The sequence below is a fragment of the Pristis pectinata genome, chromosome 25 (assembly GCF_009764475.1).
Source record: "Pristis pectinata isolate sPriPec2 chromosome 25, sPriPec2.1.pri, whole genome shotgun sequence".
Taxonomy (NCBI): Eukaryota; Metazoa; Chordata; class Chondrichthyes; order Rhinopristiformes; family Pristidae; genus Pristis; species Pristis pectinata.
The window spans coordinates 13,204,342-13,348,520 of record NC_067429.1 but is presented as its reverse complement, the minus strand read 5'-3'; the positions used below and the strand labels follow the sequence as shown (position 1 = coordinate 13,348,520).

General features: G+C 40.2%; 6 protein-coding genes across 8 annotated transcripts in view; 3 read left to right on the top strand and 3 right to left on the bottom strand.

Moving 5' to 3' along the window:
* Nucleotides 1-9,281: 9,281 nt before the first annotated feature.
* Nucleotides 9,282-27,490, bottom strand: ifi35 (interferon-induced protein 35). 2 transcript variants are annotated; one of them, XM_052038648.1, is made up of 10 exons: nt 27,353-27,490; nt 23,660-23,715; nt 21,684-21,767; nt 20,565-20,723; nt 19,372-19,488; nt 18,671-18,818; nt 17,092-17,198; nt 15,955-16,141; nt 12,992-13,104; nt 9,282-11,598 (listed from the first exon to the last, which is right to left on the bottom strand). In XM_052038648.1, exons 2-10 carry the CDS (start codon nt 23,681-23,683, stop codon nt 11,398-11,400), a joined length of 1,140 nt encoding a protein of 379 aa, XP_051894608.1. In that variant the 5' UTR covers nt 23,684-23,715; nt 27,353-27,490; the 3' UTR covers nt 9,282-11,397. The 2 variants fall into 2 exon arrangements, with proteins under 2 accessions (XP_051894608.1, XP_051894609.1); XM_052038649.1 differs by lacking the exon at nt 27,353-27,490 and adding an exon at nt 27,176-27,317.
* Nucleotides 27,491-35,103: 7,613 nt separating this feature from the next.
* Nucleotides 35,104-41,938, bottom strand: rpl27 (ribosomal protein L27). Its single transcript, XM_052038612.1, has 5 exons — nt 41,862-41,938; nt 40,832-40,914; nt 39,455-39,624; nt 35,493-35,603; nt 35,104-35,190 (listed from the first exon to the last, which is right to left on the bottom strand). Exons 2-5 carry the CDS (start codon nt 40,910-40,912, stop codon nt 35,142-35,144), a joined length of 411 nt encoding a protein of 136 aa, XP_051894572.1. The 5' UTR covers nt 40,913-40,914; nt 41,862-41,938; the 3' UTR covers nt 35,104-35,141.
* A 6,748-nt stretch (nt 41,939-48,686) lies between these two features.
* rundc1 (RUN domain containing 1) lies at nt 48,687-63,826 on the bottom strand. 2 transcript variants are annotated; one of them, XM_052038496.1, is made up of 6 exons: nt 63,301-63,826; nt 61,026-61,081; nt 58,481-58,639; nt 56,653-56,851; nt 55,455-55,565; nt 48,687-54,805 (listed from the first exon to the last, which is right to left on the bottom strand). In XM_052038496.1, the coding sequence occupies exons 1-6, from the start codon at nt 63,821-63,823 to the stop codon at nt 53,949-53,951; spliced, it is 1,905 nt and encodes a 634-aa protein (XP_051894456.1). In that variant the 5' UTR covers nt 63,824-63,826; the 3' UTR covers nt 48,687-53,948. The 2 variants fall into 2 exon arrangements, with proteins under 2 accessions (XP_051894456.1, XP_051894458.1); XM_052038498.1 differs by lacking the exon at nt 61,026-61,081 and having other exon boundaries at nt 48,688-54,805; nt 63,301-63,775.
* An 8,118-nt stretch (nt 63,827-71,944) lies between these two features.
* On the top strand, nt 71,945-99,816 carry LOC127582876 (ceramide synthase 6-like). The gene is made up of 10 exons (XM_052038499.1): nt 71,945-72,286; nt 79,390-79,495; nt 80,422-80,552; nt 83,858-83,915; nt 84,898-84,948; nt 88,490-88,582; nt 90,900-91,028; nt 95,586-95,692; nt 97,252-97,408; nt 99,305-99,816. Exons 1-10 carry the CDS (start codon nt 72,096-72,098, stop codon nt 99,389-99,391), a joined length of 1,110 nt encoding a protein of 369 aa, XP_051894459.1. The 5' UTR covers nt 71,945-72,095; the 3' UTR covers nt 99,392-99,816.
* Nucleotides 99,817-107,195: 7,379 nt separating this feature from the next.
* ptges3l (prostaglandin E synthase 3 like) lies at nt 107,196-121,436 on the top strand. The gene is made up of 9 exons (XM_052038388.1): nt 107,196-107,265; nt 108,237-108,387; nt 110,263-110,376; nt 112,080-112,146; nt 113,767-113,865; nt 114,651-114,737; nt 117,018-117,071; nt 119,489-119,513; nt 121,170-121,436. The coding sequence occupies exons 1-8, from the start codon at nt 107,196-107,198 to the stop codon at nt 119,492-119,494; spliced, it is 648 nt and encodes a 215-aa protein (XP_051894348.1). The 3' UTR covers nt 119,495-119,513; nt 121,170-121,436.
* Nucleotides 121,437-127,761: 6,325 nt separating this feature from the next.
* aarsd1 (alanyl-tRNA synthetase domain containing 1) overlaps nt 127,762-144,179 on the top strand; it is a 22,753-nt gene continuing 6,335 nt past the window's right edge. The window contains exons 1-6 of the mRNA XM_052038567.1: nt 127,762-127,992; nt 132,959-133,087; nt 134,325-134,484; nt 135,571-135,628; nt 138,989-139,145; nt 141,968-142,084. Of these exons, the coding sequence (XP_051894527.1) occupies nt 127,954-127,992; nt 132,959-133,087; nt 134,325-134,484; nt 135,571-135,628; nt 138,989-139,145; nt 141,968-142,084 (660 nt within the window). The 5' untranslated portion in view covers nt 127,762-127,953. The remainder of the gene's footprint in view (nt 127,993-132,958; nt 133,088-134,324; nt 134,485-135,570; nt 135,629-138,988; nt 139,146-141,967; nt 142,085-144,179) is intronic.

Genomic DNA, 144,179 nt, shown 5'->3' with positions numbered 1-144,179 from the left:
TGAAGACTGGTTCTTGATTGTCTCAACACCTGCTATCCACATAACTCCTGATTAACATTGACATTCAGTGCCCAACACTGTGTCTCTGAGTACTCAAGCAAGTCAAATAATATTTGCAACAAGGTGACAATTGCATTTGTGTCTAACATTTACTCAGCAGAATAACACAGGAAACAGGAACCAGAACTATAAATAGTCCAGGCCTAATTTTAACTCAGGTTGTGAAGCAGATGGACAAATGTCTTATAGGATGACTGCCTTTTCAAAAGAATGAAATTGGATACAGGTTGTTGAAAGAACAAGGGGCCTGACGTGGTCAACGTTATGAGTGGGGTGTGTTTTGATCCTCTCGGCATAATCCGGTGGTACGCAAGGTCTTGTCACGTGGGATTATGTGGGGTCCCAATATTTATTTCACTATGGCCAGAGGTGTCCTGAGGTTAATGTTGCGTCCAGTAGGGTGTATAGCAGGAAAGTTCCTACTAGCACAGCTTAACCAATGCATGGCCTGGCACTGCAGCAGGTGATCAAAGAAGATGGGGAACCTTCAAAGAGAGAACTGGGCTCAACTATGCTGGGCTGAGTTGGGTGGATACTGCAGCCTCCATCCACGCTGCTAGCTCCAACCCCCTGCTGCCATTCCCACTGCCAGCCCATTACCTCATCCAATTCCCACTCCTCTCTACTCAAACTCTGTCCTGTAGTCTTTCAGCCTGGGACCAGAACTGAGTCCTTGTAGGTCAGGACTGTCCTAGGTCAAATAGGGACAGGTGGTCACCCTACTCCTTTCCCTTAATCCCACACCTCATCACAAAGGGTCTCAGAGCAGATTGTGAACAAGTCCTCCATGGCTGTTCATTACCCTCCATAATTGTTTCATCAATTCCCTTGATAAAGAATTGTCAGTTTAACTGCAGTCCTGCCCAGTAAATCCTTTCTCCCCTGACTCTTTCAACCCTTGACATCCCATCCAGTATAACCCGAGTTTCTGCACCCTGCTCGTAACTTATAATTTCCCATCCGGTCTCCTCTTGCTCCCCATACCATAAATCTCACCCAATTGACTCTGACTTTTCCTGCTCTGTCAAATCCCACTCTCCCCTCACACATACCCTCTGATATCCCCCACAGTTTACTCGCCTTCTCCCTCGCTCCCCACCATATCCCATCTCGTCTATGCTTGCTTTCCTCTCTTTTCCCCCACCCCCAATACTAAAATACCAGCTCTCCCCTGCTACCCGTGTCTTCCCGGGTGATGCCTATCGCTGATCTGGGAGGTGCTGTCAGAGTAGCCCCAGGTGACTAACTGCAGTGCAGTTTGTAGATGGTGCACACAACAACATGGGCTGCTGGAGGTAGAGAGAATGAATATTTAGGGTGGTGGATGGAACGGTGGATAGAGGTCCTTTTAGTGTGTCCTTCATTCTCCTGAGACAATTGAGATCTCTCTATAGATGTTATCCACCAATGAAAGCCTACCGAAAGTATTTTGGATTTGCAGATGTACTGATGACCAATCTATTATTTTTCCCAAAGGAGGTTTATTCAGTGATTACAGCACCACATCATTACAATACTACAGTATTCCATGATTCACACTATTTAAAGTCAGGTTTCAAATTATAACACAGTTGTCTCTGTCCAGAATGCACTCAATTCCCTGTGGCACCCACTGGTCCAGGAAATCCCTCATTGTACCCGTGGATACCGCATGCTCCTTCTCCAGGGAGACATGGGCATGGATGTAACCCCGGAAGAGGGGTTGCCCAGGCAAAACCAGCTCAGGCAGAACCCTCGACTACCCGCCGCCTGGACCTGTGAATGGCCACCTTGGCCAGGCCCAGGAGCAAACCGAACAGGAGATCCACCGACTGACCCACCCCCCTCCACACTAGGTGACCAAAGATCAGGAGCGTGGGGCTGAAGTGCAGCCAAAGCTTGAGGAGCAGCCCCTTCAGAAACTCAAATAGAGACTGCAACCTTTCACACTCCATATAGACATGACACATCGACTCCTCTAGGCTGCAGAAATGGCAAGCAGCTGGGGAGTCCAGATGACCAATCTGTTGTGATCATTACACTGAAACAGATAGCAACATCTGTGGTTAAACACTGAAATTCGGTAGTTGTTCTCTGTGATCACTAACTCTTCCATGGTGAAAACTTCAAACATTTGCAAAGTGCAGCCATTGTAAAGTACACGAAAAATGTTACAGTTTCTTTCATAAGGTCCACGTGACTTTTTAATGGTATACTTCATCATAATTACTGATTATCAAATGCTCTGGCCAGAAAAAAACTTTTTATATGTGGATTTTATAGAGTTATACAGCAGGAAAACAGGCCCTTCGGTCCAACTGGTCTATGCCCACCAAGGTGCCCCATCCAAGCTAGTCTCATTTTCCAGCATTTGGCCCATAACCTTCCAAACCTTTCCAATCCATGTACCTGTCCAACTGGTTTTTAAAAGCTGTTATTGTACCTGTCTCAACCACTTCCTCTGGCAGCTTATTCCACATACATACCACCCTATGTGTAAAAAAGTTGCCTCTCAAGTTCCTATTAAATCTTTCTCCTCTCACCTTAAACCTATGCCTTCTAGTTCTTGATTCCCCAACCCTGGGTAAAAGACTGAGTGCATTCACCAGATCTATGCCCCTCATGATTTTATACACCTCTGTAAGATCACCTCTCAGTCTCCTAATCTCAGGCTTCAAGGAATAAAGTCCTAGCCTGTCCAATCTCTCCCTATAACTCAGTCCATCAAGTCCCGACAACATCATTGTAAATCTTTTCTGCACTCTTTCCAGTTCAATAACATCTTTCCTATAGCACAGTGACAAAAACTGAACACAATACTCCAAGTGCAGCCTCACCAGCGTCCTGTACAACTGCACCACGACCTCCCAACTCTTATATCTAATGCCCCGACTAATGAAGGCCAGCGTGCCAATAGCCTTCTTCACCACCCTGTCTACATGTGACTCCACTTTCAGGGAACCATGTACTTGTATTCCAAGGTCCCTTTGTTCTGCAATACTCCCTCGGTCCTTGCTGTTCACTGTGAAAGTCCTACGTGGATTTGACCTTCCAAAATGCAACACCTTGCACTTATCTGAATTAAACTCCATTTGCCACTCCTCGGCCCACTTACTCAGCTGATCAAGACCCCCTGTAACTTTTGATAACCTTCTTCATTGTCCACTATACCACCTATTTTAGTGTCATCTGCAAATTTGCTGACCATGACTTGTACATTCTTATCCAAATCATTGATATAGCTGACAAACAGCAATGGCACCAACCTCTGAGGAACACCACTAGTCACGGGCCTCCAGTCTGAGAAACAACCATTACTCTCTGCTTTCTACCATCAAGCCAATTGTGAGTCCAATCAGCCAGCTCTCCCTGGATTCCATACCTTCCAGAGCAGCCTACCATATTGAACCTTATCAAAAACCTTATTGAAATTCATATAAACCACGTCTACCGCCCTGCCCTCATTGACTTTCTTGGTCACATCATCGAAAACTCAATCAAATTCTTAAGACATGGTCCCCCACACACAAAGCCACGCTGACTATCCCTAATCAACCCTTGTCTTTCCAGATGCATGTATATCTTATGCCTTGGAATCCTCTCTAGTAACATACACACCACAGATGTTAGACCTACTACTCTATAGTTCCCAGGTTTTTCTTTACTGCCCTTCTTAAATAAAGGCATAACATTCGCTACCCTCCAGTCTCTTGGCACTTCACCCATGGCTAACGATGATGCAGGCCTCCTGCAACTTCTTCTCTAGCCTGCCACAGTGTTCTTGGATATACCTGGTCAGGCCCTGGAGATTTGCCTATCTTCATACCTTTTAAGACATCCAGCACCTCCTCTATTGTAATGCAGACGATCCCCAAGACCTCCCAATTTACTTCTCCTAGATCCATTATAACGTAATGTAACATCCATTTTAGATCCATTGGGTAAAAAATTAAAAATATGATGGAGTTTAAAATATTAACTCTTTGTTAAAAGTTTGATAATTCAGCTTCTACTTTAAACTTCTGTATGTTCCTTCCTTGATTTTGCTTCAAATTAGATAAAGATTGTACTTTTAATTTCCTGGTTTGAATTGTATAGTTATCACAGAGTCTCACAGCACGGAAGCAGGCCCTTTGGCCCAACCGCTCCCTGCTGACCAAGGTTCCCATTCCAAGCTATTTGCCCGCGTTTGGCCCATGTCCCTCTAAATAGGGTGGGTAGGGGAGGGGAAGGAGAGAGGTCTCTCTGTCCTGGGGGAGAGGGTGGGGGGTGGGGGAGGGGAGGGGAGGGAGAGAGGGTGATACAGCATGGAAACAGGGCATTCAGTACCCCCCCCCCCCGAGTCTGCATCAACCATCAAGCATCCATTTATACCGATCCTACACTAATCCCATTTTATTCTCCCACATTCCCAACAATTCCCCATTAGAATCTGACATTTACCTACACACCAGGGACATTTTACATGGGCCAGATAACCAACCAATCTGCACAACTTTGAAACTGGAGCACCCTGGGGAAACCCATGCAATCACAGGGAGAACGTACAAACTCTACAAAGACAGCACCAGCGGTCGAGGTTGAACCGGGTTTGCTGAAGCTGTGAGGCAGCTGCTCTACTAGCTGCACCACTGTGCCACCCCAGAGTCTGAGGATTCTTTCATTTGATTGGCTCCTCAGTCAGCTTGATGACCTCGCTGTTGCTGGAAGCGAGGGATCCCCTCAGAATGATGTGTGGCTGCAAGTGAAGTTGGAAAAGGAGAACACGGAGGTCATCAGATTCTGGTGGGCAGCTTCCCTCAAGGTTAGCGGTGAGTGCCATCAGTCTGACACTGCAGACTCTTGACCATTATGTTAGAAATGCTGATCTAGCTCTAGTATTAGTAAAGTCATGAAAGGTCCTCCAATGATGGGTAAAGATATGCAAGCTATCACCACCCAGTGACGTAGCTTACAACTAAGCCATGATCTGACAGAATGCTCACTCTGTCACTTTGTTGTTATGAGGAGACAAACCCAGTCAGCCAAGTATAGTCAGTAAGGTGTTGCATGGTTTGCCTCTTATCATGACCACAGATCTTGGGTACAGCCCAATTTCATCATGTTAGCTTTTCAACAGTCAATTAGGGTCTGTAGGAGTTTTAGGGTATTCCAGGTGGTCCATTTCTCCTCTGCCCCACAGGGTGCTACTCCATCGACCTGAAGCCCACATTGACCCCACAATCAAAATGCAAGTTGTGGCTGCAGCCTGTCCTTGCAGGTGGTCACAGCAGCGTACTGACCTGAGGAAACTCCTGAGTGGCTTCAGGCACATTCCTGCATAGGTGAATATGTAAGTGATGTCAGGCATCCTGTGTTTGCCACTGCCTGTCTCCTTGATAGGATATGTTTCATTCAAGTGCCTCCTCTCACTCTCGTAAACCAGCAGATATAAGCCTAGTCTGTCCAACTGGTCCTCATAAGACAATGCATCCATTCCATGTATTAGTCCAGTACACCTCTCTGAACTGCTTCCAATGTTCTGGCATCCTTTCCTAAATAAAGAGACCAATATTGTACACAATACTCCTGACGTGCTCTAACCAATGACAGAGGCATAACCTCCCTACTTTGTGTTCAGTTCCTCTAGCAATAAAATATAACATTCTGTTAGCTTTCTTAACTATCTGCTGTACCTGCAAACTAGTCTTTTGCGAACTATGCCTTCAGACACCCGGAAATCTCTGCACCTCTGAACTCTGCAATCTTTCACCATTTATCATATGCCTCTTTATTTTTATTGTTTTATGCCAAAATGGCCAACTTCACATTTCCCCACATTATTCTCCATTTGCCACTTCTTTGTCCACTCACTTAACCTACTTATATCTCTTTTTGGCCTCATTATGTCCTCTCCACAGCTTTCTTTTCTACCTATCTTTGTCCCATCAGCAAATTTAGCAACCAAACTATCAGTGCCTTTGTCCAAGTCATTGACATAAATTCTAAAAAGTTGAGTCCCCAGCACTGATCCCTGTAGCATACCTCTCATTACATCTTGCCAACCAGAAAAAGACCCAGTTATGCCTCCTCTCTATTTCCTGTTGACCAGCCAGTTTTCCATTCACACCGATATGTTATCTCCTACACCACATACTTTTATTTTCCACAAAGGTCTTTGATGCAATGATACGTTTCTGGAAATCTGGTGTATGCATCCACTGGTTCCCCTTTATCCACAACACACTGCTTCTTCAAAGAATGTAAATGAATAGGATAAAACATGATTTCCCTTTCACGATACCATGTTGCCTTTGCCCGATTTCTTTGAATTTTCCTTAGTGTCCTGCTACAATATCATTGTATTGTAGCGGTAGTGTAGCGGTTAGCGTAACACTATTACAGTGCCAGCGACACGGGTTCAATTCCCGTCGCCGTCTGTAAGGAGTTTGTATGTTCTCCCAGTGTGTCTGCGTGGTTGTCCTCTGGGTGCTCCTGTTTCCTCCTACATTCTAAAAGACATACAGTTTGGGAGTTGTGGGCATGCTATGTTGGTGCCGGAAGCGTGGTGATACTTGCGGGCTGCCCCCAGCATATTCTCAGTAACGCAAAAAGATGCATTTCACTGTGTGCTTCGATGTACATGTGACTAATAAATAAATATCTTACCTTATAATAACCTTAGGGTAACAATAACACCTCTGTGAAGTCTTTACATTAAATCACGTTTTTATCTTGACTCCTGCATTTTTGAGATTTAGCATATCATTTTTTGCGGTGTTATTTTCCTACACAAAGCAGTAAACAGAATGGGAGGTACAGCAGCCTGAAGACCCACGCCTAAAGGTTCAACAGCAGCTTCTTCCCCACTGCCATCAGGTTCTTGAACCGACCTGAAAAACCTCAACACTACCTTGGACTATTTTTTGTCTTCTTTCTCTCTCAATCTTGCACTAGTGTCACTGTTTATTTTGTTGTTTATTTTGTGTATGTGTAAGTTATGTATAATTTAGGTTAATTTAAGTTCATGTTAGCATATGTCTGTCCTTGTAACGTACTGTGCTGCTGCTGCAAAAAGCTAATTTTCATGACATTTATACCCAAAATATGTATGCCTATGACAACAATAAACTTGAACTTGATATAAGAAAACTGAGATTCTGAAATTTCTTCAAAGATTAAAAACATGTATTTAGACTTGTTCTTCAAAGCAGAACCGTTTGTTGTGTTAGAGTAGGGCAGAATATTATTATGGAAGTAGTTGGTGTTGAAAATTGTATTGGATAAAGCATGAAATATTAATTGAAATGGATTAAAAAACAATTCCCATGTTCTTTAATGAATAAATTGATCTGTGATTAAGTGCCAGACATAATCTTGCTATTCTGAAGAGGGCAGTTCCCAACCAATGAGATACAAGAAATCTCTTCATGGTAGATTGACTGAGAAATATACAGTGAAAATGTAACTGAATTGCTTTGCACCTCATGAGAGAGGCATTCATAAAAGTCTGACTGCTAACCATTAAATATTCTAGTTGGTGGTTACAGCTTAATCAAATATTGATAAAATGGCTCACTAACTGAATAACAGAAGCAATTTATATTTTGTACATTTGCCATCACCATGCAAACAATAAGCTGGCCTGTATGTGCTCAGCTAAGTACGTGTCCTCAGATACATGAATAGGCAGGGAATAGAGGGATATGGACCATGTGCAGGCAGATGGGATTAGTTAAATTGGTATCATGGTTGGTGCAGAAGTGATGGGCTGAAGGGCCTGTCCTTATGCTGTACTGTTCTATGTTCTAGATAAAAGAACTGTCAAAAATGGAACCAAGTTAGCAAATGGCAGACTAAGTTTTAGTTCCTCAGGTTCCTGAGGACATGCCCAATGTCCGAAGTACGTTTGTTTAGGTTTACCAATCTATAGAGAAGATAAATAAGGCTCATTTTAAATATTTAATATAACAGAGACTCAAATCTTGGATACGCTGTCCTGGTGTAGGGTTTTGACCTGAAACGTTGACAATTCCTACCCTCACCCCCCCCCCCCCCCCCCCCCCCCCCCCCCCCCCCCCCAGCTGCTGATTGACCCACTGAGTTCCTCCAGCAAATTGGTTGTTGTTCCAATCTTGGACAACTATAAAGGCAGCTTCTGTGTTGACTTCGTGGGAAGACAGATGGGGTGTATTTAATAAGCATGTTGGCTGTTTAGTAGTGTAGTCAAAATTCAATGACTTTTACTGCACTATTATCCTTTTCCCAAAGACAATTAATTACTTTAGATGATGTATCAGCAGCTAACCAAGTCCTTTCTTTCAGTTCAGTTTGGTTTAGAGTGGGATTTGCACTGGGCTGGGTTGCACTGGGCTGGGTTGTATCTCCATGTTTGTGCATTGGGGTACACTCTGGGATTACAAGACCTTTGCACTGATTGCATTCTTTTGATCTTAGTATTTCCAGGAAAGATACTGAAAGTGATAGTCACTTTGTGAGTTTCTCTGTAGTCCATCTTTTCAGTTATTCCATGGTGATATTGGATAGGAAAGGGAGCACGACCTCAGTAGGAACCATTGTTACAGTAGCATGTCTCTAGGTGGGTATTAAACAAAGTAATTGCAGGGAATTAGTTGTGGTGAGGAAAAGAATCACCCACCTCTTGCTAGGGAGTCTGTTTAGACAGTAGATGTGGGGAGAGATGCTTTGGTGTCTATCCTGGTTCATCCCCAACAGCTCAATAACACAGGACTCTGCACTCTGTGGGGTGTTCCAAGGGCACGCATTGAAACTACTGGTGAACCCAGCTCCATCAGCTCAGTGTGGGCTGCCCAAAACCTGATTTCCAGCTGAAAGAAGCATCCACGATTAAGTGGTGCTGACTGGCACACTCCAAGGTCCAGCACACGCTGCAGGACTTACAGTACAGGCATGACCTGTATCACAGGGTCTACAGGTGATGGCCACTGTGTATTGACATCCCCACCAAACTTCCTCTGCCCACAATGCGTCGTGTTCCTGTGTAGCATTCTCAAATAAACATTGAAATTAAGTTGTTTAATATTTGGCTGTTTTAAATGAATAGATTGACTTTAAACTTCAAAATTGGCACCTGTTTTTGCATGTGTGTATTTTCTATAGAAAGTATTTCCCAATGTATTTTTTTTGTAACACATAAGCAGCCAACTTCTGTTCATTCAGCATAGAAGGATGCTATTAATAGAAAATCACAAACCAACCTCTGTTCAAAATAAACAACAGCTTTTATTTGTATGAGCCTTTAGCAGAAGGTCCCAAGGGACTTCACAAGAGGTTTACAAACAAAATCAGACATCGAGTAACAGGAGGAGATATTAGTATAGATGACCGAAAGCTTTTTCAGAGGGGAAATTTATAATGGTGCCTAGAAATTCAGTAATATTAAGCAAGGATTTTTGACATTATAAAATAGAAAACTGATTTTTCTTAGAGTGAAGTGTTACACCCATCATTTCTAGGTCATTTGGCAACACTCCAGAAATTCAATAGAGCATTTTTTGACCTTGGTCACTCCTGCACTCCTGACACAATCTTCACACCAGCAGCACCAGGTTGATATCATTCCCTATTAAAGGAGAATGTAGACTCCAAGAAGTAACCATTATTGATCACTCCCAAGATATCCATGTTTTAATAATTAAATGCTGGATTGGGATGCCTGCGGGTTAAGTCCTATACATTGATGCCAAGAGAACTACAAGAGAACTGAAAATAGACTGATCTCACTCCTGACCCACACCAAGGCCAAGAGCATAACACCTTGCCATAGCAACAAGGACCCTCCTTCAATCCAACCAACCTCCTGACACCCTTCTGATTCTCCCGACCATGATGAAGGCTCCAAATTCCACACATTTCCATGTCCCCAGCCACTTCCTTGACCATTGTCCCTTAACCCAGGCACCTAACCTTCCAGATGATCACCCCATCCCCACCCCACTGACCACGAGCCTTGATCCTTCCAGCTTACTCATACCTGGTCTAACCACAAACCCCTGTAATGCCTTCAACAACATAAAGTTATCAAAAGAGATAAATTTTATTTGAAAGGAAGCAAACTATCTACATGTTAAGATGTTAAGCTGGAACGTTAAATGTTCCAGACTGTGATAGTGTTGTACTATTGCCCATTTCTTGACTCTTTTATCCACTCAGGATAACAGCGAGGACACATATATGGTTACAGAGAGAACAAATCCAAGCCTAAAGATGCGCTGCAGCTCCGGTTGAGCCTACAGCTGCCAGACCTCCTTCCCCAAACCGGTCTCTGTCTCAGGGATGCATTTTCGAATACAAAAATGTGCAACTAGAACTTGCAATGGGGCATTCTCTAACCAACATGGGCATTAATAGCCCAATGGTAGTCAAGCACACCCACTTGAGTACCTAAGAATTTTTTCAGATGGAAGTGTCCTAATAGGAGGGAGGCAGAGGGATCAAGGGAGAAAATTACAGAGCTTAGGACCTTGACCATGAATGGTGATGAGATTAACTTCAAGAATGACGAAGAAGCCAGACTTGGAAGAGCACATACAATTACAGTGCTGAGGAAGATTTTGGAGTTTACATTCCTGTAATTGAACCGTAACCATTAGCCCTATCTTTTGTTGCAACATGGACTATATCTATAAAAGCAACTAACAATGAGTGTATCAAAGCAATCACTGAGAGATGCTTATTTTGGGCTTCACAACAGGCAGTTTGTTCCAGTTTAGACCCTCTGCCATCTCATTTTGTTCACTGCGAGTAAGAGGTGCCCAGCATTACAAAACAGTGTGGCCAGAATTATATCAACAATCCACACATCATACAGTTCTTGAGTTTAGCCACATTATACCAAAGGGGAAAGGCGGAACATAGGTTTCATGGTAGCTCACATCATGTTGCTAATGGCTTCACAGTGCCTGTACCAATAGTTCAGGAGAAAATGGTTTCCCCTCTCAACTTCAAGGAGCAGAAGAGACACCTCAAGCTTTATATCCATCAGATGGAGGAAGAACTGCACATCTATTCTGTTACCTTCCCCCCAGTTTAATACCAAACCACCTGCAGCCATGAATTTAACTTTGAAACATTTTGAAAGAGCACATTAAATAGGTGCACATATTAGACATATATGCACACATCCTTAACATGTTAATGAGTATTGGGTGGGGTGGGAGTGGGATAGGTCTCTACTATTGCTGGTTCCCGGCACACACCTTTGCAGACAGCATCATAGTTCCAGCTTGGTAATGTGGGTATGCACTAACATTATCTAAAAATCAAATATGAAGAGAAGTTCATTCCTAGGTAAAATTTACATTCCAGTATTCCTTTCTGGAGAAAACTATGAATCTTTCAGATCTCTTCCTCATTGTCCACCCCAAAGCAAGCTATTGCACTTTTCCCCTCAGGGACGTATGCGATCACATCCACCTCCCCGCCTCCATTCCTCGGCTTCTGGAAATGAATCTGCAAGAAGTCTTTAAGGTTCTCTTCATCCAGTATATCTGGAATTCCAGTAAGCAGCACAGTCTTTTTGGAAATAATCTCACCTACCTGTGGGTAAAACAGAAAACAATGGAATGTGTTAATAGTCCAAAGTACAGCAGGTATTGAACACAAGGCAAAAGTATTCAGCAAGTCAGGCAGTATTTATAGGGGAAAGAAAAGGCTAGATATTGTAGCAGGAGTGAAAGTAAGTTTAATTGCTTACTGGTGCTGTTATATTGCTAACATTACCAAGTTAAGCCATTTGCACTGATTGTGTTGGCCATTTTTTTGCTGGCGTGCTGTGCCAGCTCAACTGATTTCACTCTCACATCTGTATGTTAATATTCAATCAATGAACAGAATAAAAGGGTGAAGAAGGAAAACACACACACACACACACATGCACAGCATGCATACACGCACATACACAAGTGCACACACACACATGCATGGCCATATACACGCATGTGCACACATACACTCCCACACACACGTGCACACAAACATGCACATAAAGACACACGCACACTATACACATGCACTCGCGCATGTACACACACACACACACACACACACACACACACACACACACACACACACACACACACACACACACACACAGAGGAAAGGATCAGAATAGTCCATTAGATAGAAAATGAGAGATGATTATCTGGCAGGCATGATATTGAACAACAGGAAGAAGGAGTCACAGTGAGGAAAACAGAAGAAATTAGTGAGATATAAAACAAAAGTAGGCATAATGCACATTGCCATAGCACCTTTGTGTCCCCTTCCAGTTGTCCTAAAGTACTTTACAGACAATGAAATACTTTGAAAGTGTAGTCACTACAGTAAAATTGGTAATATGGAGATTTGCATGCAATAAGCTCCCATAAAGAGCAAGAGTAATAACCACATAATCATTTTTTACAGAAATTTGAGTGGTAAAAAGTAATTAGGATACCGGGGATAATTTCCCTATTCTTCTTCAAAATAGTGCCCTGTGATTTCCCCAGTTTAAAATCTCATGCAAAAGACGGTGAGATCACTGACAGGGCAATCCCTGTCAGGTTATTCAGGTTAGCCTAGATTTCTAAACTCAAATTCCTGGAGTGGGAATTGAAACCAGAACCTTCTGACAAAGAAGCAAGAGTGCCACAAAGTGAGCCAGAGCAATAGTGCAAACAGATTAAGGAGATAGAAAAGAAAGTATCAAATGCTATCAATGTAAAAAGTGTGTTGAATCATCCTGTCAGTTGTTCCAATTTGTAGAGTTGGGGTGTTGTTCAGCACGTCCACCAGTCGTCCTGTTAATTCTACGACATAAACTTACAGACAACCACAAAACTCAATGCACTCATCAGAAATATATTATGTACGTATGTGGTATAATTTAACTTGCTTTAAAATCACCCCTATAAAATAAGCAAAAAGTAAATGTCAGGGTAAGATTCCATACCTTTATGTGCTCAATTTCACCCTTAATAAATGGCGAGACCCTCAAAATGGCAGTTTTCTCAATTCCCCGAAACGTCACCTGATGAAACTCTTTTTTTGTCAAATTCTCAGAAACTAGAAAAAAATTAAATGAATTAAAGAGTTTGTTATCCAGGTAATGTCTTGCAAGTATTTCCACCTGCTCATGGAAGTGCAATCACTTTCATAACATCTCTAAAATCCTTCACATGTTCCTTCCAATTGGCTCCCCACTCCCAGCCGTCGGGGGTTATCTAGGCAGCGAATGGTGAACTGAGGCCAGGCTGCTCCAGGTTCTGCTGGGTAATCTGGCACCACAAGGCACATGACAATGAAAGACGGTGGGATGGGGGAAATCACCACCTGTGTATCTCTTCCTGTGGCCAGAACACCCAACGTTTGACCTCAGTGGAGCCTGGAAACAAGAATAAGCCATTCAGCCCCTCAAGACTTTTCCATCAATTCAACAGGTAACTGGGATCAAAAACTCCCATTGTGGGATCCTGAGAAGCAAGTATTATCACTTCTTTTGTTGACTGAGAAGTTCTATTTTGGTTTTGTGGCTTTTGGCCACAGGACCCTGTGCTTTGAACCGAGTCCTGTGGTTCTGTTGTTTTTTTTTAAATCTGTGCTTTGAACCCAAATGAGAATTGCAGTTGGGGGCAGGAGAGGGACCTAGAATCAGGAGACTGACACTTTGAAGCCTCAATTCTTTAGCTTGTTCAGGCATTTGTTGACCATCAGAGCTGAAAGGCTACAGGTTTGATCTTTGGTTGATGCTGAAATTACTAACTGATTTTATTTTAATTCATGCCCAGGCCACCTTGTAAAATTCATAAATCTTCACACTGTTAAAATCACACCTGTGAAAAATCTCACTCACAACATACTGTTAATGTGCAGCACCAGATTGTAAACCTTCACAGGAAATTGCTTCATAAGTGAATATTGCAGCTTTTATTGTGTTCAGTTCTGGTCACCTCATTATAGAAAGGATGTGGAAGCTTTAGAGAGGGTGCAGAGGAGATTTACCAGGATGTTGCCTGGATTGGAGAGCATTTCTTATGAGGATAGGTTGAGCGAGCTAGGGCTTTTCTCTTTGGAGAGAAGGAGGATGAGAGGTGACTTGACAGAGGTGTACAAGATGATAAGAGGCATAGATCGAGTGGACAGTCAGAGACTTTTTCCCAGGGCGACAATGGCTAACACGAGGGGACATAATTATAATGTGATTGGAGGAAGGTAGAAGGGGGATGTCAGGGGTAAGTTTTTACACAGAGAATGGTGGGTGCGTGTAATGCACTGCCGGCAGAGGTTGTGGGGGCAGGTACATTAGGGACATTTAAGAGACTCTTAGATAGACACATGAATGATTGAAAAATAGGGGGCCATGTGGGAGGGAAGGGTTAGATAGATCTTAGAGCAGGATAAAATGTTGGCACAACATTGTGGGCCGAAGGGCCTGTACTGTGCTGTAGTGTTCTATGTTCTAAACCCACTCCTGACCCCAACCCAATATACACTATATTGACATGTGCCCAAGCAATGGTCCATGAACATGCATACTCCAATAAATCTGGCCCATTAGCTCAAAGCAACTAAGTTTGTTGGGGATAATATTTTCATGTAAGTTATCCAGTGAATGACTTTGATTGCATCTTGTCCCATTTTACACCGCACTTCAGTAACTCTAGAGACATTCTGCCAAACACCTAACAGCTTGCACTGGCAAAAAGGCTTTGCTGTGTCTGCTCTGCACACAATCCAGCAAGAAGCAGGCGATCTCCCTGGTCAACTTTCTCAAGCCAAGAATGCCAAGCAGAGATTGGTGAGCTAAACAGAGACAAATCAATTCAGAGATCTTCCTGTGGAAAGAGAAGCAGAGTTAATATTTCAAGATAACGACCTATTGTCAGAACCAAAGGTCTTTCTCTGACCTAAAACATTAACTCTGTTTCCCTTTCCTCAGATGCTGCCTGACCTGCACTCTGTGTTTGCAAACTTGAGTCTGAATCTGCAGGAAGAGTTCATGCTTTTCAGTGTCAACCTCCTTACCTCATGAAGACAGATGGTCAGATTGTGTGCAGATCAGAATCATAGCTGGCCACCAAGAGCTTTCTGTTCTTATTTCAGAATTCCAGCATCAGCAGTTCTTTGATTTTCAGAGACCCTCTGCCTTGTCTATTTAAATCTTTTCCATCTTAACCAGCTAACCATCAGAGAAACTCTGATACTCAACAGCATCAACTTACATTTTTATAGCACTTTTAGTATAGTAAAACATCCTAACTGGCTTTACAAAAGAGGTACAGAGGAATACACTCATAAACTAATGTAACTGAGCTTAGATAAAACCTTCACAAATCCCCACTGGAGTCTCAGCTCCTCAAAAAGCCAGATGGCAACTGTGATTCTAAAAAAGTTGAAATCACTTTTGAAAGGGTGAAAAGCTGGAAACAATGGCGGTCAAAGATACTCATGGGTTTTTTTAGAGCAGAACAGCACAAGAACAGGCCTTTTGGCCCACATTGTCTATGCCGACCATGATGCCAATTTCAACTAATCCCATCTGCCTGCACATGGTCCATATCCCTCTATTCCTTGCCTGTTCATGTGCCTGTCTAAATGCCTCTTAAACATTACTATCATATCTGCTTCTACCACCCCCCAGCAGCGATTTCTAGGCAGCTACCACTCTCTGTGTAAAAAACTTGCCTTGTGAATCTCCTTTAAACTTTCCCCCTCTCACCTTAAAGCTACATCCTCTAGTATTCAACATTCCCACCCTGGGAAAAAGACCTACCTCATCCATGCCTCTCATAATTTTATATTTTCTATCAGGTCACCCCTCTGCACAAAGATCAGTAAACATTTGTGGACAGTCATAAGGAAAAGATTAATAATATATGCATAGATTTTCAGAAAACTTTACATTTGATATCTTACTTCCTTCATCAGCAAATGTGATCACCACATTTCCAGAATCTTCCAAGAGCTCAATATTTTCCACTTCTCCTCCATTGTTCCTATGCTTGCTGAAGTGGAGTTCCAACTTGTCCAACATCTGGTCAGCTGGAAGAAACTTTGGGATTTCTGAAATCAGCACTCTGTGTTTGCAAACTTGGGTCTGAATCTGTAGGAAGAGTTCATGCTTTTCAGTGTCAAGCTTCTTACTTCATGGAGACAGACGGCAGATTCAGCACAGGTCAGAATCATTAAAGCTCACAAGAGGTCTCAACTTAATATCCATTCTACAGCAGCTGACAGGCTGGGATCTGGAGCCACTACCAGACCATGAGGTATAACTGCATCAACATTGTAACTACTGAAACTTGGCTTGACAGAGCAGAGATTAAAAGAAAAGCTTTCATTTCCATAGCACCTCTTGTGGCCTCAGGATGTCCCAATGTGCTTCACAACCAATGAAGTATTTCTGAAGTGGACACCAGTATTCTGCGTTCTGTTTTTCTTTTTAACTACCTCGATATACATATATATGGCATGATCTGCCTGGATGGCACGCAAACAAAAGCTTTTCACTGTGTCTCAGTACATGTGACATTAATAAACCTATACCAATACCTCACCTACACTTTGACCACTTTGCACTACATTGCTGACTTCAACTGAAACAAATTTCAGAAGCAGAGTGCAACAAACAGCCACTACTGAAGGGTGTGTTTCGTGCCGCTGTATTTTTAATCCTTAATATTCATTGTTGAAGATGATCACAGCTCATGCATGGAACCAAATGAGGAGAGGCCCACCAGTTGGGACAATGCACTGGAAGAGAACGTTGTGCTCAACCAGATACAGACAAATTGAAGAGTACTATGGCAACATAGCAACAGACTCTGCCATAGACTGTCATTTGAGCCTTTACTTATGGCCATGACACACAAGCAAGATATATGTAATGAACCATTCCACTGGCTCTGACATATGATACCGATCCCAACTTATAACCAGAAAACAGAAGGCAAAGTTATTGGAACAAGGTCCATCTGAAGGGAAAGGCTCTACTGGTGGGAATCAGCTGCAGTATCACTGGGTGGATGATCTGCAGGCAACATTCAGACTTACTTCAATTTCTTCCACAGTCGGCAGCTTCACTGGATGAGCTTTTATATTAATTGAACACTCTCCAATTTCAATCTTGTGATGTCCCATCTCCAATATCTTAGCAGCAACTGTAATAATGATTCAAAAACAATTTTAAAAACTTATAAGGTGTAAGTTTGATGCTTCCAATTATAGTTATAGGTACTTCCAGATAATACAATAAAAACCACAATGGGTTCTTGTTCTTGGTCACTTGTGCTGAACATGCAATATAGTCATGTCTGTGCATTGTAATCTGCTTCAGAATTACAGTAACATTGACTTCAGTAGAGAGAAATTTCAGAAGCAGAGTACAACAAGCAGCCACTACTGAAAGGTGTGATTAGTGCAACTGAATTTCTAATCCTCAATCCATTAATCCGGCATTCTCTGGATTTTGCTGGTGCTGGGCTTGCAAATCATCTGGCCTATCAGATGTTACTTTATTAATACTCCAACACACTTCTAATTCACTTTTTGTCAGATGTTACACAGTGAACCTGGTAAGTTTAAAGGGAGTGCAGGAACGGGTGTCCTGGCGAGTGGTCGGGGAGTACGCAACCATCAACTGGTGGGCCAGATGCCGAACCATCAGGATGTCCAAATGGTTAGGTCGTGGAGTTTTACCAGACTTTGTATTTGTTCTGTCATATTGGTTAATAGAATTCAGGACTAACAAATATTGAGCCTGCAAGCAGAGGAGGAAGGCTGGGTACCCTGTGGTGAGTAATTCATCTCCTGACATCCCAGAGTCTTTCCATGAACCACACCCACATGTCAGGAGCTTGATGTAATACTTTCCCTCTTTTCTGATGGCTGCATCTCCTTCAACACTCAATAAGCTTGACCCTATCCAGGAGAAAGCAGCTCACTTGATTAGCATCCCACCCACTACAATAAACATTCATTCTCTCCACCACCGGCACACAGTGGCTGCAGTGTGTCTCACTGACAAAGTGCACTTTAATTACTTGTCTAATCACTCACCTGGCAGTTCCAACAGCAGCCTGCAAACACGTGACCTCTACCACCAAGAAAGACAAAGAGCCTGTTGCAAAGGAACACCATACCGTGAAGGTGCTCCTCCAAGTTGAACACAATCCTGACTTGGAAACATACTGCCGATCCTTCATCCTCACTGGGTCTAAACCCTGCAACTCCCTTCCTATCTTCAATAGAAGGACTGCAGCAGTTCACAAAGGTGGCTCAGCATCAACTTGTCAAGGACAATAAGGGATGGGCAACAAATTTTGGTCTTGCCAGAAATGTCCGCATCACAAAAATGAATAAAAAAGTTGTTGATAAATGTGTTAACATTGAGTAAATACTCTAAGACAGCATTAAGATCTTTTCTACTTGATTTAGCTATGCATTTATAATGTCTACAGGCAGAGTGTAAACAGTCTTCTCCGTACTGGGGACAAAATAAATGCAACAATGAGCTAACTTCACATTCACTGTTTAACCCTTTAACCTTGTTCACCAGAGTCCTAATTGAAATAGTCATTGATTATAATTGATCCCTCTTCCCCAATCTTACTGCTGAGGAAAAGTGTTCTACCTTTCTCATCGTCAAATGTGATCAGGGCACATCCCCCTTTGATTGGATACCGAATGTTTGGCTTGACATCAAATTTTACTTTCTGTTCATTCTCTTCTGTTTCTTGGAGAGCAAAAACCCACTTTTTCTCGGGCATACATGAAGAAACCTGTAGAAAGTCAGAACATGAATGTGATTGACATTAGAAACAAGAGTGTAGCAGTTATGTAAAAGTATATTCTTATTAAGACATGGATAGGAAATTATTAAAACATATATCCACATATGAGTGGCTGTGACTGGCCAGACTGCTTTTAATGAGGCATTTGTCCAAAGTATTATTCACAAAGAAAGTCCAATTATTTAAGACAATTATTCATTTTATGCTAGCAGAGTATTAGGAATCTTTTTGAAAGGCAATCGCCTGGAAAAAATTTCTTTCTCTCCAAACTATTTCAACGCAAGCCCCAAGTAATGGTTTTCTGTCTGGACAATTCCCACATGCCATTGGTTTCCTCTGCCCTTCCAATTACTGCTTCTTATTTTCTCTCATACCACGACCCACAGTGATCCCAAGAGACTATTCATGGGCGTCAGCCAGTGTAGATCATTGCCAAGAGATAACTCTTTGTCTTATGTGAGCAGCTGATCCTGAACACTGAATAAAGGTGATTTTTCTCTCTACCTGTTGGACAACTAACAGAACGCTATTTCCGTCTTACCTTGAGCTGCCTCTCCAACTTTGCTTTCTGCTCATCAAGTTTTGTTAACTTCTCCTTTATTGTATTCTGCTCCTTGATAACAGCCTCAATTTCTTTCTCGGCTTCATTCAATTTCTCCTACAGAAGAGCAAACCCAGATCAATAAAAGTACTAAATCCTTTGAGGGTGCTTGCAACAGAAAGGAGGTAGCTGTAATGAGCTCAGGATACAGGCTTCCCCCTTGGAGGAAGCATATTCTAACTGAGAGCTGCAGATGGCAGACAGCCCCATCCAGAAGGTTCCTGTGTTTTCTGACAACTGAGCATTTTCATTCTGCCAAAAGTAAAATCTCAGTCCTAATCTGAGAGACACCTCAGTGAAAGTGCTCCAATTTCAGATCAGCAACTGAAATGCATAAAAAGAACGTTTAATTTTTCTTTTAAGTACATGTTGACTTCTTGGTAATGTTAGTAGAGATTTATTTAACATACATACACACAAATAAATGAAAATGACAGGCTAAGGAAGTAAGCAGGTCATCCATCAAGCCTGCTTTAAAATCAGGAGGGATGTGCCTTTGTGACCAGGCAACTCTGATTCATTTCTCCAAACCATTGCACAATTTGGAGCACTACTCTTAAATCTACATTTCATTACACACCACTTCACCCAAATCAACCATCACTCCATATGTTCATCTGAAAAAAGGCCCCTCAATTGAAACCAGCCACAGCAATTCTATGTATCTATCACCTGTTAATCCACTTAATTTCTATATAACAGGATCAGCAGCTTGAACAGCTCTCTCATGAATAGGTGCAGAGTGTCAGCACATTCAAGCTATAGCATGTCTCTGTTGTCATCTGAATGAAGTACTACCCTAATTTAATATAAAATAAAAACAAGGTGGTTCCTCCAATAGTATGAAGATCATAGATGAAAATCAGGGTATGGTTCAATGAATAACAAAGGAATACAGGTCTCTGGGGAGATGTAAACAGGAGAACATAAACAGAATCTGAAGGATTAAAACAGAATCTTCTTGCTGTTTAATCCACATGTTCCACTTGTCCTGATCATTAAACCAACTTGCCGCAGTCACCAGCTTTACAAACACCATGTGCAGAGTGGCAGAACAATTGCTTCATATATTTCAGTTCATTAAGTGTTACCGGTCAGAAATATAAATAAATACAAACTATAGAAATGCCAACCTGAAAGTTTAGGTCCTGAATCGTATTTTCTAATTTGTCATCTTCAAAGTTTTGTTGATATCTTTGAATCTGGGCATTATATTTTGCTGTCACCTCTTCGATTTCAAGTTTTACTCTTACCAAGTCATCCTTGTCCTTTAACACGGAATTATAATGGCCCTGGTAGAATATAAAAGATAGTGCTTTATTGAAGAACCACTTTTATTGCCCAAGTGAATTGGAAGATTCCAAGTATTTAGGAAAGGTGGCAAGGGAACTGTCATACTTCTAGTCATTCTTTTTCATCTGTTGTAACATCGTATCTAATGCATATAGCTGTTGCCGGAGACTCTTTCTGACAACCTGACTCTCCTAGTTCACTTTCATTGAGCTTCAGCATATTAAAAATAGATTTTAAACTCTTTCATTTCCTTCATCCCTGCTTACAATCAACCCTGTCAGAACCCATAAGAGGCAACAAAATTGCTGCACACATTGTGTAACATAATATAATATCAGAGTGGAAGGAGAGCAGGAGCGGTCTATACCAGTACCTCAAACAGGTTTCTGCTCTACCATTCAATAAGATCATTTAATCTATTTCACTACCCTGCCTCCCTATCGCTTGACTTCATTGGGACTCAGAAGCCTACCCACCTCACACTCAACTATATTCAACAAATGAACAGTCGTCCGGGGCAGAGAATTTCAGAGATTCATAACAATTTCTCATCTCAGTTCTAACTCACCAACCCTCAGTCTGAGACTAGCTCTAGGTTCTCCAGTCAAGAGAAGCACCCTCTCAGCTTCCACTCTGTGGTCCTTCAAGAACTTTATCCATTTCATTACTATCACAACTCATTCTTCTAAACTCCAAGCTCCTTTGTCCTTCATCTTTCCTCTCCTTACTCATAGCTTCCGAGCTCCTCTCAGTAAAGGACAGTATGTCATATGACTTCCTAGTTGTTTGCTGTGCCTGCACAGTAACTTTTTGAGACTCACAATAATTATTATATGCATCTGAGAATGTCCATTTGTAGTTTCACTAGAAATACTGAACAAAAAGAGATTTTCTCAAACACATTTATAGTGTCCTGAATTCATATTCATGATAATCAAAAAACACCACTGCACTCTGACCTTGCACTTTTCTATTTCCCTTTGAAGTATTTGCAGCTGTGAGGCACTATTTGTGGCCTGGTTCTGTGGATTGACGAGCAAGCCCTGTAAAAGAGAAACAGCATATATAAAAGGGTCACACTTGAAGCGTAATCTCTTACTAAACTCACTTTGATATAGTTATAAGTGGCATTCTCGGCTCTGTTTCAGATGTTTGTAAGTTCAGGACTCATTGATGACTTCACAAGCAAGGCTCATGTCTCTACAGACTCCTGAGGCAATGGTTGTTACATTGTTATCAAACTGTCTTTTGCAGTGATGTATTGCACTGAAGCCCTTGTCTCCAGCCATAATGTAAAAGATCCCAACTTACAATATAAAACTAAACAACATGGAGATTCAGAAGGTGATTTCCCCCTGCACCATGAAAATAAAAAAACTGCTTCTGAAAGCCTTTTCTTTGCAAGTTATTTTATGCTGTTTAAATTAATTGCTTCCAAGTAAAGTTTAATTGGATGAAATCTCACAGCCATGCACAAAGCAATCCTCTGATTCAAGGTTGTATGCCAACTAATCTAAATACAAAAACAATATAAAATGTGGCAAAACATAGTTCAAATCACAGTGTATTAACAAGGAATGTACTTTCACCAAACAAGTTAGTATGAATTTTCCTGGTGTCTTGATCAAGATTCCTCTCTCAACTAATATCATCTTAATATCCAGTCTGTCAATTCTTTGTTGCTTGTGAAAGCTTGTCGTAACTTTTTGTTTAATTTTTTGGGGAGTATTTCTAATTACCGTTGAGAAGATAATGATGAGTCAATGTTCTTGAACTGCAACAGTTTCTCTGGTGAAGATATTCCACAAAACTGTTGAACAGATATTTCCGGGATTTAGACTGTGATGATGAAGGAATAGTAGTAACAATGGAAAGATACCAGGGTAAAATTACAAAGTTATGTGGCTCAAACATAATTTGTGGTCTTTGAGGTTTGAAAGTTGCCATTGAATTTCATAAAACATTTTTAAAATTGTACATTTGATCAAGGAGATAAAGTGAAAAATTTCCTCTGAGCAAAAGGCAGAACTTTCAAATCAGAGCGAGGCCACTCAGGTGAAATCAGGGAGCATTTTTGCCTACAAAGGATATTGGAAATCCGTAACTCATTCTCCAAAAAATTAGTAATGCTAGATCAAGTGAAATTTTCAAGACTGACTGATAGGTTTGGATTAGGTTAGGATAACAAGAATACTGAACAAAGGAGGTTTAATGAAGCTGAGGCATTGATCAGTTGTGATCTGATTAAATGGTGGTGCCAGCTTAAGAGGGGGAATGGTCTGCTCCTGCTCCTAGACACTTCTGTCATCCTGACTTGAAGAGTGGACAACTAAGTGTGTGTGTCCAGTAAGGCTTATGCATACACACACTCCACCAATAAAGAGAAAGGACATTGTGCATTTGTGCTCCGGGAAACATTGTCACCATCAATACAGTACAACATTGGAGACAGTAAGGTGTGAATTCACAAGGCTGATTCCTGGGAAGAAGGGTTTATCCTCAGAAGCGAGAGTGAGTAATAATGTTCTGTACTCCCTGGAGTTTAGAAGAATGTGAGATGATTCGTGCAGGGTTCCGAGAGAGATTGACAGAGTTGATGCTATTTCTTTGTGCTGGAGTTTAGAACCAGGGGCAAAGTCCACTGGTAAGTGTCTGGACACTTGGTACTGTGAGAAGGAATTTCTTTACACAGCAGATTATAAACCTTTGGAATTCTCCACCATTGATGCTCAGCAGTTGAGTAAATTCAGGGCTGAGATTGATAGGTTTTTGAAGAGTATGCAGATCAAAATATACAGTGATCAGATAGGGAAGAAGGCTTGAGGCACAGGATCAGCCATGACGTTATTGAATGATGGAGCAGGCTTGAAGGGGTGCATGGCCTCTCCTTGGTTATATTCTGTATGCTCTATTGGTTCAAAAACTATTGACTCACCCATTCATTTCCAGAGAATTCCATGGTGTAATTTCCACAGCTTCAAGACTATAAACCTGTCACAAAGATATGAAGTTTCACATTAAACTTCACCAGGAAATATTCAACACGCTGATGCACATGTGGATATGAATAAAGGGCAAGGAACAAATTTTGATCTAATTGATGCTGCAGGTCAAAAAGTGGCTGTAGGAGTAAAGCAGGCTACAAACTTTACAGGCATATTGCTGCTTTTGCCAACCTTAATATAGTATAATGCATCTTAAGTGTTCCCTTTCCAGACCTTTCTTGACTGCCCCCTTCATGGACAACAGCTGTAAGTCAGCTATCTCCCTACCCCACACCCCCTCCCACCCCAGTACCTCTGTTCACATGGTCAATCTTTGTCCACGTCTCTCTCTCTCCTGCTGATCTATGGGCATTGTGGTAAAATAGGGCTATCTGTGGTCAGGTAATTCTGCAAAGACAAGGGGGTCAACTTTGTTTCTTACACTCAGGTCCACACCATAGACTTGGCTACTGAGGGGATTCTGGCCAGGGTGAAGAATCCTCAGCAGCCATGCTGCTATGAGGCCATTGATTCTTACATTCACTTTATAACAGAAAGTCTTGCAGCTACATAGTTATTTGAAAGTGTCAGTGATTAACAGATTCCAATAAAATTGCAGTTTATGTTTCTTTCTAGAAATTGAAAATATTAAACCCGGCCTCCTTGATTCAAATGAAGCAAGAGAGAATTTATAAGATGAAATGCATCTTTTGCGTAGAGTGTTCTGGGGGCAGCCCACAAGTGTCGCCATGCTTCTGGCGCCAACATAGCATGCCCACAACTTCCTAACCCGTGAGTCTTTGGAATATGGGAGGAAACTGGAGCACCCGGAGGAAACCCACGCAGACACGGGGAGAATGTACAAACTCCTTACAGACAGCGGCGGGAATTGAACCCGGGTCACTGGCACAGTAATAGTGTTACGCTAACTGCTACACTATCATATTTTGCCTGCTATTGAGGCAAAACTCATAATCATGAGAAACGTTCTGGAGAGGAAAGTCATGGCTACTGAAAGTCAGAGTGTTGGAAACCTATCCTGCTGCTTCCAATGTTAATTGTGATTCTGAAATCTGATTTGTAGCTTGCATTAGTTTATATTAATCAGGTCTTGAATTTACACTTGTTGTCATTACAATATAGGTGGTTTGCAATATATTTAGCTGGGAGCAGCGAGAAAAGAACACCAAAGCTTACTGTATTTAAAGTAATTGAATTTTGTTCCCTGAATACAGACAGGGATGGTTACACTGTTCCAATAGAAATTACTCTCAAATATAAGAACAACTGCATGCTGTATCATACACAGAAATGATGGCAACATAACTCGTGCCAAATGGCTTCACAATCTGTGCACAGTGCCGTCTTCATGAAATACACGTAGTCTGATGCTAATGTAGTACTGCATGCCATGTGGGGGGCATATTTTCATTATACAGGAAAACTCTGCTAATCTGGCACCCTCCAGACTTTGGTGGTGTCTGACTAGCAGATTTTCTGGGCTATTGGATTTTATTTCTCTTTATACCCCAAAACGTTTTTAATTGACTTTGTTGGATGTTATACAGCATTATAACAAATTTTATAATGAACCAGGTAAATTGAAAGGGAGCACTGAAACTGGGGCCCCAGTGAGTGAAGAAGCACAGGAACTGGAGCCCTGGTGAGTGGAAAAGGAAGACAATTACTGGGGCCCCAGTGTGGTTAATGGGAGCACAGCAAATAGCACCCGGTGAGCCTGTTGCTGAACCATCGAGACCTCCGAATAGTCAGATGGTGTAATATTGGAGTTTTACGCAATATGTGATCGAATGAAAAAGGAGAACTTTTTGCACCCTAGTAATATCATTGGTAATTTTCAACTGGATCCAGGCAATTCATTTATTTTCTTCTGATGGAGATTTGGAATTCAAGCATCTGCAATTTTCTGACTTACAGTCTAGAGGTAGGGTCAGTGTCAGGATCTGGGTCAAACATTTGGTACTGAGCAGGTAGCACTTCCTTCACTTGAGGGGCATGATCCTTTTAAATTTTCTGTCCCAAAGTGCTGTGGTTGATCACTTGTTAATTCGATTCAAGACTGGCCAAAAATCTCCATCCCGTCCAAGGCTAGTCAGCACAGACTCCGTGGGCCAAAGGGCCTGGTTATGGGCTGTATCTCCCTCTGGCCGCATGACAAGGGTGTCAGATGGGAGAGCGTTGCTCCAAAGATCCGACCATCACCTAATGCAACAGTGGTAGACAGAATGCTAGACAGAACTACCCCTAATCCTTACTGGAATGCACTGCCTGAGAGAGTGGTCGAAGCTGGCTCACTGACAGCATTCAAGAAGTGTTTAGATGAGCATTTAGAATCACTTAGGCTTAGAAGGTTATGGACCAAGTGCTTGGCATTGGGTTAACATGGAAGGATTCCACTGGTCACTGAGGATTGGCAAATGGCTTTCAATCCAGATAAGCGTGAGGTATTGCATTTTGGGAAATCAAACCAGGGTGGGACATACAATGAATGGTGGGGCCCTGGAGAGTGTTATGGAACAGAGGGACCTAGGAGTGCAAGTCCATAGCTTGCTGAAAGCAGTGTCTCAGGTAGATAGGGTGGTGAAAAAGGCGTTTGACACACTGGCCTTCACCAGTTGAGGCAATGAGTTGGGAAGTTATGTTGCAGTTATGTAATAAGTTGGGGAGGCTGCACTTGGAGTATTGTGTACAGTTTTGGTCACCCTGTTATAGGAAACAAGTTATTAAACTAGAAAGGGTGCAGGGAAGATTTACCAGGATGTTGCCTGGGGGCCTGAGTTACAAGGAGAGGTTGCATAGACTAGGACTTTATTCCCTCGAACATAGGAGATTGAGGGGTGACCTGATAGAGGTATGTAAGATCATGAGGGGCATAGACAGGGTGAAAGTACATAGTCTTTTTTTCCCGGGGAGAAGGTACTAAAAACAACAGGGCACAGGTTTAAGATCAGAGGCAGCTTCTTCACACAAAGGGTGGTGCATATTTGGAATGAGCTGTCAGAAACAGTAGTTGAGGCGGGCACATTAGCAACGTTTAAAAACCATCTGTATAAGTACATGGATAAGCGAGGTTTAGAGGGCTATGGGCCAGACGCGGGCAGGTGGAACTAGCTCTCTGATCAACACAGTCGTTGGACGAGTTGGGCCGAACGGCCTGTTTCCCTTTTGTACGACTCTGAACTTTCTGAAGTTGCTAATGATCTTCTATGTTAACACTTTAAAGAAAGTGTAACATTTTAACAATACAACACAAAGGAAAACACAGGTAAAGCTTGCCTGCGCATTTATGAAAAGCAAGTTACAAAATATTATTTTCTAAAGAACATCAACACTTTCACTTTCGATTTTTCATACACGACCAGCATCTCTGCTCATTATGCATTCCCATAAAATAAAAGTTGCCAAGTTGCTGCAGAATACAAGACCCAAGATGTGAAATTGAAAACCTTTTCTTTTCCAAGGACTTGTTGTGGAACTGAAACTCTGTTGCTTTCGCCTCTGTATTTATCTTTCCGCGTGGATCTGGCGTTCCTAACAAATAAAGCACTAAGCACAGAAGAAAATCGGTACAACGCTGTTCAACACTTCGTGAACTGCAATGGATGGAAAACTCAAGGACTTACGCTGAAAACAACCTTCAGTAATTGACAGAGCAGCAACCAAGCTTCACACGTTCGGGAAAGTGAAACTAACCAACGATCCTTGGGTGTTGCAACACTGACTGACTTAGAGCGTATAACAGGAGACAGCCTCACTGCGCAGCCCAGCAGCAGAACGTTTGACACACATCCAGGGGTCCCTGGTTCCACTTCCAACGCATGTTCAGTGCCTTGCATCCGTGGAAATCCGCAACCCCTTCAAGGTCACCAATCCTATGTGAAATCGTGCAGTAGTCATTGATTAATGGAAAGTGGTGGTAGCTCTCAGAGGGTCAGGCATCATTTGTAGAAGGGGAAACAGGGTCAATGTTTTAGGGACAGGGGAAGAGAGAAAATGAGTTTATTGTAAAATTCGGAGAAGCTGATCAAGGGATGGCTAGGACAAAAACAATATCTCTGATAGGGTGAGATCAGGATTACCTGCTGAAACCACCTGATTGACAGGTTAATGAGAACAATTACAATTAGTACAATGACATTTCTATAATCTCCAGTGGTATCTTTATGCTACTGAATTTAGTAACGCAGAATTCCGGATAACATCTGAAAATCATTCTGTTGGAAGGTCATTGATCTGAAATGTTAAATCTGTTCTCCACAGATGACGCCTGCCCTGCTGAGTATTTCCTGCTTTTTTTCCAGATTTCAGCATTCACTGTAGTTTGGCTGATAAATACTGTAGCTGCTATTGAAACTTGGACCACTTTGTCAGCAAGAGAGGAGAATTCAAATGCTGACCAACCATAACTTCCCGAGGACTGTAATATTTAGAATGACTTAGGCATAGAAGGTTATGGACCAAGTGCTTGGCGTTGGGATTAATACGGAAGGATGCCACTGGTCACTGAGGATTGGCAAAAGGCCTTCAATCCAGATAAATGTGAGGTTTTGCATTTTGTGAGATCAAACCAGGAAGAACTACAGTGAATGATGGGGCCCTGGGGACTGTTATGGAACAGAGGAATCTAGAAGTGCAAGTGCATAGTTCACTGAAAGCAGTGCTTCAGGCAGAAAGGGTGGTAAAAAGGCATTCTAACTGCTGCCAGTTTATACTTTTCAAAACACAGAAGTAAATCTGATTTAAAAAATAATACTACAGGAAACTTTTTAAAAAATGAGCAGGCTACTGCAGAAAGTATCATGCAGTTTAGGTTTCCAGACCTTGGGATATTAAATGTGAGTGAATAAACCTGAGGATATTAGCTCTTCTTATAACTAGTTGGTAGCTTATGGCCATTTAATGCCCTCTTTCACTGCTTCCTGCCAAATCTGCAGTGGTTATTTATTTCTGCTTCAGTCATGTAGAAATGGTTGATTGGATTGGGTCAAAATTGTTCAAGACTTGCTCTGCCCTAAAAATATAATGCTGGCTGCGGTAGACTATGTCCTAAAACCTGCGGATGGGGATTAGTATTAAGGAGGTGCACCGCACCTTGTCTTTCCTGGCATCTGCCAAGCTTCTGGGCTGAGACATCATGGGCAAACTTTTCATTGTTTATTAATGTTGCTTTCTTTTGTAGTCAATCACTCAGGGAATCATTCGGTTAGAAAACCACTGAGAGGCCTACTACTTCTGGGTTATTCACATATATTCTATAGATTAGGCATGCTAGGAGTGGAAACTAGGTGCCATTTCCCCATCAGTTCTCCCTGCACCTTGTTATTCAGATGCGCTCAATCCCTCTTATCAGGACTTATTGAGGAACAGGAGCAGATAACCAGCAAAACCAGGTTTTGTCCTCCTGGCTAAGAATTTTGGTATCATCTTGTTTAATCTGTCGGCTGTTAATATCACTTCATATAATAAAGTCTGTACGTTCTCCCTGTCTCTACGTGGGTTTCCTCCGGGTGCTCCGCTTCCCTCCCACATTCCAAAGATGTACGGGTTAGGAAGCTGTGGGTATGCTATGTTGCTGCCGGAAACGTGGCGACACTTGCGGGCTGCCCCCAGAACATTCTATGCGAAAAGATGCATTTCACTGTGTGTTTTGATGTACACTTAACTAATAAAGATATCTTATCTCAATCTTAAATTCAGTCCAGTTTTAATTGATAGCTTTGCATTCCATCAGCATAAACTGACATTTTTTTAAATCTTGAAGGTATTAACTCCAAGCTTCTACACCTGTTGATGGGCACTCTTCCCCCATATTCACACACACAGAGCTGTAGATTTATTTGGGAGAATCTATTAATCAGGAACAGAACCTCTGGCTATTTATTTCATGCTGTAGTTCAAGAAGGCACAGTGGTACTGCAGATAGTGCAGCGATCTCTCAGCTTCAGAGACCTAGTTCAATTCTGACATCAGGTGCTGTGTGTGTAGAGTTTGCACATTCTCTCTATGGCCACATGGTTATCCCCTGGGTGCTCCATTTTTCTCTCAGACACATGCTGGTTCTTAGGTTAATTGGCTGCTGTAACTTGCTGTAGCATAGGTGGTAAATCACTGGGATGCTAATGGGGACGAGATAATAGATTACAGGGAAATGTGGGGGAATGGCATTGATGGGTTTACTCTGAGGGCCAGCATAAACTCAATGGAGAACCTTTTTCTGGTGTTTCCAATCATGCTTTGATAATCTGGGCATTGACATGGGATCGCATTTAAAAATTATCAGTTTGTACTTTTTGGCTGCACTTATTTAAATTTAGTCAGCAAGAAAGCCAGGAAATTACTTCAGCAGCACTTGTTTTAATCCTAGTAATACTCATCTATAAATTACCTCATAGATTCTAAAACTGATGCCATCCATTCAAATTAAAATTGGAAATAAGGCCCAAACACTCAGATCACTGAATTACAGTGGTACTATATGTCTGCTGGAATAGTGGCTAAGGCCACCTACATTAATGGGGCTGATTTGGTTGTGCTGGTGCTGTACAATAAGAGAATTTATGCCCACATTTTCAGAAGTTAACCAAAATCACCATAACCCAGGGTGCATTGAGAAAACCAAGGCTCTGTGAAATGTACAAAATGTGAAGCTGTGTGACGGAGTGCAGGAGAGACATGGGTCTGACTCATGCTCTCGAATATCCATGGAGCTGTAACATTTACAGTAGTCACATTGTAAAATGACAACAATGGAAGCTTCATGTCTGTATTTTGTCTTCAGCTTTTAGAAATATTAACATACATAAGTCCAGATGAAGGGTCTTGGACCAAAACTTTGACTGTCTATTTCCCTCTACAGATGCTGCCTGACCCGTTGAGTTCCTCAAGCAGTTTGTTTGTTGCTTCAGATTGCAGCATCTGCAACCTCTGGTGTCTCCAACAGACAGAAGTTGTTTGCTTCCTTACAGCATTTCATGGCAATATACAGCCTTGGCTCGGTTCAACAACACAAGCAGGTGAATGGAAATTCGGAGGTGTCATTTTCCTCTTAAAATATACCCCACTGTGAATGCGCAATTCTATCAAACTAAGTAAACTCCAAAATATTAATGAAGTAACCCTGTTGTCAGTACAGGACAGGTATCTTCCATTAAGAAGGAAGGACAAGGATGGCAAGGTCAGAGAACCTTAGATATCAAGAGAGGTGGTGAATTTAGTCAAGAAGAAAAAGGTAACATATGTAAGGCTTAGGAAGCTAAGATCAAACAGAGCCCTTGAGGATTATAAAGAAGCCAGAGAAGAATTCAAGAAGGGAATTAGGAAAGCCAGGAGGGGCCATTAAAAGTCCTTGGTAAGTAGGATTAAAGAGAATCGCAAGGCATTCTATACATAAATCAAGAGCAAGAGGATAATGAGGGAGCCAGTAGAACCACTCAAGGATAAAGGAGGGAACATGTGCTTGGAAGCGGAGGATGTGGGTGAGGTCCTAAATGAGTACTTTGCATCAGTATTTACCAAGGAGAAGGACGTGGAGGACAGGGAGATCAGTGTGGAGCATGCTAGCATGCTAGGTTAGTTTGAGATAAAGGACGAGGTAGTGTTTGGTCAGAGCATTAAGGTGGATATGTTCCCACGGCCTGATGGGATATACCCCAGGTTATTGAGAGAAGCAGGAGATGAGATTGCTGGGGTCTTGACCAATATCTCCGTGTCCCCTCTAGCCACAGGTGAGGTTCCAGAGGACTGGTGAGTAGCTAATGTTCCATTATTCAAGAAGGGAAACAGGGATAATCCTGGAAACTATAAACTGGTGAGTCTTGCGTCAGTGGTAGGGAAGTTACTGGAGAGGATTCTCAGGGATAGAATTTATGAGCATTTGGAAAACAATAGCCTAATCAGGGACAGTCAGCATGGCTTTGTGCGGGGCAAGTCACATCTTATTAACTTGTTTTGAGTTTTTTGAGGAGGGGACAAAGTTGATTGTTATGGATGTTGTCTGCATGGATTTTAGTAAGGCATTTGACAAGGTCCCTTATGGGAGGCTCATCCAGCAGATTAAGATACATAGGACCCACAGTGAATTGGCCATTTGGATTCAGAATTGGCTTGCCCATAGAAGACAGAGGGTAGTGGTCGATGGGACTTATTCTGGCTGGAGGTCTGTGACTAGTGGTGTTCCACAGGGATCCATCCTGGGACCTCTGCTGTTTGTGATGTATATAAATGACCTGGATGAAAAAATAGATGGGTGGGTTAGTAAGTTTGCAGATGATGCAAAGATTGGCGGTGTTCTGGATAGTGTAGAAGACTGACAAAGAAAACAGCGAGATATATATCAGTGGCAGATATGGGTGGAGAAATGGCAGTTGGAGTTTAACCCAGCCAAACGTGAGGTGTTGCACCTCGGGAGATCAAATGTAAAGAGACAGTACACAATCAATGGCAGTGTTGATGAGCAGAGGGATCTTGGGGTCCAAGTTCATAGCTCCCTGAAAGTGGCTACACAGGTTGATAGGGTGGTAGAGAAGGCATACGGCACACTTGCCTTTATTAGTCGAGGCACTGAGTTCAAGAGTCGGGAAGTTATGTTGCAGCTTTATAAAACTCTAGTTAGGCCGCATCTGGAGTATTGCATTCAGTTCTGGTCGCCCCATTGTAGGAAGGATGTGGAGGCTTTGGAGAGGGTGCAGAAGAGGTTTACCAGGTTGCTGCCTGGATTAGAGGGCATGTGCTATAAGGAGAGGTTGAACAAACTTGGGTCGTTTTCTCTGAAGTGGCAGAGGCTGAAGGGAAATCTGATACAGGTTTATAAGATTACGAGAGGCATAGATAGAGTAGATCATCCAGTATCATTACCCCAGGGTTGAGATGTTTAATACCAGAAGGCATGTATTAAGGTGAGAGGGGTTAAGTTCAAAGGAGATGTGCAGGGCAACTTCTTTTTAACACACGGAGTGGTGGGTGTCTGGAGTGCGCTGCCTGGGGTGGTAGTGGAGGCAGATACGATAGGGGCGTTCTAGAGGCTCTTAGACACATGAATTGTGAGAGAAATTAAGGGATATGGACATTGTGTAGGCATAAGGGATTGGTTTAGTTGAGCATTTGATTATTAATTTAATTAGTTCAGCACAACATTGTGGACCAAAGGGCCCGTTCCTGTGCTGTACCGTTCTATGTTCCACTGAAATTGTGTTTAATAACCTGGAACACAATTTAACATTACTATGTAGCACATAGGATTGTATTAAACAGCTAGAAAAGAGGAAGAGAACAAAAGTAATGCTTGTTGCAGGGAGGGGAAAATACAAATGTTAGATCAAAGCAAAAGCTTATGTTATTGGTTTTGGCAGTGGAGTTTTACTTTAAAAACAAGATTTCTCAGCCAGAGTTACTGCAGACAAGGTCAGTCACCAGAAGTTGTGAGTTACTCGGATTGTTGGCATCAGGATGTTCATGAGAATACACAGGGTTCAGCTCATGGCAGGAGGGTCAGAAAGGGAAGGGTCAGAATCAGAATTATCACTGGCTTAAATGACATGAAATTTGTTGTTTTGTAGTTCAACTTCAAATTATTTCACAACTGAAGAAATTCTTTTAAAAATAATTTTTCTGGGATCAGCCATCAGTTGTATAACCTGGGTGGGGGAGAGTATAGGATGGTCAGGATGGATACAGGAAGGGGGAAAACATGGGGAGACAGATCATGGGCCTGGACAATCGCCTCCTGGGGTAGTTGGATTATAACCCCCCATGCAGCAGAGATACCCCTCAACTGATGGGACACCTGGAGAAACTCAAGGCGTGTTAGATTGTGAGGTTATGCTCCCATAAAACATAATCAAGGCAGATAGCAGCAACTCCACCTAAGCTAGATGGGGATGGACTCTTACATATTTTTCTCCAGTGGGTCAGCAAGTACTAGCATTAAATGAACAGTGGAGGAGAAAATAGGTTGTCCCAGGGCACCAATGCTCAATACAAGAGGGCATGGCTTTAAGGTAATGGGTGGGAAGTTCAAGGGAGATGTCAGAGGGAGGTTTTTCACCCAGAGTTTTTGGCGCTTGGAATGCGCTGCCTGGAATGGTGGTGGAGGCTGATACGTTGGTCAAGTTCAAGAGACTGTTAGATAAGCATATGGAGAAATTTAAGATAGAGGGATATGTGGAAGGGGTTAGATAGTCTTAGGTGTGGTTTGAAGGTCGGCACAACAGGGTGGGCCGAAGGGCCTGTATTGTGCTGTATTGTTCTATGGTAACCAAGTCCTACCACATACACGTTAATGCCTGCTGACACGCAGGGTGAGGGAAGAAACATGACCCATTAGAATTTAAAGCACAGGGTTATATTAGCAATGGGAAGGGTGGGGGGAGATCCTTTCAGGAATTTAGCTAGAACTCAATGGGGACTCGGAGGCACCCATCAAACTGTATCCTAAATGAGAATCAACGACTGTACAACTAACACATATATCAGCAATTGTCTTATTTTTTGGAAGAAGACCCAAAGGCTGAATGGCCTTTTCATAAAGCAGGCAAGTTCCCCATGAGGTTTCAATATTTATCTTTCAACCAATATTTAAATAGTTTGAGCTATTATCACACAAAGTGACCACTGCATGCAAATTGAACTGTACTTATTCTGGTGACAATAATAGAAGATATTGCATTGCATAAAATGCTTTGGAACTCTTAAACACAAGTCTTTAGTTTTCTTTTAATGTACACCCAATATCCAGCCATGAGGAATTATTAGGTTTTTAATCACAAAACTCTACTTTAAGTCTACCAACTTGTATTTGGAGTTATAATTGCATCATCCCTAGAATAATTTTCTACTTCCCAAATATATTGATGACTTGTGGGATACAAATCCACAAATATCATCTGCCACCTTCCCCTGCTCGTGCACCCCCTGAAGCTGTTATGTAGATGATTCCACTGTAGAATGCTGACCTGTCATTAAGCAGTGTCTGCACATTCATTGTTTAGGTCAGTGGAGATTCCATCACACAAGCTGCACCCCAAGTAGAATCAATGACTACTACTACAAAAGTAGCATTTGATTCCTCTGATTTGCTATTTTCTTCCCCCATAACCCATCTCCTCTCCACTACCATACCCCCACCCTTAAATTTGCCACAGGATTTTGTATTATTTTAACCATTACTTTTCAACCCAAGCAGGTCAAGCAAAGTTCGGCTAAAAGTTGACCTTGACTATCGTTGGTTGGATTAAACTTGGGGTCAAATATCTATATGGATCAAATGCAGAAAAAGATGATATACCCTTATTACGTGGATGTCCAATACAGAAAATATTGAAAACTTCAGATCAACAAATTTCCAGTTCTGAGATACTAAATGACACTAATACTCAAAACATTTTAAATGAAAATTTATTTATACTGATGTACAACTTAGAATCGGAGCTTCTGGAAGAACCATTTGTTTTTTCCTGTCTTGTACCTGCACAAAATAAAAAATAAATTAGCATTTCCTCCTACAATTTTATTTTCACAAGTATAATACATAATCAATTAGTGCATACATGGAATAAGAGATAGTCTGTATTATTACCAGCTGCAAGGTAATTTTTATTATTACTATTGGAATTATTATTGTGAATTATTATTGGGAGGTCAACTTTGATTAAAAAAACTCATTGTCACCTTCAAAGTAGACAGTGGTAGTAATGGATGATACTCAAGTACAAAGTTATACATATCTTAGCACTTCAGTTTCAGCTTAATCCCACATTTGTTTCATACCTTTCTTCGAATTTTACTTTGGCTTCCCTCCTGGCTTTACGTTTCAAAGCAGGATCCCTAAAAACATCCTTGTTGACAATGGTCTTATCCAGGGGAATGTCAACAGAGTACCTGAAAATAAAACAAAAAAAACATAATTAACCAACTCCAGTTCCTATGGGGAACTTTAAATGGATTGATTCATCTTGTCAACACACTTGATCTTTAATTACAGAAGGCCTAAGCTTTCTTAATGTCCATAAAGTAAAATAAAGTAACCTTGTGGGAGGCTAGTCAGAAATTGCAGGGGCCCTGGCAGAGATACTTAATAGGTCCTTGGCCACAGGTGAGGTGATGGGGGACTGGAGGATAGCTAATGTTGTTCTGTTGTTCAAGAAAGGCTCTAAGAATAAGTGGGGAAATTATAGGCCAGTGAGCCTGACGTCAGTCGTGGGTAAATTATTGAAGGTATTCTAAGGGACAGGATATATAAGTATTTGGATAGACAGTGCCTGATTAGGGAGAGTCAACGTGACTTTGTGGGTGGTAGGTCATGTCGAATCAATTTTAGTTTTTCCAAGGAGGTTACCAAGAAGGTTGATGAAGAAAAGGCAGTGGACACCGTCTACATGGACTTTAGCAAGGCCTTTGACAAAGTCTCACATGGGAGGCTGGTCCAGGAGATGAAGTCGCTTGGCATTCAGGATGAAGTAGTCAATTGGATTCAACACTAGCTTAGCAGGAGAAGCCAGAGAGTGGTAGTAGATGGTTGTCTCACTGACTGGAGCCCTGTGACTAGTGATGTGCTGCTGGGATCGGTGCTGGATCAATTGTTGTTTATCATGTATATTAACGATTTAATGATAATGTGGTAAACTGCATCAGCAAATTTGCAGATGACACAAAAATTGGGGGTGTAATGGATAGCAAGGAAGGTTATCAAAGCTTGCAGCGTGATCTTGATCAGCTAGGAAAATGGGCTGAAAAATGGCAGATGGAATTTAATACAGAGAAGTGTGAGGTGTTGCACTTTGGGAGGACAAACCAGGGTAAGGCTTACAGAGTGAATGGTAGGGCTCTGAGGTGTGTGGTAGAACAAAGGGACCTGAGAATACAGATCCATAATTTCTTGAAAATGGTGCCACAGGTAGATAGGGTTGTAAAGGGAGCTTTTGGCACACTGCCCTTTATAAATCAGGGCATTGAGTACAGCAGTTGGGATGTTATGTTGAAGTTGTACAAGACATTGGTGAGGCTGAATTTAGAGTATCGTGTGCAGTTCTGGTCACCTACCTACAGGAAAGATATCAATAAGCTCAAAAGGGTGCAGAGAAAATTTACAAGGATATTGCCAGGACTTGAGGACTTTATTCCCTGGAGCACAGGAGAATGAGGGGAGAAATTAGAGAGATATACAAAATTATGAGGGGTATAGATAGGGTGAATGCATGCAGGCTTTTTTGGGTGAGACTAGAACTAGAGGACATAGGTTTAGGGTGAAAGGTGAAATATTTAAGGGGAATCTGAGGGGAACTTCTTCACTCAGAGGGTGGTGCGAGTGTGGAACGAGCTGCTGGCGGAAGTGGTGGATGTGGGTTCAATTGTAATGTTTAAGAGAAGTTGGGATAGGTACATGAATGAAAGAGGTCTGGGCGCAGGTAGATAGGACTAGGCAGAAGATCATGTCGGCATGGACTAGATGGGCCGAAGGGCCTGTTTCTGTGTTGTCATACTCTGAATCTAAAGCTCTTTGATCCAAGGTGGGTGGCAGTGGCAGGGATAGGAAGCATCTGCTGGAAATACATATATTTGGATGTCAAATCAAAAGTTCAGTGTTATTTTAGTTCCTCCTGAGAGATTAAAGATACACTGCCTAGGCTTGCAAATAAAGAATGGTCAAGATAGAAGGTGAAGCAGCATTTGTGAGATTATACTTCAAGGAGAAGTAAATGCCACCTGAAGGGAAAAAACTGCAGGAGGTAGGAAAACATTAGGTTTTGTATAACTATCACCTTAATGACTCCAATGAATCAAGACAACAAATCAACACCACTTTTTTTTAATGCACCTGGGCTGGTCAATAAACATGGCCATTTTAAACAAAGGTGTGCAAAAAGCTTCCTTGAGGATAAGATAATAAAAGCTTGAGTTTTATTAACTTGACCAAGAGGAGTTACAATTTTGCAGAGAAAAGTGAAAATTACAGAAACAGTCACATAGATGCAAGGTTCTAGGATAAAAAAAGCATTTCAAAAGGTTCAAAGGCTGAACCAGCAAAACAAGATGAAAACTCCCACTACTCCCTAATACCTAGCCCATCAATAGTCACTGACAGATTAGTCAAAGCCCATTTGTCTCAACCCCAATATCCAACAGGAGTTTCTGGTGTAAAAACACCAGCTGCTTTTCCCCACACAAACCCAAAGGTACAAATTTCAGCCTGTGCAAAGCAGAGGCAACTGCAACATGGATCAAATTTTGGACTTCCCCTGCACTATTAAGTTATATCATACTTTAGAAGCAGGCACTTAGAAGCTCAGTGACCAAAATATGGTGGGAAGCATTCCATTTCCTTACACTGTCTCTGATCAGAAATTCAACCAGAGAAGCAAAGCAAGGAAATTCAACTGGTTTTCAATATTTATCTTGCACAAGGTGTAACCTTGACGAAGTATGCAAATAATAAAATCCAAAGGATACTTGCATAATTCAATGTTCTGGCCAAAAAGTTTCATGAAATTATGTTTGCCAAGGAGGCTTATTTATATAAGGATCAGACAACTGATCAATATGCAAACTTCAGAGCATTTAGAAAAAGCTATCTGCTCCACAATAAGATTTGCAACAACAGTTTTTCAGAAGTTACAACTTTAGGCAATTTGCATTAAAAACTCATTCATAATAGTCAGATAAATGTGTACGTAATTGTATTTATACAGGACCTGGTGTAATCAAAGTCTATAGTGATGGTTGCCTTTCAAACAACTTTCCATTACAAGTTTACAAGCAATTGAACCAGGTAGCACTTTACAACCACAGTAGTCCCAAGGAAAGGAAGCCAAAGTAATGCTTCAGCAACATAGTACCTCAAAATATTCAATACAACCATAGTTCCTGCTCCAAGTCACACAATGAACAACCTGTACAGTGTTTTACACCATCAGGCAACGAGTAAAGTTGAGATTCAACTTACAAGTTAGAATTTTAATTTTCTATGGAAGTAGCAGTTCTTTATGCAAACATGCATTTCCCACTAAATTCTCCTCCTTTGTAAAAGGGAAAGTGGGTTGGATGTGGCATATGTAGCAATAGCATGCATCCATGCATGTTCTCAACACCACTTTATGTACAAAATACCAGGACAATGAGAGCAGTTTGAGCGCTCCTTTATTCTTATTATCAAAATACTCCAATTGGACAAGTACAAATTTTAATACTGCCAAATGCAATAACTTGCTCAGTTAGGGACATCTCCAGATTCCAGGTAATGAACAGCAAGCTAAGGAAAGAGTCACAGTGGGTTCACCATCAGATTATTGTGTTTCCCTTCATTTTGTCACATGTGCAAAGATCTTATGGTGAGGAACAACGTACCTTTTTAATCTTTTCTCTCCACCTCCAATGTCTCACTGCATATTGACAATAATGACCAACTACACTTGCAGGATAACATTGAAAAGGTGAATGCCATTTCAAAAGTGCCAGATTAAGATAAAACCCCACACCATACCTTCATCCTATGGCACTTATGACCTTTGCGGTAATTTTGAAGGACTCTGTCAAGCTATTTAACATAGCTGCCATTAATTACATGAATTCTGCTAAGTTTTCAGTAAGCCAGCCAGACAAAGACAGTCTGCAACCTTGGAACTGATCCTCTTCCATCTAAATTTAAGCCTTTCCACTGAGGAGTAATCTATCTGAAAGACATTTTGAACACATCAATGAGGCAGAAAAGAAAATCGTATGATGCCAATACTCACCTGGTTGGCATCAAATGGTTGTAGTTGTACACTTTCACAAAGGACTTGATCTTGGACCTCTTGGCCACCTTCTTCTTACCCATCTTGGCAGTCACTTTTCGAGGGTAACGATCAATACCAGCAACAAGGGCATGACTGTAAGGCCTATCAGAAGTTCCATCATCAATGTTCTACAAGATAAGCACATTTCAATTTAGGGTCCTTCATCACTGAAACAATTAGTTTTGAAAATCTAGTTACCACTGGCAGTTATGCAGTTTGCTGCTCAGTTATTAGGTTCCCAGAACTTAGGTACCCACTCCAATGCATTTCAAGAACAGAGTACAGTAACCAATATTTTTCCCAAAAACAGAAAATGCTGGAAACAATCAGCAAGTCAGAACTGTTCTGAAGAGTCTCTGACCTGGAACGATGACCCTGTTTCTCACCCCTCAGGTGCAGCCTAACCTGCTGAGTATTTCCAGCATTTTCTGTTTTTGCTTTAAATTTCTAGTATCTGCAGCCTTTTTTTTGATTTTCAACCAATATTTTTCCTTTGGTTACCTAGATTAAAGATCAACACGTCATTCATTTTAATGCTGTTTCTAGGATGTTTTACATGTAGTCACTGACAATAATTGGCAACTACATGAACAGACACTGCCTATCAACATAATTCACTCAGTATGAAGTCAGTTTGAGCTGGTTGCAAGAAAATGACATTAAATGAGGACAAGTCTCACCCATTCCTTCCAATTATTACAGATGATGTGATAGACTGATGACTGAAACCAGTCTAAAGTACATCTTGTAAATGTGACATACACAATCTCTCTCCCTGACAATACTCCACTGCCTTTACTTGTTGCCCACCTCTTCACCCTTCCTCAGTGCTGGTGCCACTCCCACTTATCCCAATGCTTCTCCTATACCCTCTGATAATATCCCACTTGCTCAAAATCCCATCCACTCACACAACTACTCCATTTCTGCCCGTCATCATGTCAATATTAGTCACTGGGAAACCACACCAACATGGAAGCTGGACAAAGTAACCAACATCAACCTAGCAGCATTCTTAATGCCAGAAGCAAAGATTTTCTCCAGTATGACAGGAGCAAGAATGAAGCCACCTTGCCAGGAATTCTTATTAACCAAATCCTCATGAAACATTTAGACACTTTACTACAAAAAGTTCAGCCTTATAATACATCTTTTTTATATGGATTGTCACTGCCTGAGAATCATTATAAAAATCCTGTACCTTACAAAGGTAGGTTTTATACAGTTGTGAAATTCTCCTAATAACAAAATTTAAACCCACTGTTCACACACCAGCTTTTATTAAATTATAGATTAACGAAATTGTACCAGGAGCTACAATTATAAGAATTGTACCTTTACTATGACACCTTTGCGTCCAGCATAGCGACCAGCCAGCACCAGAACCACTTTCCCAGGTTTCATAAACTTCCCCATTTCTGTAAAAACAAAGGTAGATCGTGTCACAAAAGTAGCATATCAAAACTTTGAGAGAAGCAGGGAGCTCTTCCAGTTTCAAGCCTAGTTTTAAGCCTGCAAACAGCTTGGGCACAAATCCTAGACCAAGCCCAATGCAGTATTGAGAAAATGCTGCAGCACAGAAGGTACCTTCCTTCAGATGAGGTTGAACAGAGGCCCCCATCTGCTACCTCAGGTAGCAAGGTCCCACTGGACTATTTCAAAGAGCAAAGGTGGTGCTGCTAGGCTGAGGGTGTTCATCTCTGGTGTTCTGCCCAATATTTATCCCTCGAAGCCAAGTCACTAAAATAATCATTCAGTCATTTCTCAAATTGCTTTCAAGGGAGCACAAACCCCACAGTTTCAAAGTGCCCTGGGACAGGCTGAAAGGAGTCAGATATGCGAAAGACTTTCACCAAAGCTTGCCCAATCACCCCAATTTTTATTCGTGGGATCTTGTTTTTTTTGGGTTGCCCATAGAGGACTGATTGCATTTCAAAACCCACCAGCTGGAATGTGAAAAGGGGCTGATCTGAATGTTGGGAGGGAATTCATTCAACGCCAGATACTGACGCTGGCCTGCAGTTCCTGCCCAGTCCGGTCGCCAGCCCGCCTGCAACCGGCAGTGTGAAGCTCAAAGCCCCGGCTTCAGCTCGCGTGTGGATTCAATGCAAAGCCGAGGCCTCTGCCCGATCTGGCCGCAGGGAGCCTCTGGGGCCGCTGCGGGACCCCGGCGGGACGCGGGCCACCAGACCGGGAGTGCCCGTCCGCAGTCCCACCCCAAATCCACCGATAAAACGGACATCGAGCCGCCAAATAAGCAGCCGAGCGCTTGCGGAGGGTCCGTGTGCTTCTGGGCGGGGGGCGGTGAGGAGGCGGCGGGGCCCCTGGGCGGAGGATGGCGACGGATGGCGGAGGGTGGTGTTACCGGCTGCTGATCGATGGCCGCCGCCTGCAGTAGAGGAAGCTCCGCCGGGCTCGCTGAACTTTGACAGCGCTCCCCCCCCCGCGACGTCACTTCCCTTGCTGCCAGCCTCCAACAACAACAACAACAACAATTTTTAGTCTAAAGACAGCTCACAATGTAGCACAGCCCTGGAGAAGGGTTCTCCACCTGAAATGTTTACTGTTTTTCTCTCTCCACAGATGCTCCCTGACCTGCTGAGTGTTTCCAGCATTTTATGATTTTATTTTCAGGTTTCCAGCATCTGCAGTTTATTTTGTATTTGGTATCGGTATTGGTTTATTATTGTCACTTGCACCAAGGTACAGTGAAAAACTTGTCTTGCATACCGATCGTACAGGTCAATTCATTACACAGTGCAGTTACATTGAGTCAGTACAGAGTGCATTGATGTAGTACAGGTTAAAAGCAATAACAGTACAGAGTAAAGTGTCACAGCTACAGAGAAAGTGCACTGCAACAAGGTGCAAGGTCACAACAAGGTAGATCGTGAGGTCATAGTCCATCTCATTGTATAAGGAAACCGTTCAATAGTCTTATCACAGTGGGGTAGAAGCTGTCCTTAAGTCTGCTGGTACGTGCCCTCAGGCTCCTGTATCTTCTACCCGATGGAAGAGGAGAGAAGAGAGAATGACCTGGGTGGGTGGGGTCTTTGATTATGCTGGCTGCTACACCAAGACAATAAGAGGTAAAGACAGAGTCCAAGGAGGGGAGGCTGGTGTCTGTGATGCACTGGGCTGCGTCCACAACTCTCTGCAGTTGCTTGCGGTCCTGGGCAGAGCAGTTGCCGTAAAATGTAGCAATTTGTACATCAGCATGAATAAATTATTAATAAATATCAAAATATCTTAAGATTTGTAGAGCTCATGGAATTTAAATTTTTATAGAGCATCTATGGAGAATAAATATCTTACTGCAAAATGCAGACACGGTAGTGTAGCGGTTAGCGTAACGCTATTACAGCACCAGTGACCCGGGTTCAATTCCAGCCGCTGTCTGTAAGGAGTTTGTATGTTCTCCCCGTGTCTGCGTCGGTTTCCTCCGGGTGCTCCGGTTTCCTCCCACATTCCAAACAGGTTCAGGTTAGGAAGTTGTGGGCATGCTGTGTTGGTGCCAGAAGCATGGCAACAACTTGCGGGCTGCCCCCAGAACACTCTACGCAAAAGATATATTTCACTGTGTGTTTCCATGTACGTGTGACTAATAAAGATATTTTATCCTATCTCAACAATTCTAGAGCAAACATTTGATACAAGGTAGAGACACAAGGGACTGCAGATCCTGGAATCTGGAGCAACAAACAATCTGCTGGAAGAACTCAGCGGGTCAAGCGGCATCTGTGGGAGGAAAGGAATTGTCAACATTTTTGGTCAAAATCCTGCATCAGGACCCAAAATGTTGACAATTCCTTTCCTCCCACAGATGCTGCTCGACCCACTGAGTTCTTCCACTTGATACAAGGTTGTTGACTTGAAGCATTAACTTCTCTCTCCATGAATGCAGTATGACCTGTTGTGTATTTCCCAGACCTTTTATTATCATTAATTAACTACAGGCCGTCCTCAGGTAATGAACAGGTTCAGTTTTTACAGAGGTCTACAAGTTGATTTTGTCCATAAATTGGAAAATATAAAAAACCACTCAATATGGTAACCGTATCTCCACAGTATTGTAATGAATGGCATCAAAAAACACACGAGACTGATTAAAAAAAACAAGTGGGTAAAAGTGGATAAAGAATGGAAACCAGTTCTACTGTTCGTAGGAATAAATGCATGCATGTACCTCAGACTTTTAAATTTAATCATATCATGGGAGCTCATTTGTATGTACTGGTGTCTGTAAGTCAGATGTTTGTAAGCCGGAGATGGCCTGTATCTGTCTTGTGGAAACTTGCTGAGCACAAATCAGCAGTTGCATTTCCTCTGTTACAACAATGACTACATTCAGACGTATCTTATTGGCATTTTAAGATGTTGTTACGTGAGCTAAAGAAATGCAAACCTTGACCTGTGGACTTTGCTGCTGAGCCTTCCTAGTGGTTCATTTTCCCTTTGTCCCTACAGGAAGCTGCTCAATCATCCTGATGCCCTAACACCATGTTCTCCAATTCCTTCCCTGCCATATCAGCTCATAGGTGATTGCAGTTTAGTTGTGGGGAGCTTTTAGTTATAACTGATCAGGAGGGAAATAAAAATAATAAAAATAAGGAGAAAATAGAACTGTTTTTCAGATTGGAGGATTGTACATACGGCATCGTTCCTCAGAAGCCAGTGGTGGGATCACTTTTTAAAAATTATATATATTACCATATGGGTGGCAAGGTAAACTTTCAAACTTTGCTGAAGAAACAAAATTTGTGTGAACAGTGAGCATAGAACTAAACTGCAAAAAACACAGATGAGCTTGCAGAATGGTGAAGAAATTTAATAGAGAGAAAGGGGCACAGATTCAAAGTGACGGGGAAAAGATACAGGAGGTGGAGAGAAACTTCCTTTACTTTGGTTATGATGTGGACTGTAAGGGTGGTGGACACAAAATCGTTGGCAGACACTTGATGGGCTGAATAGCCTCCTTCTGTGCAATTATAATTCTATGGATCCAGGTATAGCATTACCCAACTGTTGTTAAAGGGAAGTTCCTCAGATATATGGCTGTCACATTATGACCATTCAGTGGGTGGCAGGTGGCTTTGGGTTTTTTTGCTTCCTCTCTGCTTGGCTGGCCTGGAGGCATTCAGCGGTAGTGTTCAGTATTCCAGCACGGCCACATGGAACACTGATGACGGTAGGTGTAACACAGTGTCACATGATTCAACATTGCGTCTATTCTCATCACGGGCAGAGCATCCCCAGTCTGAGCGAGTGCACCTTTGCCGAGAGACGCCAACAGAGCTTTCACTCCTGATGCAGGTTCTTGACCCATAACATTGACTTCTGCCTTGTGCCTTCACAGCTGCTGTTTGACCTACTGAGTTCTTCTGGCGTTGTTTTTGTTCCAGATTCCAACATCTGCCGTCTCTTTTGTCTTTCACTCGTGGATAACCTTTTACCAAAATATTGTTTATTTTGGTAACATTAAAATTCTTCATATCTGGTGTGCAGTGTTAGATAAGCACATTAGAAATGACAGCTTTCAATCTAGGATAAAATATTGTCCTCTATAAAAGCATTTTCTCCTTCACTTCATTTATACAGACAATATTTTCCTGGAACCCCTTGAGTGATTCCGCTGCATCTTGCCTATCACAACACCCCATCTAGTCCAAACTGCTGCACCACAAATGCACACCAGAGGTCCTTTGGAATGAGAAATGAGAGGTTAGTATCACCAGAAAACAAGTTCCTTGTCACAGATGTTACAGTCCGCCCATTATCCGTGCGAATTGGTTGTAAATAGGGCAAGGCTCATGCATGGTCAACCTTCATACGTGGGGACTTTGCAACAACCCAGACTATAGAAGACAGTGGGCAAATCATGTTGCTGACTAAGTTCAGCATTGGTCTTAGTACAGGAACCACACATTACCACTGAGGACACTATCAAGTGGCTCAGCAGTTACACACATCCTGACTGGGGAATATTTTTTCTACTTAGAATATCAGCAGGAAAGGCGCAACTTGGGTTTTGCTAGGGTTGTGGAGTAAACTTTAAGCACAAGACTTCCAAGTACCTGGGAGCTCCGAAATATAAACAGAAGCTACTGGAAAGAATGGCAGGTCAAGCAGTGTCTATGGAAAGAGAAACAGAGTTAATGTTTCAGGTTGAAGTAGGTGCCTACATCCTGCACAGGTGCCTCTGAAATGTCTTCCTTTCTCAACCGTGGCTCCCCCTCTACCATAGTGGGCAAAGCCCTTGACAACTTATCTGTTTCCCACACCTCTACTCTCACCCCTTATCTTCGTGGACAGAGCAAGAACAGAATTCCCCCAGTCCTTATCTCCTACCCCATCTGCCTCCACATTCAGCAGATCATCCTTCACAATTTCTGCCAGCTCCAACAAGATTCCACCACCAGATACACATTTCTAAGGGATCGCTTCCTTGGCAACTCCCTTGCCTGCTCCTCCATCCTCACTTACAACTCCCCATTGTATGGCACTTTTCTGTGCAACCACAGGAGGTGCAACTTCCTTTCACCACTTCCCGTCCCACCACCCAGGGACCCAAACAGTCTTTCCAGGTGAAGCAGCAATGCACCTACACGTTTTCCAATCTAGTCTACCATATTCTGTGTTCACAATGTGACCTCCTCCAAACTGGAAAAGCCAAATACAACTAGGGTGATGGCCTTGCAGAGTACCTGCGCTCAGTATGCAGAGGTGAACCTGAGCTTCTGGTTATCTATCACTTTAATTCACCATCCCACTCTGATCTATCTGTGGCCTCCTGCACACTGTTATGAGGCCCAGCACAAGCTCAAAGGTCAACTCCTCAGCTTCTGTCTGAGCATGTTGCACCCTGAAGGACTCAACAAAAAGTTGTCCAACTTTAAAGAATTCATTCTTTCTTTTTGTTTGTATGAGAACTGGCCATTTTTGCCTGCCACATATATATATATATATATATATATATATATATATATATATATATATATACATACACACACACACACACACACATATATATATATATATATATATATAGATATAGATATATAGATAAAAGCATAAGAAATAGGAGCAGGATTAGGCCACCTGGCCCATCGAGCCTGGTCCGCCATTCAATAAGATCGTGGCTGATCTGGCCGTGGACTCAGCTCCACCTACCTGCCTTTCCCCCGTAACCTGTAATTCAGAATCAGGTTTATCATCACTGACATATGTCGTGAAGTTTGTTGTTTTGCAGCAGCAGTACAGTGCAAGACATTAAAACTTACTATAAGTTACAAAAACAAATAAATAGTGCAAAAGAGGAATAATGAGGTAGTGTTTATGGACTATTCAGAAATCTGATGGTGGAGGGGAAGAAGCTGTCCCTAAAACACTGAGTGTGGGTCTTCAGGCTCCTGTACTTCTTCCCCAATGGTAATAATGTAAGTAATTCCCCTACTATGCAAAGATCTGTCTTAAATATATTTAATGAGGTCACATATCAGACTGTACATTACATAGACAATACATGAGCAACACATTACACAGACAAATAAACTTAATCTTATCTACCCCATTATTTCAGCCCAAGGAAAGAAATTCCCTTTGCTTCACCCATCACCTCCTCTGCTGCCCCGACTAACTTGCTTCTCCTTTTCTCAGTTTTGATGAAGGGTCCTGGACCTGAAACATTAACTGTATATCTCTCCACAGATGCTGCCAGACCTGTTTCATAACTATATTATGGATTGTGGCAATATCTGCACCAGTCAGCAGATGGCAGTGCTTGCTTAGGAATGAAATTCCCACATTGGTGATTATATAATGATGCTAAGTTGCTAAAACAATATGTAAAATCGTGCATTGATTAATCCCAACAGAGAACATTGTGTTCAGTTCAGCACAGGCTTGTGCAACGACACTAAATTCATTACAATGGACATTAAAAAAATTAGATTTAGTGGGTAAATTTAAAAGACAGGAACTACAATTGACTGCAAAGCTTAGCCTTGGGGCAGTGTAAAACTGGTCAAAAAGTCTTTGTTTAAAGCAAAATGACTACAACCATCAGATATGAAATAGATCACTGTCCTCTAGATTAAAGGAATTACTTCAGATTCACAAACAAGGCAAATGAATAGTTGCAGCATATTATCTTATGATAAATCACCTGCCAAATAATAAAGTATGCACAGTGAGATTTTCTCTCCATCTATTCTGCAATTTTATATGGAAAAGACCTTGAGGCACTTAAAATGCCAGTTTCCAAAAAGATTAAATTGGTAAGTTAATTGCCTTGACTACAACTTTGTTGTATCCTTCTTAAATTATTTAACAAAGATTAATCACAAGAGGTTGGGCAATTTGACCAAACCATCTTTCATTTCTCATTTTAATTAAAGTATTTAATTAAACCATATATTTTGGCCTTGTTTATTAGTCCGTTTTAATTTTAACCAGTCAAATAACACCCCAGAGGAATACTTGAAAAAACGCATATTTATTTTGCCTAGCAATAAAAATCTACATAAGCAATTAAATGTCAACTGTACAGTTTACATTTTATTTACAAAATGCTGTACGTGACTTCCAAAAGCTGCAGGCAGACCAGTATCCCATGTCTGTGATGTACTGACCAGTTCCTTGATGATAGTGAAAAAAGTAAAAACCCATGCAGAGATCACATGCACAAAAGGAAGCATTTTCTACAGAAATCCTGAACTATTGCAGGGTTGCCATTTGTAGCTACCATTGTTGGATTCCAGGTCAATAAGGGGCACAGATTTACATTAATTGATGGAAATATCAGGAGAGTGGAGGGAAAATGTTTGCACTCTAAGATCTACCAGAGAAGATTGAGACCCAATAGAGGTCTTAATAACAGTGATGACACTGATAGAAGTAGATACCACCACTTGTAGGAGAGTCCAAAACCATGGACAGGAAAAATATAATCATCAATAAACCCAATGAGGAAATAAGCAGTAATTTTATTTTTTCTTGGAACATATGGCTATTTAGGTGAATAACTGGTACATTTAGGAGGAAGTGAGAAATAAATGAGGATTTGTTGAAAGGGTGAAGTAATCTAGTCCCAACTTCTGGAGCAGTGAAATGTCACTAACATAATGGTAATTAAAGTGTAATGAGGAGGAGTATGACATGAATCTGTTTGTGCAATCTGGGACCAGGCAAAGTGTGCCCTTTTATAAAAGACAACCTGCAGTGAACACTGCCATTTGTAAGCCAACTTTACAGTAAATTTTGCCGAAAGATTTTTGGAATTGATTTGCAATGCATTGTAAGTGTGGAGCAACAAAAAAAAGTGCTGGAGAAACTCAGTGCGTCAGGCAGCATCTATGGAGGGAAAGGAACAGTCAACGTTTTGGGTCAACACTTCTTTTCATTTAAAGTGTGGAGAGTATTAAGTGTCAGTCTTCCACCTGACATTTCAAATGAAAGGAAGTATCACGAGATTTGAATTCAGAAGATCTGTATTCAACCAGAGCAAAGTGACACACCTAGTGTCGAATATATTCTTTTGAAATAGAAACAGATTAAACATTGTAATTACAGTAATACAAATTCTGACTACAAGTATTGGGATATTCAGAATTTTATTTGTTACACTTTGATACTTAGAATGTGACATACAACTATAATTCATGCCAGATACACTACTGCATAATTTTACAATAAACCCCAAAATATACATTTACTTTATGTATACATACAATTACATTTCACAGCTTTCACCATCCTGAAATTAATAACCTAGATATGATAATTTCTTTGCTCATATTTAATTAAGTTTATTCAAGTGATACAGCGTGGTCAATTGGTCTCCCTCCATCTTGTTAATCAATATTTTGTGACATGGTGATTTCACAAATAGTTCTATTTTCAAGGAATGCAAGATCAAAACTATCTTCTGGATGAAAATATTACCAAAAGGCCTTTGTAGAAAAATTACCTGTATTGAGCACGTAAGTTAGATTTAAATAAGACAGTGCTGTTCATTTGATATAATTGTCACTTATCCTTTGGTGAGTAAAGAAATGTTATAGATATCTCTTGATGCTATCTCGACGTGTCATGCAGCCAAAATAAGTTTCTAAAGCCAGTACCAGAAAATGAGAGCTGGTAATTATTAACTTTAGGGCTTTCAATTAAAAAAAACAGCAATAATTTTAAAACCTGGGATTTTATGAGGATGATAATCTTCCTCCCATCTGAAGTACAGACCTAAAATGACGTATTGTAACATTACACAATATGGCCTAATAACCCAACCACAGTCTGACACCAAGCCAAATTTGGTTTCCTCTCTCATACCAATCAAAGTGGAACTTGTTTACCATTTAATTACAAATAAAGACTTTATTCCTTTTGGGTTTTTGAAAAGTAACAAGTTTAGTGTAATGCTTAGTTTCAAACCAAAGCAAAATAATGCAGATTTTGGAAAATTTCAATAAAAATCAATGAAGATACTCTGATCAGTCAGCACAAAAGGCTATTGATCATCAATCTGAAACTTTATTAGATGTGATAGATTTTTTTTAGATACTCGGGGATCAGGGGGTGTGGTGATGATCCACAGAAGCAACCATTGTCTAAGTAAATGGCAGAGCAGGCTCAAAGAACTCTTCTGGCCTACTCCCACTTCATGTGTTCTTATCTCCAGGTGCTGCCTGATCTGCTGTATATTTACAGCATTTTCAGTTATTTTGTTCCAAACACAAACTTTACTGATTAAAACTATGGACTGCAACTGAAATTGCTAAATAATGTCAGACCATAAAACTATATGCTGAGGATTTAATGCAAATACAGGATATTTTTCTACCCAAGCAGCATTATAGCATTTGTAATCAACTAGATCAGTTCAAAGTATTTCAGAAATTGACAATCTTTCATTACTGAGCTGGATAACCCCTCAAGGTTCCATTCATCTCTGGAAAGAAGATCTGCATTGTGTATCATCAAAAATGACATCCCAGGCACCCGTCAAACATGAATTGCTGAAGTGTGGTGAACCAGTAACATCAAATCCTTTCAAACATTAAATGAGATGCTCAATTGGTTAATGCGCTTTTGGAGGTGATGACTGGTGGGAAACATTGGTTTGAACACCAGGAATCTTTAACAATAATCTGAACAAGCAGATAGAGGCCTGTTGTTATATCTTAGCAAAAAGGCAGCAATCCTTCAGTGACATCCCTTAAGTATAAGCCTATAAATTGTGTGTCAGAGTAGCAGCAAAAAAAAAATACAGTATAAACAAGGATCAGTGCCAGCACCACTCCATAAAATCCATACATCTAACAAGCCAACCACAGATTAAAATGTAACACAGGTGATTTGAATCTGTCTGCCTCTGACAGTCAGTTGCAAAATAAAAAATGGTCTCAGGACATGAATACAGTAACCTCTTACTTGCAGAATCAGAAGCTTGAACAAAAACCCCATTGTTCCATAATGATACCGCAAACAAATAAAAAAAAATCAAGACGGACCTGAATGGCAACCTGGAGTAACTTCTGATAGAAACAACACCAAGGTTAACTATCTTACTAGTGTTTAAAAAAAAGCAGCAACTATCTGGGGAGTGAATTTCACCATTCCAAGGACATCAATATTGCAAACCTGCTGTTCTACTGTCAGAGGTTGGCGGGGGAGAGGAGGCAAGGAAGGGGTTAAGGGATTGCATAGTGCAGCAGCCACACAGCCAAAGCCAACACATACTTCTGTCAAATGCTGCTGATACTAGCAGGGACACTACTTCTCTAACCAGGTGACAGAAAGCACATCCAACACAGCCAGCAGTAATTGCATGATGTTGTTTTGAAGTGACCACAAATGACTGAAGTTAATAAACACAGTCAGATGGGAAATGCAATAGTAGTGGGAACAACCACCCATGGGCAGTTGAATAAAAGTGAATGAACTGATTCTCATTTCAAGCAATTCATAAGCAACCCAACATCCTAACCATCCAGGTGCAGGCTCCCCATAACTACTGGACTAAAGTAGAATTTGACTCTACATTTAATGCCACACTCTACAAACTTGTTTAAACCTGCTTAAAGATCAACCCAATATCCAAGCGTGAGGATGTCAAATAGCTGGGTGAAGTCTCCCATGGTTTTCAGTGGAAAATAATGCAAAGTATACAACTGATTGATATTTTTATGAAAAAGCTTCTTTTAACCCCAGGGCAAATACACTCGTGAACTAATGAAGTTTGAGAATAAAATCTGGCTTTTGACAGCAGAAGTTAGAAATACTCCTTCGTAACTTGGAGGTGTATCGATTTTGGGGAATAATAAAAAAAATTATCCAGTAATTTGAATTAAGCAATACAAGACAGCACAAGTAGCAATACATTCTAAATTGGTCACCTTTACCTTTAAAAATGCCAAAAGGAATTCTTATCAAACCAACAATGATTGTTGTACCAATGCTGAACAATACACAAAAGGCATCAAATTTGGTTTGATTCTAGAAAACCAGTCCCAGCCTTTCCTTTGCTTAAATCTTTAGCAGAATGAAAATCAAATTGACATATTGATCAAAATATCAACTTTCTACAACACAGATTACACAAATAGATAACATACTTTTCTGTTTTATGAGATAAGAAAATAACAATTTACTGTTTATTGAAGATTTGCTCCCATTTCAAAATGAAGACTGATGTGAAAAATTTTCCAGGCATTGTCATGTTACAAGGAATTTTTGCATTCCTGTGTTCTCGTGTAGTGTGCATTTCAAATGTTTCAAAGGAATGGAATAGTTCTGATCCATATTTTTTTCTTAGCATAACCGAGGACCTTGAAAGTTTCCACACAAGTTAGTAGACCTTTCTCCAAAACCAACCTGGATTCCAAGGACAATTTGCCACAAATTATAGGCTAAACAGAGCAACTGATCCCATTTTCAATGGTATCATGATGAAATGATTAATTACACATTAAGACATATATAGTTTGCAAAATAATTTAGAGAGAAAATGGGATTATTAGACAGAAAGTGACCCAGATGTCAAAATGTTTCATCCAACATGTTAGCTTCAAATACTACATATTGTAATAGTGTTGACCAATAGCACAATATTAACATTAATAACCTCAACAAAAAAGTGAAGCCAGGTGGAAAGTGGATTTCCAAGATTTACCTCATGACCTCCTAGTTGGTCATCATTATGATTTAATTGAATATATTACATCTTAGTATGTATAAACTAGTAAATGATTTGAATTTAAGATAGCTTAGGTAATTATATTTACTTAACTACCTGATCATAACAATCATATAATAGATGTTCTCGATAGCAAGAACAACTAATACTTGAGAAATTAAAGAAAATGTCACACCCTGGATCAAACCCAGGGCACTTACAGTAGTCAGTTACATCACATCATACAATATCCAAACAGTACAAAATTAATATGCAAGACAAAAATACAGAATGATCACTAGGAACACTCGAGACATTAGGTGCACAGTTTGCAGATGCTGTAACACAATGGTATGTGTGGGTTTTAACAGCAATTTCCCATGTAACAAGCTAAAACATTATGCTTAAGGGCAGGTTCTTTGTAATTAAAAAAAAGGGAGATACATTAGAGCAACGTCAGAGCAGTATCAAAAAAATCTTTTCACGGACCTAAAGCTCAGCTACCTGTATGCTGAACCCTGATGTGCAGACTGGGAAATAATTAAATGCAAAAATTAGCCAACAGATCAAGGATGGAGAAAAATATATTTGCCATTAAACTTGATAAAAGCTGTCCCACAAAAATATTTTCTTTAGAACTACAAGATTTTCTAACACAGGGGCTATAGCTTGCAGTCTTTTACCTCTTAGCCAATTTGCAGCAATGGTAACTTGGCTTACATTAATAGTTAGCCAGAGGAATGTCTGCTAAAAAATGATGACAAAGATAATGTGAAAAACTGTGGTCAGCTTTCATCCAGCTGCAAGTATTTTTGTTTAGAAAGTTAGTACAAAAAACATCCACAATCATGCCTTCCAAAATCACGAATTGTCCCTTTTCTAGTAGATCAAATTAAAACTGATTAAGTCTTGCAATAATATATACACTTCACCCAATGTCACATTCCTTGTATTATCCCATTACACTTTGCTGACGACATTATACAGAAGTACATGCTATAATCAATGAGCAATCTGCCATATTTTATAAATGTTTAATTCCCGAGTTTTATAAAAACTTACTTGTCGCTATTTAAATTTGAATTAAAATAGAACTGTAACTGACCACTGGGGAAAAAAATGATCTGATCATTTCCAAACATGCCTCAAACATTCAGTTGAGGTTTTAAATTCATAAAAGAGCAGCATAGTTTAATTTGCAAGAAGTTATAACTATTAAATTAATCTTAAATAGGACAAAATAGAATGCTTTGAATAAAATATACAGATCAGGAAACACTAAAAAGCATCTTTGATATTTTTTAATTGTCGAACAGCAGTGTCAAATGGCAGATTGAAGTGCAGGTTGCTAAGACGACTAAGAATATTGAGTGTGCTCTCAAAACCAGTTGAAGCCATGTAGCTCCATGGCTGGTAGTGATTCCGGATAAGTGTTCCAGATTTACAGATCAGGTTTATCCAGGAAACCAAACGCTGTTCATTCAAAGCCATGCATACTAAGGCCTTAAATTCTGAATCTGCACTGCGCTTGTAGGGGCTATGCTCAGTAAGCACAGTGTGAACTGCAGAGAGTAAACTTTGTTTAGGAGTCACAACACCACTTCCAGTCACTGGCAAGGCAAAAGATTGAGAGAGTTTACGAGCAGGAGACTCTACAAAGGCTCTGCCATTTCTAGTATTGTAGTATTTCACAAAAAGTTGCCAAGGATGTATCGTTTGCGGAGCTGCTGTGAATGAGGGAAGGAGACATGCAATCGGAGCTAGAACCAAACTCATTCCTTGAGAAGAAGCATACAAACCATGGCTCATCAGATCTCTGAGAGAGATTGCCAACTCCTTTCGAACAGCAGTTGTAAGCTCATTTTTCCTACAAAGATAAAGGTCACGGCTGCTAATCACATGCTCTTCCGATTGATGACTTAATGCCAGCTGCTTTACTTTATCCACAGCTCCTTCTAGTTTCTGTAGCAGTGGACTGTAGTCCTTGTTAGCTTCATCGGGCTGCCACAATCCACGTGGGATCTGACCAGTTGCACACCCAAACTGACTAACAGCAAATATCTGCAGTACTGCCAGTGCTCTGCGCATAAGGCTTAGCCCAGTTGCCCTCATTTTTCTTGCCATTTCTGGATCCACTGCAAAACAACAGAAAAGTCAATCTTTTAAAAAGAAACAAAAGTAGCTCTGAAGTAGTTCCTGGATGATATATTGCATGTAATCCTACTCATGTCAAATCATTGTCCTTCAAAATTGATTGCTTCTTAAATCCAATGACAATCACAAATAGTTGTTGGAGTAAAGAACTTTTGGGCTACATGAGTTTCCCAAAGGTGATTCTGCAAATGTGAAAATTTGCATTGGACTTAAAATGTTTTTCATAAATATCATATTTCAAAAGTCAGGTTAAACACGAAACGATTGCTTTAACCCATAAGAACATTGGGGAAGGAAAAATAATAACACAGGAGCATTATTACAGAGTCAGATGACATCTCTTTTAGTCATATAGTATTTTAAAAATAGTAAAACTGAATCATAGTTGAATGGTGTTGATTTTTCTTCACAATACCAAAGTCAATAATTGATACCTTGAATAAGCTGTCTTGATTATAATCAGGATAACTTTCTCCAAGTATATTGTTAGCCATTTTGGAACATCTATGTAATCTCCTACTGAGTGGTAAAACTCTGTGGTATAATAGTGATGAGAAGAGTTTGTCTGGAGTATCACAAGACCCCATAAATCCAGAACAGAGACAATGCTTTAGAGAAGTTGGACCTCACCGTTATGGCTTCCACTTGATAATTTTGCACTTGATGCTTTGGAACCACTTGCTCCATGCACAGGACACGTACACCTCCCATTCTCAATTTGGGGTGGACTGCCAACTTCACCTGCGTAATGAGCATGGGTAAAGACCATGATAAATTGATAAAATTCTTTGGCAGTGAATGAAGTGAACGTCACTGAAATTTTCAAAGCTTTTGTTATTTCTTTTACTTGGGGGGGGGGGGGGAAAGAGCTAAGATTCAATTCCAGTTTAATTGAATTTCATTTCAATTTAAGATTTCAACACAGCAAACTGATATCTCAAGAGGGCTCATGTTGATTTACCATTAGAAACAAAATTACATGCAAAGTACTTATGGCCTTTGAGACTCCAATAAAACGACCCGGTAGGTGGCATTGATGCAATCTGATAACGTAGGATGGACAACCTCAAGCTCACCTCTTACAATATTTAAAGTGGTACTGAAATAGAATGGGAGCATCTGAAACAACTAACAAAATCTGTCTAACTATGGCAGTTTGGATTCTCTTTACCATTGCTTACAAATGCAGTGTGTAAAATATCTCCCCCATATTCCTTACTGGCACCCAAAATTTTTGTTATCTGCTTTATTATTCAGAAAAAGGAGAAAAATAAAAGTGTAATATTTAATATCAGCAAATGTATATTTTTGATAAAATAATTTTTTAACCGTTTATTGGTTTTAGGTGTATACCTATTTTAGGTGTACACCATAAAAATGTCTGATTATAGGAAAATTATTTTCATAATTACTTCTCATCCACCTAAGCTACACTGTGGATCAGCTGGCAAACAATTTGCTGCCAGTCATTTCGCAAAACATGTACAGGAATAGTTCAACGTAACCTGTAATAAGATGTCTACTCTCCCCTGAGCCAATCCACCAAAAACCATTCTACAAAAAAAACACTTTGCCAGTACATCTTGATCCACCAAGTGCATGTAGCAAAATAAATAAGTAAAGCCACGCAAATGCAGGACAATTCATAGATACTCAGCTATTTTTGTTCTAAAAAGCCATTATTCAAGCAAAGGGGAACAATTTGCTCTACTTCATAAGAGCATAAAAATACAGAATTTATTGAACTAAACGTTGAAACGTATAGAATTCACACTTCAACTGCAATTGATTTTAAGATCAAGGAGTGTGGCTCAATAGTTACACGCACCCTGGAGAAAATTGATGAACATTTCAAGGTCATTAATCTGTGTTTTAAGCTGGTCCACCAGCTGTTCTTTCACTCTTGCTGGATTCACTATTTGAGCAATTGCTGCATCGACACGATGTCGGAGTTCATCTGGCGACAAATTGCTAAAATCTTCATTTAGGTTCACATCTAGCTTCTTAATCAATTCATCTATGATCACCTAAAAATAAAAAGACAAAACAATACAGGATTTCTTCCACAACAACCTTTAGGCTCCATGTACAATTGCCACATGAGCATACTTGTCCCTGCAAGTTTTACTTCCATACAAGGGAGCGCGCAGAATTTCGGCAGCTATTCCTGTACAATATTAAGGGCATGCTGCATATCAAAGGTATCATCCTTTGAGATATTAGAATAATGCCTCAGCTGTCTTTCATAAAAATATAAAAGGTCCCATAGCTTAAAGAGCAAGAATTTATTTGGTGCTCTGGGAAAATATAACCCTCAAAACACTTATTAAACAGACAATCTAGCCATTTATTTCATTGCTATTTCAGAGAATTTGTTCTGTACTAATAGCTTGACTGCACTTCCTACATTAAAAGTACTTCCTTGACTGTAGCCACAGTTGCAATGTGTTGTGGAATCCTCCTTCTTTGACAATCCTTTGGGATCAAGGAAAATTTGCTTCCTTTCCGGTTTTGTGCGTTCTGAAGTGACTGATGAGGCTAACGTGGAAATGACAGATGGGGCAGAGGTGCCTGACAGGGCAATCAGGTGGGTATTTTGTGTAGTGGTGCACTTCTTCTGCTATTTACACAGGGGTTCCATCTATTATCAACGCATGGACTAGAATAACAATACCATCTGATTGCTTCTTCTCCACTTTGAACGGATGTAGGCCAGAGATTCCCAGGAGTCACTGGGTATGTTGTGTTTCTTCAAGGTTGCTTTGAGCATATCCTTGAACATTTCTATCTATCCAATTGTTTCTCTTCCCAAGACAGAGCTCAGAATAAAAGGGTCTACTGCACCAGTCTGGTGCTGGACAGGCATACAACGTGGCGGCCCAATGAAGCAGATTAAGGTAACTAGAGTCTCCATTTTGGGGATGTTGGCCTAGGAGAGGAAGACTTACATTAGTTTGTTTGTCCTTCCAATGAATCTGAAGGATTTTGCACAGACAACATTGGTGGTCTTTTTCCAGTGCCTTGCAGGTAGTACTGGCCTGACTTATTTGGGACTCCAGACCTTGAGTGACATGGAAGATTCCTAATCATCCTCTGAGAAGGCCTAGCACACCTCACAGTTGTACCAAAACACTATGTGGTTCAAAAAGACAGCGCACCACTACCACCTCAGGGCAATTGAAGATGGGCAATGAATGTTGGTTGCTTGCAATTCTCAGGTTCCATATATAATAAAAAGCAAAGGAAAAAAAAAACTCCAACCAGCATGCTCCCACATTTAGTTGGTTTATGGTTGATCTTTCCTTCAACTCCCATATAGCTCCTCAATTCCATTTCGCTTAATACCCTTGCTAACAAAAAAAAATTTCAATTGACATACTCCCCAATAGCATTCCAGGGAGATGATTCTTTTGACTCACTGAAAGGCCTAAATGATTAACTCTGTTTCTCGCTTCATCAAACTCAGTATTATTGTTTTTTTTTTAAATTTTATTCATGAGATGTGTTGAAGCTCAGGTGACTTCAAGTCTAATTTTGTTTTGAGGATGCCAGGAGGATTGGCCAATTACACCTCTAAATGAAATTGATCACAGATGAAATGAGGTAATGTCCAAGGTACACCTTGATAATCAATAGCACATAGTTATAAGCCTCACCCGCTGGCGCTCTAGGACAATTGACTGTGGGAGGGATTCATAGTTGCCCTCTTGATAGGCAAATGTCTCCAAGTCATCCAACTGTGTCTTCAGTTGTATAATCAGTTCCCTCTGTTTCTGTCGTTGGGCTTCGAGTCTTTCAAGTTTCTCCCTTTCACTCTGAGAAACAAACATTAAAAAAAACAATTTCCCATTTCCAGTTTTTATTTAAAATGTCCTTAAGAAAAAATACACATAATATTTACAGTCTGGCCCATGTCCAAAACTGTTCAGGACCATATATTTACATTCAAAAAACAAATACATAACACAAAACAAACTCAGAAAGCCTGAAAAGCAACACTGAATTAAATGAGGTTGGAAAAGGCTGAGTGATAATTAAAAACTGTACATGCAGCCAAATAAATGCAAATTATTGGACTTGGATAAAGCAATCAAAGTAATAGCAAGATTATCAGCTGAACCAAATGATTTATGATAATTTTGTTGCTCTTAATCCTTTCAATTTTGAATATTCAAATAACTTTAAAAAGATCAATATAATTTTAGGTAAATAGTTTAAGTACAACTTTGAAATTTATAAGTAATCAATTGTAAAATAAGTTAGAAATAATGAATGACAGCACAAAAATCTATTACTCACAGCACAATGTGTCCAAACTAGTATTCCTTTAGTACCATGCAGATGCCCTATTTGTGCCAAAGTGGTTGTTTCTATCCTACCTCCACACTGGCACTCTTCTGTTCTTGCCATCTCATTGCTCACTGGCACTTTTCCATGTACTTAATTACTTCCTCCTTTATCTATGAATGTACCTATGTTCGAATTGCTGTCACCAGCCCTCTTGCTCTTCTGTCTCCACTGATATGGGCATTTGAACACCAACTGACCTCAATGATGGCTGCAATCATCACTAAGTTATTTTCTGTTACTACACAGCACAAGATCCATTTGCATTCCTGGGCACTGCCTGCCGAGACCCAACTTGAACATTTGCTGGATGAACAAATCAGGAGCATACCCCTATCCCACAACCACCAAAAATGGCTCAGCCTATAGCACAGCATTTTCTGCCACCGTAGCTTCAAGTCCAGACTGCATCATCTGCACAGAGGCACTAATACCCTAAGAGAGGTGTGGTTTAAAAAGTGCAGAGAGAGGGAGGGAGGCAAGAATAAAATGGGAAGGGCTGTGATGGGATGGAATGCAGGAGAGATTAACTGACAAAAAGAAGTGATGACTCAAGGCAAAATAAGGTATTAATTGGGCAGGTACAAAAACGAGAGTGGTCCACATGAAATGTTGGCAGAAGTTGAGCTAGTAACTGAAATAACCAGAGGGAAATGTTTGTATAGGATGCCTTCTGCTCCATGAATTGCATTTTCTTAATCTGCATGAAAGCTTTGAACTGATTTTAATATTTTGGGTTTTGTTGGAAGCAGTATTTTTAAGGAATAACCTAACTTCTCTTCAGGATTCCATTATTCTTGGATGACTCTCAATGCTTCATTGAGCTACAAAATTCATGTGGTTGGAGAGTGTGTGGGGGGTTTCCCCTTCCCATTGCTGCAACAAATCAAGTGGTTGGGCAGGCTAGGACTTTATTCTTTGCAGCGCAGGAGACTGAGGGATACACTTTTAAAGGTGCATAAAATCATGAGCACCATAGATAGGGTGAATGCACACAGTCTTTTACCCACTGAAAGGTAATCAAGAACTAGAGAGCTTAAGGTGAGAGGGAATAGATTAAAACAAAACCTGAGAGGCAACAACTTCATACGGAGTGTGTGTGTATATATGGAACGAGCTGCCCGAGGAACTAGTTGAGGCAGGTACAATAATAACATTTAGAAGACATTTGGACAGGTACATGGATAGGAGAGGTTCAGAGGGATATGGGTCAAATGGTACTAGCTTAGATGGGCATGAACAAGTTGGGCTGAAGGGTCTGTTTCTGTGCTCTGATACTCTATGACTACAATAATATGCTGCCTTAGTATCATTCACCTGCAGCCCCTAACTCAATACAATAACCAATCTTGCTGTGTTTCACCTTGCATTTTGAGAGAACAAAGTGTACCATTTTTACATTCTCACGTAACGTGCAAGATTTATTTCAAACAGAAATTTATTCTGAAAATAAGTCTCTAAATGATAGAAGGTAATGAAGGACTGGGGGAAAATAAAAAATACATTAACAAAAAGGTAAATTTTTTTGAGAAGTAAAATCAGGTATAGGTTGAAGGGTCATTGAGCAAGGGCAATGAAATATGCATACAGCTTTAGCTTCAAAGCATACAAGGACGATGTACAAATTATACATTTTTATAATTTGAGCTATGCATAACGTATTGCCTAATGCTCTTGAATCAAAGTTCAATTATGTCATTTTTGCATTAATTTTCCATTTTACTGAGTTAATTCACATTAATCAATTCATACGACTGCAACAAATGATGTACTTTTCCTTTTACAATTTTGTCTGCTATGATTATTCTTTGGGACTGCTGCCGATTTAGTTTATAAACGTATTGCATCTCAGACCTGCAGTACTTGTTTTTCTTTGATCCAAAGGTCTTTGTAATTTATACCTCCTGGAACTGACATAAAAAGTCATATACCATTAAAATTATAATGCAGTGCAATTCTGTGAAAAATCAAATATCAAAAATAATGACTATTAAGAAACATTTTTTAATAATGAAAATTCCACAGATTTATCCATTTTGAGTTTACTATCCAGGTATCAACCACAATCCTAGCCTTCATATGTATTACAACACATCTGCTTTGATTGTAATATATTGAGGCAAATGCTGAGTTACAGAAAGCCAATTAAAGGAAATGAAAGTGAAATGTCTCATCACTACGGTTTGAGTTGGGAATAAAGGGGGCAACATATCAAGCAAATGTTAAAACTTAGCAGAATTTTTGCTAAAACGTTCAAATGAATGGTAGACATTTAAAATAGTCAGAATTTGCCTTTACCCTTCATGGATGAAAATTGACTGGTATGCTTTTCCAGCCTTTTTATTTCTCTCCATTTTCTGCAGAGTAGGATTTTGTTTCAAACATCTGAACATTTTAATGCAATTTTAATTTACATGTCACAAATATATTCAAAATACACATCTCTTTTCTTACTCCCAATTAGCTTAAAACATTAAATCTGATCTAGTTAATTATCTACATTCTAAGCATTCACATCTTAATCGTTCCTTTGAGAATTATAATCAGTGGATCAGTAATGTGTTTTGAAGGAAATATTACTCGGATAGAAGGCTGCATGTCATAAGATATAATGGCTTTACCACTGTCTTAAATTTCTGCATTTGTTTTCAAAAAGGAGTTTGCCAACTCTGGAAGTATCCAATTACTTTGTACAAACATTCAATATTTCAAAAGAATCTTCTGTTTTATACTTGAGATTATATTCAGAATGATAAACTATGGAATATGTATAATGCATTGTGAGGTATAACTTTGTACCATTGCTTAAACTTGCAGATAAGCTGCAAAAACAGCAATATTTGTAAAAATTGCTAATGGTAATCTTTGTTAGTACTGGGATACTAAATGTATCCATAATTAAGGCCTACAATTTCACATGTGAAACATTCAGGATCTTAACAGGTTCATCAACAATAACTATTAATCACAGGCAATGAGTTTCACTATATGAAAAGTTGCCTGTGTGACAGAAGTAACTAAATTCGTAACTTTTGTTAGCAGAGTCACTTGCCAGGCTTGTTTTTGGGGAACCAATGGAGAAAAATAATAGGAAAATAGAAACACAAGTATGCTTTTGATTTTCAACTCTGATTTCATAGAATCCACAGAACTATAAATGGTCATATAAATTATAGTGACAATTCCAAGCTATTGGAATTGTGACAAATGATATAGATCTAGCTAAGTGCCACAAAATAACTATGCTGCAATATCTATCAAGTAAAAGTTAGGGGAAAACTTTGATACAACACAAGATTCTTCAACACAATGAAAATATCTACTTATCCAGTTTCATACTTAATGCAAGATGCAGTGATAGGTAATATTAAACAATTGGTGACAGGACAAAGAATAGGTATGAACTACAAAAATTTATACAGGGGCATTCTGGTAGATGCAACCCATATCTTATGCCAGGTAAAACTTGAGTGTCTGGATGTCCAAGACTCAATCTACTATGATTGGTACACATTGGTTAAAATCTCAATTGTGTCATCAAACGTGGGTGATTTTAAAAAAATGAACAGTATATTTTTGTTACAGTAACTCTGCAATTCAGAACATGCAGTTATACATGGTTTTGGGAATTGTCATTTGCCTTCCAAGTTAAACTATCATTGTTTACCAAAAAACATAGGTGGAGCCTTCATAACAGTAAGTCAAAAGGAATGTGCAGGGAAGACAGGAGATGGATTTCAGCACCTCAGATTTGTAATGCATCTTGTGCATCTAACTCGTTGTGAATTGAGTAGATAATACCCAACGTTCATTAATTTTGAGGCCGATGTCCCACGTCATAGGAAAGAAAAGTTTGTCGGGAAGCTGTAGGTTTGAACTTCTCAAATTCGAAGTCGAGTGTATTGTCATATACACAAGTACATGCATGTACAGGTGCAATGAAAAACTTACTTGTAGCAGCATCAGAGACACGACATTCGCAAGAAAAACAAACAATTTTTACAAGAAAGAACACAATTCGCGTCCTAAAAGTTGTTGGGCATTTACGTTAAAAATGATTCATGCACGTTGGGCCATGGCTTTAAGCAAGGACTGTGCCGTGAAGCAGATGTTGCGGGAAGGTCCTTACCGCACTGTCCAGCTGTTGTCCATCCAGTGCCCGGGTAGCGAAGGGCTGCGGGCAGCCCTTGAAGGCGAACTCCTCCAGCTCCTTCAGCAGCCGCTCCTTTTCGTCGCTCTGCGCATTGACGATCTGCTTGAGGCGGAACTGCACCTGGGCGAAGTGCGAGGTGAGTGCGAGCAGCGAGGTGTTCAGCAGCTCCTGCTCGCCCTCCAGCCGCTGCATCTTCTCCGCCATCACCGTCACCGCCGCACCGCCCACCAGGCCCGCTCCGGCCACGCCGCCCTCCTCCTCCTCCTCGGGGCTCGCCACAGCCCCCACCGGGGCCCACCTCTCCCCGGCCACCCTCTCCGAATCTGACAGGGATACGTCGTCCATCCTTCACCGTCACCGTCACCGTCACCGTCGCCACTTCGCAGCTCCTTCCAGGGTCACTCCGCCGGCCAACCGTCCGCCATTTTGCGTCGACTTCCGTCTGGCACGACGTCACAATGACGTCAGTCAACAGCTTCAACTGGCCTTTGCTGGTCATTAGGTAAACCCAGGTTAGTGAGACACTTCTTCTTACCTCAAAAATAAATGTCTTTTTTTTGAAGCATCATCTTTATTTGCTGTACCTGGAACTCAGTTTGATCACTCCTTGGGTGATTCCAGCAAGAAAACTGCATTTATGTGGCACCTCTGGTGCAACAAACAAAATTTGGTTCTGATCCACTCCAGGTGATGATAGGAGAGGCAATGGAAAACTTGGTCAAAGAAGTAGCTTCCTGCATTGTGCTAGAGGAGAAAGAGTGAATTGTGGACAGATTCTGGAAACTTAGGCCTCGACAATGGTGGAATGAAGGAAACTGCAGTTATGCAAATGCAAATGCCCAGAATTGGAGGAGTGCCAATGTTTTGGAGGATTACAATACTAATATGTTGCTGGACCAGGAGCCAATTTAGGCCATCGAGAGTATGGATGAAGGGTGAACAGAATTTACTGCAAATAAGGAAATGGGTAGAGTCATAGAGTACTACAGCACAGAAACAGGCCCTCTGGCCCATCTAGTCCATGCTGTGCTGATCTTCTGCTCTGCACCTGGACCATATCCCTCCAAACGCCTCCCGTCCATATAGCTATCCAAACATCTCTTAAAGGTTACAATTAAACCTGCATCTACCACTTGCGCTAGCAGCTCGTTCCACACTCGCACCACCCTCTGAGTGAAGAAATTCCCCCTCAGATTCCCCTTATATATTTCATCGTTCACCCTAAACCTATGTCCTCTAGTTCTAATCTCACCCAACCTTAGGGGAAAAAGCCTGTATGCATTCACCCTATCCATACCTCTCATAATTTTGTATACCTCCATAAGATCTCCCCTCATTTTCACCTTTCCCTATAACTCAGGTCCCGGCAACATCCTTGTAAATTTTCTCTGCACTCTTTCAAACTTATTGATATGTTCCCTGTAGGCAGGTGACCAGAACTGCACACGATACTCCAAATTCGGCCTCACCAATGTCTTGTACAACTTCAACATAACATCCCAACTCCTGTACTCAGTGCCCTGATATATGAAGGCCAAAGTGCCAAAAGCTCTCTTTATGACCCTATCTACCTGTGATGCCACTTTCAAGGAATTATGGATCTGTATTCCCAGGTCTCTTTGTTCTACCGCACACCTCAGAGCCCTACCATTCACTGTATAAGTCTTACCCTGGTTTGTCCTCCCAAAGCGCAACACTTCACACTTGTCTGCATTAAATTCCATCAGCCATTTTTCAGCCCATTTCATAGCTGGTCAAGATCATGCTGCAAGCTTTGATAGCCTTTCTCGCTATCCATCTTTGTGTCATCTGTATCTGTCACTCAGGTAGCAGATTTTTTGGTGAGTTAAAGATAACAAAGATTAGAAGTCAGCTTGGAGACTTTTCAAATGGTTAAAACTAACAAATGCCAAAATATGGATGATATTTTCAGCACCAGATAAGGTGAAGAAGAACATAAGAAAATAAGACAAGGAGAAGATCACACTGGCCCCTCAAGCCTGCCTGCCATTCAATATGATCATGGCTGATCTGCCCCAGGTTTCATCTCCTCTTCTGTGCCAATTTCCAATTATCCTGATCTTTCAAAAATATATTGACTTCCTTTTTAAATACCCTCACTGATTTAGCCTGCGCAACCCTCGGTAGAGAATTTCAGAGATTCACCACCCTCTGAGAGAAGAAATTGGTAAATTGGTTTATTATTGTCACATGTAGCAAGTTACAGTGAAAAACTTTGTTTTGCATGCTATCCATACAGATCATTGTGGTAATATAGGGGAAAACAATAACAGAATGCAGGATAAATCTTTACAGTTACAGAGAAAGTGCAGAACAGGCAGACAATAAGTTGCAAGGCCATAATGAGGTATATTGTGAGGTCAAGAGTCCATCTTATCATACTAAGGGACCATTCAGTAGTCTTATAATAATGGGATAGAAGCTGTTCTTGAGCCTGGTGATACGTGTTTTCAAGCTTTTGTATCTTCTGCCTGATGGGATGGGGGAGAAGAGAGAATGTCTGGGGTGTCCAGAAATTCCTACACACCTCAGTTTTAAATGATCACGCCCCACCCTCAATCTTGTAACTAGATTAGAGATTTTCCACTAGTGGAAGCATCTTAACATTTATCCTGCCCTACCCCCTCAGGATCTTATATATTTTAATAAGATAATCCCTCATTCTTCTAAACTCCAAAGAATATAGATCTAATTTCTTTAGCTTGTGGTGATGGGTCAACCCTCTCATCTCAGGATTTAGCCTAGTGAGCCTCTTTTGAACTACCTCCAGTACCGGTACATCTTTTTTTACATAAGGGAACCAAATCTGTGTACCCTACTCCAGGAGTGGCCCCACCAGAATCTGTACAATTGTAAGAATATTTCCCTATTTCTAAACTCTGAACCTTTTGCATTAAAGGCCAGTATGCCATTTGCCTTCGTCACCACTTGCTGTATCTGCCTTGCTAACCCTTTGCAGTTTGTGCACAATGACACCTAGATCCCTTTACTCATCTGCAGTCTTTCTCCATGTAGATAATAGAATCTTAATCTTTATTAAGATTCCTCTTACAAAAGTGCATGACCTCACAATTTCCCACATTACACTCTATTTGCCAAGTTTTCACCCACTCAGATGTCCCCATTGCAACAAGCCCTCCCACCTATTTTTGTGTCATTTGCAAACTTGGATAACTTACACTCTACTCCCTCTTCCAGGTCAGAGATCATTGAAGGCCAAGAACTGACCCTTGGAGGACTCTACTAGTTACTTTCTACCAGCCTGAAAAGGACCCATTTATTCTGACTCTGTCATTTATATGATAACTAATTTCCAATGCTAACACACTTCACCCCACCCCCAATACCATGAGCTCTTATATTGTGCACTAGCCTTTTATGTAGCATTTCGTAAAATGCTTTTTGAAAATCCAAATACACTACATCTACAGGTTCCCTTTTATTAACTCTGCTTGTTACATCCTAGAAGAGCACAAACAAATTTGTCGAACGTGATTTACCTTTCATAAAATCATGTTGACATGGTTCATTGCATTAAGCTTTTCTAAATTACTAGCTATTTTCTCCTTGATTATAGACTCTAGCATTTTACCATAACAGATGTTAAGTCAACAGGCTTATAGTTACCAATGTTTTGCTTCCTCCCTTCGTGAACAATGAAGTTAGATTTGCAGTTTTCCAATCTGTCAGTATATTGCTGGATCTATGAGCTTTGGAAAACTTTGACAATGGCTCCACTCTCTCTACAACTGCTTCCTTTAAAACCTTGGATGCAGGTCACGGGATCTAGTGATCATTAGTTTTCCAATAAATTGTCTCTCATAATAGTGATTGTTACAAGTTCTTCAATTAATTTGAAACAGGAACATCAGATATCTTTGGGATATTTGCAGTGTCCTCGACTGTGAAGGCTGTTGCAAAGTATTGACCTTCTGCTATTTCCTTGTTTTCTGTAATTAATTCCCAGTCTTGCTCTCCAGGGGTCCCACACTTTAATTTTTTCTTGATTTATTAAACTTCTCACCACTAGAACTCTCATGTCTAGTCAGTTTAAAGCCCTTTCTTCAATCGATTTGACAGGATATTGGTCCCAGCACAGTTTAGAAGAAGCCCATTCCAAAGGAACAGCTCCCTCCTTCCCCAATATTGGTGCCAGTGTCCCATGAATCTAAACTCATTTCTCTCACACCAATCCTTGGGCCACGTGTTCACAGGAACAGCTTCTTCCCCTTCGCCATCAGATTTCTGAACGGTCCATGAACCCATGAACACTACCTCATTATTCCTCTTTTGCACTATTTATTTATTTTTGTTACTTATAGTAAATTTTATGTCTTGCACTGTACTGCTGCTGCAAAACAACCTGGAGGCAGAGTGATCAATGTTACAGCAAGAGGTAGTAGACAGACTTGGAGATGAAGAGGACGTGAGGTGAGATCATATTCAAACAGGTTGTGAACAGCCCAGTTAAACCTCAGGGAGAGGAGTGCAGTTGTGTTTGAATCAGATTTTGCATCAGAGAATGAGGATAATGGCTTTTGGCTTCCAACATTTAACAGAGGGAAACGTGCGTATCCTGTACTGGATTTTGGAAAGCAGCATGACAAATCAGAGATCTTGGAATTGTTGAACAAGGTGATGATGATGTAAATTTTTGTAGCACCTGTGCCTTTTGGGAACCTGGTAAGGTCTATTCAGATCTTATGGACAATGACCATCTACTCCTAATTTAAAATTAATCTCCTGGGTTTACCTTTTACATATTATTACAAAATTACCCACCTCTATATTATAAGATATCCTTAGCCCCATTTAAAATATTTATTTATATCTGAGACCTTTAATATTATAAATCATCTTTGTAGTTTTTTTCAAAAAACCTCCAGAGGGAGTAGTATGATGTCAGGGGAAAGTAAGTTTCTTTAAGGTTTATGATGCAATTGCCACACATCCCCACACCTTTTCCTATCACAAGACTCTATGATTGCAGGAAAGCAACAACCATGAGCTAATCTTCTTGTTACACTATCAATTAACAGTGAGATCCCTCGATAGTAATCAGGAATGGAAACATATCAATTTTGTTTATCTTTCATGTGCCCAGGGATTTAGAGCCCAAATGTCGTACTATCTGCCCTCATCATAGACCAGGCATCAAGAAGAACCATTTGCTTGCACTTTTTCTTGAAAGACAAACACTTTAACAAATAAGTATGTCTAAAATATATTCCCTATTGTAATGTAAACAAAAATAGCAGCCAATTTGCTCACATCCTACATGGCAATGAAAAGACAATTTATTTTGGTCATATTTGAAAGGTAAATACTGGTCAGGATACCAGAGAGAACTTCCCTGGCCTTAGCTGATATAGTTGTATCTTTTACATCTATCCAAAATGGCAAACAGAACTTCAATATAACTTCTCATGTAAGGCATGGCAGTTTTGATAATGCACCAATCGATAAATCAATCAGTCAGTACCACTCTTGAATGTTAACCAAGATGTTGTACTGGAGTGGGACTTAAAACCACAACCTTCCAACTTGAATGAGAACGTTACCATTGAGCCATTTGTGGCTTTGACTGTATTTCTGGATGTGATAGATTGCATAAGTTTTTATTGGTTTTGTAACACCTAGTAAGTGTAATTCAGATTGTGAAAGTCAAAGTAGGTATTTTTTAAAAAATAAGACCTACAAATTATTTCCAGCACTGTTCATGTGATGGAAAATCTGCTGGACTGAAATTGGTTGAACTTGCTTCCTAATGCAATGTGATTCATTCTACAAAACATTGCATATGCAAGAAACAAGCACCTGGAGGTTGATTGGTGCCTATAAAGATGCAATTGGCTCACACTTGGCCAAATAACCTTCCATTCAAGAACCCATCACTGGAATAGTCAGTAACGTCGTATGCTACTAAATAGGCCTTATGTATTCAAGATCTTTTCTTCACCCGCTCCATCAGTGCAAAGCATTCAAAAATACAATAATTCTAGGACCAGGGTGAGGGAGTCCAAAATCATTGGGATAGGACTGGTGGTGGAAAAAGTGCTAGTTATGAAGTAGTCTTGGCAATGGGAAGGTAACCTTGATAATAAGGTTAGGGGTTTAGGATTAGTCATCAGGAGTTGGAGTGTTGAGGCAATAGAGTAGGGGGCAGAAAGTGCAAGGATCATAGATTAGAAGAGACCTAAAGATTAGCAAAACTGTGTGATTTCACATGGGCCTGAGTAGTTTTCATCTGAAGTTTGTAATCTATTATGCTTTTATTAGAGTCATAGAATCATATGCGCACCATGTCATTGCCAGCCATCAAGTACCTATCTATTACTAATCCCATTTTCCAACCCTCAATCTGCCGTTTTCAATGTCATACACCTTACCTTAAATTTACGCCCACTAGCTATAAACACCGCAGCTGAGGGGAAATATTTTTCACGATCTACACCTCTCATAATTATGTAAACCTCAGTCAGATTATGCCCCCATCCCCCACCTTCCCTGTCCACCAAACCCAGCCTCTCCAGGCTCTCCCCATTAGCCAAAATGCTTCATCCCATGCAACATCCTGGTGAATTTGCTGTGCACTTTCTCCAGTGAAATCACAGACTTTATAGAACATAGCACATCGTACTCCAGCTGTGGCATAACTGATGTAATACATAGGTGTGCCCACTCTTACATTCTATGCCCTAACTAATGAAGAATTATCCTATATGTCTTGGACATGCACACTAAGATCTCTCTGTTACTTTATACCTCCTAGAATCCAACCCATTGTCTGTATTCTAGCTTTAGTCCAGATGAAGGGTCTCAACCCAAAATGTCAACTGTTCATAGATGCTGCCTGACCCACTGAGTTCCTCCAGCACTTTTTGTGTTAGTCTTATCAGTGTTTCCAAAATAAATCACCTCACATTTTTCAGGATTAAGTTACATCTGCCATCTCTCTGACCATCTCATCAATTCATTGTTCATCTTCTTGCAGAGCTTGCTGAATTTCTGGAATTCTCTGTCCCAGAGAGTATGGAGGCCAGCTCATTAATATTTAATGTGGAGGTAGATACATTATTTGAAAGACTGGGGAATTGAAAGTTCTGAGTATCTGACACAGAGGAGGAGCTGAGGCCTGGGGTAGATCAGCCATGATCATATTGAATGGCAGGGCAGGTACGAAGGGCCAGGTGATCTACTCCTACTTGTGTTCCTGTCATTTATCTGCTCTGATAATGACTAATTTACAAGCCCTTGCCCTGGATACTGCAAAAGGAACCTCACCCATGTGTGCAAACAAACCAAAAACTGCAGGTTACAGAACATAATCAGGTACTGACTCACACAGGTAAATCAGTGTTCTGCATACTCTATAATAAACTGCTCAGTTAGAACCAGTGAAATGTGTTTAAATTAAATAAGATGCATTACCATTTTCATTCCATTCTTTAACTGAAAACTCTCAAAGCCCAGTGGCAGGAATGCTTAACTAAAAGTATTTTTTTTAAAACAAGGAAGATCCACATCTTTAAAAGCTTCAAACAGTCGTGAAAAAAAGACTGTCAATTAATACAACATACCCCAGAAGTTATTTTGAATAAAATATTAAAAGGTATCTTTTAAAATATTATTTGTTTTAAAAGCTTTTTTATATACAATAGAACTGTTGCAAGGCAGTGCTCAGAAACACCAGCTCATTTTAAACTATTTCGTCGTGCAACTTTGTCTACGATTAACGTCAAAGGGAAACAAAAAGATTTTTTCTGGCCTCTGGGTCCAGACACAAACTGAATTGATTGGTTTTGACAGTTTTCGATTTTCAACTAATGGGATAGGTTCAGTTAGCACTCGCCAATCCCAATGAAAAGGCTGTTTTTTTAAAACTTAAGAATGGTGGAAGAGCTGACAGTGGATTGTTTACAAAAATTAATCAGATAAATTACAGGCAGGAAAATATTCATTTTTAAAGTGCTTTATCATATGAATAAAATTGTGATAAGTGGTTGAAAAAATGGCTTCTCAACCAGCAGTGCTGTCTGCTGTTATAACAACTCAAAGTACTGCTTTGGACATTTTATTAAATATTCTTTTGTGAAAAATATCGAAACGTCTTCATAATATATATTCATAGGTTCAATTTTAAAATAAAGTTGGGCTAAAATGACGCCTTAGAACAATATATGTACAATGGTTTTTAAAAAAACGAACCGTTGGAAACTTATGGGCACAGTGAATGAATCATCCTTGTTATGTGAGAGCCTGTTCCGTATTTTTTTTAACTCCGTATACGCGTGTTGAAGTTTTAGTCTTGTGTGTTGATTTGGAACCGCCCTACTGTCTATTTCATTAACCTCCCCGTTATGCCTTATTAAAAAAATAATATTTTTTAATCAACGAAGTATTGAACTTTTAATTTTGAAAGCCAGGAGAAAAAGCAAGGCTATTCCTGCTGACGAACGTTTTATTTTAGCCACTGTTCGGACTCTTCTTACCTGCCTTATTACTTGAATATTATCTAACTTCACAGATAGCTATCTAATCTGCTATCGGACAGCCGTCTTTCTTTAATTTAAGAACAATACTATCCCGGAGTGTTTTGATACAAAATGGTGCGCTGGTTTGTGGATCTCGAGGCAGGAATTTGTTTTCGAATATGTTTAACCAATCGATGGTACAGAACGGCAGAGGTCACGTTCGTTGCAAGGCTCAGACTTGCTGTGTGAGTGTGTGTGTGTTTGGCAGCTCCGGCGATGGAGGGCAGCGCTTGGCTGCCGCTGTGGCTTTCTATTTCAGTCTGGGACGAGGGATTCTGGCTTCCACAGAACGTCAGCAGGGCACAGCTGGAAGATTCGCAGAACCCAGTCTATCCCCGGCTCAAGGATCTATACTTTCTTTTGCCCTGGACTTGGGCTATCTACGTGTTACGGCTTCTTTTTGAGAGGTAAAGGGAGAGGGACATGCACTCACCAGCAGACAGGGCAAATGCAATCTTGTCTACGTGGATTTTTCTTTTGCTGCCAAGCTAACCCATTTTTAGTGTGTGAAAAAGTCGTGACGAAGGATTTTTGAAATATATGTTATTTTGTAATTTCGAATCAACACCCCTTTTTAAAATCCTCATAATTTACGAAGGGAGACCGTGTCAGATCAGCTCGGAACTCCCAACTTTACAAATACGCATCAAAGCAATGTGCTACCGATAGACGTCGCTAGGCGATTGCAGTTCGTGGTGGAAGACTGAGGGTGGCGGGCACTGGGGAAGTTTGGGGAGGAAGGGGAAGGGAGAGCGGGGGGGGGGGGGTGGTAGAGATACTTAGGGGCAGGGAGAGCCCGGGGGTGGGATAGAGTAATTATGGACAATAATATACCAATACCAAGGGAGAGATGTCAGTGGAATGAAGAACCAAAGGAAGGGTAATTAGGGGAAGGGAGAGCAGAGGGAGGGGAGAAGTCATTGAGTGGGAGAGGGTAGACTTAATTAGGGGGAGTTTAGGGAGGAGAGAGGTAATTAGAAGAAAACAGGGGGATTAGTGGAAGGAGAGCTGGCATGTGTGTGTATGTACGTGACCACATGTGTAGTATGTTAAGTCAACGCAGTGAGCCTGGTCTCCAGTCATCTTGGACCAACTTGCTATTGAACCAATACATCACTGTGACAAGACTGTGCAGTAACTGATATGCACCAGGTACCACACGTTAAAAGAATTCACATACTTGCATCTTCTGCTCTGCAGTGTGAACTTTGGGATCTGGAACTTTAGGAACGGTTAATCATGGCTATCTTTTCCTCAGGATGGGCAAAACACAAGGGAAAAGTGCCTTCATGGTGTAGGTTGTGCTGTGCCATCAAGAATAAGCTAGTTTGGAATCCCAGCAATTGTGTCGTGGCCATCCAGCTCACTCTAAAGCAGAACAGGTGAGGTCAAGGAGAAATTCTACTGCAGTTGAGCAATCCCTGGCCAGAGTCCCAATGGGAGGTTAATTGATCCACCTTAGTAATAACAATGCTGGAGTCAGAAAGAAAGGACATGAAGCTCCAGAGCACTATAATTGACAATGAAGAAGTAAAGAAAGCTAACTCCAATAGAGTTCCACCGATAAGATGTTTGGAACATGGTCTTGTCTACAGTTTGGTTCAAATCGAGAAACAAGGCCTCCTGGTAATGCCCTTGCTTCAAGCATTGGCATCTGTTAGATTATGTCATTATCTAAAGGAGGGAGCATAGGGGTGTCTGCATCATACGTGTCCTAAGAGGAGCCAATGGCTGTTGAATGGATCACTCCTAATGCGATCTGTCACCTCCATCAACCTGGCTCTTAATGGCAGTGATAACAGAAGCAATGTCAAGGACTCAGACCCTCCAAACAAAGCTCTACTCGGTTAGCATCTCACACACAACCTGATGATTTCCAGCCAACAGGAGCCACAGACCCTCCATGGCTCCTGGTCTGCTATGATTATTTCTTGTGAAGAACCTCTTGGCTTCTTTAACATAACATACTGAGACTGGTTTGATGAGAATGACCAGAGATCCAGGAGCTAATTAATCTAAACACCAAATGTTCTAAGATTTGCAATATCATCATGTCTTGACGAGGAGAAAAACAGATCTGCTGGCATCTGAATACTGAGATCAACAAAATATCTGTGACCTAAAGAATAAGTAACAGCAGGTGGAAAGAGCATAGGAACCCAACAACCAGCTGATAATCACTTATGGACATTGTCAAGATCATGCCTGGCATAAGGACAAACTCCACTAGGAGCCAAGAATAGAGGAGAGCTTATGAAAGACTAGGAGGTAGTCAGACTCTCCAGAAGGAGCACTTCAAAGAACTTCTGAACTGAGAATCATGTCTTTGACTCATGTGTCCTTTACTCCATTCCACAGCATGCTATTTACCTCAGTCTCTGCACCACCCCAGTCATCAAGAGGTTACTACGCCCATCCAACAACTGAAAAGCATCAAGGTCTCCAGAGCAGAGGAAATCCTGCTGAAGCACTTAAACTTGATTGAATATCTTTGGTATGACTTCATGGCCTAGATGGGGAGAGCATGCAATATCCTTGCAGGGGAGTTTGCTAGTGCTATTGGGAAGTTTTAAACTAGCTTGGTAGGGAGATGTGAACTTCAAAGGGAATTTGGGAAGGAGAAAAGCAGAGTTAGTGAAGCAGTAAGTGAAATAAGTGGACAGCAAAAGCCAAAGTCAAGAAGCAAAGGGAGTCAAAGTACAGAAAAACATTAAAATGACAAAATTAAAGATGATGTACCTGATTGTCTGCAGCATTTGCATGAAAGTAAATGTATTAATGTACAAACAAAAATAACAGGCATGATCTCATTGCCATTACGTAAACATGGCTGCAAGGAGACCAAAGGTAGGAATTAAATATTTCATGGTATTCAACATTTAGAAAGGATAAGCAAAAAGAAAAAAAAAGGGATGGCTGTAGCTCTATTAATAAAGGAAGTTATCAGTAAAATGTTGAAGAATAACCTTGACAGATCATGACATAGAACTAGAATCAAATTGGGTTGAGCTACAAAATAGCAAAAGATGGAAAACATTAAGTAAGAGTTATTTACTGATCACCAAATAGGAGTTGTAATATTAGGCATGCCATAAGTCAGGAAATTAGAAGTGCATATAACATAGGTAATACAGTGAGAGACTCCAATCTATACATATAGACAGGACTAATCAAATTTGTTGTAATAAAGTGGACAATGCATTCATAGAATGTATATGTGATGAAACCGACAAGGGAAAAAGCTATTTTGAATTTTGTTTTCTTCATTGAGAAAGGGTTAACTGATAATCTTCTTGCCATGGGCCTTTGGGGAAGAATGGATTTTAACCCAATGAAACAAGGGAACTAGGGTCTTAAGCTTAAAAAAAACTATGTGGTATGAAAGGAGCATTGGCTACAGTTGACTGGGAGAATACATTGGGAGATATTATAGTGGACAGGCAATGGTTACCATTTAAAGAAATATTGCATAAGTTGCAAAAAATATATATTCTTTTTTAAGGCACAAAAAACCCAACAGGAAAAGCAATTCATCCATGGCTGACATGAGAACTTAAAAATAGTATTAAATCAAAGGAGGAGGCTTATAAAGTTGCCAGAAAAAGCACTAGGCCTGAGCATTGGGTGCATTTTAGAAGTCAGTAAAGGAGGATCGAGAAATTGATTTTAAAAGGCAAAGCAGAATATGAGAGTAGTATGGCAAAAAAACATTTAAAAAAGACAGCAAGAGGTTTTATAAGTACACGAAAAGGATAAAACTAGGGAGGGTAAGTGTGAGACTGCTAGAGACAGAGATAGAAGGAGGATTTATAATGGGGAAAAAAAAAGAAATAGCAGCAGAATTAGATAATTATTTTGCAACTGCCTTCAAGGGAAGAAAATGCAGAAATCCTGCCAGACATACTGGAGAATCAAACATCTGGGAAAAAATTAGGAACTGAAGGAAATAATTAGTCAAAAGATTATTAAAAGTTCATTAGGGAAACTGTTGTGCTTGAATGTTGATAATCTCATGCACCAGATTAATTTTTATTCCTGAGTTTTGGAAGAAGTAGTTGTATTCCTGCTTGTTTCTTGAAGCATCAGCAGCCAACATTACTCAGTGAGCATCGGGCTGGTGTGGGGACAGATGTGAAGACAGTTAGGATATCGGCTCAGTTATGTGGCGTTTGGAAAGTATGAGGTTGGTCAGAAGAGTATTCATGCCCAACCTCTGTGCCTTGTGTGTTTGTTTTAAATTAATTTCTAAGCTGTGGGCTTTACTGTTTGCATTTATTGCTTACGCCAAATTTTCACTTGAGTTGGCAACTAACACATCAGCAGCAACCCCTTGATGGGAATAGGAAATCCAACTTTGGAGGCATCTTCTCTGCTATCCAATTCCTGTGTAAATTTGCTTGGACATTGAAAGCCAGAAAGTTTGCTACACAGATTAATGTCAAGATACATGCTTGGTCAAATCACATTTGCCTGTCCAATGCGATTTGCATATCCTCACAAGTCAGGGTCCACATGATAGTAGATGATGATTATCAATTTCAGAAAGTATTTGAGGTGTGTGTGGATGGTTGCATACCTTTAGAGAGCATTAGATAAAATTAGAAGGGACACCACTGAGTGGCAACAAAAAAGACATATTTGTGATATGGAGGACAAAGACATGAAAAGGAATTTCAAATTCACTATCGTGTTATGAAACAATGCATTTAATTGTTATTTCTATGGCCAAGTTCCCTTGATTGGTATTGGTATTGGTTTATTATTGTCACTTGTACCGAGTTACAGTGAAAAACTTGTCTTGCATACCAATCGTACAGATCAATTCATTGCACAGTGCAGTTACATTGGGTTAGTACAGAGTGCCTTGAGGTAGTACAGGGTGCATTGATGTAGTATAGGTAAAACCAATAACAGTACAGAGTAAAGTGTCACAGCTACAGAGAAAGTTCAGTGCAATAAGGTGCAAGGTCACAACAAGGTAGATCGTGAGGTCAGGGTCCATCCCATCGTATAAGGGAATCATTCAATAGTCTTATCATAGTGGGGTAGAAGCTGTCTTAAGTCTGGTGTTACATGCCCTCAGGCTTCTACCCGATGGAAGAGGAGAGAAGAGCGAATGACCCGGGTGGGTGGGGTCTTTGGTTATGCTGGCTGCTTCATCAAGACAGCGAGAGGTAAAGGCAGAGTCCAAGGAGGGGAGGCTGTCAAAATAACTTCATGCACAAGAACCCTCCACTGTTTAGATACAGAGACTCTTGAAAATATTTGGAAACAGGGTCTTGCAAATTTAATACACAACTAATTTAGCACCAACTGCGATAACAATTCTGAGTTGTATGTCCTCCCATTTTCCAGCAATATCATTACATATTCAGTGACTGAGATGAGCTAAGCTTAGAATGAGTATCCCCAAATCTCAGAGCACACAAAGAATGATAGCATTTTACGGCTTAGAAGGATACCATCTGGTCCATCCTTGAAAGAGAAAGCCAATTGTATACTCGTATCCTGTTTTAATTTTTCTTGCCTTTTTAAAAAAAGCTGCTAGCAACAACAGCATTCAATTATGTAGTGCCTTTTAGTTTGATAAAATCTTCAAAGGTGATTTATGGGAGTGTTATCAAACAAAATTTGACTGAAAAACTGTAAATGGGTAAGTTTTAAGGAGAGTCTTGAACGAAGAGAGAGAAGTAAGTTACTTGGGAAGAGAACTGCAGGGTCTAAGGCCGAGTAAGCCAAAGGTATGACTGCCAACAGTGGAGTGATTACCAGTTCTGGCAGTCATTGCACTTGCTAACATTTTTGTTAGTTTCAGTAACCTTAAATTTATTCTCTCTAGCTATTAGCACCCCATCAAGTGAAAATACCTTTCTCCTTATGAGCTCCCAGCTTATCAAAGTGTTATAAATGATGTTTTTTCATGTTTCCTCTTAATCTTCTCTGATCAATTGATTTTCCAGATTCTCTTCATACCTATGCATATATTTTAAAACATCACACCTGCACATTTTCAATGGCTTTGACTTATTCCTTAAGAAAAAGAATAGCTGCTTGCATTTATTTATATTGTGCCTTTCACAATGTTCTAATGTGGGAAAGTGCTTCACAACCATTTAAGTATTTCTTTAATGAAGTCACTATAATTAGTGTATTCAACAAGGCAGCCAATTTGTGCTTAACAAGCTTGCACAAATAGATAATCTTTTTTAACAATGTTGACTAGGCAATCATTATGCGCAAGGATCACAGGGACGACAGCCCCTTTTTTCGGTTTAAATTCTTTTTTTAATTTAGTTTCACAGTTTGTCTTTGGTTTACCATTTTTTTAAACTTTCCTAATCCCTTAATTTTTTTGCCCTTATCTAGGTGAGGGAGTGATTTAGAAAACACTTGCTCTGCACCCCACACCTCAAATGTGCTGGAGAGGTGTAACATGAATCACTTCATGCTATCAACCAGTGTTAGAAAATTCTTCTTTTATAAATAGTTATAAACGTCCTTCAATAGCAGACAAAAACCTTTTGGCCCAATTGCCTTTAACTATTTTTTGAAAAATGTTTCTTCACAAATATTAGAATTTAATCTTTGTATTATGTTACCCATGCTTGTTATTTCAATAATGTGTTACATAAAACATAGACTATAGAACAGTACAGCACAGGAACAGGCGCTTCAGCCCACAATGTTGGGCCAAACTAATTAAACTAATAATTAAACACCTAACTAAACTAAGCCCTTCTGCCCACACAATGACCATAATCCCTCCATTCTCTGTACATTCATGTGTTTATCTAAGAGCTTCTTAAACACCTGTCATATTTGCCTCCACTACTGCCTCTGACAGTGCATTCCAGGCACCTACCACTAAAACAAAACTTGCCCCACATATCTCCTTTGAACTTACCCCCTCTCACCTTAAATGCATGTCCTCTAGTATTAGACATTTCAACCCTGGGAAAAAGATACCAGCTGTCTATTCTGTCTATGCCACTCATAATCTTACAAACTTCTGTCAGGTTTCCCATCAGCCTCCACTGCTCCAGAGAAAACAACCCGAGTTTGGCTAACCTCTCCTCATAGCACATGCCCTCCAATCCAAGCAGCAATAACAGTTGTATTCCTTTCTATGAGCTGGTCACAGGCTTTAAATATATTGTGCCCACAATAACATGTAATAAATCTACACTGGAAACAAAATAAATCATGATTTAGAGGAATACTATTTATACAAGTATCAAATATGAGTATATTACAACATTAAAATGTGCAAAGCTGTTTTAGTTTAATAGATTAATGCATATTTCATAAGTGTAGCCATATCTGATGCTATCACTGATTGACCCTGGCAATTGCTATGGTCACATTTTGGAAGGATTAAATGCAGTCCCATCAGATTGGAATTGCACATTTATGGGGTTATTTTTATTTTATTAAAGCTGTATAGTGATAGCATGGAGTTTAACCTTTGTTAATTGGTGTATGTTCAACTTTTCAATTCTTAATATTTTAGGTTTATTGCAGCGCCATTTGCTAAACTCCTTGGAGTGGACTGTAGGCCTATCCAGAAGGCTCAGCAAAATATTGTTCTTGAAAAAGTGTTCAGAGATATAACCACGGTAAGATTATACGATCAAGTCTAAATTAAAACTCTTGTAATAAAAATATTTTAACCAAATATTTGCAAACAGAAAATAAAGTCTTATTTTACATAAAGCTCAGCATTCGTTTTTTTAATATTAAAAATATTCCAAGGGACTTCAAAGAGATGTATTGATTAAAAAAAATATGAATACCAAACCAAAGAAAATGATAATAGGTGGGGTAACAAACAAATTGAACAAAGTAGAGGGTTTTCATAAGGGCCATTAGAGGATGACAGTGGTAAAGGGGTTTGGAGCAGGATTACCAGAGGATAGGACCTACATGGCTGAAGGCATTGCCAATAATGCTGAAGAGATACAAAAATGCCAGTCAGAAGAATGAGTTTTGGGAGGGAAGGGATCTTAAGACTGGAGAAGGATTCAGACCTGTGTAAGAACCAGGCTGCAAAAGGATTTTACATTTGAGGTCTTGGGAAGCCAGTGTTGTTCAGCAAGGACAGGAATGTTTGGTGAGCAGAATTTGATTTGGCTAAAATATGAACAGCAGAGCTTGGAAGAGCAGAAGACAGATTTTGGAGGATGGTAGACCAGGCAGAAAAGCTTAAAATAATTAAGCCTGAATGTCACAAAGGCATTTGAGTGTTTCAGCAATCATTGTGTTTAGGCAGAGTGAAGATGGAAAAATTATGGGAGTTTGTGATGAAACTACTCGGTGTGGTAAGGTGAGCTATAAAGGTCAACTAACATGTTGTTTATTTGTCTTCCTTTCTCCTCCTTCCCTCCCCCCCCCCCATATTGATTTTTTTTCTGAGGATTCCACACTTCAAATTACATGTTGATACTGTTTCAAATGTCTACAACTGTGTCTACTGGGAATTTGTAATCCAGAGAAATTATTTGATATTTACTGATTTTACCTGGTCATTTTAATTAACTTTTAGGAACCTGGTAAAAACCATCTGACTCGTTTGGCAAAACAGCTAGATTGGGATACAAAGAAAGTGATACAATGGTTCAAGTTGCGGCGATACCAGGACAAGCCAAGTCTCTTGACAAAGTTCTGCGAGAGCATGTAACTGATTTTTGCTTATCATTCTTTTTCTAAAGTATCATATCGAGAACTCAAGAAATATTTAATGTTCTCCACTTGTAGTGAGTTGTTTTGTTTTTCCATTTTGTACTCCATCCAAAGCAAGAGGGTGAGAGAGTGGCTTCTGAAGTCTCCTTACCAGCACTCTGGAAACACTCATGATTCTAATGCTGATTTCCTTCACCTCCCTGAAGCAAAGCATCTGTACCACATTTAGTGCCTTTGATGAATAGATTTTAAGTGGTGCATGGCATGCATTGGTGTAGATTGCTTCTCAGATTAAGATGCAATGGTGGAAATGTGCAAGTCCATTGTTACGGTGTGGTGTAGATACAATCGATCGCTCTCTGCATTCCTTGATCTGAGACATGCAGGCTGAGGCAAGAACTGGGAGAAGGGTTCTGAAAAGAAACTGTGGAGGTGTTTCCTTGCAACAGTCACAAGTGATCCTAGCTTTCTCTGACATCTGATCAGTTTTCCAGTGCCTAAGAAGGTGAAATTGAAAATAAAATTGTAGGCCTGGAAGTAAATGAGGTAATTAATAAGACAAATCTATAAAGTTTTTATAAAGAGAATCTTTTATATAATGATGTCAAAAATTTGATGTCAGTATGGAAAGATTTAATTTTTATTTATAAATGTGAAAAATGCAGAAATTGGACTTAATTATGCACGTTAGTATATAAAGAAATATTAGTATTTATCTAGCCGCTTTCAAGACACCCCCAAGTTTTTTTATTTATAACCAATGAGGTTTCCTTGAAGTAAAGTTGTAACGTAAGAAATGTGGTTGCTGGTTTGTGCAAAGTAAGCTATTGCAAATAGCAATAAAATACTGACAGCTAAGCAGTCTCAGTAACGTTGACTGATGATCACAGAATCTGAATGGTTATGGCATGGAAAGGGGCTGTTTGGCCTGTTGAGTCTGTACTGAACAAGAGCCGTCCAGGTAGTTTCACTCCCCCACCACTCCCCATGGCTTTGCAAATTATTTCCTCTCATGTATTTATCCTACTCCACTTTGAATGGTACTATCTAATTTGCCTCCACTATTCCCCCTGCCAGTACATTCCACATCCTAACTACTCCATTTGTGTTTAAAAAAAAATACATCTTACCCCTTTTCACTTGTTTTGGTTCTTTTGCCTTCATTCTATGTGCCCTAGTTATTGACTTTGCCCCCAACCACCTCCACTAACAAATGGGAAGAGTTTCTCTCTATCTACACTGTGTGTTTCTTTAAGATTTTAAATATCTCTATTATGTTGATGGCTAAAGAGACCGCAGATACTGGAATCTAGAACAATAAAAGAACATTGGAAGAACTCAGTGGGTCAATCAGCATCTATGGAGGCAAAAGGTGTAAGTCAGTGCTTTGGGTGACTATCGGGAATTATAGATTGGAAAATTGCAAATGCCATTCTGCCAATTAGTGAGGTTAGGCTAATCAGTTTAAAATTCCCTTGCTAACCTCACTAATTGGCAGAATGACATACGTAATTTTCAAATCTCAAGTAAAGGAAACCACCAAAACATAATTTTCTACATTATATGTATATTTATCCCACAGAAGTTAGGACTAATCAGATCTAACAAAAATGAACCAAAGCTGACAAGTAGACCTAGCTGCAGGGATTCCAGAGGACAGAGGCCAGACATACCTTTACAGTACAGGGCTCTAGAAGTTGGTATTTCTTACTAAGTAGGATGCCAAGGACGAGAAGAAGGGTCTCAATCCCAAACGCCAACTGTCCCTCAGTTATTCATCAATCAAAACCTTATGTCAAACAGATATCTGATAAACTATTCATTGCCCATTTTTATTATTCTTGATTGTCAAACAAACATTTCCCTAATGGATCCTGATGAAGGGTCTTGATCCAAACCGTCGACTGTCTACTTCCCTCCATAGATGCTGCCTGACCCGCTGAGTTCCTCCAGCGTTTTGTGTATTACCAAGGACAGTCCCTGTTCTTCTTTGAAATTGTGTCATGGAATTTTTTTTTGTGTGTGCCAGCCTGAGAAAACGGGTGGGGCCTTAGTTCTTCACCTGACCTGACAGCTCACCTGACAGACAGGTTTTTGTGGGTGTAAAATGATAGAAAATAGCCCAAGTTGAGGGATTAATGTCCTATATTCCAAGGCCACCTGAAATGTCTTGGACATAATTTGAGTAGGGTAATTTCTTAAGTGGCTCTGGCAGTTGCCTAAATTTGCATTATGGCCGAGAAATTGTCAAGCAGTTTTCATCATGGGCCCACCACTGCACACTGCGGTCCCTTGGGTACCACAGGTTCAGAATTGTACTTTTTCCTCTGCACACTCCCCCTTATGCCCGGACATAGGTGGCAAAGTGAGGGCAGGCTATAGGATGTTCAAAACCTGGTTGAAAGGGGGTGGGGCTGTGGGTGGGGATTGCCCTGTTGTTGTCAGAGGATTGAGCCTTAGTGGGGATAGGGGGCTAGGTCAGACAACAACTCTTGGCGTGGGGATGACCAAAGGAGGTCCATTACAGTCTAATAGTTTTGAAGCTAGATCATAGACTTGCTTATTCAGTTGTAGGCAGTTTAAGTGCCACTGAGACTGAGGTTGCCAACTCTCCCAGGATTGCACTGTTGTCTTCAGGACATGACAGCAAGCAACCCTCAGGAAAAATCAGAGAGGTGCTTAAAAATAGAGCTTTTAAAATTGTCATGGGTGCTTTTTTTTGTTTAGACATTGTGATATCAAATACAGGGAACTGTTTGATGGAGACACAAGGGACTACAGATGCTGGAAATCTGGAGCAACACAGAATAAGCTGGAGGAACTCAGCGGGTCAGGCGGCATCTATGGAGGGAAATGGACAGTCAACATTTCAGATCGAGACCCTTCATCAGGATCTATTAGGGAAATGTTTGTTTGACAATCAAGAATAATAAAAATGGGCAATGAATAGTTTATCAGATAACTGTTTGACATGAGGAGGTGTTGACTGATGAATAACTAAGGGACGGAGAGGTTGGAGGCAGGAGATATGATAACACCTTCAGGAGTGTGTCCAACCAGACACAGGCCTTACTGGGACTGAAAAATGCTGAGAAACTGTGCAATGAAACTCATTTTAAGAGCTCTGATTTTTGTTTTAAAATGGCATTTAATGGCATGCAGTATCCCAACAGAGCTTGATAAATAATGAGCAGCAGTTTAATTTGGAAGTAAACACAAAGGGAGGCATCTAAAGAAAAATATTTCTTTACTTGAAAATGTTTTGCAGTGCTAATACAGCTTTAATTTTCTGCTTGTAGGTGGAAGTTCAGTTTCTATTTATGGGCCTTCTCGTTCAGTTTTTACTACCTGTCAAAGGTAAGGAAGCATCACTTTGGTTCCCATTATTTAGGTTGGAACATGTAGGAGCAATGGATTGGAATTGTGTGGAAAATAGACTTTTCAGTGTCATGTAACTTTCATATTGTTATGTAATTTTAAAATTGCCCATGCCAATTTTCTCCACTCTTGTCCTTTCCTTTCTTGAAAATGTTCATTCTTTGCTGGACTCTGGTTCTACAGGCACTACCTGACTCAAGTGGCCATTATTGAAAGCAGAGTCTCGCTGGTGATGGTCAGCAAGCTGTTTTATTGCCGGGGTACCACCACAGAATCAGATCATGTTTCGCTCATACTTCATATTCACATTGGTTGTTGGAAGTCACTGGGAAACCTGGATTTTTTTCCTCCTCTCCCATCACAGTCTAATAGCATTGAAGCTAGCTAATAGCCTTGCTGTCTTCTATTTACCATCTGGATTTCTGCCAACTCAATACAGAGTAGGGATCAACTTTGGGAGCTTATGGGCTACATGGTTCAGTAAACTCTGTGGATAAATTCCCTTAGATTCTTTGATTTTGAAAGCTCAACTATTATCTGCTCAGTGCAATTACACAAATTTACAGATTGGTTAATTTATAATCACTCTTTAGTCTGCAACTCCAGTACAAACCCTGGTCATGTCATGCAGGAAGGAACCAGCTCAGTGGAAGTCTGCAGGGTTTATTTTGTCCCAGTGATTTACATCTTGATGATGCTCATCGAGCAGGCATCAATAGGATTTTAAGAAATCCACATTGTTTAAGACACTGTAGAAGTGCAGCCCGATATCTTTGCTCAGTTTAATCCTTTGTCTTGTGATTAGTTTTAAAGTTAGTACTTTATTTATTCTTTTTGATCAGCCTTATTTCTGTGTCTGATTTCACAGACACATTTAGAAAAAGACTACTTTAAGTAAATGTACCTTACCCTGTAAAATGTGATTAATTTTTAAATTTGTATTTATTATCTACTTTTGCAGAGTCCCTGGCTGTGGGATAGCAAAGAATGCTGGTACAACTATCCCTTTCACGTAAGAATTGTCTTGTGCATTGATTAACATATGTGACAGTGCAGAAGAAAGCCTTCTGCACCCTGTGATACTGGATAAAAATGAGCTCCTATTACAGGCTTGATGATTATAGAGGAAATGCATCATTCTCTTGCAACTGGAAAAGATGATTCAGAGCTGCAAATTCATATGTCACTCATCCACTTGGATAGACCAGAGAAGTAGAATTGAAGAGAGTTGTCGCCCTATTGAGCTGAGTTTCTAAAACAAACAATTTGAGCTTTTATCACACTTGCTATCTCTGCTTTTGCTTAATCCAACTTAAATCCAGCTTCAGTCCAACGTGCAAATTGTATTTCATTACTTAATCGTAGTGGTCACCTCTGCATGCCCGTTAAAATCTAATAAACAACTGTTTCCAGCTCAACCCAAGCAAGTTAGAATTGTTTTTTTTCCCCCATATACAGGCCATCCCCGGGTTCCATTTTTACAGACGTCTATAAGATGATTTTATCTATAAGTTGGAAACTACACAAGATCACTTCATATGGTAACCATTCCTCCACAGCATTGTGATGAATGGAGTTGTGACTGTGAATAAGCCACTGAAGACTGAAACTAGTAGATGTAAAAAGTCTTTTTTTGGCACAAGCAGGTCTTATGGAGAATCTATTTCTACTCCCTTTTCCCTTTCCTGACACTCTGCAGTGCAGTGAGGTTTTATACTTTCAAACACAGAGATAATTATAACTGTATTTAATCACTTATTGTTACCGACTTTAACATTTTGTGTGTGGACATGTAACTTTGCAAAATTACATATTTACAATGGGAGTACATCCCAACTGATAGAATCCCTGTGAATATTCAAATACTGGTGGCTGGTCCAAGGGGTTCAGAGTGTAAAACCCCAGACACCCAAAATATACCTCTTTTGTTACAGTCTTGAGGGACGGATCCTTAGATATCCAAGCAACCAGAATATTAATTGATAGCATAGACAGGTCTTGACCTGTGTATTAAGTAGCAGGGATATGTCTCTAACAATGTGTTAATTCAGGAGATGGCCACTTAATGCCTTCCCTCTTCTCATCCTGGGGGTTTCAATGAGAGCAAATTAACATGGACACTTATTTATTGTCTTCTCCTGCCTAGTTACAGTGGTACAGGATCAGGATGTCCCACACTCAATGGCTGCTTTTGATGGCCTTGAAGCATCAGTGGTTAACAGAGTACATTGCTTAACAGAGTACCGATGCACAAGTATCAATTGCCTTGTCAACTTCTAAAGCAAATCTCTTAAGTGGCTCCTGTGGTGAAACAGACAGCCTGTATTCTCAAGAGACAACGGAGTCTCGTTACTGTAGGGAGGTTGCATGTAAACGGTTTTCTTGAAGAGTGGTTCACATTTAAATTAACTAATATTTATGGGAACTCGTTTGTATGTACAGGAGTCCGTAAGTCGGGTGTTCATAACCCAGGGAGGGCCTGTACCTGTACACTATGTTGTCAGAATTACTTTTCCATATTTATTGATAATTTGTTGCTTGTCCCTTCTGATATTTCAGCCTGTTTTTTTAATACTTAAACTGTTATTTTAGTTCTATACGGAGCTTATTTTTCCTAAAAGAGTATTCTCTTCCTGTGTCCGCTTTCTTGCCTAAACAATTTGCACCTGTTGGAACACACTGACAGTTGAACTCGCTGTGATGAGTCTACCTAGCGAGCAAGTTTTACCAGCTCCAACCTTCCAACACTTTCTTTTTCAAGTGAAGCTACATTCTTTCACTTGAAGTATGCATTAAGTGGGCTGCTTCGGAGTCGTCGTGTTCCAACCCCACCCAAATGCATATACAGATCTATAAATTGCCTTTTAAGAAGAGTACTCACAACATTTTATTTCTGCAGGATAAACTTTAGAGTTTACATTACTAGGTTATTTAAATACAAATGAAAAGTGACAAAAACTTAGCCAAATTGAAAATAGAGTTTAATGTGGTTGTCCAAGAGTGTAATGTTGAATAAATGTGCATATTGGCATAAGTTTTGGATAATACACTGGATGTGGTATTGGTGAACACTCCATATATGCAGCTTTGTTTATTTTATTCAAATGTAGAAGGGCCAAAGTGATCTTGTGCTTTTCTTAAAATGGGTGTGTGTCTGACTAGGCTGATGTAATGAAAGAGTCCTCATTTTACAAACCATTATGGTTCTAGTTGAAGCAATCTTCGACCATTTCACAGATCATGGTGAGTGCAAGGTAACACCACAAAACCAGTCAAGTGGCAAAAAGAGTTTGCGTAACATGTTTTTTAAAAATATGCCCTCCCCCCCAGTTATTGGCAGGATTCCATTCAAATGAACTGTTCGCAACCCAGACAGTTCGCAAGTCAGAAATGCAGCCATAAACCAAGTTCCCAGGTGGCTAGAGAACCTGCAGCCCCACAGCAGCTAGCAATCTGGTCTCCCAAATGCTCGTTCATATGTACGGGCTGTACATAAGTCGGGCGTTCATAACCTGGGGAGGACCTGTATTGATAAAGTATGTTTGCCTGAGTTTATATAAAAAAATACATAGCATCGTATCATCTAGTCAATACATCCTAAAATATTTTGCATGCAACATAATATCATTTTGAAGTATTTTCACTTTTGTTACATAATCAAATCAATAGCCAATTTGGACACACCAAGATTCCACTAAGAGCAGTTAAGGTAAACCATACAAATGTTTGTTAGTGTTAGTTGAAGCATGAATATTAGCCCAAGCACCTTGTATTTTCAGAGTTGTCACAAAATCTGCATGTTACTTGCAAAAGTAGATAAGCCATGGTTTAACACTTCGTCCGAATTACTCTGAAGTGTCAATTTAATTGTATTTTTAGGCTTGAATGCTCCAAATTGTACTGCTTAATTCCACAACTTATGGCTCAAAGGCAATCATGTCGACAACCGAAAACTGTAGGATAAGTGTATATTGTGGGACTTTAGTACAGAGAACTTTGTGTTGCATGGGACATATGACATGCATTCTATGGGATTTGCATTTATTGCTGATATTGCATTCAATTAATGAAAAGTGCTGTATTTTGAAAATTGGTACAAGATGAAAAAAGGAGATACGGAATAGTTTTGAAATATATTCATTTAACCAGAAACCAAATAGAAACTGAATAGAATGTCAGGTGATTATTGACCTACTGATTACTTAACATTTGGGTGATTAACCTTTTACATATCAGTGGTCAAAAACCCTGGTTGTAACTCTGCCCTCTTTCTGGTATGCTGTAAGGTAGCGGCTTCACGTTCATGTTCTATCCTACTTAGGAAATTCAGTTCCATTGAAGTCAATGGAGCAGTATTTCAGAAGCAGTGGAATGGAAGGCCACTGCCTTATATAGTGTATAGTGCTGTCAATTGGTGTGACTTTCTGGGCAATAATTATATATGGCATTTTTCCTGCATATTTGTGCCTATTTTTAAGAAAATATTAGCATTCCTCATGAAAACAAAGGTTGTGTGAATTGAAAGTTAAATTCTGTTATTTTTTGTTTCAAAGGAGCTTTCATTTGAAGTCTATATACACTTCATGATGGAATTTGCTTTCTATGGATCTCTGATATTTTCACAGTTTTTTGATGTTAAAAGAAAGGTAAGACTCACATTCTTGTGTCTTTGATGAAATTATAATAGTGTATGTTGTTCAAATGGCTCTCATTTCTAGTGTCTGGGCTGAGTTTTTCCAGTACTTCCTAGTAGAGTTACTCAATGGAATGCTTAGTCCAGGTTGTGGAAAGCACCTTCTTGTTGACTGACTTTGGGACAAGCTTGGTATCAAGATCACTAAGTTACTCACTTGACAGTTTATATCCAGTGTAGTTACCATACTTTAGGAGGGAAAACACGTGGTAGATAAAACCTGAGTCTGCACTGTTGGGATATAACACTATATTTATTCAACCGGCAGATTGAAGTTTAATGGTGTATTCTATCCAGTTGGTTTTGGTAATATATAACAATTGTATCTAAACCAAGAATATAAATAAATAATATAGACTAATGTAATGGAGCATAATTTATTACTTTGTTTTGATGAGTTAAAATATGACCTACCAATTCAATAATAAGGCTATTGCACTTGTAAATGAAATGTTTCTTGTAATTCATTTCCGATTTCCCAAATCTTAATTATGATGGTGGACATAAGGGTCACTATTGCTTCTGGTTTATCTTAAAAGAATGTCGTCTGCTACTACATGGATTTTACTCGGGAATTATTTTGTTTCCAAGTACTTGCCTGATTTTGATTCTGATTCTTATTATGGTTGTTGTGAGTTTACACAGTCTGCCTTAATCAGTAATGAGAGCTGTTTGTTAGTTTGTCTTCAAAGATGAATCATGTATCATCGGCTGACCAAGCTTTCCTTTTCATGGAACAAAAAAGTAGACACCGTGGAATTGAACAAAAGAATGAATTTGTGAAATAAAAGTCACTATTGGATTATAAAGCACACTTCTTGCTGAAAGATCAAATCACAAACACAAGATTTTCATAGTATAGCATAGCAAACGTACCTTGTTAGAAGTACTATAGTTTAAAGTTCCTCTGTACAAGTCATGCACCGTAGGCCCACATGCTCCTCACCTGATAACATTCAGCTGGAGCTGACACAAGAACACAAATAAATAGGAGAAGGAGTAGGCCACCCAACCCCTTAAATGTGCCCCACCATTTAATATGGTCATGGCTCCTCTTCTATGCCAGTTCCACATAACCCTCTGTTTCACAATCTTTCAAAAATATAGATATCTTCTCTTTCAATACCTTGGGATGAAAATTTCAACTGCCCCATGTAAGTGTGTACATGTAGTCGACATTCGGAGGTGTTTGTATGGACTGAATGGGAAGATCCCAAGACCTTAAGGTTCAATGTCCCAATTGAAAAATTCAGGCTTCACTGATCTGGCTCCCAATAAAGTAAATTGAGCCATCTGCCAAATCATCCCCTCCCCCACGTCATTGCCTGAAGGAGGTGTTGGAGTTGGCAGAGGGTTGGGGCAAGATGGAGGTGGTGGTGTTGGGGTTGGGTGAGATGGAAAGAAACGATTTAATGTAGAAGTAGTAGTTTATTTTATAAAGAGAGAATCACCTATCTAGATAAAGTCATAAAACCTTTGGAATTTTTCAAACAAATCCTGTATTGTTATCTTGATGTTTATTCTTCCATCTCCTTTCAACATCCTCTGTTCACCCATCTGATTCCTTGCCCACATCCCATGATGAAGGTGTCATTATCAAGGCCAGCATTTATTGCTGTTATGCATTTCAGTGGGCAATTAAGAGTCAACCACATCACTGTGTGCCTGGATCACAGTACTGAAATGTTAAGGAAGACAGATTTCTTTCCCTAGATGGAATTATTGAACAAGATGGGTTTTTGCATCACTCAGTAGCGTCAGGGTTACTGTGGTGAAACTACTTTTTATGCCAGATTTATTTGATTAATTGAATTTAAATTCTGCTGCTGCTGAGGCTCAGGAACATTAGTCTAGGCCTCTGAATTATTAATCCAATAATTTAACCACAAAATTATTTCACCCTTTATCACTATTGTATACCATAGGACAGATGGTGTAGTTAAATGAATTATCAACAGAGTGAGTAGGTTTTGCTTTAAGTGATTGAAATTTTAGTGGAATTTTAAGGAAATTCCCAGTGGATCCTACATTCCTTTACTACCTCAATGGACAGGCATTTTTTATGCTGTGGTTCAACTTTTGTTTTGGGGCTCTCACCAATCCAAGCCAGAGCTGTAGAACTGGTATCAAGTTGAAGACTCATGGCTTGACTACAATCTATAGTTTATCACATTTATCATGGGAGTGTTACTAACTGCCTTTCACAGAAGTGCATTGAAATAATCTAAGATCCAAATAATCCGAGATAACTTTCACGTCTTTGTTTTTAGGATTTTGTTGTTATGTGCGTCCATCATCATGTCACCATTCTGCTGCTGACAATTGCCTACATTGCTAACATGACACGGGCAGGAACAATTATTCTCCTCTTGCATGATGCTGCTGACGTTTTTCTAGAGGTGGGTATTTGAATGTGCATCAATTAGCTACACTTTGTATCCGGTTAATAGCATTTCCCCTCTCCCTCCTTTCCACTAATGTGCTACAGATATTCCCACAGAGGTGTACATTACACACACATTTATATATATCACTTACAATTTAATGGGGTGATGAAAGCAGTTCTTCAAAACTATTGTTAAAAATAGCAGATGCAAATGCATCCATCTGAATAGTTAAATTACTCTAACTGGGTCCTGGGTGTTCTTTTCATTCAACCAAACTGAAGATGTTGTATCTTTTTAAAATACTTTTTAAACAATCATTGGAAAGGATGTTATAGAAGAAGGACATTGACTCATCCACTTCTTCATTTATTTGATCTTTAACTGGATTACTTTAATCCTAGTGTCTGTGTTCTTTCATCTCTTTTCAAATACTTATCCAACACCTTTGTTAAAACAGTGGCAATTCTGTCCCAAAGCTAACTGTGGTGAAGCAAAGTATGTTCTAAAAGCAAAAATACTTGTGTTCAATCCTTTAATCTAACCTATTATAGGCTTTTCTATTTGCACTCCATGGTTGCCAGCATTGTATTCTAATAGGGGACACCTTGTGAATGGGGCAGGTTGAGGGCCGGGTTGTCTGACAGAAAGGCACAGGCCCAGTGGGCAAACTCTCCTGTAACTGTGTTTGTACGAAATTCTTCTGTTCATCCCTTAAATCTTAGAGGTCAAACATTTCCCTCTCTCCCAAATCAGGAAGCTGGACACATTCCTTCCCTGTTAACCATTAAACACCACTGCAGAGTTGGCTTTATCTAGGAAACCCTCAAGGTCGCATGTCTGTGCTTGTCTCGAACATCTGGGAGGGAGACCGGGGTAGGGATAGTGATTCATAGCATCTTAAAGCCCCTTCTAACAGATTTTTAAGAGAGTTCTTTGAAATTGCAGCTAATGCCAACAAGTGATCTGTCCAAGCAAGGCTGGTACCTTGTCCTGACAGGACCCAAAATTGCTTGTGACCCAGGAAATAGCTAGACGTCACAGGGAGTTAAATCCTTGCTTTGAGTCTTTAGGCACTCCTTTATAGGGAATTGTGGCTCTTCTGGGGATTCCTAGCCCCAGGCCTGCAGCCGTATAGTTGGTTTTTAAGGAAAATTGTTGTTGCATATCAATTTTGTATAGGACAGGCAATTTTCTTTTCAGATCTAGCAGGTTTCCATACAATGCCAGGCTATATGCCAACCCTATTACTATCACTTAAACTCATTGATCCACATTCCAGGACTGTTCTGACCACTGAATTGCAGCCATGTAGTGACTACAGTGAGGTAAGTGGACCATGTCCCAGATGCTGATTATTTCACCATCTATTCTAAAGGCAAAATGAGGGACGTTTATAATTCAGAATGAAGGTACCATTTTAAAAAAGTCCTTGAAGAAATAAGGTTTTGTTTTTAAGAAAATCTATTTTCTTGGGATAATTCTCATAATGTAGTTCAAATAGTTTCAGAAAATCCATATGTATTTTATCCACTATGTATTCTTCACTCTGACAACACTTCCCAAACCTATGACCTCTACAACAAGAAGGACAATGAGACCAAGGGAATAGAAACACCACTAGCTGCAGCTATCCCTCAAAGTCGCAAACCATCCTGACCTAGAAACATATTGCCTTTCCTTCATCATCACTGGGTCAAAATCATGGAACTGCTCTCCAAAAATTCTTTGGGAGCCCCTTCCCCAGATGGTCTGCAGTAGTTCAAGAAGGCAGTTTGCCGCTACCTTCCCAAGTACTGTTAGGAATGGTAATGAATGTTGGCCTTGCCAGTGATTCCTATTCCTGTATAAATGAACTTTAAAAATATCCATGTTAACACACATTAATTTACTCAAAACATTCAGCTGAGTTAGCTTAGAAAGGTTTTGTTTTTACAGACCATTCTTGACTGTAGCAGCACACAAAGTGCTGGAGGAACTCAGCGGGTCAGGCAGCATCTATGGAAGGGAATGGACAGTCAGCCTTTCGGGTCGAGACCCTTCATCTGGACTGAATGATGGAAGACAGGGGAGACAGCCAGTATAAAAAGGTGGAGGGGAGGCGTGGAGCAAGAGCTGGCAGGTGGATCCAGGTGAGGGGTGGGGGGGGGGGGGGGCGGGGTGGTGGTGATAGCCTGGGAGTGTGGAGAGTGGGAATGATGTCAGAGGTTGGAAGGTAATAAGTGAAGTTGACAAAGGACTGAAGATGATGGAATCCGATGGGAGAATACCTTGGATCCTTGCTGAGGCCAACTGGGAGGCCTGGAAATGGAGCTGGAAACCATGTGGGACAAGATGGTGGCAGAGGCAGGTACCCAGGAAGGTCACATGGCTGTGGTAGCACGTCTGGGTGAGCATGTGGTCAAAGAGCAGCAGAGATCACAGATCACTTTCATCCCATATTATGAACTGTAGAATAAATCTGGGCTTCAAGTAATAGTATAGGTAGGGTGGAGACACAATAGACAGCAGATGCTGAAATCTGGAACCACAAACAATCTGCTGGAGGAACTCAGCCGGTCGAGCAGCATCTGTGGGGGAGGGGGAAGGGTCATGACCCTGATCAGATGCTGCTCAGCCTGCTGAGTTCCTCCAGCAGATTGTTTGTGGCCATTAATATAGATAGAGTGATTGCAAAACCAGTTGCCTAATTGCTTCTCCATTGAAGTCATGAGAACTGTGAGGGATATAAATAGGCCCATGAATGTGCTATCAATTGTTTTGCACTTCTGTATAAAGTCAAGATCTGCCCTTGAAAGTTACCACACATACCTGTAGTAATATAACTTTTATACTTTTCTGTCTCATTTCTGTCACTTTTCTTGAACATGGATGTACCATTTGCTACTGTCCAATACTTTGATAGAATTCCATTTTCTAAACATTAGTGAAAAGTAAATAGCTGATTTTGCTGCCACATTATCCTCAGTCTTCCTCAATATTTTTCAATGTATTTGGTCTAGGCTTGGCATCTTTGATCCCATTAATATTTTTCCAAATGCAGGATTGCTGATATATTTCTGTCCAGTTGTAGCTTCTTCCTGCCCTCAAATATCTTTCAAATGGTGTGTAAAAACAAAAAAAGATCAGGACAAAATTTTGGTTAAATATTTCTACCATTCCATGATACAAGTGCGTTAGGGCTCTTTCATCTCTAACTTGCTTCTGGTCCTCTTTTCACGTTCCATTTATTTATCTGTTTATAAAAGCACTTGGTACTTTTTTGTTGATTGCCTGTCTTTTCATATTCTGTTAGACTTTCTAATTTTTCTCATTATAATTTTACACTTACTTTGTCTATTGTCCTTCTATTTATCAAATGCATTTTTCCTGTTGAATTTCAGTCTTGCTATTGATCTTAACTTTGATCTTTGGTAGATTCTTTGTTATAGAGTGTATTTAAACATTTCATTCTCCAATTTCTTTTAAATTTCTGTTATTTTGATCCATTGTTTGACCTGGTATTCCTTCTAATTAATTAGCCTGGGCTGAGACTCCCTTTATTCGAGCCAAACCAGTTAGTTTCTTGACCAATGGATACTTCTTTATCCAACACTTCGAAAGGATCTTTAAAAAATGAAGAATTGATCTGATCATTAGATGGTTTTGGCCAATTAACCTTCAGGACACTTCAGGGCATGTTTTGCTTTGCATGAATGCTGAATCTGAACATATTGCCAATGGGGAAAGCAATCTCCTACTTGACATACAGTAGTAATCTAGTTTGTTTTCACCACAAAATTTTGCAAAATGGCAGTCTATTTTAGAACAATTTCCAAACCTGTTGATCATCTTCATATTTAATTGCTCCACTGTTTAACAGCCATGCCTTCAACTGCCAAATACCTGAACTCTACCAAAGTTAAGATCAGAAACAAGACTGAAATTCGACAGGAAAAATTCATTTGATAAATGAAAGGACAATTTACAAGGCTGTTGCCGGGACTTGAGGACCTGAGTTATAAGGAAAGGTTGAATAGGTTAGGACTTTATTCCCTGGAGTGCAGGAGAATGAGGGGAGATCTTATATACAGAATTATGAAGGGTATAGATAGGGTGAATGCATGCAGACTTTTTCCCCCTAAGGTTGGGTGAGACTAGAACTAGAGGACATAGATTTAGGGTGAAAGGTGAAATATTTAAGAGGAATTTGAGGGGACAGTTCTTCAGAGGGTGGTGCGAGTGTGGAACAAGCTGCCAACATAAGTGGTAGATGTGGGTTCAATTGTAACATTTAAGAGAAGTTTGGATCGGTACATGGATGGGAGGGGTTTGGAGGGATATGGTCCAGATGCAGGTAGATCGGACTAGGCAGAACAGGTCAGCATGGACTAGATGGGTTGAGGGGCAATCATATACTTCCTGTAGTGTGGTGACCAGAACTGTTCATCTTGGACTGTATGATTTGAATAATTTATTTCTAGATTGACTAATTCCTGCTAGTTGTATGCTTTTGTGCTTGGATGTGGGCATGTTTCTTACAAATTTGTTGATAGATTCATGATACAAAATTATTTTTTCCTTTAAATCTAGCTTGCTAAAATGGCAAACTATGCTAAATGGCAAAAGCTCTGCAACATCTTCTTCTTGATGTTTGCCGTGGTCTTCATTGTGACCCGTCTGGTAATATATCCAATTACGTGAGTAACATCCTCCTAAACGTCTCACAGATCTATGTTAGTTATAGGGAAGTGAGATTATTCACTTTTACAGGATGTCATTTTTCTCTGAGCATGTAATTTTCATTTTCGCCTTCCTCTTCTAAGCATGCTACCATGTGGTTTCATAAACCCCGACTACTGTATGGTATTTTGTCCAAATGTTCAACCTTCGTGTGTGACTTGGAATATTGTCAGGTTATTTGACCATGATATCAAACTGGGCCTATTCCATACGTCACTCAATATGCGCACACATCAACTTTTCAACAATCAAGGCTCAAAGCACAGTGCTTACTTTTTCCCACCCCAGCTAAAGCTGAAATTAGCTAATTCAGCACATAATCAAAACCTGGGATCGTCCAGTTTCTATAGCCCAAGTTCTATGCCAGTCACTCCAATCTGAACTCTGTCATGAGAAGAGATAACCAGGAGGACAGAGGAAAAGACTCAAGGAAATCCTCAAAGATGCCCCGAGGTAGTGCAGCATCCTCACTGACTCCTGGGGGTCTCTGACCCATGATTGCTCAAAGCGGAGAAGGAATATTCAGGATGGCATTTTAATTGAGGTGCCACACATTAAGAGCACACGGAGGCCCTGTATGAATGGTAGAAGGAATGGACCACCTCGCAAACTAGCCATCCACCTGCCCTCTTGGCTATCAACTACCTTCTGTGGTTCCCACGTTGATCTCATTAGCTACCCAGAATGCTCACAATTGGAGTGGGCACAAGTCATCCTCAATCCCTATCAGAAGAGTGAAAGAAACTCAAAAGTTGCCACACATTTAGGAACGGCTTAGTAACTTGCAGATTTTGATTATAAAAATGAAATTCAGAAGTTCAGATTCTAGAAAAATGACGTGTATCCTATCAGTTCTGCATTTCACTAGTTCTCAGGCATGGTGCTATTAAGTTGCTCTATTTTATGAGGATTTTTTAATGCCATTCCTTAGGTTACATGCCTATCAACAACTGTTGCAAAGACACCTGTGACTCTTTATTTTCCATGTTGTCAGCAATTGAGGTGGAAAAAGAATGATGAGAATCTATCCTTGCACTCAAAGAACATAAGCATTCTTTAGGAATTGAAAAAGCCTGTTACTCTCAAGAGCCCAATGATTTGTGCCATAGCCTTAAGCTTAGCAAAAAGATGACATGTATAAAGATTAATTTAAAATAACTTAATGTGTTCTATTTTCAAATTGTCACTGAGCCTCATCCAGGGATGGGACTCTCATTTTGATTGGAACTGGCATTTTAACCATGTTCATTTTACTTTAATTATTAGGGAGATGCACATAATTGGCATAAATTGTTCTCACTGTATGAGCAGTAACTTGGCAGGGCAGATTTCCCCAACTTTATAGAAAGTGCCTGATTTTTAAAAAATTTAATTGATATCAATAAATCTGTGAAAAGACAAGAGGTCTACTCAGCTGGAATAGTGAGGATCCAAATCTATGCATTTTCTCATTCTAATTTAAATTTTGTTGCATATTTGAACTATTTCCAAATCAATGATGTGTTTTTGTTTACAGGAGCATCAGGTCTGTATTTTTTGAAAGCTGGGAGATCATTGGACCATTCAAAATCTGGGGCTTTATAAATCTTCTTCTCATCACGCTGCTGATTATGCACATCTACTGGTCCTACCTTATCATCCGTATGGTGCTTAAAGCATTTCATAAAGGAAAGGTAACTTATCTTCCCTGGATACTGATGAGTTTATCATTTTTAGTGGATTACCTTTATGGACAGGTGTGAAAGCGAAAAATCAAACATGATAAGATATTTATTTATTAGTCACATGTACATCGAAGCACACAGTGAAATATGTCTTTTTGTGTTACTAAGAATGTGCTGGGGGCAGCCTGCAAGTGTCGCTACTCTTCCGGCGCCAAAATAGCATGCCCACAGCTCCTAACCTGTATGTCTTTGGAATGTGGGAGGAAACCAGAGCACCCAGAGGAAACCTATGCAGACACGGGGAGAACGTACAAACTCCTTACAGGCAGCACCAGGAATTGAACCCAGGTCGCTGGTGCTGTAATAGCATTACGCTAACTGTGCCGCTCGTGAACTTCATTACATTGAGTTTGACATTGTACATTTGTAAAGCAGGGTAAACGCATCCACTGATAATGGCAAGATGTAATTGTACTGGAGAATGGAAGACATTCATTTTTCTCTCTGGATTTAAAAAAAAATTCCCTTTTGCTCATCCTCAGCAATGTCTCAACCTCATCCTTGGAGCTGTTGGAGGGTTATCACACACCCGCTCTTCTGCCAGTAGTTATTAATCATTTCAGACCATAAACCTGAGATTCTTAACATATTATCAGTGAAGTCCTTCGTTTCCAATTCCAGATCTAATGTAAATTGACATTGTGATTCATTTTTTTCCATCATAACTGATTCCACGAGAAGGTGAAGGTAATGAGTCTCTTCAACTGGCTAATTACCAGACAATCTATCCTGGGCAGATTCTGAAATAAAAACAAAATTCTGGAGACACTCAGCAGGTCAGGCAGCATCTGTGGGAAGAGAAGCAGTTAGCATTTCAAGTCTGAGACCTTGCATCAGAATGGTTTTGATGTGATGACCTGGACTGAAATATTAACTGCGCGTCTTTCCATAGATGCTGCCACAAGAAGACAAGAACACAAGAAAATAGAGGCAGAGTAGGCCATCAGGGTCCTCAAGTCTGCTCTGCTGTTCAATGTGATCATGGCTGATCTATGCTGGCCTCGGCCTCTGTGCCAGCTCGTTATAACCCTGAATTTACCAATCTTTCAAATATTTATCTAACTGCATCTTAAATATATCTAATGATCTGGCCTCCACTACCCTCTGGGGCATAGAATTCCAGAGATTCACTGCCCTCTGAGAGAAGACATTTCTAATACCTCATTTTTAAATGACCAGCTCCTTATCTTGTAGCTATGTCCTCTTGTTTGTGACTAGTGAAAACATCTCAGCATCTACCCTATCAAGCCCCTTTAGGATCTCATATTTTTGAATAATTTCATCTCTCATTCTTCTAGTCTCCAAGGACCTGCTCAGTGTTTCCAGCATTTTCTGATTTACAGTTTTTTTTTAATTTTTAGAGCCTGGGCAGATGCTCTCCAGCTCTAACCTCATCTTTGCTTTCAAAAACCCTTGAATGTGTCGACACCTCTCAGCTCCGTGTTCATTGGTCCTATAACATATTGTATCTCTATATTTACTTATTACAACACAGGAGGCCATTCAGCCCACAGATCCATGCCAGCTCCCAACATAGCAATCCCATCAGTCCCATTTCCACTCTCCTTCTCTTTAACCCTGCAACAGAGCATTCCCACCAGTTCCTATTTATTTGCCACTTACCTGCTCAGGATGGCAATGTACCACTGCCACTTATTGATGCATTCAGGTTCTACCACAAAAATATAACAACAGCGTATAAAGATCCATGAAGGTAGTGCAGAACATCTATAACGTGATTAAGTGATGGATTATTTCTTTTAAAGCACTGGTAGCTGAACCACCAGAAAAAAATTATGAATGCCTTTTGATTGAAATCTAAAATGTGATTTTCTCTATGGTTAGGTATCTAAAGATGAGCGAAGTGATGTAGAGAGTAGCTCTGAGGAGGAGGAGCAATCCGAACAAAATGCGCATGAAAAAGCATCATAATGGCCTTCCAAAATGGCTGACCAAGATATTCCACAGTTTGTCAGGATGCAAGTTCAAGCTATGAAAGAAACGGGAAGCATTTTATTTAAAGAAAAACTGCTATTCGCTACATATGTGTTTGCAATATAATTGACTGAAAAATATTCATTGTGGACTGTTTACAAAGTTATGAAAAATATGTGTATTTCCTAGATCAGAGTATTACACTGCATCATTAAGGTCCAAATTACTATAGTAATAATAATAATGTGGATATTTTAGCATGAGTTAAATTCTTTTGACTTTATTTCTAAAATAAACTTTATAGGCACATATTTCTAAATAAGAAAAGGTTTTGTCATTTGCCTTATAAGCAAGGTAAAAATGATTTTTTTGAAGTTGGATCATTGCATCAGAAAAAAATGTTTTGAAGTAATATCTCAGTCTCCTACTGTTCTGAGGAGGGGTGGATGAGGGTGACGGCAGGAATATAGCTGAGATTCCTGCACCTGACTCCAGCTGGAAAGTGGATTGATGTTGACACTGGAAGTGAAGGATGTAAGTTGTTATCCCACCAATGGCTGAATAGACCTTTTGCCAATCAACCATCCGGACTCACATGGATGAAGAAGCATATGGTTGCCTGTTCCTGTGGAACAATAATCCCTGCCTGTCTCAGGAGAATAACAAAAAAGAAATTTCTATGTTTGCTAGGCAATTGTTTACCAAAAAAAGATTTTCCACAGGATAAAATGAGATTTTTCTGCAGTCAATCCAAGCATGTTGGATCATCTGGGTGCACCAAGTTCTGATAAGGGGAAATGATTCCTTTACAAGCATCCACCCTGAAATGCCTGATTTGCTGAAATTCCTGTCATCCAGCTGATCTGATGTGCCTGGGCAAAGATTCCAATCTCCAAATTCTAGCACATCCTAAAGACATAGAATGAGGTAGGGTGAGGGAGTTGCAGTGGTCATTCTGGTAATTGGCTTTGACACGATGGTTCAGTGTTACAGCAAACTCAACATTGCCCATTTCTGCATCTGTAAATGTGTCGCCTGGTGGTCCTCTTAGGGCATTGGGTCAAGGACTTACCAGCACTTTTGTGTTGATCCTGAAGCTTATGAGTGTATGTGAGTCTGTGTGGAGGAAGTGGGAAGGATGTTGACTTCTCTTGCACTACTGTGGGGGGATTTGGAGCCAGGAGATTGGTTGTGGAGGGAAGATTGCAGGGTGGAATATGCAGACTAGATGGTTGGAAGGGTCGGGTTGCTTGCTGGTGCCTTAGTCTGAAGCTGTGCGCGAAAGGTAACGTTGGGCTGACACTGTCCAATGATGGGTGCCCTTAGGACAATATGGTCCAAATTCTTCTGCAATGCTTCAAAAGGAGTATTACATGGGTAAGTGACATCATCCTGTCCATCCCTGACATGGAATTCACATCAAGTCTGCAAAGGTGACTCGTGACTGGAAGAACCTTGTGGAATTTCCCAAGTGATGCAATATGACTAGGAAATGTTCTTCTATTTTATTCATGGAAAAATTAATTTTTCAGTCACATAACATGGGAGAAAATACAGCATTATACAACTGAATTTCTAGTCATACAACTCCTGTAAACCTTGTATACTTGCAGTAAATGTTCCCAAACTATAAAGAATCTACAGATGTCGCAGTTGTCCACAAAAGTGCATCAAAATTCTTCACTTTCTGTGTAAAACATGACATTGTGGAAGCTTGTATTTGCATTTCAAGTCAATAATTGCCCTCTGAGTAGCTGGTGCAATCCTTCGACAAACTGATATGGCTTGTCTGGTTAATGTGGGTGATGAAAGTGGTCATTTCTGTGCTAATGTAAAGAAGGGCTACTCACAGACTGGTAGCAACACTTTAGGACTATGGGTAGAAACTTGGGAACTGTTGGCAGTTCCTCATCAAACTCTCAGCATTTACCATCCCTCACAACCCCACCCTGCCTTCCCCCGACTACCCAACCAATGTTAAGGAGTTCAGGACTATCACATGAATAGAGAAATCCTCAGGCTGACCAGCAGCAGATTAGGAACCTGCTGGAGTTTGCCAATAGTTAAAACAGAAAGCTGCCAAATTAGCCCTGGCGCAGGAACAGTGAGGGCATTTACAAATTCCATTTTATTATATCATTAAAAATATTACATAAAACTCAGTTAAAAATATTCTAGAATTTTTGATGAATTTCCTGAATACTCCAGTTTCCTCCCACATCCCAAAGGCACGAGGGTGGTAGGTTAATTGGCTGTTGTCACTTTCCCCTGGTGTGTAGGTGAGTGGTAGAGACTGGGGAGAGCTAAAAGGAACGTAGGGAGAATAAAATGGGATAAGTGTGGTACTGGTATAAAACAGGTGTTTGATGGTCAGCATGGACTGGTGGGCCAAAGGGCCTGTACTCCTGCTCACAAGGTCACAAGACAAGGGAGCAGAAGTAGGCCATTCGGCCTATCGAGTCTGCTCCAAAGAAAAGAAAGGGAGAAAGAAAAAAGAAATGAGAAATGGGGGAAAAAAGTCTGCTCCATGAGCTAAAGGAAAAAAAACAAAACACTATTCCTTTCTAGCCCCAGTTTCTGGCCTTATCCCCATATCCCTTGATACCTTGACTAATTAGATACCTATCTGTCTCCTCCTTAAATGCCTCCAATGATCGGGCCTCCATGAAAAATCTTGATTTCCATCTTGAAATTATTAGAGTCAACCGCTGTGTTGGGGGATGGGGGGAGGGATTGCATTTCTAGGAAACGGTCGGTATCACGATTTTCTGTAATGCAAACCCATGTCATCTGTGCATGTGTCAAGAAATGAAAGTCTGAAAAAAAATTATTTTGTGTATTTCTTTACTTTTTCCACATAAATTTTCATAACAGCAATTTTTTTATTCTATATCCAGATTTTTTGGTAGTGATTTGTGAATTCCATAAGGTAAATTTCCATAACCCAATCTGCCACAATGTAACTGGGGTCACTTGTACTTGATCTCGCATCTTTAAGGTGAAAGAATTCCACTATTGTTTATGTGAAGGTAGGATTCCTGATTTCATTCCTAACTGACATGTCTTTTCACAGTCTTTTCCCCAGGGCAGGGGTGTCTAAAACTAGAGCGCATAGGTTAAAGGTGAGAGGAAAAGACTTAAAGGGGACCTGGGGGCCAGTTACTCACACAGAAGGTGGTGGGTGTATGGAACAAGCTGCCAGAGGAAGTAGTAGAGGCGAATACAATTACAACATTTAAAAGACATTTGGCCATGTTCATGGATAGGAAAGGTTGACAGGGATTTGGGCCAAACACGGGTAAATGGGACTAGATCAGGAAGGCACCTTGGTCACCAGGCTGAAGGTCCTGTTTCCATGCTGTATGACTCTATGACCTATCATTTCATAAAATGTAAGATTTCTGCACCTTTTTATCATTTTTACAAGATTAGATCATCCCTCAACTGTTTTAAACCCAAAAAACTTTGTTTAACCTTTAGCACTGTAAGCCCTTGGTGGGTATGGCAGGCCTTGGTGCTGTATCCACAAAACCAAATGTCTTCCCTGAGACTTGGCACTTATTATATTCATGATGGGGTAGTGGCCAAAATACCTTAGCCTTACTGATTACCTTTTGTGCACAGGCCTTTTGTATTCTGTGTACACCTTTAGCCAAATCCATTTTCTCCTCCACATTACCTAGAATAATAATTGCAACACCCCTAAGGTATGGTGATAAAACATTTCGAAATTCTGATGATTTCCTATTAGCCAGTTATTCATTAACCTCTAATTCTTTTAAAAAAGACAGATTCTAAAATAGTGTCCCCTGTTATTACTCCAGTCACATAAGTTATGATCTGGTTTACAATCCATAATGTATATTGTCTCTTATTGATTGTGTAAAGATTTGAGAATCCTAATATTACTCTGGTTCAGCACTGAGTCTGCCAAAGCTACTGTGCAAATGTGTCTCCTTTTTCTGTGCATTGACAGTCTTCCACCGACCTGCAAGCTACAAGGCACCAAGCACTGTAAGGAATTAATATGATTATAATGGATACTAACTCATGACACACAAATCTATTTTTTTGAAGAGTAAATACTGAGACTGAGGAACTAATGATTCTCACCATTTAAAATATATGCTTTCTAGAAGTTGGCAGATCTACACTGAGCTACCTTGGTGATAGATTACTTGCAGATGTTAAATACTGCATTGGATTATCAGTTGTCTGTTCTTTTGATCACAGAAAGGATAATCTGCCTTTAATGTAGCAAGAACCTTCTCAGGAACATTATCGGACAAAAATTTTTTGAAAGCTATCTTCACAGAAGAAGTACAATAGAAGCAGGCCAGATTCTGTATTCTGCAAATGAATAAAAAGGGATGTGGGGAAATGTGAAAAGTTTGATCAAAGAGGTGATTTGAAGGATTGCATTTATACGAAAGAGAGGCAGATGGTTGAGGGATGGAATCCCAGAACTTAGGGTCCAGACAGCTGAAGCCACAGCCAGTGATGTTAAAACACAGGAAATGCACAAGTAGTTAAACTGGAAGAACATGGAGAGATCAAAGCCATGGAATTATCTTTAGGCAAGCAATGATTAAATGTAACAGACACTCTAGTACTGATAAATTATTTCATGCAGGAAAAAATCGTTAACTGATGATGTGTATTAAATAAGCTGTATAATATAACAGAGTCAAAATTCAATGCTACAAACAACTGAATTATCAGTTAAATTGAATTGAGCAGCTTTGAAGTGGAGGAGATGACTTTGTGAGTTGCTATGGCTATGAGAACATCAGTGTTTGTACTTTTTCCATCATCTGGTGACTCACAAGTAAATGGTTTCCATTCAAGTTATCTCACACAAGTAGAACGTAGATATTTGATACACAGTATGAGTAATTTAATATGGTGAGTGTAATATTCCCGGCAGGAACAGGTGACTGAGGTTCCTGAAGCTTTTCACCACACAGGAGTTGTCATGACATTGTCATTGTTGAGTTTATTGTCGTAGGCAATGCACACACAGGGTATAAATGCCATGAAAATGAGCTTTTTGTAGCAGCAGCAGCATATTACATTACAAACATAAGTTAACATAAACTTAAACTAACATAAATTATAATAAGTAAAATGGTAGATAAATAATGGCAGACATTTTGTGAAATACTTCATAATTCTCAAGAAAAATAAAGACTCCATAAAAGATGATGGCAAATGAAAAAGTATAGATAATATCAAATTGAAAATGTATATAATTTGAAGATTAACAGAAAGCCAAAAGAATGGGAAATATTAGTAAGCAGCAAAGGATTACAAAATATATAATAAAGATGAAAAAAAACAGATTATGAATAAACCAGCAAGAAATACAAGGGCAACAAGATTGTCTATAAGTTTACAAAAGAGGTAGCTAAAGTAAATATTGGTTCCAGAGGATCAAAGTGGGGAATTAACAATGGAAAATAAGGAAACTTTGAATAAATTTCTTGTGTGTCTTCACTGAAGAAAAGGTAAATGCATTCCGATAATAGAAGAAAATAAGGGGGCAAATTGGACGGAGGACATTTTAACACCTTCATTATCACAGGGGCAAACATACTATCCAGCTGAAGACACAACTTGAACATTCTGTATTCTGGACACTGTCGATCGTCCCAGAAGACGAGGGGCCGCTGACTGCATTTCCAAAACACCCAACAGCTTCGTCCTGTGCCAGAGATAAAGGAGAGTGATGGACAGTCCGGCCAAGCAAGGGAAAGAGGGAGCAACTGCTGGCAATAAATAGGCGGTAGAGGCGGGGCAGAGAAACCTCAGCAAAGTGCAGGGTCTAAAATAGCAACGTCCTGCAAGAGAACAAGCAGCTAAAAATAGCAGCAGCTGCTTCTGCCCCGCACATTGGGAGCACACACTCCCGGCAAACTTTTCTGAGCATTCAACCCACGACTGAAATTTCATACTTGTTTGTTTTTTCCCCTTTGGAAGATTTTGGTAGGAATTTGGGTGAGGTGACTATGTGCGAAGGAACTGAGCACAGGTAGGTCACGGTATGAAGAGAGTGCGTCCTAGACTTGTCACGAGTGGTACGGATAAGTTCTCATCAGCGACTAAAACCAAGTGGGTCTTTTTTTCATTAAAAATGGCTAACCCTCCACCCAAAAGTTCAACAAAGTTAATGATAAAGTTCGATGCTTTCAGGCCATCTACTGGATGTATTGGTGAAGGAAGATTATGGGGGATGTGAATCTGGTGATGTTTGCTCTCTGTGTAGTCTTCAAGATGCTGTAAGATCCCTATTGTGGTGCTAGGGGATTTCCATGTGGAGTTCCCTGATTAGTTTGTGAGTCGCTGTAAGTTTTCTTCTTAACTCATTTTTTGGATCTGGATGTTGTTGATGAGGTCAGTGTTTGCTGTCCACCCCCAGGTGGTCTTGAGAAGTTGGTGAAGAAGAGTCCTCCTAGTGAAGGTACCCTTAAAGTACTTAAAGTTGGGAGTTTCATCAGCCCTCAAGGAGCACCTTCACTGTCCTGATTTGGATGAAAGTAATGATGTAAGATTGAAATCAGGATGATATGCAACTTGAGGAACCTGTAGTGGCAGTGTTTCCATGAACCTGCTGCCCTCCTCCTCCTGGAAGTGTGAATGGACTTGACTATTGTACAATCATCAATAAACAATTGAAGATGGGAGGAAGGTCATTGATGAAGCAGCTGAAAATGGTTGGGCATAGGACACTGCACTGAGGAACTCTTGGGGTATTGTTCTATGCTAGGATGATTGACCTCCACAAACCACTACCATTTTCCTTTGTTTAAGTTATGGTTTTAGCAATGGAGTACCCTTTTACTCTTGAAACCCCTTGTCTTCAACTTATCCAAGGCTCCTTGAAGCCATACTTGATCAAATGCTGCTAAGGGCAATTACTTCCACCTCTGGAATTCAGCTGCTTGGTTCATGTTTGGATCAAGGCTGTGATGTCCTTGTAAAGCCCAAACTAGGCATTGAGCATTGGTGAGTAGATTAGTGCTCAGTAGAATGTCAATGATGCTTGCTATCACTCTGCTGATGATAGAGAATCGATTGATTGGTGGAAATAGTTGGATTGGACTTCTTGTGACCTCTGATATTTTCCACAGTGTAGGAAAAATGCCAGCATTATAACTGTACTAGAACTGCTTGGCTAAAGCGCAATCTCCAGTGCTACAACTGGAATGTTTTTGGATTCCATGACCTTTGCTCTGTCCAAGGCCCTGAACCATCTATTGTTACATTTGGAGTGAATTGAATTGGCTGAAAATTGGCTTCTGTGATGGTGAAAATCTTAGTAGGAAGCTGAGATGGATCATCTGCTTGGCCCTTTTTGTATTCTATTTTTGGATACATTTTCTTCATTGAACTAGCATTGATTCCCTGGCTTGATTGCATGATAGAGTGAGGGATATACCAGACTGTGGCATTACTGATAGTAGTGATGTACATTTCTGCTGCTTCTGATGGTCCAGAGCACATGAATACCCAACTTGAGTGGTAGATTTGCACTCTATCCCATTTAGCTTGTGTAGGATGGAGGATGTCTTTAGTGTGAAGATGGGACTTTGGTCCTATGTGGTGACTAATATATGAATGCCATTGTGGTTAGTGTTAGTGCTACCAATCCAATCTTGGCAATAGACATTGACACTTCCCAGAGTACATCCTGTACCTTTGCTGTTTTCAATGCTTCATCCAAATAGTGTTCAATGTGGAGGAGCATTGAATTATATCTGAGGGTATTTGGGAATAGATTTCTTTGCCCATATTTGACTCGATGCCACAAGATGTCATCAAGTATGGATTCACCATTGAGGGCTACTCCCTCCTGCCTGTAAGCCACTCTGGTGAGACTAGACATACCTAGGGATTGTGATGAAGGAGCCTGGCATGATGTCTGTAGGGTATGATTCTGAGAGTATGACCACATTGGGCTATTGAAGCATTGAGTCTGTGAGACAGCTCTGCCAGTTTATGCATCTCTCTCCATGTGTTGGTGAGAAGGACTTTGCAGGGTTGATTGGGCCAGGAGCAACTTTGCAGCATTTGGATGTGGTGCTTGGGTCAATGCCAGGTGAACCATTGAGGTCTATTCTCTTTGTGCTTTAATGTAGCAGTTCTGCAGGCCATCTTCGAGTTGGGCATATTGCTGCAGGTCTGGAGATGCATGGAATGCAGACCAGATAAGGATGGTACATTTCCTTCCCAGACTGTCAGTTAAATAGATGGGCTTGAAATAAAAACTGTTTTATCATTATTATTTCTTGTAAATACCAGATTATTAACCTGAATTTAAATTCTACAGCTGCCATGCATGTGTCACTGGATTGTGAGTCCAGCCCTCTGGTTTACTAGTCCAATAAATTAATTACTGCTCCACTGCTTTATTGTTCATGATGTGTTAATGAAGATGCTGAAAGGTATTTTGCTTGTGTGAAGCTGAGTGAAGTGTCATTCATGTTGAATTGTTTTTTCTCTTGGTTTATGCATTCTCAGCCCAAGCTCTACTTGAGGATTAATGCTGCAAAGTCATTTCTGGCAATGGGAGTATGGAGGCCAGCTGATCTCCGTGGCAGAGTCAGTGAGTGACTCAATACATGAGCAACCCTATACTACTCTGGACTGCTGATGCTTTCTGGAGGAATCAGAGAGGGATTGTGGGGCAGAGGGTACAGGGGATGGTGAAGTGAAATTTGAGGCAGCAGAAATGGATGTAATATGGCTGTGGAGGTACTGATGTAAGAAGATGATTCATGGAAATAGCACACCTGCCTCAAGTGAGGGATGCCTTTCATGTTCTTTGTCTATGTGTATTCAGGAAAGATGGAGGAGAGAGTTCTGATCAAAAATGAAGTTACAGCATTAGAAAAGGATGATGTGCTTGAAGGTTTGATCTGTCTGGTTGGAAATGAGGAACAATTTGTAATTAGGCTGCTGGGTTACATTGCAGGTTACCAAGTAGGGGGAAGGTGGTAAGAGCATAGTTGCAGGAAGAATTACGGTATGATTCAAAAACCTTAGAGTGAAAACATGGAACTTTCATTCTCTTAATATGGTCTTGTAAAATAACAATATGAAGAGCAAACAAAAACTTCAAGTATATTCAAGAAAACTACTTGATCAGTATGTTTCCAATCCAGCAAGGAAAAAGCAATGTAGGATTGAATTCTCAAGGGGAGCATGTTACAGTAGGGAAGCCATTAGGGAAACAGCAGTCAAATATCATTTTAAGTTGAGGGGGACTAATTCCAGTGAATTGAAAAGGCATTGACCCTGGTGAATTGGAATAGAAGATTGCTTTATAAATATTTATCTTTCAATGAGTGGCTTTTAAAGAAGATCATCTTTTATAAAAACAGAAAACACTAGGAATACTCCACAGGACAGACTGCATCTGTGGGAAGAGTTAACGTTTCAGGTGGAAGACTGTTTCCATGCTGTATGACTCTTATGACCTCAGTTTTACCCTGTCAGAGACGTCTCCCTTCTCCATCCTCTGTGCAGCTTAACGAGCTTCTTTTGCCTTTTTCCCAGTTCTGATGAAGGCCCTTGGAACAGTTTCTCTTCCCATGGAGGTGAGCTGACCTGCTGAGTATTTCCAGCATTTTCTGTTTTTTTTATTTTGGATTTCTAGCATGTGTAGAATGACACCCCACCCCACAGGAGGAAAGGCAGCATATTATTTGCCTCCAGTTGAAAATAGATTAAGGAACTTTTTCAGTCTCATTTTAATCCACAGGCCATCCCTGGGTTAAGAACGTCTAACTTATGGACACCCTTGTATACGAATAAGGCCCCATAATATTAAATTCAAAAGTCTGACATGGATAATAAGCAATCTGTTGGAGGAACCTGGAAGGTTGAGCAGCATCTCTGGGTGGAAAGGAATCGTTAATGTTTCAAGTTGAAACCCAGCATGAGAGACTGGAACCGCCGACAATTCCTTTCCTCCCACAGATGCTTCTTGACCCACTGAGACTCCAGCAGATTGTTTGTTGTTCCAGATTCCAGCATCTGCAGTCTCTGGTGTGTTTTGTGTCTCCTCTGACTTGCAGAACTAGTTTCCCCTCCCCGCTTTTAGTCATTGTTCTTACCAGTCTTATGTGCTTTTGATACCATTCATGACAATATTATGGAGATGTGGTTACCATATCGACTGATTTTTGTTTTGTGTATTTTCTGACTTGTGAACAAAATCAACTTATGGACCTCCTATATTTAAAAAAAAAAGGGGGTGGCCTGTAAAGAGAATTATGTGAAGATTGGAAATTGATGGCACCTAAAAGAGTTGAGGGAAAGTATGAGACTAGATTAGCAAGCAACGGAAAGTGAAAGTGTAACTAAAAGAAGGGTGAAGTCATCTAGGAACCAAAACTAAGCTAATCCTGTGGAGGCAGAAGGCTTGGGTGTATTAGTAAAAGGATGCTGAGCATTTGTTTTCACCAACTAAGAGAATGCTGTCAATACCACAGTAATGACAGGTATCAGAGAAACTGAATAGGATGAAAATAAATAAGCTTGAGGAACTTAAAAGGTTTGTAATGTTCAAAGTGAAACAAGCTGGTGTATTCAAAGACATGTATGCTCTGCTCAAAGGCACTGATAGGTTTGTAGGATAAAATATCTAGCTCAAAGTTGAGATACAGAGGCAGTTCATCTTTAAAGGAATGGTCCAGTGCCTGCTTCTCCTTAATTTCACCCCCAACCTGATTGTTATCTTTTTATGCAAAGCTATAAACTTGGAAACAAACACTTGCCTTTTATTGTTCTACTTCTAAAAGTCAAAATTTAAATTAGCAAATGACTGACTGCTGTTTGGTTTGCGTTTTCTTTTATTTCTTCAGACAACCAGCAAAGACTCAATGGTATGATCGCAAGAACTATGTGTTTGTTGAGTTCTGCGTAGAAGATAGCAAGGATGTTTATGTTAAAATTGAAAAATTCAGGCTGATCTTTAGGTAAGAAACCCTGCATTTACCCTGACTCATTTCATTGTTATTCATTTAAATGTGCACTGGTGAACAAATATCACGTGATATAAAGTTGCCGTCAAATGTCTTGCATCATGCCCCACTATGCTTTGCGCTACTAGAAGGAGTGAAATGCTCAGTGGTGGGTGATGGAAACTCTGCAGGCTGTCCTTTGGTCAACCTACAATGATTATGCTTTTCCTCATAGACACCTTTTGGAACTTGTTCATAATTAATTCATTATCAGGATATGGGCTTTGCTAGCAGGATCAGTTTATTCATCCGTAGGTTTTTAGGCTTCCAGCTTGAAATGGGTGAAGAATTCTATACTCTATAATGCAAACAGGACCCAGTTCAATTTTGTTGAGTTCTTAAGATTTTGCACAGCTGAGAATTCCTCTGTACATTGACTGCATGCAGTGCTGTGATATTGACAACTGATGCAAGTCATTTTCTCACGCAGACACTAAATGCAGTTTAAGATTTCCATGGGTGTTTTTATGTAAATGATCACCTGTATCTTGCCATGATGCAAAATTCTTGCAAATACCAGGCCCATGGGGATTGTTTTCTTCATAGTACTGAGAGACCTTCCCCAATATTAATCAAAATGAGGTCCAGTAATATATGGAGATGCACAACTATTGTCTTTTTCCCTCAAAAATATTTAAGTTTTCCAAGTTGATGGGAAACAGCAAGGAGAGAATGAAGAAAATTATAAGATGCATTTAACACTATTCTTGAAATATTGAATGAGCAACATTTTAAAATCAATACAATGTTTTCTGCACTTCCACCATTCAAAAAAAAGCCTAAATTGCTGCCGATCTCCTGACTTGCTCTTCAGCATGAAATAAAGCACTATACCTCGTGGGATTACCTGAAAGATGTGGATTTCGCTAACTTCAGCATCACCCAAAAAGTCTGATGCATCCAGTGGTGTCCACTATGCAGAATCCTTGTGTGCAGCCAAATGGAATTTTAGTATTGTATTAGTAGATACATTGATTCTGTTTCAGTTATGTCATTATAAGGGACAGCTGGGACATAATATGGACAGAGAGAAATTTGAGTCAAATTTATACTTCTTAAACACAGTTCATTGGCCACCTGTACAGATGAGGTGGGAATAGTCTGGCATGGAGACATTGGCTGGGTAATCCTAAATTTCCAAAGACTGTGCAGCAGAATAGGGATTAAAAAAGCTGCTCAGTTTGATTATTGAGATATTTTTGTTTCTGTCAAGCATCCCACTCAAGACTCCATAACTGTAACATGAATAAACTGATATATTGGAGAGTGTTTTTATTTATCTTTTTTTTCTGGATCTGGGCAAGGCTTGCATTTGTTGCCCTTCAGAGAGCATTTAACTTGACTACGTTGGTGGATCTGGAGTCACATAGGCCAGACTGGAGAAGGATGATAGATTTCTTGCCCTGAAGGACTTCAGAAAACTGCAGGCATTTTTTTTTTGCTTGTGGCAGTAGTCATTGGTTCTTGGTCCGCAGTGCTGAATGGGTGTTGGAGCATCTACCCCTCCTGACTCTCCACTAACATCCAGCACCACCTTGCCACTGTTGATCCAAGGCAAATTTCTAGCATAAAGCCTGTAAATGCAAGTAATTATATTGATATTTGAGATATTATGAATTAATGTAATTATAATTTCACTTTCTTTTTAAATTCAACAGTTGCAAAACGGCAGATAATACCGAACTTTACAATAACATTGAACTGTACAGCAAAGTGGAGCCAAATGTAAGTCTGCTTTGTGGACAAACATCGCTGTTATCTGAATGAATTTTAATAGCTTCAAAGCATGTATTCAGTGGAAACTTTCATTGTGTCCAGGGTCATGAGAAATGTATTGCTTTTACTCAATATTTAAAGTGGGAATCAAAAATAAAGACCAAAATAATATTGGCCTAGTGTCTGAAGGCCTTGTCTGGTGTAGTGTGAAGCAACACAAACCAGAGGGTTCTACTTTAATTCTTCATTAGTGCTGAGTTAGCTGATCTTTAAATCGAGTAGCTGGTGAGCTGATGCAATTGACATTATTTTCTCTGAGCTAATGAGAATAATGGCCAACTTTCCTCAGCCTCTGCACCGAACAAGTCCTTGACTCCCCTTGCTCTAATTTCTTCAAATTTCACTTCTTTATTGCTCTAAAATTCTCCTGCTTAAATGTTCCAACTCCTGTCAGAGCCCACCGCTGCTCCTTCCAAACCATGACTGTTTCTAAAGGCCTTTTTAGTGATTTCACCATCAAACTTGACTCCTTCAACTATACCATTTTACCTCTCACTATGAACATCTTTTGCCTCTTCAATTCCACTTCTATCTGCTGTTCAATGACTTCATTCTCTTCTCTGCCCTACCTCTCTCTGACTCTTACGACCACACTCTCTAATTCCCAACTTCCTGACATTTGGCCCTCCATTCTGTTTCTGCCGATTTCACCCAAATATCCCTTGCTTGACAATTTGAAGGTCGTCAGGCCCTGCAGTAACCTTGCTTTCTCTCAACTCCACCCTTTCCCTGAAACCAGTCTCGTCTCCATTCCCTCAAGTTCAGGATGTCTGTATCAACCTATAGATAAACTAAACATTAAACAATCTGGTATTAACTGGATTTCATCTATCATTAAATTATCATTGTTCAAATTTATCTTAAAGATCAGTCAAAATATTGAGGGGATATTTGCAGCTCACCAATGGGATTACCTGTACCCAATCAGCCCAGATATTGGTCCCTTTGCTAAATCCACGGTGCCTTTAAGCGTGCGTCTTGGGCAGTACTGTAAGTTAAGGGCTTAATGCCAGTTGAAATGCTCCATGGAGAAATAAATCATCAATAGGTGGAGTAGGTGTTGATATCTTCATCAGCCTTCACTGCCATGAGCTTCAAATAATTTTCTAAATATCCCAAGGGGAAGTTGTGATGATCCAATTTCGCAGGAGCCATGCTTGGCCATCACCTCCTGCCCCCTCTTTGCCATAAACCCTCAGTCCCCTTCCTAGGACAGACACGCGGGTCACTACTGATGAGGCTGGCAGGTTCCTCTTGATGTCTGTGCTCCGATGCAGTAACTGGAGGTGTAACCAGTATTGGTGGCTCTTGCTGAGTATCTTAAAGTAATTTCCTTAAACATATGGTTTAGAAAGATGTTAATCAAGCGGCTCCCAAAAATGTCAATGAATAATGAAGTGCAAAGCTAAATATTGCTTTTTAATGTAGGTTACTTAGACAAAAAGATGGCATATTATTTCATCATTAAATGGTGCATACCTTGCAACTAATACCATACTGCTTTATCGCATTAGGAATTTAGACATCTTTTTCCTTTTGTCATTTTTTTGTTCTTCCTTCACCCAATAGGATTCGAGGCACAAGCGCTCAGATAGGTCCATTACTCTGTTCATGAGGAAAATTGAAGGTAAAAAAGCCTGGCCAAGGTTAACAAAAGACAAAACCAAGGTATGGTTACAGGATAATTAAGTGGGTAAATTGATAATGATTTGGAGCATTTTTAGTGATGTTATAAAAAACCATGGAAGATTGTTTGAAGGCATTGCAGTGTCTTTGGTAATCCCCGCCCAGTTGCAATGTCAGTCTTCCCAGACCCCACTAGCCATACCAAGCAAAAGCTGTTCTGAATATTCAAGCAATGGTTCCCATTGAGAACCACCATTTTTAAGAGCTCGAAGATTGTGCATGTAAGTTTGCACACCTCCCGTGGCTTTGAAATAATGCACAGTTACTGTGGGTGGCAATGCCATGGAAATCTAATTTTTTTTTTACAAGCATGACTCTTTGCTTGTTGCGCTTTTGGAGAGAATGATCCCTATGGTACTGCAATTACCCTGCACTGTGCCATTCCAGTGGGCGATTCTTGCCCATTAGGATTTCTAGGCTGCTCCCTTTGTTTTGTTCATTTTCATTGGTCATTGTAGTAATATTAGTGATTCGGTACACATTAACTCAGTGTTAATGTGACGGATCCACCTGTCGTAATGGGAAGCAAATTTTGCAACACTGGTGCACGTCAGGCTGCCCAGCCCAGGATCAGCAATTGGAAACGCAAACCATTTTCATGGTTGGGGATCAACTAGATGACTTGTTTTGTAATCAAGCTCTATTTGGGTATATACCCATGTCCCAAAAGTAAAATGGTAACCCATGAACTGAATGCCTTTTTTTTCCTAATGTTTACAAAATGGGGAGGAAGATTGGAAAAACTCCTGTCTGTTTTTCTCCTACAGCACGCGTGGTTAGCTGTGGACTTTGATAACTGGAGAGATTGGCACGATGATGATGAGCAGATGATTGACTTGGAGCACTATGCAAATGCAAGTTGAACTTCTGGAACACTATTAGCTAGTGTTAAAGAGACCTTTAACTCCCTTCTAGTGCAAAATAATGACAAATTACATTATGCTAAGCATCTGTAATTTAAAATAGACTGCTTGTGTAAGGATGATATTCCAAATATGCAAAGCCTATTCCCTTTCATGCCACTGTAACTACTGGACTTGCTGTTAACTCCTTTAATCATCTTTGTTGTTTTAGTTTCAGTAATTGGTTCTTAAATATTCATCACTGTGTCGCCACCTGTCACCTGCAACCTTGTCCAATCATGCAGCATGATTCCCAGAAAACAACACTTGCGTTTCCCTATTAATAGCACGCTATTTAAAAAAGACACCAAGTATGCTAGAAAACCATCCCTTTAACAATCTTTAAAACCTGTGGATCCTCGTTCCTTGCCACCACCCTGCCCCTGATTATGTTCCTGTTCAGTTTACTGTTAGAACAGCCAGCAAACCAATATTTTTTCCATGCCATTAACATCAAACCAATTTTTCTTCATTTTCTATGGTTAAATCTTTTAGTTCCCTTATGATTAATTATTTTTTAAGATTCTCTTGTGTGTTCCTTCATCATAATGCGGCCCATAAAGTACTTTGGAAAAAGTAGTCAACAGATGAATAAAATAATATATACAAACTAGGCTGTGATTTTTAGCACATTAACTAATCCATTCCCTTCCTTAGCCTTTGCTGTGAATTGATATGTTTTGTTCTGAGCCTGGGTGGCGCTAAAGGCTGACAGACTGTCACTTGTTGCTTCTTTCCCACTGACCCAGACACACTTTAGAACCATAGAACCATAGAACCATACAGCACAAAACAGGCCCTTCGGCCTACCATGTTGTGCCGTCCATCAGACCACCCTCACACTACCTAACCCCTTCCTCCCGCATATCCCTCTATCTCACATTCCTCCATATGCCTATCCAACAAGCTCTTGAACCTGTTCAATGTATCAGCCTCCACCCCCACCCCAGGCAGTGCATTCCATGCACCAACCACTCTCTGGGTGAAAAACCTCCCTCTGACATCTCCCCTGGACCTCCCACCCATAACCTTAAAGCCATAAGGTCTCTCCTATTTTTGTCAGGCTGTGATTGGGTGAGGTACGTGAGGTTGTGATTTGCTTGGTGGGTGGGGCGGGGAGGGTACGGGGGAAGGGGATGCAAGGATGTACTGCTGAGGCTTTATAAGGTGTTGGTCAGACTGCATTTGGTTTATTGTCAGCAATTTTGGGCCCCGTATCATAGGAAAAACATGTTTGCCTTGGGGAGGTTCCAGAGGAGGTTCACAAGAATGATCCTGGGAATGAAAGGCTTAGCACATGAGGAGCATTTGATGGCTTTGGGTCTGTATTCGATGTTCAGAAGGATAAAGGGGGGGGAGGGGAAGTGGAATCTCATTGAAACCTGCTGAATTCTGAAAGACCAGGATAGAGTGGATGTGGAGCTGAAGTTCCCATTAGTAGGAGGATCCAAGGGCACAGCCTCAGAATAAAGGGACATCCCTTTAAAACTGAGATGAGGAGGAATTTCTTCAGACAGGGAGTGGTGAATCTGGAATTGGTTGCCATAGAGGATGGTGGAGGTCAAGTTATTGGGTGTATTTAAGGCAGAAATTGATAGGTTCTTGATTGATAAAGGGGTTAAGGGTTACTGGGGGAAGGCAGGAGAATGGGGTTGAAAAAGAATCAGCCATAGTTGAATGCCAGAACAGACTCGATGGGCCAAATGGCCTAACTCTACTCCTATATCTTGTGGGTGGAAATACAGTTGAAGAGTGGTTGGAGGGGTGGGGGGGGGATCATGAGGGAGATAAACTTACTCGGGGAGTGTTCCTGATGCTGGTTCAGGAAGAGCAGCTTCCCTTCAAGTTGCACAAAAGCAGGCCGCACAGACCTTAATGGGGTGTGGGTAAAAATTACGGAAGTGGTGTGCAGACGTGCATTGCGCACAGCTGGATACCACTACGTATGCATCAAACTCGGAATATCTGACAGAGAAATCACAGACTTCACTGCAATTTTCCATTAAGTTTTATCTTTCATTATCAGTTTTTGAATATTACATAGTTCAACCTCCAGGTATGTATGATTTATATCTACAGTACCAGGATATAATCTTTTTACCATATGATTTTATAAAATGTTGTCTTAAATCTTCAGTATTTGCACTTTTAGTGGGGAAACATGTTTGATATCAAGAGGTTATACCTCAGGCCCTTGCATTCTTATCCTCAGCTTAAACTTTTATTTTTCAGATGTTGAAAGATCTAAAGGACACCGGGAAGCCTCCTACAATGGATGATCTAGACGTAAATATTCAACCATAGTGAAAATGTTATTAATTGACACAAACCAATTCATTTTAACTTGTAGTTTAATTTGCTGGCCAAAGTCCAGCAAAGAGAAGAAAGTCATAGATATAGATATCAACAGTGGAAGCCAAGGACAGGCTTCCTTTTCCATGTGTTTTTGGATCATTTGGGCAGAGTGAATGCAGGAGAATTGGACAGAGATGACTGTAAACACATCAGCCTCTAGTGCAGGAACTGGGAAATGGAATCTTGCATAGTGACTGGCATTCTCAACTATTAGAAATCCTAAACAACTGTTATGGAGAGAGAACAAATAAGACAACTACTGTTGGGTAGCTCTTGGTAGATAAATGCTCAACAAAAACCCCAAGAATGTCCTAACCCTTTTGACTGGGAGATGAATTAGTTTGCCACCTACACTTTTATCTGTGTGTTGCAGGCAAATGATCGGCCATGTTGAATTTCTGGTTGCAGTGTTATCTGTGCTTGTTTACATTAAATGGAAACAGAATTCCCTTGTGGTGGTTCTGTAACTAGTAATCACATTCCCGTAACAAGTTATAAAGCTGAAATGAATAAATTTCATAGTTTGTGGGTTGGCATCCTAGTGTATATAATGTACAAATGTAATTCACTGATGGACTTGCTGTGACTTGTATATAGTTAACATTTTAGTTTGTTATAAAGTTCCTGAGCAAGAATAACAGTGGAGGGATAATAAATGCACTAGCATTGTACGTATCCTGACAATGATCTTGATCTATTCAAACTGAGGCAAAATGTGACAACCAATCATTGGAAGGGTGCATTATAATTGACACTGAAAGTAAATCTGTTTATTTTACTCATTTTCTGAAGTATTGTGTTGATTATCTTGCATTTACTTTGCCACTCTGCTGGAAATTTGCTACATTTGGATGCATTTCAACAATTGTCCTCCAATTATCACAGCAGCTTGTTGTTCTATACAATTGCCAGCCCGATAAAATTGTTAGATAAATATTGATAAACATTTATTAAAGCTAATTGCTTTCACACCCATGTTTGATCCAAGTACCTGTAAAGGAACAGAAAGACTGTTTGAATGGTGTGGGTGTTTTTCACCATCTCAGTAAAGTATTAAAACATTGTAATGCAGCTGACCCATACAGTGCAGGAGTAATGGACAGAGATCCAGACAGTTTTAAAACTTTGGTACCAGTTGACATTTAGCTTCTGATGCTCCTGCAAAGTGCAATCTCTGAACTTAAAGTTGTATTTGGCTGTTTGGTTAGGTTCCTGCAGTCAGAGCATCTGCTGACAGCTTAGGGCTCTGTGGACAAAGTGTAACTAATTTGCATAAATGCACATGGCTCCTACCTGACAGAGAGAGACATTTCATTGGCTGAAAAACTGAGTGCTTTCAAACCATATCCAATGATGGATGAGTGTGTACCTTACCTGCTCCATTTTAACTGTTTTTCCTATTGACTGCTGTTTATCACTAGGCAGGAGATGGGGAATTTAAAATTTCTTCTAGGAAGTTGCGCTAATTCCTCAATGTATAAATTATTGCAATCACGTCATTGACTTTGAAACTTTTGGAGTCATCAAGCAATACAGGCCCTTCGGCCTGAAGAGTCCATGCCAACCATGGTGCCCACCCATCTAATCACAATTTCCTGCATTTGGCCCATATCCCTCTGCCCTGCCCCTGCATGTACCTATCTAAGTGCTTCTTAAATGATACTGTTCTTCCTTCCTTAACTACTGCCTCTGGCAGCTCATTCCATATACTCACCACCCTCTTTGTGGACAAAGTTGCCCCTTAATTCCTTTTAAATCTTTCCCCTCTCACCCTAAATCTATGCCCCCTAGTTTTGGAGTCCCCTACTCTGGGGTGGGGGTGGGGGAAGACTGCTACCATCCACCTTATCGATTCCCCTCATGGTTTTATAAACTTCTATAAGATTGCCCCTCATTCTCCTATACTTGAAAGGAATAAAGACCTAGCCTGGCCAACCTCTCCCTACAACGCAGGCCCTCTAGTCCTACCAACATCCTCGTAAATCTTTTCTGCACTCTTTCTCCAGTTTAACTACGTCTTTCCTATAACAGGGTGACCAAAACTACACAGTGATCCAAGTGCAGCCTCACAAATGACTTGTACAACTGCAACATGATGTCCCATCTCTTGTACTTTGTGCAAAGTCCAAGTGAATCACAGCACTAAGGAATAGGCAGTACCAAAATATTCATGATGCATTTCATCCAGCCTCTTTGATTTACAAAGCTCTGCTTAACAAAAATTTTCCAAGAACATATCTGTTTTGTAAATTGAGAAATGACAGTACATTTTGGCTTTTATTTTCATGTGCAACATTGTCTGTTTTTCCTAATTCTTCTCTAATTTTTCCTAATTTTTCTCTCTCTAGGATTAGCTTCAGGATAATGTTGAAGGTACGTTTAAGAAAAACATGCTGTTGCTAGTGTGAATGACACCGGTTTTGCAACAATACCTCTAAGAATGTAGTACAGTGCCACGTTTACATGAGCAGAGTGCACCAAGTCATATGTGTACTTACAAGGTTGACCAAATATTACTAGGAGCATTGGTAAATGTAGTGCAATATGCAGAGTCCTGCTGTGGCATCTGGTGAATCCTGTTTGCCGTGTCAAAGAATGTATTTGATATTTTTTTAATGGCAAGCAATGAAATATCAACAGTTGGTGTGTGGCTAGAGTTGGGATTGGGAACACCAGGGTCCAGAGTGTGAGCCAGGTGTGCAGGGAGCCAAGTTCCGCAGTGTGGGGAGGGCTTGTGCCCAGGATTGGAGGGTCAGGAATACATGTAGATTTGTGGTCAAAATCGAGGTCCAGAGTGCTTGATGTATATCAGTTTATTTTGATAAGCTGAACCTTTGCATAGAGGAGGGGTTTCATGGAGAGGTTGATGTTATTGCAGCCAGAGTGTCATTGTCTGCAACCTTAGTGGTGTCCATGTTTCTTTTTGATATATGTGATGTTTGTGCCCCTATCACTCATGAATAATGAGGATTTGGTGGAAATCTAGGCAATGGAAAAAGGGAAAAGTTGATAGGACATACATGAAGCTTTATATTATTAGTAGTAAAAATGCATAAATCTAGCAAAGAGCAGGAATTTGTCCTCCATCTCAAACATGCAAGTACCTGTTTTTGTGCATTTTGTCCTGAAATTCAGCACAGTATAGCATGCAGCTTTAATTATATTGTAGCTAGCCATTGTGAACCCATTTCTTGAACTCTTCTTTAAGTTAAAGCTTGAATGAAGATCTGCAGACAGAAAATGGATTGTCATAAGTTTGTCTCCCCTCAAAGTGTAGAATGATAATCTGAAATTTATTTGCATATATACTTTACAGAATATGCTGACAGCACGTGTTAAATCATAAGATATGTAAATGAGAGCTAGTTACTACTGTTTTTCATAGAAGCTTGTGCAATAAACTAACAGATACAAGAGTGATTTCTATAAAATATGTGCATAACTGTTACAATCAAAGGGCACACCAATGTGTATATCTGAAACTTAAGAACTAATTTTTGTTTTTATTGGTACAAATCGTAAGAAACCACGTGAAGGAAATGATAATTCACATGCTGCAATTAGTAAGTTGCCCAGGCATCTGTAACCAGTGTAGGGTTCAAAGTGCAAAGGTATATTAAGTAATCAAAAAAAAATGAAGTCCATTGAAACACACTGTAACCATTATAACTGCTAAAGCCCACGGAGGAGGCAGAATCACACTTGGAAATAGCTGTTAATCATTTGCCATTCGCTATTAACTAAACTTAACTAATCTATACGCCAGCCTCACCATCGTGCTTCATGGTACAGCAGAGGAGATGTGGAATTTGAGAAAAATCAAAATATTGACTTATGTTTGGCTGTATAAGCTGTAGAAATCTTGGTTCTTGTCCCACTTTTTAATTTTAACTAAACCTTTTACCTGCAAATAATTCTGAAAAATGACATCAAGGAATAGAAAATTATGAATTATTGAAAGATTTAACAGTTTATTGACAAAATAAGTCTGAACACTATTTTCATTTGTTTTTGAACTGACACCTCTAGGTTTATAGTCAGAAGAACACCAGCAGCACAAAACAGGAAGAAGCCACAAAAGCTGTCAAAACAATTTTTTTGTATTGAATTTTTTAATCTTTTAGAAAATGCTTCCTCATAATAGCAACTGCTGAAGATTGGCATATTGTCTAATGTCTATTTAAATTGAATCATTGGCTGTATTTGAGGTATGAAAGAAAACTGTGATCTCCAGACTGTTCAGTACATGCCTTGAAATTGCACATAATTGTGACCAGGATTGTACTATACTGTCTAATCAAGAAACAGATGGGGGGGGGGGGGGGGGTGGGAATAACCACTTAGTCCGAAACAACTTCCCTGAAAGGCTGTTCCAATGCAAAACAAAATGACTTGCTAATAATTTTTGGAAGTTGATCTTTTTAGCATTTGATTAGCATGATTCAGTTTGGGAATTGAAAGGGGATTATTGCCAAAAAAAATTGATCACTGTGATTAAATAATTTTGAGAAAATAATTGCCTTTGCTATTCTATTTCTCTCAAGTTTATTTGACTGATGCCTACCTGGGGCTTGCTTTTCTTTTTTTAGTTTCAGCCATACTAATTACAATCCCTGCTAACCCTTGCTGATGTCTCTTCTTTCCCCAACTGTCACTTTGTCGATCATCAAAGTTTTTTTTTTCTCCTTGCCTCCCTCTCTTGCTCCATTCTGTTGATCCAATTGCTTTGGAAAATTAACTGCCAATCATTCCAGCCTTAAGGCAAGGTCTCTGTAATGGACACATCACCACATCTGTTGAGCTGAATTAGTGCTTCAAATGTATTCTTCCAACCTGTGCATTCATGTTCATGATTCTTATTCCAGTAATTACTCTACCTTATACACATCCTTGCTTGTACTTGATACAAGTTAAGATTGTATCTCTCACAATTTTGACCCATTACAAACTATTTACTGATGCTGTACAGGCAACTTACTACATTTTTAAATGGCCTCTTTCACTAGGTGGTATTTGCTATAATCTATTTAGTTTCCTGAACATTTATCTTTTTATACTTTGAGTCTCATAATCTCAGATATACTGTGGCAATAAAAATGAAACAGTTGTGTCCCTTTTTTTTATGGTTTAACTAGCTTGTTGCAATGTGTTTGTTTTAAGTTAGTTATTATTTCACATATCGAAACTGAAAAGCAACAAACAAATTTAATGTCAGCTAAAGAGATGACTGATGCATAGTTGAAGTTTATGAGAGGAGTTTAAAAATTTCTTTTGTGCATTTTCAACTCTAATCTGTTTATTCTTGCCTTGTAGCCTGGCAGAACACTGGCACCAATTGAAGTGATCAGGAATTTTAAGCCCTGTAATTTGGAAAGACCTGTGCATCTGCATGGCATCACTGGGATAGATCCCAGATGTACTGGTGTATTGCTTCTCTCCAATTTAAGGCATTGGTTGTGATTTTAATGCTTTATTTATGGAAAAGAGATTATAATACCTGAGACACTGATTGCTGCTGTCCAATGCAAGTGCTTCAATGTTGAACTAAAGAGGAAGAACAAAGTTTGGAAAGCAGAATTCCAGCAATACTCTTTGAAGGTTAGCTATGATAGTATAGAACGGAGAAACCAATGTCCCTAGCACATTTTGTGTTTTGAATTCATTCTAGCCAAAGAATCAGAAAGTATCAGAATTCAAAGCAAATGAATTCCACATTTTAAAAAAAAACTTAAATTTCCTGAAACAGAATTTCTCACTTGCACAGTAATTTTGTGTAATGATTACAATCTACAAGTTATTTAAGGCCTGAACTTACACCAAAACAAAGGATCGCTCTCGAATCCAGTTAGACCCTGTAAAGTTTCCCACTTCACTTGCATTTTAAAACATCAGTGTTCATCTATGCTCTTGATGCCAATGTTACAAGTGTTGTGTAATTATAGATTGAGTTTAGTTGTTTCTGTGAAAATTCTGATTGCCACATTTTAGTAAGGATGTGAAGGTCCTAGGGAAGTGGAAAATAGATTTACTAGAATGGTTCCAGGGATGAGGGATTTTTTTCATTGCAAGATAGACTAGAGATCATGGAATTGTTTTCCTGGAAATAGAGGTGGATGATAGTGAGACTGATTGAGACCTGGTCATTAGAGGGAAACTGTTCCCATTAGTAGATAGGTTAAGAAGGAGGGGACGCTGATTTAAAACTTTAGGAAATAGATACAAGGGAGATGTGAGGCAAAATCATCTTTATTGAAAGTAATTAGGAGCTGGAGTAGTGGATAAAAAATCAACTGGTCCCTTCGAAAGGGAATTGGATAGGCACTTGAAAGAGAATAATTTGCTGGGCAATGGGAAAGGGACAGGGGAATAGAACTGACAGGATTGCTCTACTAGGAGCTGGCACAGAGTCATTGGGTTGACTGGCTACCTGCTGCAGTGATTCTTTGACTAACAAAACTGTATACATGCTTGATTTTCTGGGCATTGGATTGGGAAGATGGTAAAAATCAAGCTGCCAAACCTAGAAAGCTGAAATAAAAAGCTGGAAACATCCTGCAGGAGATGGCAGTACAGATGCCACCTGATCTGCTGAGTGTTTTGAGCATTTTCTGCTTTTTATGTCAGGAAGACAGTGGACATCTTTTCTGTTCGTAGTCTACCCCAATTACTGTGTAATGTTCTAATAATGTGTTGGCTGGCACCATTTCTCAGCCACAAATTAATTACTGCAGTCACACATTGGAGGAAGCAAGGGAACAGTATTTGTAACTGGGTTAGACCATCCAAGTATTTAAAAAAAATCCTTGTTTAACCATAGCAGGAGAAATCGGTCTCTGAAAATCTTGGATATCATTTAGATGCCAGTATTACCAATGTTTAATTCATTGGCTGTACAGCCGATTAATTAATGTAGAATTCAATTCCATGTCATCTAAGTCAGTGATAATAAATCTGATTCTGATCTTTTATACTTCAAATCAATCAGTATGTTCACTGGTTGGCAGTAACGAACTGTCTTGATCTGCTTCATTCATTCATGCATGAAGGTATAAAGCACCCCAACCATTCACTCCCTCCACTAATGGCAGCTGTAAATGTGTGCCATCTATAAACTGTACTGCAGTTGCTCACCAAAGTTTCTTTGACACCATCTTCCAAACCCAAGACCTCTACTACCGAGAAAGACAAGGCGAGGTGGTGTAAGGAAACACCTGTAGATTCACCTCAAGTTACAGAGCTTGGAAATGTAATCACCATTCCATTGTCGTCAATGGCTCAAAATGCTGAAACTCCCCAATTGTCAAAGCTGTGGGAGAGCTCCATAAATGCAATTAAAATATACTTTGTTAATGCAATGATCACCTAGGAGAGCAATGTTTCCAGTCAGTGTGGTGAGCATGTGATTGCAAACTGGAAACTTTTAGCTGTCAAGACTAATCGCATGTCCCCTCCCCCACTGGAAAAAAAACTGATTCATAGGCTGCAGATGTAATGCCTCAGTAATCGTGACAACATAATGTGCCTGTACCTCTGTTGATGTATGTTAGGGAACTGATGTGGCTTAGATTTGAACTTCTGTTAACACCTTGCTTTTGATTAGTGTTGATACAGTTGTGAAAGGAATAAACAGTAATGTACACGTCAGTGCCACCACTTTCCATAACAAGGAGTTTTTAATATTCTCCTGTAGTGGTGCTGATTGCTATCAGTGCATGCCATTTAAGTCAGAATGTAATTGAGGCTGCAGATGGAATGAATTGCGCACTGTCTATGTCATCAACCATCCCCCAAGGAATGATGATTCCCCTGGGTTGGAGCTTACTAGGTCTGGCCAAGAAATTCAGCAGTTGAGCTGACTCATTATCGGAGCTATAAGGGAAGTGAATGAGGTAAGATAGTCACTAATAATCTGGTTTGAAAGTCAGTCTCTGATGGAGACTATTGGCCTTGTTGTTAATCTCCTCCATTCCACATGGAAACATTGCACTAACTTGTATGAACCAGCTGCCATTTTCATAAGCAGTGGGTTTTATGGTCTTAAGTCTCCCTTTGTGGAAAGCTGGATGCTTCAGTAATGTACTTAGATCCAGCACCAATAGTTTGCAGTCTGATTTTAAATTTTAGGATTGATCAGCAGGTTGGGGAACTCAGCAGTAAAAGGGAAGAAGACACTTCTGGTTCCACAAGGACATGCCTTTCCAACAGACTCTGTGGACAAAGGGAGTAGAAGTGTTTCCCCTCAGCCTTTAACCTTCCCCTGCCAATCACATCCTATCTCCTCCCAATCCTTTTTGGCGCCCCCCCCCCCCCCCATCTCCTCAACAAACTCCAATGCCGTGATCATGGGGGACTTCTTACTCTCCACCATCAGTTGCTCAGGACCAGCCGTGGTCTCCCATTGGTGGTTTACTTGTCCAGTGACTGAACAGGCATTAATTTGGCCACTGTTGGCCTGGAAATGACAATGTTAATGAGGTCATGCCACTAAATTTGGCAAGATCTACCTGTCCTAGGCCTTGCAGATCTACCTGTCCTAGGCCTTGCTGGGTCTTTCAGCCCCTCCTCTCTCAATCTTCTGGGGCAATTATTTGTTTTCCAAGTGATGTTAAGTTCCTCAAAGGACAAGAAGAGCTGTAGTTCCACACAAAGCACACTTGTGTGTTCACTCCTCAGCTAAAGGAAAGAAAATCTCTCCAAACTATTGTATAGTATATACTTAAAAATAATTAAGGAAGGCTAGGTATCAACAAAGCTCTTGCATGACCCACATTATCATAAAGTGCTTAACAAGTCATAAAGTACTCAGTCAATGCTTAAATCTGGAAAATGTGACACGAAATTTATACTCAGCAAGCTCCCACATTACATCACTGAACAGATCATCTGTTCTAGTGATATTAGTGGAGGGATAAATATTAACCAGGACAGAAGCATAAACTTCCTCACTTCTAAACAGTACCTTGGGATTTTGGCAGTCTAGACAGCAGAAGCTGTGGCCTTTGTTTAACATCTCCTCTGAAGGACAGTGCTTCCAGGTTTGGAACTTTGTGTTCTGGAGTGGGACATGAACCCATTATCTTCTGACTCAGAGGCAAGGACACTCTTACGAAGCCACAGTTGACATTTAAACAATACAGTTTTTTGTTTGTGCGGCTACTATTTATAAGTTCTGTACAGTCAGATCACAGTCAAAATAAGGCTTAAGGAGAGCACAGGTTTTGCCATTTCTCCTCATGCTGACTTTTACTGTGCAATCAGTTTACCTCTTTCAGTAATTTCAGTAATGCCAGTAGATTCTTGGTGTTCTGTTTTTAATGGAATGGTAAACAAAACAAATTGAATCTTTAATTAAAATGAATGTTCCATACAGCGAATGTAGAGGAGACTTATACCTTATATCTTGAAGATATCCTCAATGGCAGGGAGTGTTGTGCCTGCGATGGAGCTGGCTGAGTCTACAACCCTCTGCAGCCTCTTACGATACTGCACATTGGAGCCTCCATACCAGGCAGTGATGCAATCGGTCAGAATGCTCTCCACTGTACGTCTGTAGAAATTTGCAAGTGTTTTTGGTGACGTACCAAATCTCCTCAAACTCCTAATGAAGTAGAGCCACTGGTGTGCCGCCTTCTTGATTGAATCAATGTGTTGGGCCCAGGATAGATCCTCTGAGATGTTTACACCCAGGACCTTGAAGCTGCTCACCCTTTACACCACTGACCCCTCAATGAAGACTGGTGTATGTTCTACCGACTTCCCCTTCCTGAAGTCCACAATCAATTCCTTGGTCTTGCTGATATTGAGTGCGAGGTAGTTGTTGTGACACCACTCAACCAGCCAATCTGTCTCATTCCTGTATGCCTCCTCATCACCATTGTTTTAACAGTGCTATATAATTAAACATTGTCATTGAAATATTACTACAATGCAGAAAGAGGCCATTCAGCCCATCGGGTCCTCACAAGCTCCTGGCAGAGCAATGCCATCTGTCCCATTTCCTCTCTTATATCCCTGTACCCCTGCAACTTATTCTTCTTTACATGCTCATCAACTTTGATCCCTGTACCATTTACCTACAGTAGGGGGCCATTTAGCCTACTAGTTCCTCTTTAGCATATGAGAAGAAATTCAAGCACCCTAAGGAATCCCAAACAGTCGCGGAGAGAACATGTAAATGAGACATAAAAAAGCACCAGAGTTCAGGATCAAATCCAGGTCCTTTGAGCTATGAGGCAGCACCAACAACTATGCCTTAGATTTTTAGTGGCTAAATATTTTTATCTATATATTATTTATATTATTTTATCTCTAGGAAAGCAAAAATGATATTTTTAGGAATCTAATACTGAGGGATCGTAATGACAGCTGCATCTTTGAAAATACTTTTTCTTCAAATGTGGCTGTGCAGAATGTTTTGCTGTGGAATCTAACTGAGCTAATTATGTACAGGATTATTACAGAAGCACAGAATTAAATACAAATGTACTATATTTCACCAATGAGAAAAACATATAAATATTCAGTAATTAATTGCAAACATTAAGCAATTCTAGGATAACGTCCCAACAAAATGGGTTATGACATTGCATTTATTTTTATAGTTTTTGGTGTTTCAATTTATACTTCAAGCGCGCAAACATCGAGCAACCGCTGCCTTCAGTGATTGTCAACCCGCAGCGGGAACGCGCGTTTGTGTCTGTCCCTCGCGTCACCCCGTATCTGGATCCGCGCATGCGCCGGAGCCGATGCCGCCGTCGAGTGTCCCTGTCGATCACCTCCATAACTTTAAGCGATAGTTGCGCGGTTCGGCGCGATGGCGTTTCAGTGTCAGAAACAATGCTACTTGAAGGAGGTACGGGCCAGCAAACGGAGACGCAGGAGGCGGTGGACTCAGCGGGCCGAGCAGCGTCTTGTGGGGGCAGAGGGTCGGTCGGCGGCTCAGGTCTGCCGCGGGCTCCCGGCCTGAAACGTCGACCTCCAGACGTGCTGCCTGACCCACCGGGTCCCTCCAGAAGCTCAGGGCCAGTTGATGAGTAGAAACCAGCAGGGAGGAAACGTGAAGCAACTCTCTCACACTCACACACGCACACACACACACAAAGTGATGGAGGAACTCAGCGGGTCAGGCAGCGTCTGTGGACGGAAGTGGACGGTCGGCGTTACGGGTCGAGACCCTTCATCAGGACTGGGAGCCAGAATAAAAAAAAGGTGGCTTCTGCCCTCGTCCTCTCCAGCCCTGATGAAGGGTCTCGACTCGAATCGTTGACTGTGTATTGCTGCCTGACCTGCTGAGTTCCTCCAGTGCTTTGTGTGTGTCGCTCCATATTCCAGCATCTGCAGAATCTCTTGTGTCTCTGGGAGGAAATGTGAGCCTGGAGGGAGTTTCACGGAGGGGAGGGATGGGGAGGAAGAGGATTTAGGGTAGGCGAGGGACAAGAGGAAGATGAGAGGAAAAATTGAGGGCTGCCCTGGGCTAAACGTGTTATTATGTTTAAAATAAGAGATATGGGAGGTGGGAGAGGATATTCAAAATTGGTTCAGTGGCAGGAAGTAAGTGGTTGTTTTTGTGACTGGAAATCTGTTTCCAGTGGGATTCCATGGGGATCAGTAATTTGTTCCTCGTCTTTTATTAATGAATTAGATAAATGTAGAGGTATGACAAAAAGATTTGCATATGATACAAAATTGTTCCTGTGGTGGACAGGGAGGAGTAAAGCATTAGACTGCAGGAAGATAGATGTTCAATTGGGTAGAAAAGTGCCAACCGAAATTTAATCCAGGGAAGTGTGAGGTAATGGATGTCACATGATCTCATTTACTTCCATGCTCAAATATGAGTTTGCTTTCAGTGGATTATTGATCCAGTCACAGCATCACTTTCACCATGTAGCTATTCTGAATCAGTTGGATTGATGATTTGTAGATGTTGGCTATGATGCTGACGCTGCACATTTCTATCAGGAAATCACTGATTGTTAGTCTAGGTAGAAACTATTGCTGATTTCTTGATTTTCCTTTTCTTGTTTAAGAGTAGCAATTTCAACAGATCTGAATAAAAGCATATACATAGATGCTATTTTCAGAACGAGTGTAATTTAGAGTGTGTCTTTGCAAGTTGGAGCAGTCTTTGCTGTTGATAGATTTGCTTCTGGTAGTTGTGCTTTATGTTATTGCCAGCGATTATAAAGTAAAATCCCTTGTCAGGTAATGCTCCCCATGGGGAGATTGGTCAAGTGACTTGTACTCAGACTTATTTCCATTGTTGCTCCTAACTATTGTTGCTCCTAATTGCCAAGAAATGTATGAAAAATATCAGGTACAGGAGAAGATTTTGGGTATGACTAGAGCTGAGAGGATTATTACACCTTGTGGCCTAGGATATGAGACGATGTTGAGAAAAATGTACAGAATGGGGAATTATTCTTGCAGTGGATGAGAGCTTGATAAAAATCCAGTGTTAAAGTAGAGCAATAATACTACAAATATAAAGCAAACCTATTACCATCTATAGAGAGAAAATAATTGATAAAATATCTTTATTATTCACACGTACGTCGAGACACACAGTGAAATGCATCTTTTTGCGTAGAGTGTTCTGGGGGCAGCCCGCAAGTGTCGCCATGCTTCCGGCACCAACATAGCACGCCCACAACTTCCTAACCTGTATGTCTTTGGAATGTGGGAGGACACTGGAGCACCCAGAGGAAACCCATGCAGATACGGCGAGAACGTACAAACTCCTTACAGACAGTGACCAGAATTGAACCTGGGTCGCTGGCACTGTAAAGCATTACGCTAACTGCTACACTACCGTGCCTGCCCTTCCAGTGATTCCAGTGAAGGCCCTTATTAAAATAGAAATGTTTGCCAGGAAGACATACCAGTGATCAAAAAAATATTTAACGAGTTATATCAAAGGGAAAACATTTCAGTAATTGGAGTCATAATTTGTACAAAGGGAGATGATTGGTTGTTGGAGGTCAATCATTTCAGCCGCAGGATATCAGTGCCAGAATATTTTGAGGCAGCATCCTTGGCATAGTCATCTTCAACTGCTCCATCAATGAATAGCATTCAGTTACAAGGTCAGAGGTGAGGATGGTTGCTGATGATTGCACAATGTTCAATTCCATTGGCATCTTTTCAGCAAATTAAGCCATCCATACCTGCAGACAAGTAATGATACGTAGCGAGTAACATTTATGCCAGAGAAATGCCCCAGCAATGACCATGTCCAACAAGAAAAGGTTTAACTACCTCCCTTTGATGTTCAGTGGCATTACTGGCAAGAGCACGTTAGAGTGCTCTGCACTTGCCCAGATAAGTGCAGCTCCATGAACACTCGAGGAGCTTGACGACATCCAGGACAAAGCAGCTCACTTGATTGGCACTCCATCAACCACTGTAAACAACCACAATGTGTGCCATCTACAAAATGCATTGCTGTTATTTGCTCAGGACACTCCAACAGCATCAGCCAAGGACAGCAAACAAATGGGAACAGAACCACCTGCATATTCCCCTCCACGTTACACATAATTCTGATTAGGAAATATATTGCCAGTCCTTCATCATTGGTGGGTCTAGTTGCTGGGATTCCTTCTTAACAGTGCTGTAAGTTTCTTCAGTAGAAGGACTGTAGTCAGTCAACAAGGTTCACTAAATCCAATAATGTCCAAATCCTGGAAAATGAATAAATGACAAAAAACCTACAAGGGTTATTGCACAACAACGGAATAAACACAGTGTGCCACAGCATAACTTTAGAAGGCAAATGAGATAACTGTCGGTTTGAAAATTCCTCGGCATGTTATTTGAGTCAAGTAGTTCTACTTAAAAGAAGTCAAACATAGCCTTGCATTATACTTGAGTGGAAAAGTTACCATTTAATTGACTCCATCCAAACAGTTGTTAAATGGAGAATCATTATTTTGTTGCAGCAAAGCCTGGGGTGTAGAGAAGCAGGAAATACTGGTAACACGTTTTATCCACCAGACCTCAAGAGTGTCCATTTAGAGTATCCAAGTTTTCAATGTTATTGAAGGGCTGGGCAGAGTTGGAACAAACACTTGGATTTTAAAAAAAAGCAGCAAATGTTGCAAATAATTCATCAGGCAAGGCAACATCAGTAGAATTAATGCTTCAGGTCAATGGTCTTTTATCCCCCTATACAGAACTGACCTGAGTAATTCCAACACTTAGTTTTACAGATATCCAGCATCTGCAGTATTTTTCTTTAGTGACAATATTGTTCTGTATGTGCTTTTATTAACAGACAATCCTCTGCCAATCTGCATTTATTGAAAAGTTTTATAGTTTAATCATACTTTTTCTTGAAGATAAAGGAAACATTTCAGCTGCCAGATGCCTATTATTCACATGAGAAATGTGCAAATGTGGTGAGGGTGTTTGAACACTCCTTTTTTCTGCAGGAGTCAACTTGTGCCAAGTACCTCCTCCCATGGAGATGTGCTTAACTCCACAGATCGAGGTTCTACCCATGTTGTGCAATGTTGATTGCACCACAAGTGGGCAGAGCCCACAGGCTGCCTGCTAATCCCAACTTTCCTGGTATTAGACAACATCATTTTTGATTGTGTAGGAAATTCTTTGGGTTTCTCAGGAAAGGTAACATTTATTTTCCTTATAAAAAAGGGAAAGGTTTTTGTTTGAGTTCTTAAAAATCTTCAGTTTGATTTCAACCACATCCATCACCCTCTCCTTCCCCTTACTTCAGAGCACCTCCAGAATTAACAGTGCCTCCCAGTGCTCTCACCTCCCTCTCCTCTCCTCTCCTCTCCTCTCCTCTCCTCTCCTCTCCTCTCCTCTCCTCTCCTCTCCTCTCCTCTCCTCTCCTCTCCTCTCCTCTGCTCTCCTCTCCTCTCCTCTCCTCTCCTCTCCTCTCCTCTCCTCTCCTCTCCTCTCCTCTCCTCTCCAACCTGTCCTCTCCTCTCCTCCCCTCCCCTCCCCTCCCCTCCCCTCCCCTCCCCTCCCCTCCCCTCGCCTCCCATCCCCTCGCCTCCCCTCACCTCCCCTCCCCTCGCGTCCCCTCCCCTCCCCTTCCCTCGCCTCCCATCCCCTCACCTCCCCTTACGTCCCCTCCCCTCCCCTCCAAATGGTTCATGCACAGACTTCACATATGCACTAACTACTATGTCATTCTAGGACTTATTTATAAAACTCCTCCATGGAGTTATTTTTGGAATTCCATTTTTAAATCAGGACCTAAAAGTGAAAAGGATACAGGGAGGGTGAAACTGGCTGCTGTTAAGGTCATAAAACTTGTATCACGCAAGCAACTGAGTTTTTTTCCCACAATTTGCGGAACTGTCATGTAACACTATCTAATGGTAATTTTATATAATAATATGAGAACAATCTGCTGCATCTAAACCCTTGTTTCTTTCCTTATACTGTTACGACAGTTGGAGTAATGTTTGCAAGCGTACGTAGCCAGTAAAGCAAGTTGTTGGAGTATACTTGAGGGTTTCATCACAACAGGATCACTTTATATCCTATATGTTTGTATTTTTTCATAAATCTTTTACTAGTTTGCCAAAATACTGCTCAATCATTGGGGCCACTGATGGCTCTTCCTGTTTGTCTCTCACTTCCAATCTTACCAAATGCCAGTTAGCTGGTAATTAAATGGATGGAATGTGCACAACCTTTTGATTTACAAATAGTGAATGAGAGATAATTTAAACATTTTTCATATTTCAGGTTTTTTTGCAGATGAATATTTTAATTTTTACTTCATCAGTAGCTTTAATGTGTTTTTGTTCCTTGTCTTTTTTACACATTGCCTTTCATTCCAGTTTGAGACCACTGTGATATCGTGTACTCCAGCAGAGCTGAACACCACAGTTAATGGGAAGAAGGATACTCTGAAAGGTTTTAACGTGATCCTGGAGGACACAGTGTTATTTCCAGAGGGAGGTGGGCAGGTCAGAATGGTTTGTTTCTTTAACAGAGTTAAACTGTTTTTGTGGATTTGATTTTGCATCAATACACGTGAACAATTGAAGGTGAAAGATCACACAACTGTGATGCTTCTTTGGTCACCATACTAAATGCATGCAAGATGATTGTATTCAGCATTGCCCCCAAGTTCCCCTTCAAGTCATGTAGCATCCTGACTTGGAAATATATTGCCATTCCTTTATCATCATTGGGTTTAAATCCTCGAGTTCACTGCCCAACAACATTGTGGGAGTAACTTATCAGAAGGACTGCAGTCATTCAAGAAGGTGGTTCATCATCACCTTGTCAATGGCAATTACAGATGAGCAATAAATGTTGGGGTCCAGATCCTGTATATTTATGAAGAAAACTACAATATCTCATGACCTGGCATAGTGAAGCAGATTTAAAACCTGGCCATTTTAGGGAAATTGGGGAAATTCCTCTCCAATCCCTTTCAGTGTCTGTTTTTATTTCTGTTGAGTCAGACAAGTAGTCTTTGGTCAGGGAGAGGTATAAACTCATTTTGAAGTGTGCAATGCACTAATGGAACTTAAGTCTCTTCAAGCTTAGGTGATAGCAGAACTTTGGATGAATGCTGACATTTTTCTTTAACAGATTATAAGTCTATATTAATTGAAATTTAATCCTGCTTATGCAACACAGGTTTTGTTTTTAAATTTTTATTTTCAATTTTAGCAATTACCTTTCAATATTTGGGCATGTCACCATACGGACCTTAACAGCCAGAACTAAATATGGAGATGCTGCAGGGTTCAAAGGGTCAACACCACTTTGAATGTAATCCACTCAGATCAGTATTCATTGAAGTCTTAATATAGTGTGATTAAGGCTACATAAGCAGGAATTTGACCTGCTCTTGAACAAATATACTGGTTGAGTTATGACTGGTTTGAAACCTGCCTGCAGATAAATTTTATTTCATGGAATAAACTAAAGGCAGAACCAACAATGAAAAGGCTGTCATGATCTGATTGATCTATGGATAGCATGAACCAATTTTTCCTTCTGATTAATACCATGTGCACTGATCAGCAAGATAGAGTTTCACCGTTGTGATAAGGCATTTAATGAAGTGGAGAAATTAGCCTGATAAATTTTATTTGTTATTCAGAAATTAAAAATGCTTCAAGTATTGGTAGAATTGAAACATTGCCTGTGAAAATATTTCTCTAAACTACTATGATCTATTCCTTAAAGCCAGATGATCGTGGGTTCATTAATGATATCCCTGTGTTAAGAGTGACACGGCATGGAGCTGAGGCTATTCACTTTGTGCAGTCGCCCTTGGAGCCGTTGTCCAAGGTTCACCTGAAGGTTGACTGGGAAAGACGATTCGACCACATGCAGCAACATTCAGGTACTTAGTTAATCCTTCCCATACGCTTTCAAAGGTATTTGCATTTTTCTGAAATAAACCGTGACATTTTTCACTTTTAAATATCGAGGAACATTTCTCCAACTACAGAGATTACTTTTAAATAAAAAAAAAGTCCTTTTGCACTAATTTGTCATAATCCTTCTGTTAAAGCACCAGATACTTAATTTTCAACATGGCCAAAACCATTGCCATATTTTAATCGCTTAGAAATTAATATTTCAATAGGAATTCTGTTCAGTCTTCAACTCAGTGAAAAGTTCATTTCTCAAGGGAAGGTGTTTGACAATTCCATAATTTCCAGTGAAGGAGTCTGGTACGACAAGGAAGAAATTTATAGCCTGAGTCTGTTCTGGCAATGTGCTATTGGAAACACTGTCCTGCCTGAGAGACACAAGTGCAGAAAAAGTTCTGCTCAGATGGTAAACTGAGAAAAGTAGTGTACATTATGGAGGCTGGATTAAAAAAAAACTGCACAACCTGAGAAATTAATTCTCTTCATGATTTTGGCTTGATTCTAGTAGAACAATTCTAGTCATGCTTTATCCTGTGAGCACTCATTTCAGGAATGGCTTCTCAGGACTCCAGTATAGCATTGCTAGTTTAAGGGAACTCTGAAAGGGAATTCCCCAGACTTCTTATGAGGCCCAAGTTCCTATTGCCTGCCCTCACCCCACTTTCCTTATCCCATTTATTTGTCATGGGTCGAGACACAAAAGACTGCAGATCTGGAGCAAAAAATAAACTGCTGGAGGTATTCAGCAGGTTGAGCAGCCTCCGTGGAGGGAAAGGAACCGTCGATGTTTTTGGGTCAAGGTCTTGATGCAAGGTCTAGACCCGAAACGTCAACAATTGCTTTGCCTCCACAGATGCTGTTCTTACCAATTACATTTTGAAGGCTTCACCCTGCCGATTTTGGGACTTATTTCTTAAGTAATATTGCATAACTTTTGATTACTGAGCTAGTGTGACAGTTAATGTTTTATTTTAACTTTGCCACTTCTCTACTAAATTATGATTAACATATTTTAATAGTAATTGTGCACCTTTTATTGCATTTTGTTTTAGGGCAACATTTAATTACAGCCATAGCAGATTTGATGTTTGGTTTCAAAACAACCTCATGGTAAGCATAAACTGATAAATTGTACCTGTTCCTAATTGCTTCTAATTTCTTCCTCTCATTTATAGGGCTAGTCATTTAATGTATCTTAAATGAAGAAAACCCACTCATCTTGAACATCATACCAATGTTTATCAATGCAGTGTCAATGTCTGAATCTATGATGGCCTTCTTTCTCTTCCTGTTTGTCGCTCCCCTATTTTGAGGAACTCCTTTCTTCCTTCCCCAGCTTGTCTGAATAAAACCAAGCCATGTTGCTAATACTTCCAGCTTTAATTCCTCAAAAGACATTGATACTGATCCCTTTTTAAAAATACCAATTTAATTCTGAGCAAGCTCCCTGTGTTCTATTGGAATGCTGGCAATTTTTCTGTTCTCCAGTCTTGGTTATGAATTGTCCCTCTAGTTTTACGACTAACAATAAATGAGGTACTCACTAATAAATTCACTAGGAAATTCAGGAGGAACTTAATAGTGTAGTTAAAATGTGCCACACTACCATATGGTGTGGTTGAAGAAGGTGGAATAAATGGATTTAAGAGGAAGCTGGATAAACAAATGAGGAAGAATGGAAAACAAGGATATGTAGATGGGCTTAGGTAAAGCAGTATTGATGGAAGGTCTTATAGCCTATAAACAAACCGCAGGGACTGAGGACTGTATGACCTGTGTCTGTTCTTTGCATGCTGTAAAAATCTATGTACATTTTTGTTCAGTGTCTGACTTTCCTAAACCTTATTAATACCATTCATTATTTATAGACATGCCAAAAGGAGTCATGCCACCTTTTGATCTTTTCTCCTGAGGTAAATAGCTTTAATCATTGGATCTTTTGTTTGTAATCTAGTATCCTAAGGACCAAAACCTTCCAAATGTGTAATGAACCTGTATTTTTAAAGTTTTCTTTGCTTTTCTTGCTGAAATTATGGATAATGTTATGGTCTGTGGGATATCCAAACAAATCTATTAGTTTTTTCCAGTTGTCATCCTGTCCCAGCTATCTGTTGTAAAGAGAAACCTACTTTGTAAGGCTGCTGGTATAAGGGTTCAGGAAACAAACCTATATTTTTGGAATTAAAACAGAAGTGTTGGAAATACTGAGAAGGTCAGGCATATTTGTGGAAGGAGAAACGGGTACTGTTTCGTGTTGAAGCCCCTTCTTCAGAACTGGAGAGTGACGAAACATGTTAGTTTTAAGTTGTAGAAAGGGTGGGTGAGGGACTGATGAGAAAAAGAGAATATCTGTGAAACTGTGAGGCACGGATTACCCAAGTGATTCCAATGTTTATAGAACCATCTGGTTAATAGTTAATGAGGAGGACAGTGTGGTGCACCAGGGACAGGTTTGTAGAGAACATTTGTCTTGCAAAGGAATTGTTGAGTGTAAGGCCAATCCTCTCGTATGCTTTAGCAATAGTTCGGAGCTTTGCCTCTAAGTGCAAATGCAAGAGCCATACTGCAGCTCAGCTACTGAGCTGGGTGTGTGTAACCTTGTAGATTGAAGAAATTCCCATTAGTTCTGAAGATTACCTCCACTCCTGTGGGAAGTTTGCCAGAAGTTAAATGCACCATTATGGTAAGAAAGATTGAAAAAGTTGTTAGAGCAATGAAGCCGTGTTTTTTGACACCACTCTTAGGTTCCCACACTCATTTATTCACTCAGAACCCACAAAGAGAGGAAGTAAGTCATCCTCAGCCCCGGGGGTGGGGGTGCCGAAGAAGAAGCAGATTAATGAGGGCAGTGACAGAGAAAACAGCTGTGAATTGATAAAGCTGAGAGATGCAGGTCAAAGCAGTTGATGAAACCTGAAACCAAAGGGAGGATGCTGGAAATGTCCAGTAGATCAGGCCGTGTCTGTGGAGAGAATAATAATGATTTAATAACAGATAGGTGACCTTGTGGCAGAAATGGCCTATTCAGATACAAATGGGGAAAAGCAAGTTATCTGAAATTGTTGAATACAGTACTGAGCCCTGAAACAGTGTGCCTAGACAGAAGATGAATCATAGAGTCGTGGAGCCATTATAGCACTGAAACAGGCCCTCTGGACCAATGAGTTCGTGCCACCCATCAAAGTACCCATCTACACTAATTCCCTTTTATTCTCCCACAGTCCTGTCAACTCGCAATTGATTCTATCACTCACCTACACACTAGAGAGAATTTATAGAGGCCAATTAACCTGCCAACCCATGTCTTTGGGATGTGGGAATAAACTAGAGTACTCTGAGAAGACCCTCGCAGTCACACGGAGAACGCACTACTCCGCCTAGACAACACGGGAGGTCAGGATTAATTCTGGCTTGCTGGAGCTGTGAGGCAGCAGCTCTACCATTTGTCTTGAAGGTCCTCAAGCAGACAGAGGTCAAAGTGAGAGTGGAATGGAGAATTAGAGTGGCAAGTGACTGGAAGCACAGGATTACCCTTGCAGACTGGATAAAGGCATTCTCCAAAACAGTCACCCAGTCTACATTTGGTTTCTGCAATGTAGAGGAAACTGCATCATGAGTATCAAATTTAATGTGCTAGACTGGAAGAAATGCTTCACCTGGAAGGACTCTTTGGGTCCCTGGAAGGTGGGAAGGGATAAGGTAAAAGAGAAGATGTTGCCTCTCCTGCAGTTGCATGGGCAAGTGCTGTGAGAAGTGGAGTTGGAGATGGAAGAACAGATTTGTGAAGGAAAGTTCCTTGGGAATGCTGAAAAGGAAGGTAGGGGAAAATGTGTCTGGTAGTGGCATCTCATTGAAATCGAGGGAAATTGCAAAAGAAATGATTGGAATGTGGGCTTGAACATAACTCGGACTGATGGGATAAAAGTTTAGGTATAGTTTAGATGAGATAGAAATTTTTTTGAATCTCACCAGTAGAATACCCAATTTACAAATACTTGATATAAATGCTAGGTCAAAGAAAAATATCCTATTTACTAACACAAATATTCTGCAGCTTGTTGAGTACAAATTTACTCTTTTTTTAAAAGGAATACTTCACAAATTAGCTAGCCCACATTTCACTTTTCTTCGAAGTAGTTCCCCTTACCCAGATGCATCCTTATCCATGCTAATCACCTAAAAGGAGGAAAAATAGTAAAGAAAGACCCAACGACTAGAATGAATAAAAATACTGAAAAATTTCTGCCTGATGCTTTCATGTGATCGTTTGCACAATGCATTTGTTATCGTGAATCTTCTTACCTTCTATATGATGCTGCTTCTTCCTCAGTCAAGAATTGGTCCCGGTTCTTTCAGCTGATATATAATTAGATAACAAAATTCTCCCGTGACTGGTGAAGACAACAAATGTAATTCATTTTCCATTGCTGGAAAATGTGAGGGAATAAATCTGTAATCTGTGTTTTGCAGGGAGATGGGTCGACAGCGCACTTCCATTGAACTGGATACAACTTCTGTGTCTCGCGAGCAGGTTGAAGTTCTGGAAAAGGTGGTAAATGAGAAAATAAGAGAGCACATTCCTGTCAATGTACGAGTTATATCTATGGATGATCCAGAGATAGAACAGGTAAATGATTGAGAAAGAGTTTGGTTTTCATTATTTCTACTTTGCTTGCTTCCCCTGTGTCATGTCCAGTTCAATCCCTGTTATTATGTGGGCTCTGAATTGCTGTTTTGATTCAATAGCGGCCTGAATCTTGAGTAAGTGACATTCTTCACATACAGTACCTGTCTAGAGATTGAGTATTGGCAGGCCTTTGTGAAGAGTAGGCATGTCTACATTTTTGTGCTTGGTGGGTTGTCTTTAGGTCAGACCTTAAGCTAAGAAATACCCTATCCCATGTTAAATTTCTACAACCAGATACATTAATTTTTTTTGTTACCTCTACTGCACTCATGTTTGCTTTGCAGAAATTTAGCAGTACAATAAAATAAAACAGATATCATTTAAATGAATTGGTGACTGTAAATTGCTCCTAGTGTATTTGAGTGGTAAGAGAATTGTATGAGAAAAAAGGTTATGGGGTGAAATGGGGAATGGGATTGATAGGATTGTTCTAAATGCTGGCATAGACTCAATGGGCCAGATGGTCTCCTATATCATGATGGAAGTTGCAGATGGATTTTGATTTTGCCAGACAGTAATTTGTGTTATCATTTGTATAAAAAAGAACATAGAAATACTGAAGGAACACAGACTAAAGCTATCAGGAAAGAAGATGTATCTGTCTGAGTACTTTACATCGGTATTCACCAAGGAAGAAGGATGTAGAGGATAATGAGAGCAGTGTTGGTCATGCGAATATGTGAGGGCATTTTGAAATGAGGAAGGAAGTGGTGCCACACTTGGAGTATTGTGTATAATTCTGTTTGCCCCATTACAGGAAAGGTGTGGAGGCTTTGGAAAGGGTGCGGAAATAGTTTACCAGGCTGCCTGGATTAGAGGGTATGAGCTATAAGGAGGGGTTGGACAAACTTGGGTTGTTTTCTCTGGAGCATTGGAGGCTGAGGGGACACTCGCAACTTGTGACTGTTTTTGATAACTGCTAGGAATTATAACTGGAATACCACAATTTATCTTTTAAAGATGAATTGACAAGCAAGCTTTATTTTAAACATAAGTTCATAGTTATTCGCAGCAGTGTATCTCCTCAGTGGGCCAAGCCAAGTGTTGCCCTCACCCAAAGTTTGAGCGTGCCTGATGTAGGGAATCATAGCCAAGCTTAATCCTGAACTCAGTTGAACTTTGAAACAAGGAGAATTGTTGATGATCAGAATGGAAACCCCGGTTATTTTTCCCTTTTCTTGCCAAATCCATCCCCGTTTGTGTTGCAGCCAAGTATTGTTCTCAATCACTCCATTTGCTCAGAACTATAATCGCCCTACGGCCTGGAAAGTGAACCTGTGACCTTTCAGGGTATATGGCTTGATGTTACACTAGAGGAACATCAAGTAGCTAGTAACTGAGGGACCTCTGTCAGTAACACACCTAGGCTATATAAAGTACTGATTTAGAAGTGTTGTGTGAACAATGAGGACACTGAATCAGTTTATTGTTGAGGATGCACCCATGTTAACTAAAATCTGCCATTGGAATACAATGGTGGATACCAACCTGATGCAGCATGCCACTTAAAAGTAGTATGATTTCACAGTATTTTTAGAGTTCAAGTAGTTTCTAAAAGGAAAATTCATTAATGTGAGACAATGAACAAAATAAACTTGTCAAAAATATGTAGATAGGATGATTACATTGTATGTATGACTAGTTTGTAAGGCAGGCCACGGGCTTACGTGGGAGTGACCAACATGGTAATATCTCTTTCCTCACCCCCCCCGTCCCAATCATACAGTCAAGCACATTAAGGATATGTGTGCTAGTGCCTGTGTTTAAAATAAGCTTTTTTAAAATGTCTCTTTAAAATAAGTCAAATTTAACTTCCTCAGGTAACATTTTAAGCTTGGGAATCCAAATCCAAGAAACTGTGGCACTCAACTCCCCCAGGATTGTATTCCAGTTGTTGACTCATTCCAGATTGGTTGCACTTTAGTTTATATTTCTCTGGTAAGATAAGGTGCTGTGCTGCCCAGTCTCTTGCCACTTGTGGATGTCTGGCTGCAGGGTCCGGTTGCTGAATCAATTAGTGGGTTCTGCTCAAATTCTGATGAAGTTCCTCATTAATTGCTTGTGTCTGACAAGATAAGGGGTTGTCATTTAAAAATGGTTCATAGAAATTTCCTCTTTCAGAATGTGGTGACCTCTGGAATTCTCTGCCCAGAGGACTGTGGAGGCTTGATCACTGGAGGTATTTAATAGAACCATAGAACAATACAGCACAATACAGGCCCTTCGGCCCACCATGTTGTGCCGACCTTTAAACCACGCCTAAGACTATCTAACCCCTTCCTCCTACATATCCCCCTATTTTAAATTCCTCCATATGCTTATCTACAATCTCTTGAACTTGACCAAAATAGGGGAGGTAGATAGATTTTTGAAAGATCCTTGTATTGAGTGCTGTGGGGAACTGGTACAGAAGAGGAGTTGAGGCCTGGGGCAGAGCAGCCATGATCATGTTGAACTGTGGCGCAGGCTTGTTGGGCCAGATGGCCCACTCCTGTTATTATTTTGTTATGTTTGAGTGTGTCCTTCACTTCGAGTAAGTTGAATGATATAGTTCTCTTTTGTCAAATGTACAAAAAACCTTTTCCAGTGGAAAGAAACTGAGCAGTTGTCATACTTTATCTAGAGAATGATAGCATTAAATCTGAGAAACTAGGCTTTAAGATCTATAGTGTGCAATGTATTAAAGATCTGTCATGTTAAAAATACTCAAAGAACATTTCAGTGCTTTTCTCTAAATTCTGTTAATAATATTTGCTTTGTAGGTTAGAAGTAAGGACTTGCCAGATGATCATGCAGGTCCAATCCGAATGATTAATATTGTAGGAATTGACGATAATATGTGTTGTGGAACACATGTATCAAATCTCAGTCACCTGCAGGTAAGCAAAAAATATCATTTGTTTTTAGTAAATAATGGGGTAACGATTTAGCTTATTGTTTGGAGGCAGAAAAGAACTCATGAATGTGGTTCAGGCGCTTTGAAGCGGTTTTACACTGGGTAATGAAGAGCAATTTTCATCACATTAAGGTGCATGGTTTCAAGTGTAAATGATTTATTGCTAACTTACCAAGAGAAAATTAATTTTTAGCAGCTGTTATTCAGTCTAGTAATCCAGCAGCAAATTTTCAAAATGGTTCATTAGTCATATAAATTTTGCCCCTTAGCTGTCTGAAAGTACCGGGGTTTAGGATCAGACCATTACCGATCCCACAACTTTAATAAGCAATTGTTCATTGTTGCTTTTCTAAGATTGAGATTGGATTTTTTATGTACATGGACACAATAAGATTTCAACGCTCAAGCCAAGTGGAAAACCTGAATTAGATGTATGCTCATGTGTAAAATTAAAACCTGACTTGACCTAAACCTGGGCCTGGTATGGATTGCCAGGCTGTAGCCAGAATGTGTAACCATGAATTTAACTTTCCATTCAATGAACAAAAGCTTTGCACTGCTTTCTCTTTTTTGATAAATTTATTTTTCACTCGTTAATAAGTAAATATTATTTTATAGTGTGGCCAGACCACATTTGGAGTATTGTGAGCAGATTTGGGCCCTATATCTAAGAAAAGATGTGCTGCCATTGGAGAGGGTCCAGAGGAGGTTTACAAGAATGATCCCGGGAATGAAAGAGTTAATGTATGAGTAGCTTTTGATGGCTCTGGGCCTGTACTCGCTGGAGTTTAGAAGGATGAGGGGGAGATCTCTTTCTATCTTTTTCAATCTTTTTATTAGTTTAAAATTAATACAGATTAATATATAACATCAATGTTTGTACATGTAATACGAAGAGATCAGGAGAACAATCATGGCATAGATAATCATAAAGAACAATAAAATATAAAAAAAATCTGTAGATCCAACAATCTCTTAGTAAATGAATATAATATAAAAGGAAAAAGATTTATTATATAAATAAAAAAAGAAAGAAAAAAACCCAAATCAATAAGAAAAATTATGAACAATATCTCAAACCAAACTAAGCTAAACAGAAAAATTTCAAAAAAAACAAAACAAAACTGAACTAAACTTTCTCAGTAGAAACAGAGCAATATTATGTCGTCAACTCCGTACCTCTAAGTTGGAAAGTTATTGAAAGGGGATCTATATCATGTGAAAATATTGAATAAATGGACTCCAAATATCTTCAAATTTAAGCGAAGGATCAACAGTACCACTCCTAATTTTTTCCAAGTTTAAACATGATATAGTTTGAGAGAACCATTGAAAAGTAGTAGGGGGTATTGGATCCTTCCATTTAAGCAAAATGGATCGTTTGGCCATTAATGTAACAAAGGCAATCATACGGTTAGCGGAAGCAGATAAACGGCCAGTCTCTTCTATCCTTGGTAATCTAAAAATTGCAGTGATAGGGTGAGGTTGTAAATCAATCTTCAATACATTTGAAATAATGTTAAAAATGTCTTTCCAATATTTTTCCAAAAGAGGACAGGACCAAAACATATGTGTCAAAGAAGCCACATTTGATTTACAGGTGATCTCATTGAAGCCTACCGCATATTGAAAAGCCTGGATAGAGTGGATGTGGAGAGGATGTTTCCAGAAGTGGGAGAGTCTGGGACCAGAGGGCACAGCCTCAGAATAGAACGACGTCCCTTTAGAACAGAGATGAGGAGGAATTTCTTTAGTCAGAGGGTGGTGAATCTGTGGAATTCATTGCCACAGGTGGATGTGGTGGCCAAGTCATTGGGTATATTTAAAGTGGAGGTTGATAGGTTCTTGATTAGTAAGGGCATCAAAGGTTACAGGGAGAAGGCAGGAGAATGGGGTTGAGAGGGAAAAATAAATCAGCCATGATTGAATGGTGGAGCAGACTTGAAGGGCCAAATGGCCTAATCCTGCTCCTTTGTCTTATGGTCTTTATCCATATGCCATTTTTAGCATAACCAAGTGAATCGAACAATTTATATGCAAAGTCTTTAATATGTTGTAGACATATAACAATTTTTTTT

Coding starts and splice junctions, on each gene's coding strand:
- ifi35 (XM_052038648.1), bottom strand. CDS start 23,683: ATGGAATTCTCTGGAAATGAATGG. Junction 20,724..21,683: donor GGGAAATAGAAAAGTGCAAG/GTCAGAGTGCAG, acceptor ATATTCTACCAG/GGCCATTATAATTCCGTGTT. Junction 11,599..12,991: donor GTGAAATTGAGCACATAAAG/GTATGGAATCTT, acceptor TTTTACCCACAG/GTAGGTGAGATTATTTCCAA.
- rpl27 (XM_052038612.1), bottom strand. CDS start 40,912: ATGGGGAAGTTTATGAAACCTGGGAAAGTGGTTCTGGTGCTGGCTGGT. Junction 35,604..39,454: donor AACCATTTGATGCCAACCAG/GTGAGTATTGGC, acceptor TTTTATTTTCAG/GTACTCTGTTGACATTCCCC. Junction 35,191..35,492: donor AAAGTAAAATTCGAAGAAAG/GTATGAAACAAA, acceptor TATTTTGTGCAG/GTACAAGACAGGAAAAAACA.
- rundc1 (XM_052038496.1), bottom strand. CDS start 63,823: ATGACCAGCAAAGGCCAGTTGAAGCTGTTGACTGACGTCATTGTGACG. Junction 61,082..63,300: donor GACAACAGCTGGACAGTGCG/GTAAGGACCTTC, acceptor TTTTTATGTCAG/TTCCAGGAGGTATAAATTAC. Junction 54,806..55,454: donor ATCAAGTGGAAGCCATAACG/GTGAGGTCCAAC, acceptor GTTGTTTTGCAG/TGGATCCAGAAATGGCAAGA.
- LOC127582876 (XM_052038499.1), top strand. CDS start 72,096: ATGGAGGGCAGCGCTTGGCTGCCGCTGTGGCTTTCTATTTCAGTCTGG. Junction 79,496..80,421: donor TGTTCAGAGATATAACCACG/GTAAGATTATAC, acceptor ATTAACTTTTAG/GAACCTGGTAAAAACCATCT. Junction 95,693..97,251: donor CTGGTAATATATCCAATTAC/GTGAGTAACATC, acceptor TTTTGTTTACAG/GAGCATCAGGTCTGTATTTT.
- ptges3l (XM_052038388.1), top strand. CDS start 107,196: ATGCCACAAGATGTCATCAAGTATGGATTCACCATTGAGGGCTACTCC. Junction 110,377..112,079: donor AAATTCAGGCTGATCTTTAG/GTAAGAAACCCT, acceptor TAAATTCAACAG/TTGCAAAACGGCAGATAATA. Junction 113,866..114,650: donor TAACAAAAGACAAAACCAAG/GTATGGTTACAG, acceptor TTTCTCCTACAG/CACGCGTGGTTAGCTGTGGA.